General features: G+C 42.8%; 2 protein-coding genes across 5 annotated transcripts in view; both read left to right on the plus strand.

The window, feature by feature from the left end:
* Positions 1–5,622: 5,622 nt before the first annotated feature.
* Positions 5,623–87,912, plus strand: TTLL1 (TTL family tubulin polyglutamylase complex subunit L1). Of its 3 annotated transcripts, none has more exons than XM_073621961.1 (10): positions 5,623–5,766; positions 6,434–6,550; positions 19,717–19,925; positions 30,728–30,908; positions 38,167–38,301; positions 41,876–41,984; positions 49,801–49,944; positions 77,048–77,134; positions 80,221–80,384; positions 86,031–87,911. In XM_073621961.1, exons 2-10 carry the CDS (start codon positions 6,438–6,440, stop codon positions 86,158–86,160), a joined length of 1,272 nt encoding a protein of 423 aa, XP_073478062.1. In that variant the 5' UTR covers positions 5,623–5,766; positions 6,434–6,437; the 3' UTR covers positions 86,161–87,911. The 3 variants fall into 3 exon arrangements, with proteins under 3 accessions (XP_073478062.1, XP_073478060.1, XP_073478061.1); XM_073621959.1 differs by lacking the exon at positions 5,623–5,766 and adding an exon at positions 5,787–5,871 and having other exon boundaries at positions 86,031–87,912; XM_073621960.1 differs by lacking the exon at positions 5,623–5,766 and adding an exon at positions 5,879–5,999 and having other exon boundaries at positions 86,031–87,912.
* Positions 87,913–118,273: 30,361 nt separating this feature from the next.
* The window catches only part of PACSIN2 (protein kinase C and casein kinase substrate in neurons 2), a 211,761-nt gene continuing 185,855 nt past the window's right edge, over positions 118,274–144,179 (plus strand). For both annotated transcript variants that reach the window (XM_073621962.1, XM_073621964.1), the window contains exon 1: positions 118,274–118,425. The gene's annotated coding sequence lies outside the window, so the exon portion shown is untranslated. The remainder of the gene's footprint in view (positions 118,426–144,179) is intronic.

Here is a 144,179-nt window from a genome sequence, read left to right on the forward strand (position 1 = left end):
ATGAAGTTCAATAGCCAGTGCGGTTCTTCTGCTTGATTCCGAGCAAGCGTGGAGTTTTGTGCGTCAGAATTGTGTACACACAGTCGGAAATTTCTACAACAAATGTTCTATAGAGCATACACACGGTCGGACTTTCTGACAACAAGCTCACATCCAACATTTGTTGTCGGAAAATCCTATCGTGTGTACGGCCCATAGGAGTATGAGTATGGAGTACTGGCCATTGGTTTTAGCAGTTCTCTCCTAGGGACTACATCCCCCATAGTTCCAGGTGACTTCCAGCAGTTTCCTCTCCCAGCCGATCACAGTGTTGTCTCCTGTCCTGGGTGGTGGGCAGGCTCAACTTCTGCAGTTCTATCAAAGTGTCCTATCGCCTCTCTATCCTCCTCTCCCAACATGGCCGCTCCTTTTCTCACAGGCAGCCAGAGAGAGGAAGAGAAACTGTGTGGCTGACAGCAGCAGAAGGAGCTTTGCAGACCCACGGCTACAATTGGTACCCCTCTCAGGTTTACTGCTAACCCCGGTGGCTCCATTAGAGAGATATACCCTCACTTCCTGTCCGGCTGACAATGGTGTTACCAGACAGGAAGTGAGGTAAAATTTGCAAAAGGACAACAGACAGAAATAAAATTACATTTTATAAGTAAAGAAAGGGAAGTCTAAAACCTTAGTATGCTTTGTATTGCTATCTGTACATTTGTGCACAGTTTACAAGCTGATAAGAGATAATGGCTGTTTGTGATTTTTTTAGCTGATAAAATATTGTTTATATATACTGTATATGTAAGAATTTATTTCAACCACTTTAATGAAATGTTCCCTCTATAGCCATATTATGGGGTACTATTTTGTTCATTATTCATTTGTACATTTTTTTTGACAGGCCTTTACTGTTTCCCTACCTTAGTGATTTTTAATAAAAAATTGGTTGCAGTGCTGATTGAATGAAAATTGTCCAACGTTCCTGTTCAAGAGAAGCTGATCATTAGATCTACTTCTCTCTAGTTGGAACAGACTGGCCCGAAGTTTGATCTATGATCAGCTTTAGTCACTGTTTAATCCGTAGTTGCCATGGTGCTGTACATGTGATCAGTTATGATACCATTCATTTGATGGCTTGACAGTTTGATTCAGAGCACAAGCAACTGTGACAGTTATTATTTAAAGTGGAACTTCAGTCATTTTTTTCAACTTTCCATCTAATAAATCTTCTGCCCTTGTTGCTTTAATTTTGGAAAGTAAAACATTTTTTTTTTCTGCCAGTAAATACCTTATACAGCCCACTTCCTCTTTCTGGTCATTAGCCTAGGCTTATAACATCATGCACATCTCTCGGAAGTGAACAAGCAGCAGCTTCAGCTGCCCACAGTTAAAATGGATGCAGCCAGACTTAGTGGAGGGAGATTTCTGCAGCATATTTGGCAAGTACAGAATCACAGTATATATAAAATAATATGCAAAGTGGTTGGAGGGAAGCTTCAGAATGGCAATAATGTTTTTATTACAAATTATGTGAGCAGACTTCAGTTCCTCTTTAAGGCATGCCTTGAATGTGACTGTTTTGGGAAACATTTTAAAGTGGTAGTAAAGTCTGTATTTAACTGCTTGCCGCCTGCCGGCTGTCATAAGACGGCCAGGTGGCGCGGCTCTCGTTCTGGAAGGGCGTCATCACGAGTGCCTGCCGTGTTACTGGGCACCCGATGCGCGTGCCCAGCAGCCGCGATGTCTGCCGGGCACCCGCGATTACCCGGTAACACGGCAGGACCTCTCGATCACCCCCTAGTGTTAACCTCTTCCCTGCCAGTCACATTTATACAGTAATCAGTGCATTTTTATAGCGTGGATCGCTGTATAAATGTGAATGGTCCCAAAAATGTGTTGTTAAAAGTAGGGATGCACCGAAATTTCAGCGACCGAAAATGCCGAAAGAATTTTTGCCAATACTGGTGCCGAAAATGGGGTGGGGCTCCGCCCCCGCCCCTGGTGCCACCTATCAGGGGGGCTTCCTATATCGTTGAAAGGGGGGAGAGCCGCCGCCTGTTTGATTACAGCGCCAGGAACATCACAGCTTTCATTTCAATAGCTGTGTGTTCCCCGCTGCGCGCCGTCACATACAGCCCCTCCCCCTTGTCCGGGCACCTTGATAGACCGATCACCCGTCCAATCTTGGGACGGGTGATCTATCTATCAAAGTTCCCCGGACAAGGGGGAGTGGCTGTATGTGACGGCGCGCAGCAGGGAACACACAGCTATTGAAATGAAAGCTGTGATGTTCCCGTCGCTGTAATCAAACAGGTGACGGCTCTCCTCTCCCTTCACTGGCTGCACTACTGGGGACACTGGCTGCACTACTGGGGACAATGGCTACACTACTGGGGACAATGGCTACACTACTGGGGACAATGGCTACACTACTGGCTACACTACTGGGGACACTGGCTACGCTGCAATGGGGACACTGGCTACGCTGCTGTCAGACTTCCACGTACCTGACCGATGAGCCCGATATAGCAGGGGAAGGCCTCCCTTACGTATCTGGTTCCTGGCCCCTGGTAGTATGGACAGGAGGCACGGGAGCACAGAGTGGTATGAGGGCCTGGCGGGTCAGCAGCAGAAGGATCCCGATGAAGGTGGCTTGGAGATCACCAGACAGCTGAAGCACAAGCAGCAGGTGCAGAGCAGGAGCGGAGTAGGCAGGTCGGGTCACAGGCAGGGTCAGCAACAGGCGGGCAGCGTGGTACAGAGGAGCAGGCAGGTTCGTAGTCAAGACAGGCCGGGGTCAGATGCAGGCAGAAAACAAAGGATAATCCAAAAGGCAAGCCGGGTAATCAGGAGATCAGACGTTCAGACAATTAAGCAGGTGCAGGGATACAGGGAGCTGCAGATCGGACAGCACCAGGCCAAATGTGCTGACAGCCTAAATAGGCAGATTGGCACCCGCAACGGCGAGCACGGGCGCACGCGCGCGCGCCAGCACACACCAGCACAGCGTCTGCTCTGGGAACCTCTCTGGCAGCTGCACTGGGGACACTGGCTACGCTGCACTGGGGACACTGGCTGCATTACTGGGGACACTGGCTACGCTGCAATGGGGACACTGGCTGCCCTACTGGGGACACTGGCTGCCCTACTGGGGACACTGGCGAGGCTGCATTGATCTCTTGTATCATTTCCCCAGTCTCTGACCATCTCCTGTACCATGTCCCCAGTCTCTGACCATCTCCTGTACCATGTCCGCAGTCTCTGACCATCTCCTGTACCATGTCCCCAGTCTCTGACCATCTCCTGTACCATGTCCCCAGTCTCTGACCATCTCCTGTATCATGTCCCCAGTCTCTGACCATCTCCTGTACCATGTCCCCAGTCTTTGACCATCTCCTGTACCATGTCCATAGTCTCTGACCATCTCCTGTACCATGTCCTCAGTCTCTGACCATCTCCTGTACCATGTCCTCAGTCTCTGACCATCTCCTGTACCATGTCCTCAGTCTCTGACCATCTCCTGTACCATGTCCTCAGTCTCTGACCATCTCCTGTACCATGTCCTCAGTCTTTGACCATCTCCTGTACCATGTGCTCAGTCTCTGACCATCTCCTGTACCATGTGCTCAGTCTCTGACCATCTCCTGTACCATGTGCTCAGTCTCTGACCATCTCTTGTACCATGTCCGCAGTCTCTGACCATCTCCTGTACCATATCTGCAGTCTCTGACCATCTCCTGTACCATGTCTGCAGTCTCTGACCATCTTCTGTACCATGTCCTCAGTCTCTGACCATCTCCTAGGGTATGTCTGCAGTCTCTGACCATCTCCTGTACCATGTCTGCAGTCTCTGACCATCTCCTGTACCATGTCCTCAGTCTCTGACCATCTCCTGTATAAAAATATTTTTAAAAACAGTCAATCTTTTCGGTATCGGTTTCAGTTTTCGGGATCAAGGAAGATTTATTTTCGGTATCGGTTTCGGCACCAAAAAACCCATTCGGTGCATCCCTAGTCAAAAGTGTCTGATATGTCACAATATCGCAGTCACGATAAAAATCGCAGATCGCACGCCATTACTAGTAAAAAATAAATAAATAAATATTAAAAATGCTATAAATCTATCCCCTATTTTGTAGACACTATAACTTTTGCGCAAACCAATCATTATACGCTTATTGCGATTTTTTTTTTTTTTTTTACCAGAAATATGTAGAAGAATACATATTGGCCTAAACTGAGGAAAAAATTTATTTAAAAAAAAAAAAATTGGATATTTATTATAGCAAAAAGTAAAAATTATTGTGTTTTTTTTTCAAACTTGTCACTCTATTTTTGTTTATAGTGCAAAAAATAAAAACAGCAGAGGTGATCAAATACCACTAAAAGAAAGCTCTATTTGTGGGGAAAAAATAATAAAAATTTAATTTGGGTACAGTGTTGCTTGACTGCGTAATTGTCATTCAAAGTGTGACAGCGATGAAAGCTGAAAAATGGCTTGGGCAGGAAGGAGGTGAAAGTGCCCTGTATTGAGATGGTTAAACTTGTACCTACAGGTAAGCTTACAATCAAGGTGCATGTTTCGGAGATATTCACATTGGCAATAGTCACTGACATCACCAACATACGCGCAGTAGCTTTCTGCATTCAGAGCATACAGTATGCAGTGCAATGCAAAGCGCTCTGCTGCGGTTCCCACACACACGCGAGTGATGTCATCGCGGCCCCAGCCATTCAAACATTCAGAGCCCACGAACCTGGAAAGAAGACCGGGTGAACATAGAAGCTCCAGAGCCCCCCATAATACTGTAGTGAATCAACTTATGAAAAAGCACTGCAGCCAAGAAAAATATATATATAAGTGTGACATAATGGGGTTGATTTACTAAAACTGGAGAGTGCAAAATCCGGCGCAGTTGTGCATCTAACTTCAGCTTTGTAAAAAAAATAAAAATAAATGCACATCTTTTTGCAGGTAAAAAAACTGTGCATTTTTAATTTAATTTTTTTCATGAGCCTGTAAATTGAACCAGCGATCAGCAGATTGTGAGTGCAATTGCAGACATTCTGTGTAAGCTGTCTGCTCGTACCTCATAGGGGCAGGCAGTTACGCACTGGTAGGAAGACACAGTAAACTACCTAGAGCGCTCATTGAGAACAAGCCGACAGCTGCAAAAGGCTGTTCGTACTTGTAGTTTTTACACTCACAGAAGTCTGTGAATAAATGTCACTGACAGGTGGGCGGAGCCCTGCACAGCCAGATTTTTTTAAAATTGTGACAGTGAGCAAGGGGAGACGAACCCCGCTCGCTGTCACAAAGGAGGACTGGGGGACTGGGGGGGGGGGTGCTACAGTAACATGTTACCTCCTAAATATGAGTGTAACATAGCACAAAAGGTGAACTTATCATTTCAGCTTTGAAAAAAAAAAAAAAAAATGGAAGCTGATTGGTTTCTATGCACATCTGCACCAGATTTTGCATGCTCCGGTTTTAGTAAATGCCCCCCAGTTTGTCAGAAATGTTTGTTTATCTCTGAAATTCTAAAGTTGTGTTTGACCCACATCAGGTCACTACAGAAGAAAAACAAAAGAGCTCCTGAGATGAGTGAATCGCTCAGCACTGTCAGCAGCAGTGATGTGTGAAGTGGTGACAGGTCCTCTTCTTGCATCCAGCCCTCCACACAGGAGCACGTGGTTCTCAGCGTCCCCGGTCACCATGGAGACCACCCGGATGTAATGAGTGAGCTGTCCATGGCAGGGAGGGTACCCAGAGCTGTCTGCAGGGTGAGTGTGTGATGAGATGTGTGGGGGAGGACAAGTCGGGGTTTGCTCTGAAAGGGGAAAGGATGGCTGGCAGCACAGACTGGGACATCTAACAGGCTTTGCATTGTGCTACCAATATTAATTCTCTGGGCTGCAGGATGGCTGGGAGTCTTAAATCTCTGCACTGCAGATTGGTTACATGGAGGTGGACTGTGGATCGGGAGAACCTGCAGATGGGGCAATAAGCTGTATATGTAAATCTGCAGATGGGGCAATAAGCTGTATATGTAAATCTGCAGATGGGGCAATAAGCTGTATATGTAAATCTGCAGATGGGGCAATAAGCTGCATATCTATATCTGCAGATGGGGCAATAAGCTGTATATCCATATCTGCAGATGGAGAAATTATATATATTATATGGGATACAGGCTGGTTATAGGATGTATATGGATTAAAATGTATAGGCTGTATATGGATTATAGTTTATATGCCTGTATATAGGATCTATGCTATAGAGATAAAGATATTCGTCTATGCCTTGAGCTTTATAATGGGCAGATAAGCAGCTCCTCCTGCTGGCCACTAAGCTGCATTACACTGACGTCAAATGCAGAACACCCAATCTATTGTCCCTGATCTGTGTATCCTCAGTGATCTGATCTCTGTTTTCCTTTTTCTCATTCAGGGCCATGTCTGGGAAAATGAAGTGGGTGACGGACATCGAGAAGTCAGTTTTAATTAATAATTTTGAGAAGAGAGGATGGGTCCAGGTGTCGGAGAGTGAAGACTGGAATTTCTACTGGTGAGGGTTTAAATAAGGAAGAATTCCTGCCTGCTAAATGTTTAGATTTAGGGCCCTTTCACACTGATACTTTTTTCCTTGCAAGAAAAACATTTCCCTTGAAACCACTGTGTTACAGGCACGGTGCGTTTTGACAGGTCCTGCATGCTGCATCTTTGGTGCGGTTTGGTAAACCACACCAAAAACGCAGCTTCTCATTTAAATGAATGGAAATCACAGCAAAATTATAAAAATACACCGCAATTTTGCGTTTTTGGTGCGTTTAAGTCACATGTTCATTTTTCACAGGTGCAGGCAACCCAAAAACGCACCAGAAACGGACAGCAAAGGCATCTGAAACACCGCTAAAATTGCAGTAAAAACGCATATGCATTTTTGCAGCGATTTTGCTACAGAGCAGTGTGAAACTACCTTAGTGGACCCAGTAAAAGACTGGAGTAGATCTAAACCCAAGTACCAACATCTCACATAATTTTTAATATATTCTTGCATATTCACAAGTCATTTCCAATCTATTTAAATTTGCAACTTTTATGAAAATAATCGCTGAAGATCTTTGCTTGGGCACTATGTGTTATAGGGTAACAGCTTCTTGTCCCTGTCTCCACATTGCTCTCATGTGTTACCCACATCCAATTAAAATGTATACAGTGAGGGCCTATTCACACTCGTTTGATAATATGCAGCAAATAATGAAAGCAAATGTATGTCAGGTAGAAATCCCATTCTTTTATATGGGGCTGGTTCACATCTTTACAATTCAGTTTAGAGTGGAAGACAAAGGGAGGCTCTACTGGCCCATTCAAACCTACACATGGGCTCTACCATACATGCTGCATGTGCAAGGAACAGGGTACTACCAGCTTGAAAGTCTGTTGGTGAACAGCATTATGCTGGATTATCAGAAACCAGTAAATGCAATCGCAGTGCTGTGGGCAGTACCGTATGTATATGTAAAGGATGACTTTGGCTGCTGCTATGTAAATGCACTATATATCATACTATTAGTTACTATTACTACTAATTAAATATGCACAGAGACATTTAAGAACAGTATAGAGCAGGGATCTCAAACTGGTGGCCCTCCAGCTGTTGCAAAACTACAAGTCCCATGGGGAATTGCAAGGCTGACAGTTACAAGCATGACTCCCACAGGCAGAGGCATGATGGGACTTGTAGTGTCACAACAGCTGCAGGGCTGCCAGTTTGAAACCCCTGGTATAGAGTCTATTTGGTATGGTAAAACAATTGTGTCTGTGCAGTCAGGGTTTTAAACTATGCCATACCTGTAAAATAAGTCTCTACATACTCGCCTTTCTTGCCACACTCCTTGCTGAGAAATCTTCCTCTGAAGCCCACACTGAAACCAACAATTCCAGGAGTGTCAATCTCCTAGTTCAGCCCGAAGATTGCACTGGTTCCTCCCACTGACTTTAATCCTTTTATAGGATACAGCAGTGATGTGAAGGTCAAGGAGGATGCAATGAGAGAGGTGGGGCACCCAGGAGATTGGCTCTCCCAAAAATGTTGGTTCTAGTGTAGATCAGTGGTTCTCAACCTCAGTCCTCACGTACCCCCAACAGGCCATGTTTTGGGAATTTCTCTTAGACCCCTTTCACCCTGAGGCAGTTTTCAGGCCTTTTAGCGCTAGAAATAGCCTCTGAAAAGCACCTGAAAACTGCCTCCCATTCATTTGCATGACTGCTTTCACACTTGGGCGGTGCGCTTGCATGACAGCATCTTTGGGGCGGGTTTGGAGCGCTGTAAGAAGCGCTCCAAAAATGCCCCTGCCCATTGAAATGAATGGGAAGCGCTTCCGAAGTGCCTTAAAAGCGCTAAAAAGGCTCCGCAAAATGGCAGATTATGGCTTTTGGGAGGGGCTGGCAGGGAGCTGTACATGGTTTCCTGAAAACATAACATCACCTTGCCTCAGTACTCCTCCCAAGAGCCCTCAGCACTGCTGCAAATAGTGGTCTGACTCTTATGCCGCGTACACCTGACTGGACTTTCCGGCAGGAAAGGTCAGACGGAACGAATCCGTGGGACATTCCGATCGTGTGTGGGCTTCATCGGACCTTTTCTGTTGAAAAATCTGACGGACCTAGAAATAGAACACGTTTCAAATCTTTCCGACGGACTCGATTCCTATCGGAAAAAAACGTTTGTCTGTATGCTAGTCCGACGGAACGAAAAACTACGCAAGAGCAGCTATTGGCTACTGGCTATTGAAGCTCCTTTTCTAGTCCAGTCGTACGTCATCACTTTCGAAACGATTGGACTTTGGTGGGATCGTGTGTAGGCAAGTCCGTTTCGTCGGAACTCCATCGGAACTTCGTCAAAGTCCTTCAGAGTTCAGTCCGACGAGAAGTCCGCTCGTGTGTACGAGGCATCAGGATTACTTATGCAAATATCAAAATATCTTGATGCGTGGATGTCAGTCTGGAGAAATGGGCATTCTGGGCAGACTGTATTTTCATGCAGACCGTCCTAGGTAATGCCAACATGTGATGCTGGGCCTCCATGATTGAAAGAACTTAAATCCAATGAATGAAAGAAAAGGGCAAGGAACAGTCAGGCTGGGGAGGAAACAGGAAGATGATGCTGGATGTCCTCCAGCCAGAAAATGGGCGGGCTCTGTGTAACTTGCTGCAGCTTCTAATGCACATTGTGAGACGCTCTCAGTGTGCAGTAAGAAATTTCAGTACAGGAGAGGAGCAATACAATGTACAATTGTGCAAGACTGAAGGGAAGGCTGAAGTTAGGTTTTAACCACTTGCCGACGGCCGCACGCCGATGTATATCCCTACTTTGGGACGTCTATCGTTGTTATGGCAGCAGCTAGCTGCCATAACCCCGGTATCCCCGTGTTCGGCCGGCTACAAGATAAAAGTGGTCTCTGCGGCGGATTCGCCGTGAGATCACTTTTATCGGTGGCGGGAGAGGGGCCCCCCTCCCGCCGCGATCCGTTGCCCTCTGCTGCTTACCGGAGGCGCCGGAAGTGGCGGAGGCGATCGCGTCTGTCCCCTGGGTTGATATGGGGACCAGTGAGGGGAAGATGGCCCCCACCCATCTCCATGACACTGCAGGGCGGAAGCGACGTCAAAACGTCACTTCCACCCATAGCTCTTAAAGGGCCAATTTATTTATTTATTTATTTTTTAAATGACAGTTTTTTTTTTTCTTTTTTTTTTATTGCATTTTAGTGTAAATATGAGATCTGAGATCTTTTTGACCCCAGATCTTATATTTAAGAGGTCCTGTCATGCTTTTTTTTTCTATTACAAGGGATGTTTACATTCCTTGTAATAGGAATAAAAGTGACACTTTTTTTTTTTTTTTAAACAGTGTAAAAATAAAAAAGTAAAAGGTAAAATAAATAAGAAAAAAAAAAAATTTTAACCGCGGCCCGTCCTGCCGAGCTCCCGTGCAGAAGCGAACGCATACGTGAGTAGTGCCCACATATGAAAACAGTGTTCAAACCACACATGTGAGATATCGCTGTGATCGGTAGAGCGAGAGCAATAATTCTAGCCCTAGACCTCCTCTGTAACTCAAAACATGCAACCTGTAGAATTTTTTTAAACGTCGCCTATGGAGATTTGTAAGGGTAAAAGTTTGTCGCCATTTCACGAGCGGGCGCAATTTTGAAGCGTGACATGTTGGGTATCGATTTACTCGGTGTAACATTATCTTTAAAAAGATCTTTGTCTTAAAAAATCTTTAAAAATTGGGCTAACTTTACTGTTGTCTTATTTTTTTAATAAAAAAAAGTAGAATTTTTTTTTTAAAAAAGTGTGCTTGTAAGACCGCTGCGCAAATACGGTGTGACAGAAAGTATTGCAACGACCGCCATTTTATTCTCTAGAATGTTAGAACAAAAATGTATAATGTTTGGGGGTTCTAAGTAATTTTCTAGCAAAAAAAACCTGTTTTTAACATGTAAACACCACATCTAAAAAAAGAGGCTCGGTCTTAAAGTGGTTAATGGAGTGAATCTGTTTTGGCCTAAAGGTGGCAACATTGCTGAATGCAGGATTTTGTTACTCTTCAAATTGACTTCTATATACTTGGAAAGAAACTGTAGGCATCCCTCACTGTGTCTCCAGATGAAAAATGGCTTATCTCAGTACTCAAAGAGTTACATAAAAAAAAAATTAATAAACATAAATTTGATTAGTACAAATTTATTTAAAAAACAAGTATCTCCGGTGCCCTCTGCTGCTTACCGGAGCCAATTTTTAACTCCAACTGTACCCCTAGTGGTGGTACAGGATACCATCAACCCTATAAAGTGCAAAAAACCTAATGTGCAGCAGTGCAATCTTCATTGAAACAATTCATAACTCATACATGTGACCACAGTAGAAAAAATAAATAAAAAACGAAACATTTCCAATATTCATGAATCGTACATGTGACCACCCTGGAAAAGAGGGGGGGGGGTTTATATGCTGAACCCCTAATTATATGATAGATCTTCACCAACAAGCCAGCATAAATATTAGTGACTTATTCGCAAGACCCATACATACACCTTAAACCAAATAAAATTAATTAATAATATAACCAGTGATCATAGTCCTAGGTGTGCTAGATCATTGATTTTCCCTTATATCACATGAACTTCCAGGTGCACCTTTACTCAAATTAGTGCAAGTAAAGGTTGTAAACCAGTAAAGTGTCAGGATCCTCCGCGCCACCTGGAGGCAATCTGACAGCGCGCTTAGAGGCAACTGGAGCATATCTTCCACCTTTACTCTGCAGTCCATGTCGAGACACCCTCATAACCAGAGGTGATCTACTACCTCGACTCAACTGGAGCCATTGAGAACATACCTTAAATACAACACGGTGAGCGGAGACCAATTTGGATACCTCAGATGATCGCGGTGGAGAGGAGTTTGTGGCCGTGATACCCTATGCTGTTTGCCCCTTTTGGGGTTGCGGGATTCGGTGAGTGGGGACCCGTGAGGGGGAGCACAATAAGTCACCAATATCATCTGAGAGCAACCCAGTCACAGTTTCTTTGGAAATAATTTTGAACATTGGATTTGAAGACTTTGATTACTATATGGACTATAATTACTTACTATTTATTATTAATTGCTTTGCACACACTTGCACTAATTTGAGATAGGGCTCTTTCACACGGGGCGGATCAGTGATGATCCGCCCCGTGAACACCCGCTGGCTCAGCGGGGATCGCTCCGCCGATCCCCGCTGAGCAGAAAGATGACAGGTCTGTCTCTGCACGCTGTGCAGCTACGGACCTGTCAGAGCGCCGCTCTCCCCTATGGGGGATCGGATGATGACGGACCGTAGTGTCCGTCGTCACCCGATCCGATCCGAAAACGGATGGAAAAAGTAGGTTTTTCCTCCGTTACACTTTTCGGATCGGAGCGGCGTCGGATGTCAGCGGACATGTCACCGCTGACATCCGACGCTCCATAGGGATACATGTATGTCCGTTTTTCATCCGAAAATGGAAGGATGAAAAACGGACATACGGATCCCCCGTGTGAAAGAGCCCTAAAGGTGCACCTGGAAGTTCATGTGATATAAGGGAAAATCAATGATCTAGCACACCTAGGACTATGATCACTGGTTATATTATTAATTCATTTTATTTGGTTTAAGGTGTATGTATGGGTCTTGCGAATAACTCACTAATATTTATGCTGGCTTGTTGGTGAAGATCTATTATATAATTAGGGGTTCAGCATATAACCCCCCCCCCCCCTCTTTTCCAGGGTGGTCACATGTATGATTCATGAATATTGGAAATGTTTAGTTTTTTATTTATTTTTTCTACTGTGGTCACATGTATGAGTTATGAATTGTTTCAATGAAGATTACACTGCTGCACATTAGGTTTTTTGCACTTTATAGGGTTGATGGTATCCTGTACCACCACTAGGGGTACAGTTGGAGTTAAAAATTGGTTCTAGTCACAAGGAACTATACAATAAAATCCCCCCCTACTACTCTACTACCCAATTATCCTAAAGGGAGCGCCATTCCCCATTATACAATTTAAACACTTTGCGGAGTCTCCTTAGGGGGGCTGCATACCTTATATTCTGTCCTAAGCGCAGCGGTTTCATATACACTTAATGCTTACCGGAGCCGTTGGCAGCGGCAGAGGCGATCGGATTTTATCCCTTGCTGGGTATGGTGACAAGTGAGGGTAAGATGGCCCCCACCCATCTCCATAACATTGCAGGGCGGAAGCAACGTCAAAACGTCACAACCGCCCGTAGCTCTTAAAGGGCCTTTTTTTTTTTTAATTGCATCTTATGCCGCGTACACACGAGCGGACTTTACGCAGACTTTGCCCAGCGGACTTTGACGGACTTTACGACGGACTTTCCGAATGATCAGACTTTCCTACACACGATCAACCAAAGTCCAACGAATTTGTACGTGATGACGTACGACCAGACTAAAAGAAGAAAGTTCATAGCCAGTAGCCAATAGTTGCCCTAGTGTGGGTTTTTGTCCGTCGGACCAGCATACAGATGAGCGAACTTTTCGACTGGACTCGAGTGCGTCGGATAGATTTGAAACATGTTTCAAATCTAAGTCCGACAAACTTTTGAGAAAACAAAGTCCGCTGGAGCCCACACACGATCGAATTGTCCGACGAAATCCGGTACGCCGGACCAAGTATGCCGTAAAGTCCGATCGTGTGTACACGGCATCAGTGTAAATATGAGATCTGAGGTCTTTTTGACCCCAGATCTCATATTTAGGAGGTCCCGTCATGCTTTTTTTCTATTACAAGGGATGTTTACATTCTTTGTAATAGGAATAAAAGTGACACTTTTTTTTTTTATTAAAGAACAGTGTAAAAAAATAAAAGGTAAAATAAATAAGAAAAAGAAGTTCCCGTCGACCTCGCGTGAAGAAGCGAACGCATACAGTAGTAGCGCCCGCATATGAAAACTGTGTTCAAACCATATCGCCGCGATCAGTAGAGCGAGAGCAATAATAGCCATAGGCCTCCTCTGTAACTCAAAACATGCAACCTGTAGAATTTTTCAAACGTCGCCTATGGAGATTTTTTAAGGGTAAAAGTTTGTCACCATTGCACGAGTGGGCGCAATTTTGAAGCGTGACATGTTGGGTATCAATTTACTCGGTGTAACATTATCTTTCACAATATAAACAAAAATTGGGCTAACTTTAACGTTGTCTTATTTTTTTAATTCAAAAAATTGTATTTTTTTCCCAAAAAAAAGTGCGCTTGTAAGACCGCTGCGCAAATACGGTATGACAGAAAGTATTGCAACGACCGCCATTTTATTCTCTAGGGTGTTGGAAAACAAAATGTATAATGTTTGGGGGTTCTAAGCAATTTTCTAGCAAAAAAACCTGTTTTTAACCACTTCAGCCCCGGAAGAATTTACCCCCTTCCTGACCAGAGCACTTTTTGCGATTCGGCATTGCGTCGCTTTAACTGACAATTGCGCGGTCGTGTGACGTGGCTCCCAAACAAAATTGGCGTCCTTTTTTTCCCACAAATAGAGCTTTCTTTTGGTGGTATTTGATCACCCGTGACAGAAAGTATTGCAACGACCGCATTATTTTTTACTTTTTGCTATAATAAATATCCCCCAAAAATATATAAAAAAACAATTTTTTCCCTCAGTTTAGGCTGATACGTATTCTTCTACATATTTTTGGTAAAAAAAATCGCAATAAGCGATTATTGATCAGTTTGCGCAAAAGTTATAGCGTTTACAAAATAGGGGAAAGTTTTATGGCATTTTTATCAATATATTTTTTATTTTTTAAATGGCGGCGATCAGCGATTTTTATTGTGACTGCGACATTATGGCGGACACATCTGACATTTTTGACACATTTTTGGGACCATTGTCATTTATACAGCAATCAGTGCTATACAAATGCACTGATTCCTGTGTAAATGACACTGGCAGTGTAGGGGTTAAGTGTGTTCTAGGGGCGTGTTTCTAACTGTAGGGGGGATGGGCTGTGTGTGACACGTCACTGATCTCTGCTCCCGATCACAGGGAGCAGAGATCAGTGACACTGTCACTAGGCAGAACGGGGAGATGCTTGTTTACATCAGCATCTCCCCATTCTTTCTCCCCGTGAGGCGATTGCAGGTATCCCTGCGGTGATCAAGTCCACGGGACCCGCGACCTGACTCACGGAGCTGGCCCCCTTTTAAAGGGGAACGTACAGGTACGTGATTCTGCCTGTACGTGCCCTTCTGCCGCAGTATATCTGTGTGAGGCGGTCGGCAAGCGGTTAACTTGTAAACAACAAATCTCAAAAAGAAGCTCAGTCCTTAACCACTTCAATACCGGGCACTTATACACCTTCCTGCCCAGACTAATTTTAAGCATTCAGCGCTGTCGCAGTTTGAATGACAATTGCGCGGTCATCCATCACTGTACCCAAACTAAATTTTTATCATTTTGTTCCCACAAATAGAGATTTCTTTTGGTGGTATTTGATCACCTCTGCGATTTTTATTTTATTGTTAAACAAATAAAAAAAGACCGAAAATTTTGAAAAAAATAAAAGTTTTGCTTTTGTTTCTGTTAAAAAATTTTGTAAAGAAGTAAGTTTTCTCTTTCATTGATGGGCACTGATAAGGCGGCACTGACAAGCACTGATAAGGTGGCACCAATGAGCGGGCACTGATGATGGGCACTGATGGGTGGCACTGATATGCAGCACTGATGGGCATTGATAGGCGGCACTGATGGGCACTCATGGGTGGCACTGGTGGGCACTGAAAGGCTGCAAAGATGGGTTCTTATGGGTGGCACTGATGGGCACTGATAGGCGGCACTGGGCATGGATACGTGGCACTGATGGGCACTGATAGGGGGCACTGATAGGCATCCCTGGTGGCACTGGCAGGCATTGTGAGTGGGCACTGATTGGCTGCTGCCTGGGCATTGATTGGCAGCTGCCTGGGCACAGATTAGTATTTCCCTGGGGGTCTAGGGGGCATACCTGGTGGTCCAGTGTGGATGGCCATCCTGGTGGTCCTGGGCGGCTTCCCTGATGGTCCTGGGTGGGATCCGAGGGGGGCTGTGCTGATAAACAATCAGCACAGACCCCCCTTCCTGTCAGCAGAGCAGCCGACCGGCTCTCCTCTACTCACGTCTGTCAGACGCGAGTGAGGAAAAGCCGATTACGGCTCTTCCTATTTACATCGTGATCAGCCGTGATTGGACATGGCTGATCACGTGGTAAAGAGTCTCCGTCAGAGACTCTTTACCTAGATCCGTGTTGCGGGGTGTAAGACTGACACCCCGCAACAACGATTGCCGCGATGCGTGCCCCCAGGGGCGCGCAGCGGCTCAATATCCTGTGGACCTCATATGACGCCCAGTCAGGATATTGAGACCACTTTGCCGCCGTCATTCTGCTATATGGCGGACGGCAAGTGGTTAAGTGCTTAATACATAATTTGTAATAAAAACATCTTTGCCATTCTGAAGCTTCCCTCCAACTGTACTTGCCAAATATACTGCAGAAATCTCCCTCCACTGAGTCTGGCTGCAACCATTTTAACTGTGGGCAGCTGAAGCTGCTGCCTGTTCACTTCTTGTGGTCTACAGACACACAGAGGCACACCTCCAGCTCTGCAGCCCTCATTGGCCCTCTTATAACTCATCCCCCTTCCCTTCCTGTCAAAAACTCTCACAAGAGTGAGAGAGAGAGCTGTGCATGATGTCATAAGCCTAGGTTTTTAACCAGACAAGAAACTGGAAGTAGGTTGTAGAAGGGATTTACTGGCAGAAAAAAAAATGTTTTACTATCTAAAGTTAAAACAAAAAGGGCAGAAGATGGAAAGTTGAAAAAATGACTGAAGCCTCTTTAAGGGCTCTGTGCAGGGAAGATCAGCATCTAAACCCAGAGAAGCTGGGGGCTGATACAGGGGCAGATCCAGAGTCTGGTCTTGGGAGGGGCACTGCCAGAAAATTAGGTGTTGCTTACAGAACTGTATTTAATGCATCATACAGTCCTAACCTTGTTTAAAACAGTGACACTGTTTTAAAGTGTTACATGCATCCCATTTATTTCTACTGAGACACACAGCCGCTGTATCCCAATATGACATGCTGGTGCGGGTCCCTGAACGCACCCTGGATGCATTCTGGGACATATTGGGATATAGCGGCTGTGTGTCTCAGTAGAAATAAATGGGATGTCAGCTTTGGGATGCCAGTAAAAGACAGCCCTGCATGTTAGACGCTTGTCTGCAGCACACCCTGTGTGAAAGAAGCCTAAAGATGAATTTTTCTGTCATTCTATATCATCATTATTATCATGATAATCACACAATACATGTGCTGTGGCATCTGTACTGTGTGATTATCATAATGATGATTGGTAATTGTAATATGACATCCCCCCCCGGATCTGCCTATGGGCTGATAGACTGGAGGTAATATAAGGCATTACATTTAAAGTCAACGTTTACCAATATTGTGCACCCTATTTAAAATGATTATACCCATGCAAAAGGTCTCAGCCTTTAGTACTACTTTAATATAGAAGATTTATTGTATATCCCCCCCTCCATCCCTCATATAACTTCATGTCTGACTCCCAGTTAAAAGACCCATATATCCTACTTCTGGGTAAATGTATTATAATATTTATGATATAAGTTATGTGTATATAATATTATATACTTTCATTGTTTCACAGTATAAATGAATCCCTTATAGTAGTGATTATCTGCTGTTTTTGTACAATAAAGGCCTACATTTTTTTTTTTAAACCTAATGACAGGTGATAAAAAAAAAATCATGCTGCTGCTACTAAATGCCTTATGCTGGCCATACACATATCAATTTTTGGACGAGAATATTAGTACAAAAATTCTTTTTGCATTTGATTAATGGACAAACGTTCTAAATTGCACTTGCTTTTAAAATTGCAATTTTAATATGAATGTCATTTATGAACGAAAATTCAGTTTTCTGCTTCTTCAAATTATCCAGTCGCTGTGCTTGAAAAAAAATGTCGATTTGACCCCACTAACAATTAGAAAAGCAAACCAAGCTTCTTCAATAAAAATTTTCAATGGAAAAATTTGTTTGTGTATGGCCACCATAAGTGACAACAGGCGCAGGTAGCTTATATCAAGCTACCTGCCTATGACAAGGAATCTGTCATGCATAATTTTATGTTACAATCCTGTCTGAAAATCTGCAAAAGAGCATTTTAGGTCTTTTTACATTTTTTTTTTTCTTTAAATAAAAAAATTGATCTCTGAGTCTGATGATATGTACCAGATTGAACTTCTAATAGTGTGCGTGTTTGTGTGTGTGTGTATGTGTGTGTGTGTGTGTGTGTGTGTGTGTGTGTATATATATATATATATATATATATATATATATATATATATATATATATATATATATATATATATATATATATATATATATATATATATATATATATATATATTTCTTCTGTTATTCTCAAAATGGATTGCATATTCTGTTCCCTAACCCTATAGCTGGTTATTCATATTTACCACTGCATATAGACAGTCAATAATAAATTGTCCTTTTTTTTTAAATTTTTTACAACATAACTAAATGTATACACCACGCTTTTTATAGGTTTTTATATGATTAATTGAACAATGGGCCAACTAATCAATTTATGAAAATGTTCGTTAGTTGCAGCCCTAAATACAGCAAATAGTATTACATGGGGTGGACTTATTGACTTCAATATACAGTATCTCACAAAAGTGGGTACACCCCTCACATATTTGTAAATACTTTATTATATCTTTTCATGTGACAACACTGAAGAAATGACACTTTGCTACAATGTAAAGTAGTGAGTGTACAGCTTGTATAACAGTGTAAATTTGCTGTCCCCTCATAAATAACTCTAAGTGAAAATGTCCAAAGAAGATTGCCAAGAACCTGAAACTGAGCTGCAGCATGGTGGCCAAGACCATACAGCGGTTTAACAGGACAGGTTCCACTCAGAACAGGCCTCACCATGGTCGACCAAAGAAGTTGAGTGCACGTGCTCAGTGTCCTATCCTGAGGTTGTCTTTGGGAATAGATGTATGAGTGCTGCCAGCATTCCTGCAGAGGTTGAAGGGGTAGGGGGTCAGCCTGTCAGTGCTCAGACCGTAAGCCGCGCACTGCATCAAATTGGTCTGCATGGCTGTCATCCCAAAAGGAAGACTCTTCTAAAGATGGTGCGCAAGAAAGCCCACAAACAGTTTGCTGAAGAAAAGCGGAATAAAGACATGAATTACTGGAATCATGTCCTGATGGCGGCAACCAGATGAGGAGTACAACAGCATGGTGGTGGGAGTGTCACGGTCTGGGGCTGCATGAGTGCTGCGGCACTGAGGAGCTACAGTTCATTGAGGGAACCATGAATGTGATTGCCAACATGTAGCAGAGCATGATCCCCTCCCTTTGGAGACTGGGCTGCAGGGCAGTATTCCAACATAACGACCCCAAACACACCTCCAAGAAGACCACTGCCTTGCTAAAGATGTTGAGGGTAAAGGCGATGGACTGGGCAAGCATGTCTTCAGAACTAAACCCTATTGAGCATCTGTGGGGCATCCTCAAACGGAAGGTGGAGAAGTGCAAGGTCTCTAGCATCCACCAGCTCCATGATGTCGTCATGGAGGAGTGGAAGAGCACTCCAGTGGCTCTGGTGAACTCCATGTCCAAGAGGGTTAAGGCAGTACTGGAAAATGATGGTGGCCACACAAAATATTGACACTTTTGGGACAATTTGGACATTTTCACTTAGGAGTGTACTCACTTTTGTTGCCAGCAGTTTAGACATTAATGGCTGTGTTGAGTTATTTTGAGGGGACAGAAAATGTACACTGTTCTACAAGCTGTACACTCACTACATTGTAGCAGTGTCATTTCTTCAGTGTTGTCACATGAAAAGGTATAAAAAAAATTTACAAAAATGTCAGGGGTGTACCCACTTTTGTGAGATATTGTACGTTTGGACTCCTTGGATCAGACTGTACACGGATGTGGAGGTAACATAAAGCAAAGGATCCCAGCACGGCAGGATCATAGAACTAACCATCAAGCCACTATAATATATAGTTGTAGGTTTGGTAAAATTAGTAGGCAACCTTCTTACTTTCCTGATTCCTGTTTCAGGATGAGCGTTCAGACCATCAGAAACTGTTTCAGTGTGGAGACTGGGTTCAGACTGTCCGATGACCAAATTGTCAATCACTTCCCCAACCACTATGAGCTGACTAGGAAGGATTTAATGGTGAAAAACATTAAACGTTATAGGAAAGAAATGGAGAAAGAAGGAAGCCCACTGGCAGAGAAGGATGAAAATGGCAAATATCTGTACTTGGGTAAGTGATTATATAGCTGAACTACAGCTAAATACAGTTGAAGTACATAAAGGTGAAGTGTATTACTGTTACAAAGTGTTGCTAGCCAAGGCACCATTTCCAGATTGCACAGCCAGACTGGTGAACTCAGTTTTTTCCCATTGCATTTAAAGTAGAATTCCAGGCTACTGCTAACTATGCTTAAACCTGCTCCCACCCCCTTCTAAACCCTTTTTTAACTACCTGTAAAAGGAAAATGCTTATACGTATCTATTTTGAGGGCGTTCCGGTCCGGTTACGTGATCTCCCCAGTGGCAGCTTCAGGGGAGAGGAAAGTTTGCCAACGACGGGTGCAATGCCTGTTTAGCGAGATCATCTATAGACTTTCTATGGGGCATCCACTGTTGGCACTTCCTTCTCTCCCCTGAAGCTGCTATTGGGGGCTAATCACATGACCGGCCCAAAGCGCTCTGAGAAAAAGAGAAGTATAAGGCTCTTCCTTTCACATGGTAGCTGGAATTCCATATAGCTTGTTCACAGACCTGGCCTTAGCCTACTGATTGAATGATAAAAAAACACTGTCAAGAGTTAGTTGCTATGCTTTCTCCTCCTGTCTAAATCCTCCCAGTGCTAAACTGATAGTCTGGCTTGCCCACAGTATTGCCCCCTCACCTAGTCTGGGCCCTGCTATGCACATTATGACGAACGCGGGTGTCAGATCCCTGCCCCCCTCGCTAACTCGGCATGAAGGACTGGCCAACCTCACACCACGCTGTCACTTACATAACAATGCCATTCTCAGCTGCACCCAGCACAAAGATTTTCCAGCTTGTGGAACCACAATCTATGTGCCAGCAGCCTGAGAACGATTGTCACTTAGCTAATTACGCAATTAACCCTCTAACTGCCACCACCCCCGTTTAGACCGAGCCCGGGGAGACTCATGATTTTAGCAATACCAATTATAATTTTAGAATAAGCGTCTGCAACACACACTGCCACCACAGACAGGTCTGCTCAGAGGCCTTACTCTACAACAGTAGCGCTCTTTAAGAGGCAGTTCATTTATAGCTTGCATTAAGAGCTTTAGAGACAAGGTTAACACTTTTCAACATAAGGGTTTATTATGAAAAGGTCAAAGTTGGTGCAAATAAAACATTTACAGAAAAAAGATGTTTCAAAGAGATAACGACAATATACAGCCCCTAAGAAATAAGGTAGAATCGGGGAAGAAGAATACTTGCAATTAATGTCCAAGGGTTGATCAGAGTTCGATTGATGAGCTGGGTAATCTGTTTTCAAACTTGACAGATGTTCCTGCTAGGATGGTAAAAGGAGAACTGACCATTGTCTTGGCATCTCCTCTTTTCTGTCAGATCAAAGGGGTGTTGACAGCGACCAGTGACCAATTGTCTGGTCATCTTGTTTAGGGGTTGGTTGCTGGGAGGTGTCTACACTCATGACCATGTCCCAGGTACACTTTGTGATACATATTCATATCTCTGCATCTCTACTGTTTACAGACTGCAAATATCCATATTATTGTTCAGTGTGAGATTTCCTTTAAAACAGATATAAACATGCCATGTCTCCAATGTCTAGTTTACCTTGGAGGAATAAGGGGGTACCAGTGGCTTCCCATATGACCTGACATAAGAGTGTCTGGACTTGAAATGTTACAAATTATCTGAGGAAACTTAATATGTCCATATTATGGCTGTGCTATTACTACTTTGGAAGTTTTGAAACATGCTGAAATTTCATACTTATTCTACTGTTTAGGCTTTATGTGCACTAAAGTATTTACGACCGACCAGTATCTGCTGGTTCTCTGAATTGAGAGGGTGGACAGCCCACATTGGTTGTTTTTGCAGACCTAGCCTGGTTCTGCTTTCTTTGTTGAGATAACAGCTCCTTTGAAGTATAACACTATGAATTCCTGAACACCAAGGAGGAGGGAGGGAGTTCAGATTTTTACTGTAATGTTAAACTGTTAGCCAAGCTGTCATGGCTGTCCTAAGGTTCTCAAACATGGCCACCAGCTACAGCTAGTCGTGTGTCCAGTACGTGATATTGTTACACACATCATTACAGAAAGCTCATAATAACCCAGATTCCAGTTAGTATGCATTAGCATTATTTAAAATCAATCTAAAGAAAAGAACAAAATATGTCATACGTTGCAGCTTACCAGTCATTTGATGTGGTGCCTGCATTGGTTTCCATTTACAGGCTTTTTTTTCACCTGCTGATCCTGCTAGCAACACATTTCCTGTCCTAAAGTGTGACAAGATTATTTACTGCACTGTATCTGTGCTGGAGCAGCATTGTCAACCTAGGCTGCACTTCTGCTTTTGGCTACAAAAACCTCCCCTGCTCCTCATTCTCGTCACATAGGGATTAGGTTTCTGAAGTATGTTGTATGATAGTTGGGAAAGCTGATTTCCTATAGGATCAATGGATATTTATCAGTGCTTGAGGAAAATGTACTTGCCTGGGGAAAGAAAACAAATGCAGCCACTGCATCAGTTTACCTGTCATGGTGATGCACAGTAATGCAGAGGGTTTGGTGGCTCTTGGTTATGGTAAAGGGTGTAGAGATTATGTACATTGTAACTTGGCCAAGAGGGTACAGTCCAGACAGATTAATCCACTACACATAAAGATATGCCTCATGTCTGTTATTCAGAGCAGTGCTTAGCAGACTGCAGCTTCTGTGGCCCAGGAGTAGCAGACAGACATAACAGACTACCATGACTTAGAGAGGTAAGAAGAAGCAGTGTCCAAGGAAGTAGATGTGAGTGGTAAATGGTCCAGTTTGTTGGCTAAGCTTAAGAATGACCAGGCTAGCTATTCCTTTACTCTTTCTGGAGAATGTTCAGTTACATTGACCAGAAGAGATAACAAAATGGGTCTGATTAAACTGAAACTGAACGCTTGTTAGGAGATGTGGAATTGTTGTGTTTTTTCTCCTGAGGGAAGCTTGGAGGAAATAAACATTCTGAACTTGACTTTCCAACTTGATCGGATGCTACTTTTCCGAGTAGATTGTAATCACTAGTAGGGGAGAACTTGAGGAGGTGGTCTTTGTATTTTTACTAACAAAAGTTGCTGCACACACAGTTTTGTGGCTGGCAGTCACTGTAGAATATCTAACAGTAAAATGCTAGCCACGTGAGTTTACAGTAGTGTTCATTATTGCCGTCTATTTTCCCCCGAGTGCTAAGGCAAATGATGCACCAAAGGAACTTCATGATAACCTCGCTCATTTCAAAAAAGGCACCCAGAGGCTCTATATATGATTGCTGTGCTGCAGTTTTAATCATGTCAACTTGACAGACTTTCTACCAAAGTTTAATTAGCATGTCACTATTGTCACCTGAGGAGCGATCACGCTTTATTGAGTATATACAAATAGACAGGGGGCATATAGAGCTATCCATTGTCCCTGTCTTATTTTTTTTCTGACCACATTTTCCTCATGTTGGTTCATGCCTACCGCCCCTTCCTAAAAGTTAGTACACCAACTACTTACTTAAAATATTGTGGTGTGGCCCAGTGATGCTGCTGCAATGCTATAGGACTATTTTGAACATACTAATTGTCACATCTTTAAAGAAGCAGCAAGGTGTGCACCTGGAGGAATATGCATAATCTGTAATGGGCTTATTAGCAAGTGTGCTAATGATGTTACTACAACTAGATCATTTGCTGTCTACCTGAACTAGGAACCCTGGCTGAATGCAGAAGACCGCTATCTGCTGAAAGCTCATGATTCCACGTTCAGGTCTGGAAATACATTTGAACTCAGAGCAGCAAGTTCACTTTTCCACCAATGTCCACTAAGCATGTGCAGGGACATTGACAGTATCACAGATTACATCAACAGTGATACAGAATGTCCAAGAGATCCTTCTCTTCCTCTGAGCACTTTTTATGCTTGTTTTGAGTATTAGAACACTTGAACACTGGAGGTCTGGTGCAAAGTTAATCTCTCTGGTGACCTAAAGAAGACAAAGGTGATTAATGAGGGCTTTAGGAAGACCAGCACCATTCCCTCTCCCCTCTACCATGTAGGGTGAGGCTGTTGAAATAGTCTCTTGTTTTAAATATTTATGAGTGCACACAGGGCTTTTTTTCTCAAACAATAGGTGCTGGAATTCAGCCACAACCCCCCCCCCCCCCCCCCAAAAAAAAACCCATGGGGGTTACACACAGTGCAGAGCTGTCACTTGTAAACACAGAAACCAGACTTCTATGTTTACAAGTGATTGTGGTGAGCAGAAACCAAAGGGTCTGAGCCAGAGGTGGTGGAACTGAGTTCCAAGTTCCCCCTGAAAAAAAGCCTTGAGTGCACATATCTGACTACCTCATGTAGAGCACCAATAAAGCCAACAGCTTTACTTTTTAAAGAAGTGTGCTGGCCTTGATTGGCCTTGATACTTTAGTCCTCCTTTCATTTTATAGGTGTGTGGTGGAGAACATTTTTACTTCTTGCATTTGCTGTGGATAAACAGGCACTGCAGTGGGAGGTAAAGACTGTCCAGAGGATTATTGGCAGCAGTATTAACAATAGCAGGTATAGGAAGATGGCCTCAACATCATGAGGGACTCTTCCCATCCAGCTTTATGGACTATTTGTCCCCTTCTCGTCAGGTCATAGGTTACGTAGAATTAGTGCTAGAACCACCAGGCTAAGGGACATTGCTCTGATTCCTGAAATATTGTTGCTAATATTAATATTACTACTTTTGGCCATTGCTGGGAATTGAGATTGATAATGCAGTACTTTATGTTTGATAATATAGGAATATAATTGTGTATCCTGCTGGTTTTTATGTGTAGTGTCAGGGAAACTGTAAGCTGCTCCCTATAAGCAAATAATTTCTTTGCTCTTAAAAGCACAAATACAGCTCTCTCCTATAACGCCGGGAAAGAGCGCTTGTATGTCTCCAAGTAAAACAGACAGACGCTGGTATCACGTTGAGCTCAGCAGAATCCTGCCATTGAATGCTTTACTCCTTTTATACTGTCAAAATGAATGAACAAAGGAAGGTGGTGGCTTCAGAATCAGCCAATCGGACACTTATATTCTTTACTTAGAAGTTTAGATGCGGTCGCCATGGAGTGGCCAGTCCCTTGGTGGGGCATAAACAAACATCCTTAAAATAGCAAACAGATCTGCCGTGTCCACGGGAAGGTTTCCGTAGCCAATGGTCTTCCACCAACGTCTGTATGTGCGAATACCCTCACATAAGCGTATTACAGCAAAACTGACACTGGGTGACATCTGACATCATACATTAATAAAAATTTCCAGAACAGCAGTTTTTGCTCATATGTAACAAATGGGTGTTTTTAATATTATTATTTATCTTCACACTTTATTCATACTTATGTTTGCATACTTATTTTTCTGTTTTTCTTGATTTTTTTTTATTATTGTTCACTGAGACCCGAGTACCTCATTTCATTCCCTTCATTTATAACATATTTTTGGAATGATAATAACATATCCTTGTCCTTATCTAAGGACTGGTAAGCTGTGATATATTCCATTTTTGTATTTGGTTCTATTATCCTTTTAAAGGGGATGTAAAGTCAGAAGGTTTTTTTTATCTTAATGCATTCTAAAACCTTCTGTGTGTAGCAGCCCCCCCCCCCCCCTCGGCCCCCCTAATACTTACCAGAGCCCCATCTCTGTCCAGTGATGTCCACGAGTGTCATTGCCAGGCTGAGACTCTCCCTCCTGATTTAGCTGAAACACAGCAGCGGCGCTATTGGCTCCCTCTGCTGTCAATCAAAATCGGCTAGCAAATCAAGAGAGAGAGGGGGCCGGGCCAACGGCTCCATGTCTGAACGGACACAGGGAACTCGGCTCGGGTGCCCCCATAGCAAGCTGCTTACTGTGGGGGCCAGGGCCGTCTTTAATATTGATTGGACCCTAGGCAAAAATTTTCTTGGGGCCCCCCATGCAGTTTTGCTCTCCACCTGCTCTGAGACATAAAATAAATAGCAGTTTGATCTGATTCAGTAAACTGATTTTGAGTCTGACAGTGATTGTGATTGGTTGCCAGAGGTTACAGTGCATCATTACTGCTCACTGACTGGTTGCTAGAGGTTACAGCACACATTTCGGCTCACCGATTAGTTGCTAGAGGTTACAGCACATGATTTCTGCTTGTTGATTGGTTGCTAGAGACTGCTCACCTGTGCACCCCAAACTGTAATTCCTTCTCTGCCTTCCTATGCACACCACACACTACCCTCCCCCAACTAATTTTCTTACCTTTGCAGAACAGGCTGATGGTAGGCTTAATGACCACAGTTGTAGGCAGGACTTTCAAGCATGCACCTTTATCTGCCCAGTGGGTAGAGACTAAAACCTCAAGGGACAAGGGAATTTAAACTGGGAAAGTTGGCAAGTATGACACAGCTGCTTTGGGCCCCACAACAATGACAGGGCCCAGGGCAGCTGCCCCTTTTGCCCTGCCTTAAAGACGGCCCTGGTGGGGGCACTAAACGGGAGGGAGGGGCCAGCAGCACAGAAGAGGGACCCAAGAAGAGAAGGATCCAGGCTGCTCTGTGCAAATCCACTACAACAGAGCAGGTAAGTAGAACATGTTTAAATATTTTATTTTCTATAAAAATAACAAAGTGCTACCAAACCCAGGACCCTGCATTCTCACTGTATCTGGTCTCCCACAGTACACAGAAAAGGAAAATGCAATTATTTTAGTAAGTATAAACTGCTAAATACCTTTTCATATCAGCTGTATATAGCAGTCTTGTGACTTCTATCAGTGTCTAGTTAAAGCATGTAGGAAGAGTTTTCCTTCTACTCTGACTGTCCTATAAATCTGCATGACTCCTGACCCTTTGTCCGGACAGTGCTGATTGGCTCTGTGCTGATCACATGCACCCTCCCAAGAAAAGGAAATAAAAACTCTCTAGCAATACAAACCAAACTGAGCATGTCAGCCGCAGCCACCTTTCATCTATTTTCGGTCAGGAGATGCACAACTGAACAATGTTTTACCAGGCACTAGGTCATTATTGCCTAGTTTGTAAGTGCAAATTTTTATCTTTCAATAAAAACACTGGAATATACAGAGAGCACTATATATCTTTTATTTATTCCGACATGGTATGGTGCAATGATCCCATATTGAGCTGGAGAATTCAGCTGGCTGTTTGGAGCGGAACAAGCTGAGCAACATAGGATCTCCATAGAGGCATTTGGCATTTATCACACCCAGTTAACATTAACTCCTGTAATGAAGCCATTCAGTGCTTCACCACAACACGGTGTTCCACCACCTGGTAAAATGCATGCTCACCTTGCTACTGGACTCATATATTATACAGGTCAAAAACGCATGTATGGGGGTATCCTCAGCAATATTCCATATCCCAGGGAGTGATCCTCCATGCATATCCACCTCAGTAATTACAGGATCCTTACAAGGGGCATCTCCATACAGCTCACTAGAAGAGAGGGAACATTCGCCAATAGTGTCATACATTTAAAAAGATAAGCATAGACCAGTACAGCTTCCAGTAAACTACTTAAATTTATTGTATGTCACACAAGCATAAAGATGCCTACATGCGTTTTAAATCTGCAGCTTTCATTTAATAGAATATTTATTGATCCTTCCATGAAGTGTCTTGTCCAGGAAATTCCTGTAATAAGCTAACAAGTTGTGCTCCTGTGTTATCACCCTATCATGTGTCTCTGTGATAGGCTACAAGTGGACATACCAAAACAAAGAGCACAGACATTGCCCACTGTTGTAACTCTCAGGAAGATGGTTCAGAGCAATGATGTACAACCGACACTGGAGTGAGTGGAGTGATGCAAAAATAAAGGACATAAGCAGAAAGACAAATACAATATTTTAATGAAGAAAAAACAAAACATGGCAGTTATTTTCTTTTACGGATATTTTATTTTTATATATTGTGGAAGCAAAATATAAGTTCAAAAGGATACCCTAAATAAATGATCCATGAATATATAGAAGATAGTACTACTTTACATTAGGGAATATGTGAAACATGAAGATAGGGTGATTTTAAGAATTAATAAAGAGGTATATAACTTTATTGGAAAGAGGTTGTGATCAAATAATTCGAGGTGATGGTAAATATAAGGAAAAGTCATAGAAAAAAATAATATGGGGAGAGTGAAGGACTGAGGTAATAGGGGAAAGCAGAAAACTGGAGGGATAAGTATCTTCATGCCACTGCTTCATTCAATCATCAGGGTGATGAAAGGCAGCTCCAACCCTCAAACCCGTGTCTGATGCCGCGTACACACGATCGGACTTTCTGGCATACTTGGTCCGGCACACTTTCCGACGGACTTTGTCCGCCAGGTGCGCCGGACTTTAAAACGGACGGACTTGCCCACACACGACCAGACTTTCCGGCGGGCTAAGTCCGCCCGTCTTTCCGACGGACTTTCGCCGGAGTTACGGCGGACTTTCAGAATGAACAGACTTGCCCACACATGGACAAGTCCGTTCATTTTGAACGTGACTCAGGTGCGACGGGACTAGAAAAGGAAGTCAATCTTGCCGCTTTTATCGGCGAGATTGACACCTTGCGAGCCCCGTCGTGGGTGATACCAGGCCCTTAGGTCTAGTATGGATTATAAAGGGAAGCCCCTACGCCGAAAAAACGGCGTGGGGTCCCCCCTAAAATCCATACCAGACCCCGATCCGAGCACGCAGCCCGGGTGGACTTTTTCCCAAAAGCCCGCCGGACCTAGATTTGAAACATGTTTTAAATCTTTTCGTCGGACTCAGTTTCTGGTGGAAAGTCCGCTCGTCTGTGTGCTGGTCCGACGGAAAGCCCACTCGTCTGTATGCTGGTCCAACGGACCAGATACGACGCAAGGGCAGGGTATTGCATTTCGCGCTCGCTGCAATAGGAAAAACACATTTTCCTATTGCGGCGAGCGTGGGGCATACCAGGCCCTTAGGTCTGGTGTGAATTATAAAGGGAAACCCCTACGCCGAAAAAACTGCGTGGGGTCCCCACTAAAATCCATACCAGACACCGATCCGAGCACGCAGCCCGGCCGGTCAGGAAAGGGGGTGGGGACGAGCGAGCGCCCCCCCCCTGAACAGTACCAGGCCGCATGCCCTCAACATGGGGGGTGGGTGCTTTGGGGGAGGGGGCGCCCTGCGGGGCCCCCCCACCCCAAAGCACCTTGTCCCCATGTTGATGAGGACAAGGGCCTCTTCTGACAACCCTGGCCGTTGGATGTCGGGGTCTGCGGGCGGGGGGCTTATCGGAATCCAGGAGCCCCCTATAATAAGAGGGCCCCCAGATCCCGGCCCCCCACCCTATGTGAATGAGTATGGGGTACATGGTACCCCTACCCATTCACCTAGGGAAAAAGTGTCAATAATAAAACACACTACACAGGTTTTTAAAATAATTTATGAAACAGCTCCTGGGGGGGTCTTCCTCCGGCTTCGGGGGTCTTCTTCCGGCTTCGGGGGTCCCTCCGGTTCCTCTTCTCCCGGCGTCCGGTTGGTTCTTCTCCGCTCTCTCCGGCCTCTTCTCCCGGGGAAGAGGCCCTTGTCCTCATCAACATGGGGACAAGGTGCTTTGGGGTGGGGGGGCCCCGCAGGGTGCCCCCTCCCCCAAAGCACCCACCCCCCATGTTGAGGGCATGCGGCCTGGTACGGATCAGGGGGGGCGCTCGCTCGTCCCCACCCCCTTTCCTGACCGGCCGGGCTGTGTGCTCGGATCGGGGTCTGGTATGGATTTTAGGGGGGACCCCACGGATTTTTTTCCTCTATTTCCTACTCATTTGTATTTGCTCATCGCGATTAGACGATTATTTTCTAAACAACACCTGTAATCATCTCCCCTTGTAACGATTCTGAATCCCCTAACGCCCAGATTTTTTGTTCCAGAAATACTTGACATAGGTCTGGCCTCCCACTTATTTCTATGATGTTGCTTGGACTTTATTGTTTTTGTATATGGTACAATGTTGGACTCCCCCCTGTTCTATACAGTGTTTTGCCTTCCCTGATATAGCCATTCCCACTACTTTCCCCGTACTTTACTTTTTACCCCTTTTCTTTTGTACTGAAAAATGTATAAATACAGAAAAAAAAGGAAATATGATATTATTCTGCAAATGCTTATTGTATTGTATTCTCCATTTTTTCTTGTTTAATATTTTTTTTTGAGTTTTAAAGAACAATACAATAAACAGTGGAATACATGAAATCCAAAACTCAAGTTTTCATTTGTATAATCATATTGCCATAAAGAAGACACTCAAGAATGCATAATACATTGAAGTGCTCTACAATAGCAGTGAAGTCCCAGGAAGAGAAGTGGAAGGATGGCGATACAAGTATCATTGGGCTCTGGAGATTTCGCTTATGCCGCGTGAAACAGGAAAACATCTTGAAGTGGAGAGAGAGAGGCAGAAAAGAGAGAAGGGAAATAAGGTGAAGTGGAAGCAGTTAGGTAGGAGAGAGGGGAGCACACCATGGGTAATGCTCTTAGGCCTGGAAGCACTGAGGTCATTATCATTAAAGGTCCAACAATCTGTGGTCAAAGTTGAGCGGTAGATAAACCAAAGTTCACAAATATGTTGGAATTTGGACATATTGCCATGAAGCCTAGCATTCTCCATTTTTTTCTCCCCATAACAAGCCCCAGTGACCCTTGCAGCAAGTAAAATGCGTATACATTTGTTTAAAATGATAAAGCCAGCACATTCTCATCTGCACAGTAGTCAGCTGAACAAGACATACATTCATAATACCAGTTTGCATCTCTTACAGACTTTGTGCCCGTCACCTTCATGCTCCCGGCAGATTACAACCTGTTTGTGGAAGAATTCCGGAAAAACCCTTCCAGCACCTGGATCATGAAACCTTGTGGGAAAGCTCAAGGGAAGGGAATATTCCTTATCAACAAACTCTCCCAGATTAAAAAATGGTCCAGAGACAGCAAGACCTCCTCGTGAGTAACCCGCATCATTCCAGCTGCATGATTTTTTATCTCAGTTTTTATATGTAAACTGTGACCTTAAAGTAAAACTAAACTCATTGATCTAACCGTTCCCTAAAATTGTTACATTCAAGGCATACCGTGAAGGATAACTGTCACAGTTGCTTATGCTCTCAATCGAACTGTCAAGGCATCAAATGGCTGATGTCATAACTGATCACATGTGCACCATCCATCACAACTGCAGATCAAACAGACTAAGATGGCAGCTTCCTTGGATGTAAAGGATAGGAGGGTTTAGTTTATTTGTAACAAAATCCCATTGCAGCAGTACAGAAATAACAACCCTTTCTGTGTGAGCACACAAATTTTGGGATCTACGTGGCTCTAACATACAGCTTGTCTGTTGGGCTCACTTTCCTACCCTGCACATCACTGCAGGCAGCTCCAGAGCCATAATTCTATATTACCACCTCCTAGAAACACCTGACTAATGAAGCTCTTGTCTACTCAATCTGCCACGTGTGTCAATGTGATTATTTTGCTTTAAGTAAAAGCAATGCCTAAAATTCACTATTGTAGACGGTATGCTTTTTGCTTTAAATGTTAATGTTTTTAAATGTTTATATTCTTTAGCGTACATCACGGGACACAGAGCAGCCATAATTTCTAGGTGAATGGACAATGGCACACCAAAAAGACAGGACGTCCTCCCCTATATAACCCCTCCTACACAGGAAGTACCTCCATTTTTTCGTCAGTGTCTGTAAGGTGGAAATGGTCACTGATATGATACATGTTCTCTTGGAGCATACTTGGAGGTCTGGACGGTTCTATTTAGAATCATGGACTTCATTTGGATCCATTCGAAAAAGCTGTCAGCCAAAATGGATGGTACCCAAGCCTCGTTGGAAGGAGAGAAGATTCCTCGAGGTTTGCCTGTAATGTGGCCTTACGGCGCTGGGCCCTGTGTAATGGAACCCTGTGCAGTGTTTGTTCTGACCAAGGTGCTTTCCTGCAGGTTGCTATACAGGTCCAAGGGAGTGGACCACACATTAAGGGGGACCCAGTCCCTGAAGGTCTTTTATGACAAAGCGTACTCCTGTTATGTTCAGAGTCCTGCAGCAGGAATGGTAAGTCTACATTTGTTTGCAGTTTCTCTTTAAAAAATACAAATAAAAAAAATCTGACTCGTGTTCTCTCAGTGACTCCTAGGGGCAGTGTGCTGTTTAAAACATGCTCTGTGTAGGTGTATGGGCTGACGTTTCTCCTCCAGCCACTAGAGGACGCAGGGGCCTATTTCTATATAGGCAGGAAGTGGAGTGGCGGCCATGTTTGCCATATGCTTGGCAGATTCAGCTGGGCCTCTTGAGACACAACAGCAGCCCATGGATACTGGTGAAGTGTGAGTATTTGCTATGGGAGAACTGTGTGGCCAGACAAGTCATGATTATATGCTGCATACTTACTGCTTAATCCGGGCGGCCTGTACAACTAAGTCGATACACCCCTGTATGGGTAGCAGGTTAAAGTGTTATGTCTCCAGCATAATGTGCATTTGGCACAAAACTAGTATGGGGCCAGATGCAATTGAACAGGTGCATACTTGCAAACTGGTCTAAAAGCTTATGTTTGTTAAGTTTATGCTTGCCAGAAGCTTATGCTTGCTGAACGCTCATGCTTACGGAACGCTCATGCTTGCTGAAAGCTCATGCTTGTTAATAGTTTGTGAAAAGCTTATGTTTGCGAAAAGCTTATGTTGCTAAAAGCTTGTCGCATAGACTCATGCCTGCGTAAGACACATGATACATGTTGCATAGGCTCATGTCTGCGTAGGCACATGACACATGTCGCATAGATTCGTGTCTGTGTAAGGCATATGACACGTTGCATAGACTCGTGTTTGCGTAATGTGCATAGACACATTTTGCATATATATACATGGACACATGATGCATAGACACATGATTGCACATAAACGCATGTTTTGCAGAAACGCTTGCTTACTAGCATAAACACCTTTGCATGAACACATGTGTGCATAAATGCATATTCTATAAATGCATGTATAAACGTGCTTATTTACATTAAACTGTATAGATATGGTTTTTTTGCATTTGACTGCATACGTAAATGCATTAACAACAAGATTACTTATATACTTACATGTTTGTATACCTAGGTACCTAAAAAACGGCATATCTGGGTACCTGCATACCTACGGTTTTGTATAGCAGTAGTCCAACATTGTCTAGGCCTGCATCCTTGTGGAACTACATATTCGTTTTTATCTAATGTAGTCACTTTATTATGTACCTCTTAGACTAGCTAAATAACTCCAGAAGGGAGAGGCGGCTGGGGGAGGCAGGTACACCACCCTCAGGTCCAGTGATCTGGCGGTGTTCACGTCTCCTGTTGGACCAATGGCATTAGGGTTATCTGAGCCACTGTGGCGCCTAATCTCGGATCAAGCCTGGTTAGTACTTTGATGGTTAGTACAAGGCTGTAAGTTTTTTTTCCCTCCTAAGTGAAAAAGGTATCTGAGGCTGCGGTGTTTTGAGAGTATCTCAGACCATAGGTTTTTAGGGCAGTCTCTGAGGTGGTTTGCTCCTTTTTTAGCCAGCAGAAACTTGGTAGGTTAAGTGCACCTCTTGGGGCTGTCGGGGTCTTCCACAGAGCCGTCAGTCTTTTACCTTGCATTGGCTCTTGGAGCAGAAGTTATGGGCTCATTATTGTGAGACAATTAAATGGTAGCGGTTCCAAAACCAAATGGGGACATGAGGTCTATCTTAAGATCTCAAGCCGCTGAGCATCCTTCTGTTTCAGATAGGCTAGGTCTGTTCAGTGATGACCTCTCTGCAAGAGGTAGATTTCGGGGGCCATAATCATCAGTAAACGCACACGTGTTCATGTGGCGATTTGTTTCCAGGCTCATCAAAGATTTCTGTAATTGCAGTGGAAAGTCGTTTTTTTTGTGACTCATCTTCCTTTTAGGTTGGCCACAGCTCTGGAGGGTTCACAAAGCTTCTAGCCCCAGTTCTGGGCTTGCTGAAGACACCTCAATACTCATTACCTTAATAATCTTTGCTCAGGAAGCTGTCGATTCCAGGGGTTCCTTCGATATATTTCTGCAGGAGGAAGCTGTATTTAGGTCGAAGCATGTTCCCTATATACAGTTCTACTCCAGGTCTTGGTAGAGGATCATTCTCTCTGTCTGAAACTTGAAGATCCAGGCATTGGATTGCCAGAGGGCTCTGTTCCCGGGTTGTTGCAGAGCAAAAATTGGCCAGTATGGCTTGCTCTGGATTATAGAACAAACCAGTTGTAGGTTCAATCCGGAAATGCCTCTGCAGGCATATATATCAACCTCCAGGGCGACGCCAAAGGTCATGCGACTCAGGGAGGTGAACCACATTCTGTCTGGGACAGTACAAGTGCATACAATACATATTCCAGGTATAGAATAGTGGCAGGGGGAACTCTGCAAGTGAATCTACCAGATTCCACGTTCTACAAGTTGGGACAGGTGTGTCCTGGACAAGAGTCCCACTGGCAATAGGGGGGTAGATGCACTGGTAACACCTTAGAGACCAGTTCTCCCTTATTTGACGCTTTTCCTCTGTTTCGACTTCTGCCACATCTTTTGCAAAGAATGCGGGAGGTGGTAACACTGATATTAGTGTTGGCCGAATTAGCCCAGGAGGGCTTGGTACACTGACATGGCAAGTCTTTCGGGGGTTGCTCCTTGGACACTCCCAGTCCAGAGGGACCTAATGGTCTTGAGTCCTGCATCTTAGTACTGTTGAGCCCCTGGAAGCCAGTTTCGGGGAACTTCAATTGCAGGACTTGGACATATTTTTTTGCCTGGGGGTGAAGCCAGGAAGTGGCACCTGCAGAAATATGTGAGTTGGGAGATTTTCTTTTTTCTTTCTCCAATCGGTAGGGGAAAGATTGGCCTTAAGTACCGTTAAGGGCCAGAGTTTGTGCCTATCCATTTTTTTTATACAGAGGCCATTGTTTCTCACTCCTTGATTCTTACTTCATACAGTGTGTAACTTGGACAGTCCCACCTGTCAGGCCACTCTTGTGTCCCTGGGACTTGAATTTTATCTGGACTGTCCTTGCAGAGGTCGCTTTTTGAACCATTTGGGAGATTCTGTTAGTCCTTTTATCTCGGAAGGTGACTTCTTTGGTTGCTATCACTTCACTAAGCGGAGTGTCATAGTCGGCGGCTCTTTTTCATGCAAGGAGCCGTTCTTGGTCTCGCATCATAAGGTGATGTTGCGTCCTTATCGATTTTTATTGCCTAAAGAGGTTTCTAGTTTTCACTTGAATGGGGACAGTGTCTTGCCTTTTATTTTTCTCCTAATCCACTAATTGGCAGGGGAGAGCGCTACATACTTTAGAGGTAGTTCAGGTGCTCAGGATCTACTTGAGTTGTCGGCACAGGTCATGAATCCTGGTTTATGCTGCCAGAAGAGCCCAGGAAGGGCAGGTGGCATCCTGGTCGAATATTTAGTAGTGGTTCTGAAAGTTTATCATTGATGCCTATGGTTTAAAGGGCAGTTTTTCTGGGGAGAGATTCTCTACCAGGTGTGTGGGAGTATCTTGGGCCATCCGTCATCAGGTGTAAGTGGCCCAGGTGTGCAAGACCACTATTTGGTCTTTGGTTTATACATCTACAGGATTTTTACCACATGGTTGTAAAAAACGTGGAGGATACTGCCTTTGGCCTCAGCATATTACAAATAGCAGGGTAGGTCCTTCTCTGGTCGCAGTATCTGTGATGGTGTCTCCCTCCCCTCAGAAGCATTGCTTTGTGACGTCCCAGTTAGTTATTATGGCTGCTCTGTGTCCCGTGATGTACGATAAAGAATTTTTTTCCTACAATTTACCTGTAAAATCCTTTTTCTTGGAGTACATCACGGGACACAGAGGTCCCTCCCCCTCTTGTCTGGGAAGTTTATTGCTTGCTACATAACTGAGGTACTTTCTGTGTAGGAGGGTTTATATAGGGGAGGACTTCCTGTCTTTCTGGTGTGCCAGTGTCCATTCACCTATAGGTGGCGTATAACCCATTTATTATGGCTGCACTGTGTCCCATGATGTACTCCAAGAAAAGGATTTTACAGGTAAGTTGTAGGAAAAATCCTATTTTTAGGTTTACAGACCACTAGACAACAGAAATGATTTTGTGTTTATTGAACTATCGTGCATCCCCGGACTCCTCTACAGATTGCTTGCTACATTTAGCCCCAAAACATCAGAGGTGGCCAGAAGAGGAAAACAAAATAAAGAAAGAGTTGTCACAGTTTGTAAATGGCTAAATTTATTGCTGCCCCCTATACCCGTTTTGTCCACAAGTGTCCACTCCTGCAGTCTTCACAAGACTCTTTGGTATTCAACACTTCTGGGAGTGTCAAATGCCTTGCTGCAAGCCAAGCAATGTGGTTTCATCCCCTGACCTCTGTCACTGCTGACCTCCGTAATGATGTGATGGTGTGGGAGGATGGAGCCACGGCGTGTGGCAGGGACAGGGGCATCCAAACCTCTCAGAAGTGTCAAATGCTCATGAGTCTTGTGAAGGCTGCAACACTAGAACCGAGCACATCAATTATAGAACTTGGAAGACCGCACACCAGAAATATAAGATCCAAAAAAGTATTGCAAAATACAAGACATGTCCAAACAAACAAACAAAACGCAGGATATAGAGCAAGTTTTGACGCGTTTCAGGCCAAATCATAACATTATCATTATGGTGTGAAACGTATCAACATTTGCTCTCTATCCTGTGTTTTGTTTGTTTGGACATGTTTTGTATTTTGCAATATATTTTTGGATCTTATATTTCTGGTGTGCAGTCATCCAAGTTCTACATTTGATGTCTTCGTGGTACGAGCCGGAGCAGCACCTGATTCCTTGGAGCTGAATGTGTTGTGGGAGCACCACCTGGAGCGGTGCATAATGTTTGGACCAGAATGGAGGGTGGTTAGGAGACACTGGAGAGGTGAGGTGTTCTATTGTAGCAACACGTAATCTTTCATTTTTTATTTTTTTTATTTTAATTTTTTTTGCAAACCTGATAGGAATACTACTTGCCGACCGCCCCACCTACATATACTGCGGGCTGTGGCTCCTGTGCGCAGAATCGCATACCTGTACGCGATTCTGCTTTTCCGGGTCTGGGGCGCGCACACTCATCGACCCGCGACCTGTTTCCACTGTGATTGGACCCTTGGTTCCCCAGGAAAATCCTACCTGCTGAGCTATTTTTTTCTGACAGCGAAGAGACTTCCCGCCATCAGAATACACCGATCAGTGCTGCTGTCTATAGCCTGTGCAGATAGAGCAGGAAAGATCCGACAGGGCAGTTGTATAGAAGGCGATTGGTAGATCGACTTCTGTACAACTACTGTGCCCATACATGGATCAAAATTTGTCCTGTCCCTACTGAACCAGCCACATTTGATCCATGTATGGCTGGCTTTAGCTTAAAGCTTGGCGTTCGACTGTAAAACTCTTCAATGATTATAGCTGTACCCTGTATACCCTAATGTTTATTTTGATCACCTTTTGCTCTGATGCATTTCTAAAGCTTTTACATGTCAGTCTGATTGTTATCAGTCCTGTGCATAATAACCATAAAACAGTAAAAGTAGTTTTGCACAAATATGTTTTTTTAAGTTGAACTCCAGGCAGACTGCTAAATATATACCGGTAAATTATTTATCTGAAAAAAATATAGATTATACATTAATCAGAGTTGTTTTGCCTGCCACAGGAATTGTAATTGTGTCCATCCAGTCCTGAGATTTACACAGCTCTGCCCCATAGCACAGGAGAGGGGGACCTAATCTTTCCCTTCTGCAGTTTAGTCACACTTACAGGTCTTGTCCCTCGACAGATTGTGATTGGACAGTGAATAGAAAGGCAGCAGACCGATAAGCTCATCTCTCAGTCGCTCTGCTATCTCCTCCTATTAGCTTGTTCCTTGCACTTTAGCACAACTGAATGGCTCCTTACGCTGCTTCTCCATCTTCCAGTCTGAGTTCTGCTGTACAAGGGATTGCAAGAGGCTAATACCAACTCAAATTCAGGCACTCACACTGCTTGTATTAAAAAAATAAGGGCTGTGTAAATTAAAAAATGTAAATTGATTTATGACTTTTATACTGTATTTGCCCTGAGTTTAGCTTTCATGAATAAGTGTTGTTTTTTTGGTGATCATTTAGATACAAATAGTGCTAAATTTCTGAATGTTATTTAGGTTTGTGTCACAGTCTTCCAAAGAAGCCTATGTTATCTCTTTGTATATCGACAATCCTTTGCTGATCGGAGGGAAAAAATTTGACCTGCGCCTCTATGTCCTTGTCACCACCTATCGACCTCTCAAGTGTTATATGTAAGATGTTTTTATATGATTTTACTATTAAAGTGGGGATTTTGTCATCCTGACGGATTTTGACATTGAAAGATGAATGTAAAATGTTTCATTTATTCTATCATTATCACACTCCAACAGGTGATCTGATGACACCTCTTCACATCACCCCCTACTGTAGTGTCCTTCACCCCCCCCCCCCCCCACATATACATACATACATACATACACACGCACACACACATATATACACACATACATACACACGCACACGCACATACATACACACACATATACACATACACACATATACACACACATATACACACATACACACACACACATACACACACACACATATACACACACATATACACATATACACATACACACACACACATACACACACACACACACACATATACACACACATATACACATACACACACACACACACATACACATATACACACACACACATATACACACACATATATACACACACACACACACACACACAGCTCTGTGATAAGGAGATCGCATAGTGCTGGATGGAAGGCGGAACCTGGAGCATCCGGAATTAACTTTTCATAATAACAAGCTGGTGATTGGTTGCTAGGACTAGCAACCAATCACTGAGGCAGCTCCCACCCACGCCCTCCATTCAGCACTATGCTCAGTGAACGTGAGAATGGCAGAGGCTGGGGGGAGGCAGAGCCGTGTTCACGATCTACCTGTGTGCTCACCGCAATCAAATGGTAGATTGAAATCCATGGCTTGCCAACAACCGCTTTAATGTATTTCGATGCCTTTTATGTCTAGTACTGAACCCACATATAGTGATTTTTTTTTTTTTTTTTACCATGTGAAATGATAAACATTTATCTATATGTTGCATTCTTAACCCTGATGAAGACTTATGAGCTCCCAAAATGCCAGTACTACAGTGATGACTGTTTGGATTCACCAGCCCATAGAGAGCTGTTCTTACTGCAATCCTGATGATCATTTTTAGAATTCAAATTCAGCGCTCCACCAACACTTCAACCATTCTTAAGCTGGTCATACACTGATTAATATATGGCTGGTTTAGCATGGGCCAGCTGAATTTCAATCAGTGTGTGGCTGTCCCCACTCAACAGAAGTTGATCATTTGGCTGAACAAAAAAACAAAAAGGAAAGGCCAGTATTAGGCCTTGCTCAAAATACTGACGCTGAACAACTGCCTTAATGTGCATTGTTCGTCCCATTTGACGCATGTTTAACACGACATGCTCCCCAAACACCCTATGGGAGTTTGACGCGCATTAGGGCTGGGTTCACACTAGTATGACAAACACTCCAACATTGGGAGCACATGTCGCATGACGTGTATAAATCAATGGTTCCTTATGAGAGCCGTCTTAACTGGTCCGATTTTGAAAAAGGTACCTGCACTACTTTGGTCTGACTTTGATCCTGCTTTAGCCCATTGAATATCATTAAAGTTGGATCAAAGTCGGATCATCGTCTTAACTGATACGACTTTGGCATGCAACTTGTGCTCTGATGATCTTAAAGGGAAACCCCACGCCAAAATTAAAAAAAAAAAAAAACGGCATAGCGTTCCCCCTCCAAGACCATACCAGGCCCTTTTGGTCTGGTATGAATTTTAAGGGGAACCCCCATGCCAAAAAAAATGGGGTGGGGTCCCCCCAAAATCCATACCAGACCCTTATCCAAGCATGCAGCTCGGCAGCTCAGGAAAAGGGATGGGGACTAGCGAACGCTCTTCTCCCCTCGCTGATGACTTCCTCCGGTTCGGTTCTTCTCCCCCTGCTGATGACTTCCTTCGGTTCAGTTCTTCTCCCCTCGCTGATGACTTCCTCCGATTCGGTTCTTCTCCCCCCCGCTGATGACTTCCTCCGATTCGGTTCTTCTCCCCCCCGCTGATGACTTCCTTCAGTTCGGTTCTTCTCCCCCCCGCTGATGACTTCCTTCGGTTCGGTTCTTCTCCCCTCGCTGAGGTCTTCCTCCGCTGACGGTTCTTCTCTTTTCGCTGTTTCCTCCCTCTGCTGGTTGTCCTCTTTCCGCTGTCTTCTCCCTCTGTTCTTCCTCCAATCTTCTCCCGACGCTCTCTCCCGCTTTAATGCTAGGTCCGCCGTGTGCCATTACTTATATAGCCATGGGCCCCCTTGTGACGTCACCACCCCATCATGACACAGGCAGTGATGTCACAAGGGGCAGGGCCTCCAGGTGACGTCACCAGATGGCCACGCCCCATGGCTATATACATAATGGTACACGGCGGACCTAGCATTACAGCGGGAACGAGCGTCGGGAGAAGATCGGAGGAATAATGGAGGGAGAAGACAGCGGAGAGAGGAGAACTGGCAGAGGGAGAAGACAGCGGAGAGAGGAGAACTGGCAGCGCAAGAAGACATCAGTGGAGGGAGAAGAACCGAACCGGAGGAAGTCATCAGCAGAGGGAGAAGAACCAAACCGGAGGAAGTCCTCAGCGGAGGGAGAAGAACCAGAGGATAAAGACATCACCGGAGGGAGAAGAACTAGGAAGGAGAAGAGACGCCAGAGCTGCTTTAATAAATTACATTGTCAAAACCCTGTGTACTATTTATTTTTGACACTTATTTTTAGGTAAATGGGTATGGGTACAATGTACCCAATACTCATTCACATAGGGTGAGGGGGCCGGGATCTGGGGGGCCCTGTTGTTAAAGGGGGCTTCCAGATTCCGATAATCCCCCCTACAACCACAGCCCAGTGTTGTCAGGAAGAGATGGGAACAAGTTGCTATGGGGGGGGGGGGTGCAGGGCGCTCGCTCGTCCCCACCCCCTTTCCTGACCTGCCACGCTGTGTGCTCAGATAAGGGTCTGGTATGGATCTTGGGGGAGACCCCATGCCGTTTTTGTTTTTTTGTTTTTTTATTTATTTTGGGGTGGAGTTTCCCCTCAAGATTCATACCAGACACAAAGGCACTGGTATTGTCGGGATCAAAGTCGGATCCCATTCATTGAAGCCGGATGGAAGTCGGACTTCAAGTGGCAGGGCAAAGTCGGATCCACAGTTGTACGACTGTCGTGTCGTACAAATGTGAACCCAGCCTAAAAGGTGCGTTTAAAATGCACCCTAGATGCCTATTTTTTTGGGCTGTTGTGAACAAGGCCTAGTGCGCTGCAAACGTGTGATGACATGTTTATGGTGTGTTACTATAGACTTGTTAAGATGCTTCAATTCCTTACAAACTTCACATGAATCATAATTTTTGAAGTGCAGCAATGCGACACAATGCAAATGCTTCCTATTTTGAAAATGTGAACAGCGCTGTGTGCTGTTCATATTCTCAATTGCAGACTGCTTTACTAGGAGTTTAAGGAGCGTTAAAAACATGTTTTAAACTCTTACTTTTAATGTCAGTGTTAACAGGGTCTCAGAGCTGTTCTGTCCTGTATTTTTCACCTTTTCATCATCATGTGCTTTAGTGATGAACGCCTTTTCAGTTACAAAGATATGAAAAATGCTGTCATCATGCAGAATATTACAGACACTGTTTTTTTTTTTTTAAATCTGTAGCAACAATATTGTGTTTCTTTGTAGGTACAAGCTGGGATTTTGTCGGTTCTGTACTGTAAAATATACCCCAAGCACTAGTGAGCTGGATAATATGTTTGTACATCTAACAAATGTCGCTATTCAGAAACATGGGGTAAGGAATTTTTTATTTATTTTATCCTAGTGGCCCGCTGTTCACTGGCCCGCTGTTCACTGGCCCGCTGTTCACTGGCCCACTGTTGTTCAGTGACCCGCTGTTTTTCAATGTCTTGCTGTTCAATGTCTTGCTGTTCAATGGCTCGCTGTTTAATGGTCCGTTGTTCAGTGGCTCGCTGTTCAGTGGCTCGCTGTTCAATGGCCTCGCTGTTCAATGGCTCCCTGTTCAATGGCTCCCTGTTCAATGGCTTGCTGTTCAATGGCTCGCCATTCAATGGCTTGCTGTTCAATGTCCCCCTGTTAAATTGTTCGTTGTTCAATGGCCGGCTGTTCAATGGCCGGCTGTTCAATGGCCGGCTGTTCAATGGCCCGCTCTTCAATGGCCCGCTCTTCAATGGCTCGCTGTTCAATGGCTCGCTGTTCAATGGCTCGCTCTTCAATGGCTCGCTCTTCAATGTCCCCCTGTTAAATTGTTCGTTGTTCAATGGCCCCCTGTTCAATGGCCCACTCTTCAATGGCCTGCTGTTCAATAGCTTGCTGTTCCATGACTTGCTGTTCCATGACTTGCTGTTCCATGACTCGCTGTTCCATGACTCGCTGTTCAATGGCCCTCTGTTCAATGGCCCTCTGTTCAATGGCCCTCTGTTCAATGGCCCTCTGTTCAATGGCGGAGTTTTTTCGTAGCCCAACTTCAGCCAGAACTTTTTTTGTAAGTTGTTTTGGATAGGCTGGAGAATAGTTAGAACCTTGGGTTTTTATTTCTTTTTACCTGGAACATTCCTCCTCACTTCCAAGCTAGTGGACAGAAAATGAAGCAAAATCTCCCCCAGTAGGAACAGAAACAAAACACTTTTTTAGTAGGACATGGAAGGGTTGGAGCCTTCAAAATGTTGTATTGCTTTCTGTGATTTCCTGTACCACTGGCACTAATTCCCTTAAAGCTGAATTCTGCGCACAAAAACATTAATTTAAATATTTTTCATGGGCTACAAAGGATATAATTCCACATTATGCGCATCACATGCCTTTGGAGACCCACATATTATTATATTGTAAATGCCTAGTGACATCACCACTGTGCTGTACATAGCCTGTGCAGAGAGCAGAGCTGTGGGAGGAAGCCAACAGGCCACACCCATTACAGGCTGCCTGCAGAAAACTACAGGAGGGGTGGAGATAAGACCAGTCACCTGCACAAGAAGAGAGAACAGCAGTAACCAGTCTTTATTACAGGAACCTCCTGCACAGGGGTTAAAGTTTCATACTGCATTACTGGACAGATCTGGAAGAAATACAAAAAGTACACCAAGATTCAAGTAATAGTACACGCTTCTTGTACTTCAATAATATTTGCTTATCCCCGCAGTTGAGCTTTAATTTTTTATGCTAATGTCACAGAGCAAAAAAGCAAGGGGAGATTCTCCAAATAGTCACAGACAGCAAAAAAAATCTAATTGAAGTGTCAATGCATTTTTCTATCCAAACCAGCAAAAAAAAAAAAATGTTTGTCTAAAGTTGAACTTTAAAGTAAAGTAGATGTAAACCCTAACAGAATGGCATTTAGTTTACCTATTAATAAGTATCTATTTTTTTCATCTTTTGTGTCTTGGTGCTGATGATCTCTTGCAGCCTCTTTGCTGTCACTTCCTATCTACATACACTCTAGTGATGACTGCATGGCATTTCTCAGGGCAGGTTTCCTGATGGTGGCAAGCACTTGTGGCCTCCACTTGTTTCCGTTTACACCTGGCTACCTCCCAGGTCCAGTCTCTTCTAACAAAAAAAAGCGGAAGGGGATCCATTCCCCTCCCTCTGGCCAGATCAGAGGACAGTCAGGTGTAAACGGACAGCCAGTCCATTTACATCCAGCTGCCCATAGAGCAGAGTGGGCTGTGTCTGCTCTGCATAAGTGGAGCGGGCACCAACCTGTCATCTACCGTGTTTCCCCGAAAGTAAGACATCCTTCGAAAATAAGGCCTACTTCCAGTTTTGCCTCTCGTTGTAATATAAGGCATCCCCTGATAATAGGGCATCCCCCGATAATAAGGCATCCACCGATAATAAGACATGATAATAAGGCATCCCCCGAACATAAGGCATCCACACGATAATAAGGCGTCTGACTCTGGACCGTAGCGGCAGGCGCCGCCGCGCAGCTCACTGATTGGCCGCAGCTGTTCAGGCAGTGCGAGGTCTCTTTAAATCAGTGAGCTGCAGCGGGCTCTCTGGATGACGAGTGACGTCCCTGATGTTGCGCAGGGGAACGTCACCCGTCAGAGAGCCCGCGCCACCGCTGCCAGACACAGGAGTCGGGCACATTGTGTGGAATCTCGCCGCCACAGGGGTGACTGAGGTGAGGGGGGGATGTCTGGTGAAGGTGGGAGGGGGAGAGACTAAACTGTCCACTGGCACAGGGGTGGGGGGAGGGGGACTTAAAATGACTAAAAATGACACATGGTGGATTTGGGGGGGGGGGGGGGGATCAAATCGGCAAAGGAGGATCAGAAGGGGGGGAATCAAAATGGCACAGGAGTACTAAAATGGTAATCCCCCCCCCTCTGATCCTCCTGTGCCATTTTTATTGATTCCCCCCTCTGATCCCCCCTGTGTCATTTTAAGTGATCCCCCCATTTCAATCCCCCCCTCTGATCCAGTGTGTCACTTTAGGGGGTGACTGCTTTTCTGCTAAAGGGTCTAAAGTACAAGAAATACTGGTAAACAGTGCTGGTATTCTTCTTCATTGAAAAATAAGACATCCCCTGAAAATAAGACCTAGCGCATCTTTGGGAGCAAATAATAATATAAGACACTGTCTTATTTTTGGGGAAACAGGGTAGCTATTCCACTTAGCTTTGCTCAGCAGGAGATCAGTAGACATATCCTGCAGAGCAAAACCAGATCTGGCCCATGTGAAAGGGGTCTATATCAGACCTACACAGTACTTGCAACGTGAGGTCTTTTCTTTGTCAGTGCAGCACATATTTGTTATTATTTTAAATATAATGTTTGTAGATTACTCACTAGTGGGGACAAACAGTCACTCAACCTTCTTTCTTGACAGCTGTTGGGATGTCAGCCGCACAGGGAGAGAATTGTTTTCAGTGAATTCAATGGCTCGTAAGCTTTTTTTAGTAGCAGAAAAGTACAAACATTGTGTAGCCCTACAAACAGAAAGCAGAGGCTAAAATTTAAAGTGGTATTAAACTCTGATTTTTTTTTTTTCTAAACAGGCCCCAAGTGGTTGGTGCCATAATGTGCGAAAATGCACTGCATAATAGGAGGTAATGACAGACTTAACTGTAAAACGAAGCTCTACAACTCTGAGCTGTCACCGCTTTCAGTACTCCCTATCTTCGCCTGGTCTTTCTTCTTGGTTCATGCTCTCCAGCTGCTTGAATGGCCAGGGCATGATGATGCCACTCTGGCACATGCACATGGGAGTCACCATCATGGCAAGGCACTCTTTGCAATCATGGTGAATACATAACAAAATGCGTGGTTTTAGTACCCTAGACATAAACAATCATTTAACACTTGCCGCCTCACTGCAAAGGGAGGAATTTTGTTTTCCCTGGAGGTAGGATTTAAGGAAATCACAGTTGGTGGCAGAATGAAATGGAAAGGTGATATTCAACACCATTTTATTACACAATGGCTTGTGTATCATTTAAAGTGTTTGCAACCCCAAAATAATTAAATGAATCCTGTTCCCTTAAAGCATGTATAACAGCACAGTGCTTGTGCTGTGTAATTTGGCCCCTTGTGTAACCTAAAAAATCTGGCTGATCCTGCCTAATTCTGCCCCCCCCCCATAAACCGACCGCGGTTTATCGTGGCTGCTGAGCCCGGAAACTGTGGTCAGTTTATGTGCCTCCGTCAGCCACAGCTCTCCTCTCCACTGTCCTCTCTCCCCCCTCCCCTCCCTGCCTGTCAGCTAGTCTGTGCCACTCTGCTCCCCACCACTTCTTTTCCTTGTGCTATAATATCTGTATCATAAACATCCCATCCCCTCTGTTAGCTAACATTATGTGTCCTAGTGTCTGTGCTGGAAAAAAAATATGCAGATTTACACCTTATATCAGAGCATCTCCCGTCGCTCACGTGACTGCTCGGCTCTCTCCTGCTCTCCTCCCCGCTGACGTCATTGGAAGTTCTCGGCCCGGGGAGAGGAAAGAGCCGAGCAGTCATGTAAGCGCCAGGAGACACTCTGATATAAGGTATAAATCGGCCCCTTACCACGTGATCAGCTGTCAGCCAATGACAGCTGATCATGTGACATAAACAGAGCCGTAATCGGCTATTTTTTTCTCCTCACACTGGTAGCGTGAGGAGGAAAAAAAAAGATGATCACCGGCGGCTGTGGGAGGGACATCAGTTCCGATCGTGGAGAGCCTCTGCAGAGGCTTCTGTGCCCACCAGCGCCACCTATCAGTGCCCACAGTGTCACCCATCAGTGCCCACAGTGCCACCAATCAGTGCCTCATCACCAGTACTGCCCATCAATACCACCTACCAGTGCCCATCAGTGCCACCTATCAGTGCGCATCAGTGCCGTCTTATCTGTGCCTATCAGTGCAGCCCATCAGTGCCGCCTCATCAGCGAATATCAGTGAAGGAGAAAAATTACCCGTTTGCAAAATTTTATAACAAACTATGGAACATGTTTTTTTTTTTTTCAAAAATTTTTGTCTTTTTTTGTTTGTTTAGCAAAAAATAAAAACCCAAGTGGTGATTAAATACCACCAAAAGAAAGCTCCATTTGTGTGAAAAAAATGATTCAAAATGTAGGACTTTAGAGCGGACTTTATAGGTACCAGAAAAGGAATACAAAATATTATTAGAAAAGTAATACATTTATTTAACATGAATATAAAAAAGACAATATTACATTAAAAACAAATGATATTTGGCTCTCAATACGAGAAGCCGCACATAAGTTTGTATGTATAGTCCTTATTATTGCTTGGACAAGGCTGGTTGACGTTTCACTTTCGCTTCCTCAGGACCTAGTTGCCTGACAACAAGCAGAGGGATTTTGTGTAAGAAAGGGGAAATAGTCATATTTCATATATAGACAATGGATGCATACACATCATCTCAGGGGTGACGTTTCCGCATTGCAGAAATACAGACATGGTGCAAGAGATAACCAGTCACATAGAACAGTAATTCTCGTACGCGTGGCCTGCCCCAAGCCGTCCCAGGATGGCTGAATTATACCGGAAGTTATGCAAGTATCCGGGTAATAAGTAAAGGATCTATATCATATAAAGAAAAAGTGCTGTCAGTAAACAGCAAACTAAAATAGTATGTTCAACAGGCAAGACCATATTAGTTTCAACATATACTCACTTAGCTATGGGTGCGCTACAATTGTCACGCTAGAGCCTAGCAGGTGTGCATCTAGAGATCAATAGTACTCAAGATAGCATAGCAGTTACTTTAGAAAAAAAGAATAGTCATCAAATGTGACCAGTCATTAATAGAGGCATATTTTATTAAAGTTACTGATATATTAATTATTTTTTTCCATCTATGGTAGCTATCGGTGTGTTATCTGTTGTATGTTTTTTTTTCTGTAGATTTTTACTTATTGTGTCCCCTGGAGACATCTCCCCTAGATATGTGGTGATTACAGGTCGACCGATATGGGTTTTCCTCTGGCCGATGCCGATATTTAGAAATCGTGGTGGCCGATGGCCGATATATGATGCCGATTTTTTGGGGCCGATATGTTAGGCCGATTTTTTTTTTTCCTTTTTTTTTTTCCCTTCATCTCATAAAATCTATCAGTTAGACCCCTTTCACAATGGGGCATTTTTCAGGCACTTTTGGGCTAAAAATAGCGCCTTTAAAGTTCCTGCAAAACGGCTCCCCTGCAGTCTCAGTGTGAAAGCCCGAGTGCTTTCACACAGGCGATGCACTGGCAGGATGTTAAAAAAAAGTCCTGCAAGCAGCATCTTTGGAGGGGTGTATACCACTGCTCCACCATTCCTGCCCATTGAAATGAATGCGCACTGCTGCCGAAGCGCCTGCAAAGCGCTTCGCGGGCGCATTTAACCCCTTTCTCGGCCGCTAGCTGGGTTATAAGCGCCCGGCTAGCAGCCGAATAGCGCCGCTAAAATGACGGTAAAGCGCCGCTAAAACTAGCAGTGTTTTACCGTCAACTCATGCCCGCTCCAGTGTGAAAGCAGCCTTAAGTAATAAGTGATACAGAAAATTTTTTACATTTATTAAACAAAACAAACCTCCAATCAGTTCACTTGTATGTATAATTTAGATTTAAAAAAAAAACTATATCTTAAATATTAAATACACAAAAACATCTAATCAAAACTTTTGGATGAAAAAAAATGGGCTAACTTTACTGCTTAGTTTTTTTTTTTAATTCAGTAGTGTACTTTTTAAAAAAAAAATTGCATTTGAAAGGCCGCTGCGCAAATACCGTGTGACATAAAATATTGCAACAACTGCTATTTTATTTTCTAGAGTCTCTGCTAAAAAAAATATATATATATATATATATATATATATAATGTTTGGGGGTTCTAAGTGATTTTCTAGCAGAAAATACAAGATTTTTACTTGTAAGCAACAAGTGTCAGAAAAGATTTAGTCTTTAAATGGTTAAACTGAGAAATCCTACAAAAGGAGTTCAGTTCACTGATAAGTAGAAACATTGTATCTCTTTAGCTTCTTTTTTCAGACTTGGCAGGAGTCACTCCACAGAAGACTTCAGGCAACTTGCATTGACTTCTATTACAGAAGTCATTTGCAAGTTGCGTTGAAATTATAATCAGCCTTTTTTATCAGCACAATCTGCCGATGCCGATTAATTAAAAAACGCCAAATATCGGCCGATATATTGGTCGACCTCTAGTGGTGATATTCTCTTACCCCTTAGAGGTAATAATTTTTACTATTATCTGATGGTGGGATATATTATCTCTATTAATGACTGGTCACATTTGATGTGAGTGGTTATCTCTTGCACCATGTCCATATTTCTGCAATGCGGAAACGTCACCCCTGAGATGATGTGTATGCATCCATTGTCTATATATGAAATATGACTATTTCCCCTTTTTTACACAAAATCCCTCTGCTTGTTGTCAGGCAACTAGGTCCTGAGGAAGCGAAAGTGAAAACGTCGACCAGCCTTGTCCAAGCAATAATAGGGACTATACATACAAACTTGTGTACGGCTTCTCGTATTGAGAGCCAAACATCATTTGTTTTTAATGTAATATTGTCTTTTTTATATTAATGTTAAATAAAATAATTACCTTTCTAATAATATTTTGTATTTCTTTTCTGGTATCTATAAAGTCCGCTCTAAAGTCCTAAATTTTCAATTCTAGTTATATATGGATGTGGTACCCCTTTGCCCCCCCCCCCCCACTTTTTCCTATGTGAAAAAAAATGATAAAAATGTAATTTGAGTACAGTGTAGCATGACCGCGCAATTGTCATTCAAAGTGTGAGAGCGCTGAAAGCTAAAAATTGGTCTGGGCAGGAGGGGTGTTTAAGTGCCCAGTAAGCAAGTGGTTAAATACGTGATATAAATTTTATTAACAACATTGAAAATGTATTTTTACAAAATTGCAAGGAAGAATAAAAGCAGAATATATCTAGGATATAAGCTGGAATAATACAATGTTGTACAAAATGAGGGAAATACAGGAAGCTGTAACATCTTCTGTAGATGTGACGTCCAACTAGCAGGTAGAATTGATTGTTAAATCAAACTCCAGTACATTACAGCCAAGCCTGAGGCATCTTGCTGGGTTATAACATGTTGGTGTCTTCTCTAGGATGACTACAATCACATCCACGGCGGGAAATGGACGGTCAATAATTTGCGTCTGTACCTGGAGAGCACGAGAGGACGAGAAGTCACTGATAAACTCTTTGATGAGATTCACTGGATTATTGTGCAGTCCCTAAAGGCAGTGGCGGTAAGTATCTTCTTTAATGTTCTGTGTGTGTGACGCTTCAGGAGGCAGACTATAAAGAGAGCACTGTGCCAGCCCAGCAGACTCCGCATTTCTTTTTGCCAGACCCTATTGTTGTTATTAAACAGGAAAATTTAATTGGTTGCTCAAGAAAAGAAATTGTTCCCAATGAACGTTGATCAAACTTTTGTTTGCTGTAACCTCACCTTTATTCAGACTTTAGCTGAAAACTTAAATTAACATTTGTAGAAAAATGATGAAGCAAAACACTTAACGGAAATTACACTTTTACAATTGGACTCATTAATCATGACCTTGCACGAAATAAAATGACATTCTGACTGTAAAATTTACCTTGTCAACTCTGCTTTGGAAAGATTTGTAAAAATGCTGTGGTTTTATCTAGACATTCAGGGACAAATGTAAACTGATAAGGCAGCTCTAATCAGTTGTTGCTTTGCTGGTCATGTAATTTGGAATGTCCAGCATTCTCCCTCTTTTTTGCAAGCCTGATTGAAGGAGCTAAGCCTGAATCTGGGGCATGACTATAGCTATAGCAGAGCATGCAACTGCTAGGGGACCGATAGCACAGGGGGGCTCTGCAATGTCTGGCAGCTGCTCTGAAGGCCATTAATATGTTTTATCACTAGAAGAATTACCTTTTGAGATGGAGACAAGAGAAGCAAGGAGCTGGTAATAGTATGGTTATGGAACCCTATTATACACAGTCACTGGCCCTGTGAGCATCAATAAACGAACCCCTTCCATGCAGTATGTAGGTATAGAGAACAGATCAAATTTATTTTAATTTTTTTTCTGGGCCCGCAGTTAACACCTTAGGGTACAAAAACAGTACATGTAAAACGCACACAAAGTACTCTAGGGTGTGTCTTTTGGTCCCTCCCTGTAGAGAAGGACCCCTCCTCCTTGGCCCCCCCCCCCATGGTTTAAGACTCCTATCAGGGGCAAAACATACTCAGGTCCACTTAGTTCAAAAGCCCGGCAGACCCAGCTCCTCATATTAAGCCGAAGACAACCCACAAGTCCTAGCTGGTGGGCTCCCCCAAAGATCCCTCAAGGCAGGGGAGGAAGGAACCTGATGACTATACGTCCTACCCCTACACTTCAGGGCAGGCCTGAACACCCACACCCTACCATCTGTGGGCAGTGAATTAAAAAATAAAATAACTGCACAGTGGTTAGGCCTTGCCGCCTGGTAACAAAAGTTGCCCTAGCCTTGGCTTAAAGGTCGAGCCCACGGGGTTATGTGTAGAAAAAAATTAAGAGGTGCTGTGGCCAAGTGCTTTTTCTCACAGTAGGGTCCCAAACGCATTGTCATACTAAGAGCACCCCTGGGCACCACAGAATCTCTGCCTCTCCGACCCCAGGAAGACAAGGCAGTACTGCTTTAATTGGGAGGTACTGGGACCCTCGAAACACTCCACATCAGGGAAATACTTCCGACCCCAATTTGGTGCATGCTTAATTCAGTTTCTTTCCCATGGAAAAGATCCCTCAAGGCCCCCGTCATAACAGCATTACCAGCAGGGATACTATACAGCCAGCCAGCATCACAGTGGAGCATCCCTACTGGACACTGATGGGAACAAATAGTACGCTTGATCTGAGCCAAAAGGCAGAGAAGTGATAAAGAATGGATCTAAACCCTAACTAAATGAAAAGTAGTTTGCTAAAACACTGGATATCATAAACCATTACCATATTTTCATGCATTGCATTTCAGTTATTTCAATCCTATAGACTTAGCATCACATATGGTCATTATCTATAACAGTCTGTTTGCAAATGCAGTCTAGCTAGGAATGCCCACTCCTCCAGACACCCACTTATCAAGGCATTCTGATATTTCTTGAAAGGGGTACGAAGGCAGGGTTCTGTGATGCTCTGACATACTGGGTCTAAAATAAAGCATGTAATGAAAACATAAAGGTTCTACTAAAAAAATTAACATGATGATCAGGTAATGCAAAATATAAGCAGATTAAAATCAACTTCACTTTTTAAAAATGTTTAAATTACATTGTCTTGGTAAATCTTGTTTAGGGAACTGGCTTTAAATAGAGTATAATTTACAGATCCTTTTAAAAAATATGTTTAGTAGAATAATTAAATTATAGACATGTGGAATAATGATCTGTGGTGTGTTACAAAGGATATAGCAGTACAGCTATAGCTGCTATAGAGCCTTATTTTATAATTGTGTGTATATATTATATATATATATATATATATATATATATATATATATATACACACACACACACTATCTCATAAAAGTAAGTACACACCTCACAATTTTGTAAATATTTTATTATATCTTTTTTCATTTAATGACACTTTGCTACAATGTAAAGCAGTGAGTGAACAGCTTGTATAACAGTGTAAATTTGCTGTCCCCTGAAAATAACTCAACACACAGCCATTAATGTGTAAACCGCTGGCAACAAAAGTATGTACACCCCTAAGTGAAAATGTCCAAATTGGGTCCAAAGTGTCAATATTTTGTGTGGCCACCATTATTTTCCAGCACTGCCTTAACCCTCTTGGGCATGGAGTTCACCAGAGCTTCACAGGTTGCCACTGGAGTCCTCTTCCACGACAACATCACAGAGCTGGTGGATGTTAGAGACCTTGTGCTCCTGCACCTTCTGTCTGAGGATGCCCCACAGATGCTCAGTAGGGTTTAGGTCTGGAGACATGCTTGGCCAGTCCATCACCTTTACCCTCAGCTTCTTTAGTGAGGCAATGGTCGTCTTGGAGGTGTGTTTGGGGTCGTTATCGTGTTGGAATACTGCCCTGCGGCCCAGTCTCCGAAGGGAGGGGATCATGCTCTGCTTCAGTATATCACAGTACATGTTGGCATTCATGGTTCCCTCAATGAACTGTAGCTCCCCAGTGCCGGCAGCACTCATGCAGCCCCAGACCATGACACTCCCACCACCATGCTTGACTGTAGGCAAGACACACTTGTCTTTTTACTCCTCACCTGGTTGCCACCACACACGCTTAACACCATCTGAACCAAATAAGTTTATCTTGGTCTCATCAGACTGCAGGACATGGTTCCAGTAATCCATCTCCTTAGTCTGCTTGTCTTCAGTAAACTGTTTGCGGGCTTTTTTGCACATTATCTTTAGAAGAGGCTTCCATCTGGGACGACAGCCATGCAGAACAATTGGATGCACTGTGCGGCGTATGGTCTGAGCACTGACAGGCTGACCCCCCACCCCTTTAACCTCTGCAGCAATGCTGGCAGCACTCATACGTCTATTTCCCAAAGACAACCTCTGGATATGACACTGCGCACGTGCACTCAACTTCTTTGGTCGATCATGGCGAGGCCTGTACTGAGTGGAAGCTGTCCTGTTAAACAGCTGTATGGTCTTGGCCACCGTGCTTCAGCTCAGTTTCAGGGTCTTGGCAATATTCTTATAGCCTAGGCCATCTTTATGTAGAGCAACAATTCTTTTTTTCAGATCCTCAGGGAGTTCTTTGCCATGAGGTGCCATGTTGAGCTTCCAGTGACCAGTATGAGAGAGTGAGAGTGATAACACCAAATTTAACACACCTTCTCCCCATTCACACCTGAGACCTTGTAACACTGAGTCACATGACACCAGGGAGGGAAAATGGCTAATTGGGCCCAATTTGGACATTTTCACTTAGGGGTGTACTCACTTTTGTTGCCAGCGGTTTAGATATTAATGGCTGTATTTTGAGTTATTTTGAGGAGAGAGCAAATCAGAAAATTTACACTGTTATACAAGCTGTACACTCACTTCATTACATTGTAGCAAAGTGTCATTTCTTCAGAATTGTCACATGAAAAGAGGTTGTATAGCAGCTTTGGCTGTGTATATTCAGTTTATCAGGGATGAAGATTACCAAGGTAAAATTTAGATTGTTGGGGGATGCCAACACTGCACTTTTTATTGTTTTGGATATAGTGGGGAAAGGTTAGACCCTCTGTACATTTTTCATTGCAGTCTGTGTCCCTGTTGAGGAGATTCACCCTGTCTATTTGTACCGGTGACTGTTCTCATCTAGAAAAAAAAAAGTGAGGGGGGTCAAATGCAGAGTTCCTCTTAAAAACCCATGTTATTGCCTGTCTTGAAGACACACATTAAAGTGAGAGAAAATATCTCCAAAGTTAGATTAATCCCTTCCTAGCTGTTGCCAGAGCCAGTGTCCACACTTAAAGATTTCACCTTTATTTCTGTTGTGGAGAGAAGTCATGATTTTGGATTATCACTTGCATTCAGTCTCGGTGATACCAGGACAAATAGGGAGTGTGAAGCTCCCTTCATGCACGCAGACATTAATAAAACCTGACAGGGGTTCTAGTGACCCTATTAAAAAAATGTTTAGATACACTTTAATGCTTATTTTGACAGCTTTTTCTTTCTTTAAAAAATGCCTTCTGTTATTGTTACTAAGCCAGCAGTTTCTGGGAAGTAGAAGCCTCTTATTTGTTGCTATTGGATGGAATGAGTGATATTTAGTGTCATTGGATTTGACAAGGTTTTATTGTGACTGCCAGCAGATGGCGGCACTGGGACGGCGTTATCCCTGCAGGGAGTCTGGCACGGATGTAGAATGTGAAGACCGCTTACTAGCACAGACAATTATGCGGCTGATGGTACACAGAATGTAGAGAGTAATTACAAGCTACTATGCGGGCTGCACTACCCACAATTTTCTGCGGTTATCTGTAACCTAAGTACATGTGTTTTCTGACAGCGGAGCCGTTAAACTACAGGGCATGAAATCAATTTAATTTCTGGACTGTAATCCATGAAAAAATAGGTAATATTATTTGAAATTTGACTTCTATTTCAGAGGCTTTAAATTCTGAAGGATCATGCCTGACCACTGAGGTTGGGTCATAACATAATATGTTCTGGGAAATGGGGCTGAAAAAGCTATAATATATTTCCGTTGGTGCTGATATAGTGCTATTAGTATGAAGCTTTTATGTAAGTCATATAGGGCGTGTATACACCAGGCCAGTTCACATCACCACATTGCAGTGACGTGCTCTGAAAACGTACAGCATGCAGTAGTTCTTTTAGCATAGCGCAGTGCGACACAATTTACCACCATTTTCATTCAATTTTGTTTAATAATAAAAAAAGAAACGCTACAATGTGCCGGGATCAGAGCATTGGCACCACTGTCTTCCTACTGCACACCAGTAGTTACACACTTGCCAAGCCGCTGATGTAAATGGGCCCTTAAATGTACTTGTGGCATCTTCAAAACCCAACTGGGCCCTGGTTCACATTGATGCGATTTGGCATGCGATCTGACATGTCAAATGGCATGCCAAATTGGCAGCAATGGCAGCGTCCGAATTGGTGCGGCGCCACATTTGCGGCGCTGCACCGATTCCCAAAAATAGTTTCTGTACTACTTTTGGCTCTTTTGGGGGGTGAGATTTCCATTGACATCTGTGCAGAAACCCGCACAGATGTCTGAAATAGGCCCCGAAGTCGGGACTGACATGCGGGAATGAATTTGTGCGAGTTCAGCTGTGAGCCTAAACTCAATCTTAAAAAAACAAATTGGTGCAGCTGGTTTCAAAATAATTAAAGTGGATCTGGTTGCAGTGCTGTACTTTCTACCCCCTGTGGACTCACCATTCTTCTATCCTTTGGTGCTCCTTGGTGGAATGATGCCCTGCACCACCCAACCCACTTCCTATAAGTTCAGGTTATCATAGACATGTATTAAAGTTTATTTCCACCTTTTCAGCCAAATTGGGATAACACCAACTTCATATTTGTTACATCTTCCCATTCACATAGCATAACTATTTAAAAATTGCTGCTTGCTTACTTTTTTACTTGCTCTATTCCTAAAGCGAAACTGAAGCTTCCCTCTAACCACTTTGCATATTATTTTATATATACTGTGGATTCTGTACTTGCCAAATATGCTGCAGAAATCTCCCTCCACTGAGTCTGGCTGCAACCATTTTAACTGTGGGCAGCTGAAGCTGCAGCCTGTTCACTTCTTGGATTTACACAGAGGTACACTTGCAGCTTTGCAGCTCTCTTTGGATCTAGAGTGCTCATCCTTGGAGACAGCTCCACCCGTCAGACAGGAGTTCTGGCCTAGAAGTCAGGAGGGAGCCAGTAGAGCATGAAGCTGCAAGCACAGAGGTGCTGAACGTCAGGTCTGGGGAAGACAGACCAAGGCCTAAGGTGTAAGGCCTGAGTAGGAGTGCTGCATTTTAGCCAGGAAGGCTGAAGTTTTTCTGTTATACAATGATGATGGAACCCCCTGCAAAGGAAAGACTTTTTGTGAAGTTTGTTTCGTTTAAATAAAATTGGGCTGCCACGCCCTTAAAAAATACAGTTTGGACTGACCGGTTTTCCAGAAAACGCATACACCACTTGAGCATAATCACCCCGGTTTATAAAACATATATATACATTCACCGTGTGTGTAGATATACAGTATCTCACAAAAGTGAGTACACCCCTAACATTTTTGTAAATATGTTATTATATCTTTTCATGTGACAACACTGAAGAAATTACACTTTACTACAATGTAAAGTAGTGAATGTACAGCTTTTATAACAGTGTTAGTCCCCTCAGCACACAGCCATTAATGTCTAAACCGCTGGCAACAAAAGTGAGTACACCCCTAAGTGAAAATGTACAAATTGGGCCCAATTAGCCATTTTCCCTCCTTGGTGTCATGTGACTCGTTAGTGTTACAAGGTCTCAGGTGTGAATGGGGAGCAGGTGTGTTAAATTTGGTGTTTCGCTCTCACTCTCTCATACTGGTCACTGGAAGTTCAAGGTGGCACCTCATGACAAAGAACTCTCTGAGGATCTGAAAAAAAAATTGTTGCTCTACCTAAAGATGGCCTAGGCTATAAGAAGATTGTCAAAACCCTGAAACTGAGCTGCAGCACGGTGGCTAAGACCATATAGCGACAGGACCATATAGCAACAGGACAAGTTCCACTCAGAACAGTCTTCGCCATAGTCGACCAAAGAAGTTGATTGCGCGTGCTCAGCGTCATATCCAGAGGTTGTCTTTGGGAAATAGAAGTATGAATGCTGCGAGCATTGCTGCAGAGGTTGAAGGAGTGGGGGGGGGGGTCAGCCTGTCAGTGCTCAGACCATACACCGCACACTGCATCAAATTAGTATGCATGGCTGTCATCCCAGAAGAAAGCCTCTTCTAAAGATGATGCACAAGAAAGCCCCCAAAGTGCTGCCGGCACTGGGGAGCTACAGTTCATTGAGGGAACCATGAATGCCAACATGTACTGTGACATACTAAAGCAGAGCATGATCCCCTCACTTAGGAGACTGCGCCACAGGGCAGTATTCCAACATGATAATGACCCCAAATACACCTCCTATACGACCACTGCCTTGCTAAAAAAGCTGAGGGTAAAGGTGATGGACTGGCCAAGCATGTCTCCAGACCTAAACCCTATTGAGCATCTGTGGAACATCCTCAAAGGGAAGGTGGAGGATCGCAAGGTCTCTAATATCCACCAGCCTCGTGATGTTGTCATGGAGGAGTGGAAGAGGACTCCAGTGGCAACCTGTGAAGCTCTGGTGAACTCCATGTCCAAGAGGGTTAAGGCAGTGCTGGAAAATAATGGTGGCCACACAAAATATTGACACTTTGGGCCCAATTTGGACATTTTCACTTAGGGGTGTACTCACTTTTTTTGCCAGCGGTTTAGACATTAATGGCTGTGTGTTGAGTTATTTTGAGGGAACAGCAAATTTACACTGTTATACAAGCTGTACGCTCACTACTATACATTGTAGCAAAGTGTCATTTGTTCAGTGTTGGATAAAGATATAATAAAATAATTACAAAAATGTGAGGGGTGTACTCACTTTTGTGAGATGCTGTATTTTGTTTAAAATCTGGTGGGTTGCCAGCTTTATTTAGAAGATGTATGCAAAGTCATGAAAACAAACAAAAAAACTGCAAAGTAAATCCTTGCCGTCCGGCGCTAAAGGAAACAGTAGACTCCTCTCTATACGGTGTGGGGCTGCTCCCCATCACCCACAAAACATGTGGTGAAGCAAACCTTTTTTTTAAATACAAACAGAGCTCCTCTCTCCGATTCCCTTCTGAGTCTCAGGCCAGAGCTCTGCTGTGCTCTCTTCCTGCTCATTTAAAGTCCATCTGAGCGTGGACTCTAGTGGACCACAACAGTCAGACCGGAACCAAGCCTGCCACAGAGGCTGGAAAAACTCACGCTGGAATACCTTCACAATAAATATATATATATATACAGTGTGTGTGTATATATGTATGTATGTATATGTGTGTGTATGTATATATACACACAGAGTGCAGGCAGTGAATTGAAGTGGTTAAGGGGAACCCTATGACAGAATTAAGAAAAAAAAACTGTATGGGTTCCCCCCTCCAGTCCATACCAGACCCTTTGGGTCTGGTATGGATTTTAAGGGCAACTCCACGTCAAAAAAAAAAAAACTGTGTGGGCTCCCCCCTAAAATCCATACCAGGCCCTTATCCGAGCAAGCAGCCTGGCAGGCCAGGAAGGGGGGGGTGGGACGAGCGAGCACCTCACCCGATGACGTAAGCAAGTGACCCCGCCCCTTCTGACGTCATGTGCCATCAGAGGGGGATGGGTTCATCCGGTTACGTCACCGGGTGGCCCCATCCTTGCCTATATAAAAGACTCCGAAAAGACAGAAGTCGGCGGGACGCCCCCCATCGAGGGCGGAGCTTTTTTTTTTTTTTTTTTTTAATATCTTTCGGGTCCATCCGGCGGCATGACTGAAGATAGATGGACATCGCAGGACACTTTTTTTTTTTTTAATAAAGGAATTGCCAAACTGTCTTTTGTAGTTTATACATTTTCACACTTTTTTTGGTGAATGGGTAGAGGTACAATGTACCCCATACCCATTCACATAGGGGGGGCTGGGATCTGGGGGACCCCTTGTTAAAGGGAGCTTCCAGATTCTGATAAGCCCCCCGCTGACAGACCCCCACAACTACCGGGCAAGGGTTGTGGGGATGAGGCCCTTGTCCTTATCAACATGGGGACAAGGTGCTTTAGGGGGGACCCCAAAGCACCCTCCCCATATTGAGGGCAAGCGGCCTGGTATGGTTCAGAAGGGGGGCGGTCGTTCGTCTCCCCCCCCCCCTTCCTGGCCTGCCAGGCTACTTGCTCGGATAAGGGTCTGCTATGGATTGGGGGGGGCCCCCCACACCGATTTTTTTTTTTTAATTTAAATTTTGGCAAAATTTCCCTTAATATCCATACCAGACTCAGACTCAAAGGGCCTGGTATGGACTGGGGGGGGGGGGGGGCATTCTTAAAACCACTGCTCTTGAAAAAACAGGCCATTTTAAAAACTTTTTTTTTTTTGCATTGATACATGTCCCCAAACACTTTTTAAGGCAATAACTTGTATATAAGCCTTTAAAATGAATACTTTTTTTACTATTATTATAACACTTTTGATTTTTCATGTTCGTGTCCCATAGACTTTAATAGGGTTCGCGTGTTTGCACAGATTTTTTTCTTGTTCGCATGTTCTGGTTCGAACCCAACCGGGGGGTGTTCGACCCATCCCTACCGTCTACCATAGGGCCCCATCCACACCTGAGCGATTTTCTGCTTGTAGCTCTAAAACGCTGAACAAGCCAAATCCCATTGATTTCAATAACCGCTGTTCACATATTCCCCCCCCCCCCCCTTTTTTTCCTTTTCCCTTCCTTACCCCTTTCTTCCTTTCTTTTCTTTCCCCTTCTCCCCCCCTCTCCCCTCCCCTTCCCTTTCCTTCCCCTTTTACCTCCTTTTCCCCCCTCTTCCCCCCCTTCTATTGTCCTTCTCCCCCCTCCCCCCCTTTCCGTCCTTTCTTTCCCTTTTCTCTTCCCCTTTCCCTCCCCCCCTTTTCACCTCCCTTGCTCTCACATATCCCTTCACTCCTAGAATGTCCTCGACTTCCGTGCCTACCCTGGGTATCGCCACCTCCCAGATCCGCTGGGCTTCCCACCTCAGCTTCCGATATGGAGTTACTTTCCGGACTGCCTGCAGGGCCTTGCCATTTGCGCCATCAGCCTGCCCAACCTTAGTAAGTAAGCCTTGGTTATGGAGGTTTTACACCCTACCCCTACCCTTGTCTTTGTATTTATAATTTTTATTGCTTTTTTACTCTCTCAATAACTTTATAGAAATTACACGTGCTTGCTCCTGACGAGTGGCAGTTAAGCCACTAAACGAGCAGAGCTACTGGTTGCCGTGTCTCCACTCATCTTACCAAGAATCTCAAGCCATTATGTATTTTGTACCCCCACAGGTTTTGTGAGGCCATAGGTCTTGCAGTCCATATCCTTTTGAACCATTGTTATATATCAATGTTTTGAGGTGAACCTGGGAATTTTATATACCTATACCATGAGAGATTACTATTTTATTACCATTTTATTGTCATTACTTTGCCTGTTGCATACTATTGTTATCATCATGACATGTACCATGAACTGTGCTAAATGGTCTAAGCACTTTATATATGTTATTTATCAATGCTACCTGGAATATGTATGTTTAATACAGTGTTCAATAAAATTCCTTTATGTTCACCCATTATATCCTCTTGCTGCCATGTGCTTCACACAAAGTCCCACCCTTTCTATATATGTACATATACTTTTTTCTTCAAATGCTAATGGGATGGATATTCATGACCTTACCAGGCCATGGTATCACCTTAAGTCCCTAGGGATGGAAACACATGATCTTACCAGACCATGGCTTCCTGAAAGTCCCTAACAATTTTTCCTCAAACCCTTTCCAATTTATTGTTCACATATGAGGATTCTGTTGCCTGAAGCAAAACACCTGTTACCGTATTTTTCGGACTATAAGGCGCACTTAAAAGCCCTAAATTTTCTCACAAATCGACCGTGCGCCTTATAATGCGGTGCGCCTTATATATGACCTGTTGACATCGCTGGAGTTCTTTGGTTAGTGCACCCGGAATGATGGCAAGCACCGTATTAGTTTTTTTCACTTGGGTTTTGACAGTATCTGTCAGATGGGCGCGCATGGAGTCACAGATCAATAAGGATGGAGATTTGTGGAAAAAGCCACCGGTCTCTTACCGTAAACCGACGTACCGTAAACCTCTCCCAGGTTGTTCTACTGCGTGACTGATAGCGATGAGTTTGAAATCCGTATCATAAGCATGTCTCTTAACAGGAGCCATTTTTGGGGCAGCTAGTACAGTATAGAAAATGAACGAATATATGTGCACGCCTCCTGACTACGATGGCCGTAATGCCCAATCCAAGCAGTGCAGCTTCCTAGCTTTGGTAATCCTACGAAGCTGCACTTCTTGGATTGGGCATTACAGCCATCGTAGTCATGAGGTGTGCACATATATTCGTTCATTTTCTATACTGTACTAGCTGCCCCAAAAATGGCTCCTGTTAAGAGACATGCTTATGATGCGGATTTCAAACTGAAGGCTATCAGTCATGCAGTAGAGCATGGAAATAGAGTAGCTGCGAGAGAATTCAACATTAATGAATCAATGGTACGGAAGTGGAGGAAGCAAGAAGATGCCCTGCGCCAGGTAAAGAAGACCAAACTGAGTTTCCGAGGAAACAAAGCAAGATGGCCACAGTTGGAGGACAAAATTGAACAGTGGGTTATTGAACAGAGAACCGCAGGTAGAAGTGTCTCTACTGTCTCTATTCGACTCAAAGCAACAGCGATCGCACGCGACATGGAGATCAACGGCTTTCGAGGAGATCCCTCTTGGTGCTTCCGTTTCATGAAAAGGCGGAATCTCTCTATCCGCACAAGAACCACTATGTCACAGCAACTGCCAAAGGATTACGAAGAAAAGCTGGCCATTTTTCGTACCTACTGCAAGAACAAGATCAATGAACAGAAGATCCGGCCAGAGCACATCACCAACATGGACGAGGTCCCCCTTACCTTTGATATCCCTGTAAACCGTACTGTCGAGAGAACAGGGACCAGTACGGTATCTATACGCACTACAGGAAACGAGAAGTCATCCTTCACTGTAGTTCTCGGTTGCCAGGCTAATGGCCAGAAACTACCACCCATGATCATTTTCAAGAGGAAGACTCTGCCAAAAGAAAGGTTCCCGGTTGGCATCATCATCAAGGCTAACCCGAAGGGCTGGATGGACGAGGAGAAGATGAGTGAGTGGCTGAGAGAGGTTTACGTCAAGAGACCGGGTGGCTTTTTCCACAAATCTCCATCCCTATTGGTCTGTGACTCCATGCGCGCCCATCTGACAGATACTGTCAAAGCCCAAGTGAAGAAAACTAATTCGGTGCTTGCCATCATTCCGGGTGGATTAACCAAAGAACTGCAGCCACTAGATATAGGTGTCAACAGGTCATTTAAAGTTAAATTGCGAGCTGCGTGGGAGCATTGGATGACAGAAGGCGAACACACATTCACCAACACAGGGAGGCAACGCCGGGCGAGTTACGCCACTATCTGCCAGTGGATCATGGATGCCTGGACGAAGGTATCAGTCACCAGTGTAATCCGAGCTTTCAAGAAGTCCGGAATTATCACTGAACAGCTAAGTACCGGTACCGATGACAGCAACGAGCCTGACTCGGATACTGATGAGAATGATGAGAGGGATACGGGCGTGCTTGATGCCGAAATCGCCCAATTGTTAAACTCAGACACTGAAGATGAAGAATTTGATGGATTTGCGGGAGAAGAATAAAGTGAAAAAGTGAGTGTCTGGTTTTGTACGGTATTCACCGGTAACTGAACAGTGTTAAGAGTTATTGAAGAATAAAGTGAAAAAGTTAGTGTCTGGTTTTGTATTTAACTGAACAGTGTTAAGAGTTATTGTTATAGACCATTTTATGGTTATTGCTAAAGAGTTGAATAAAATTTGACTTACGGTACCGCATCAGAGTTTTGTTTCATTAAATGCGTCTTATAGTCCGGTGCGCCTTATATATGGAAATATCCCCATTAACAGCCGATCATTGCTAGTGTGCCTTATAATCCGGTGCGCCTTATAGTCCGGAAAATACGGTACTCAAAAAAGTACATACGCTTCTTTTTGGCAGATAACAGGCGTTTTTGGCCCCATAGATTTCAATGGAAATGCCTGACTTGAGCATTTTATGAAGAGTTTTGTCACTCGTTTTCTGCTCAAACGGCAGCTCTCCCTAATCTCCTCTCTCTCTCCTCCCCCTGGTGCTTTCTATTGGATAAACGAAAATGCCTGAAGCTTCAAAACACTTGTAGAAATTAAGCTGGATGGGCGCACTCTGATGCCATCACCTTTTATTATTTGTAATAAAAGCAATAAATCATACTGCAAGCGGTGGTGAAACAACAGAACGCGGCTAATGCATTTCACACCTAGAACCAGTGCTTAACCGCATGCCGACTGCTACACAATGATGTACATCAGCAGAATTGCACGGCTGCACAAATGGAGTACCTGTACGTCCCTCCGGCATCGCAGACTCGATGTCCACCAGTAGCCTGCGATCATGACACGGAGAGGCAGAAAGGGAGATGTAAACAAGGCATTTCCCTGTTCTGTCTAGTGATATGACAGAGATCTACTGCTCCCTGTCATTGGGAGCAGTGATCTCTGGCATGTTCTAGTGAGCCCATCCCCCCTACAGTTAGAACACAGTGAGAGAACACATTTAACCCCTTGATCGCCCCCTAGTGTTAACCCCTTCTCTGCCAGTGACATTTATACAGTAATCAGTGGCTCTTTTTAGCTCTGATCGCTGTATAAATGTCAATGGTCCCAAAATAGTGTCAAGTGTACGATCTCTCCGCCGCAATGTCGCCGCCATTACCAATAAAAAAAAATTAATAATACAAATGTCATAAATCTATCCCCTATTTTGTAGACTCTATAACTTTTGCGTAAACCAATCAATATACGCTTATTACGTTTTTTTTTTGTTTTTTTTTTTTTTACCAAACTTATGTAGAATATCGGCCTTAATTGAGGAAGAAATTCTTCGTTATTTTGGGAATATTTATTATAGCAAAAAGTAAAAAATATTGTTGTTTTTTTTTTTTTTTTTTTCAAAATTGTCACACTTTTTTGTTTATAGTGCAAAAAATTAAAACCACAGAGGTGATCAAATACCACCAAAAGAAAGCTCTATTTGTGGGAAAAAAAGGATGTAAATTTCTGTTTGGGTGCAATGTCGCATGACCGCACAGTTATCCGTTAAAGTGACACAGTGCCGTATCGCAAAAAATGCTCTGGTCATTAAGGGAGTAAATTCTTCCGGGGCTGGTGGTTAATCATAGCTGGAGTATTAGACTACACGTGTGTGTATATGTGTGTGTGTGTATGTATGTATATATATATATGTATATATATATATATATATTGTATGTACATATATATATATATATATATATATATATATATATATATATACATATACACACATATACATATACACATACACACGTGTAGTCTAGTGTAGCCCAGACCCCATCCCATTGGCTGGTGTTTGATAGCTGCTGGGTCGCGCCCATCTCCGACATCAATGCTCAATTTTGCCCACTGGGTCCCATTGTAGGGCCGGCCCTGGGTGTACTCACTTTTGTTGCCAGCGGTTTAGACATTAATGGATGTGTGTTGAGTTATTTTGAGGGGACAGCAAATTTACACTGTTATACAAGCTGTACACTCACTACTTTACATTGTAGCAAAGTGTCATTTCTTTAGTTTTTAGTAAATCAACCCCATTGTGTGTCAAACCTACACACACACACACGCGCACGCGGTCAACCAACATGGGAGAAACAGTTTATATTATCATAGACCATAACATGATGCATTTACATTAACCAACATTATTGCTATCGCTCCACAGTTTCCCCAAGTTCAAAACCTGTGTGTGTGTGTGTGTGTGTGTGTGCACTAGACCAGAAAACCAAATCCGCATAACTTATGAGCATAATCTGACAAAAAAAACACAAAGAATGTGTTAAAGGTACAACTAATAAAGATAATACATTGAAAAGTGTAAATATATGAAACAGAAACAAATACACAAAAACTAAAAGTGTGCACATAAATGGACTGAGCTTACTACACAAAATGTCATTGAAAGAACATAAAGGAACTCATCCTCTGAAAGAAGACCTAAAAGGGTTCAAGTAAAACCACTGCAACTATATATATATATATATATATATATATTATATAGAGAGAGAGAGAGAGAGAGAGAAAAGTTACAAAACTGAAAAGAGGATATATTACTTATACACCATATATCTTATATCAAACATGGGCACGTCACTCATAGAAATGGATGACATCCCATTAAAAATTGAGGTCCAAAGGCTTTCTAGTGTTAGATTAAAAATCCAAAAGACCTTTTTTTTTTTCTTTTTTTTTTTTTCTTTTTTCTATAAAGCATCCTAAAACTATCCCCACCTCTTTTAGGGAGTCCCACCTTTTCGACCCCTTGTATACATAAACTTGTAACATCCTTATTATGGCATTCATTCCAGTGTTTTGCAACATCAGTGAAATGGTTCTTATGTATATTATAGAGGTGATTATTGAGACGTATTACAGTTAATAAACTACAAGATCTTATATTCTTCATTAGTGGTGGTGGAGTGAATCACCCCTCCTCTCCTAATATGTGGGCAGCATGGACACCCACCCGCACATGAGTGACATGTGCCCATGTTTAATATATGATATATGCTGTATAAGTAATATATCCTCTTTTCAGTTTTGTACCTTTTCTATATGTAGTTGCAGTGGTTTACTTGACCGCTTTTAGGTCTCCTTTCAGAGGATGAGCTTGTTTATGTTCTTTCAATGACATTTTGTGTAGTAAGCTCAGTCCGTTTATGTGCACACTTTTAGTTCTCCAATTTCAGTGTATTCGTTTCTGTACCTTTGTAGTCCAGTCCATATGTTCTAGCGTTCTAAGTCAGTCTAAAGTCGGATCATAATCTTAACTGATTTGACTTTGGCATGCGACTTGTGCTTTGAGGATTTTGAAGGGGAACCCCACACCAAAATAAAAATGTGTGGGGACCCCCCCCTAAGACCATACCGATTTTAAGAGGAACCCTCACACCAAAAAAATCAAAAAACGGCATGCTGTCACCCCCCCCCCCCCAAATCCAAACCAAACCCTTACTAGAGCACGCAGCCCAGCAGGTCAGGAAAGGGGGTGGGGTGGAAGGAGCGAGCGCCCCCCACCTCTCTTGGACCATACCAGGCAGTGGCAGCTGGTGCTCAAAATTTTTGGGGGGCGCAAACAAACTGAAAAATACTGAAACCCCCCCCCATCAATTGCAGCCTCAGTGTGCCCATCAATTGCAGCCACTGTGCCCATCAATTGCAGCCACTGTGCCCATCAAATGCAGCCACTTGTGCCCATCATATGCAGCCACTTGTGCCCATCAAACACAGCCACTGTGCCCCTCAAATGCAGCCACTTGTGCCCATCATATGCAGGCACTTTGCCCATCATATGCAGCCACTTTTGCCCAGTATATGCAGCCACTTGTGCCCATCATATGCAGCCACTTGTGCCCACCGACCCCCCTACCCACTCGCGGGGCTCGCAGTGCTTGCAGCACCCCCAACCCCCCGCGTGGCTCTGGCAGCACCCCCAAACCCCCCCGCTGACAGACCCCCCTGACACTTACCACAAGGCAGCAGCTCCTCTCCATGCACCAGAGCTGTGGCGACCTCCGCTCCAGCGCGGGTCTCCTCCGCTCCTCTTCCTAAGCACCAGGCATCCAATAGGGTGGCCTGGCGCTTTGGCCAATCAGGAAACAAGCCTGATGCCCTGCCTCCTGATTGGCGGGGAAGAAGGTTAGAGTGAAAATAGCGAAAATTAATTAGCTATCGTCACACAATTGGGTGGTATCAGGGCGCACTTTCTGCGCCCCAAGCCCACCCTATTTTGAAGCCTATTAGAGCCTCTGGCTTTAATCAGGTGCGTCAAAAAGTACCACCCCCTCCCGCTCTTGCCATAGGAATCCATGCGTCCGGCATCCTGAAAGGCGTCGGGCACATGAAAGGAGGGGCGGCGCCCGTGCACCCACAGTGCACGGGCCGCCACTGATACCAGGCCACATGCCCTCAACTTGGGGGGAGTGGGGTGCTCCGCACCCCCCACCCCAAAGAACCTTGTCTCCATGCTGATGGGACAAGGGCCTCTTCCCGACAACCCCTGGACAGCGGTTGTTAGGTCTTTGCGGCTTATAGAAATCTGGAACCCTATGTGAATGAGTAAGGGGTATATTGTACCCCTACTTATTCACCCAAAAAGGTGTCAGAAATAAATAAAAACAGTGCACAGGTTTTTGTCCTTTTATTAAAGCAGCTCCAATGTATCTTCTTCCTCCGTTCTTCTCCACTCTCCAGTTCTTCTCCCCTCTTCGGTTCTTCACCCTCCGCTGTCTTCTTCAGCTGGTTACTCTGCTGCCTCTGGTTCTTCTTCCTCTGATGTCTTCTGACGCTAGCTCTCGCAGTTATACGAGCTCCGCTTTCTTATGGTTCTTTTATAGACGCAGGGAGTATCCATCCGGTGATATGATCCAGAGACCCACCCCCCTTGTGGCGTAACCGCCCCATTATGTCCTGGGCAGTGATATCACAAGGGATGGTGTCTCCGGGTGACATCACCGGATGGCCACGCCCTTTGTCTATAAAAGAACCTGCAGAGAGCGGCGCTCGCATAACTGCGAGAGCTAGCATCTGAAAAAGAACCAGGGGCAGCAGAAGAACCAGAGGAAGAAGACAGTGGAAGAATAGAGCAGAGGGAGAAGAACTGGAGTGGGGAGAAGACCCCATTGGAGGAGAGAGAAGACCAGAGGGAGAAGACACTTTGGAGCTGCTTTAATAAAGGACTATGTCAAAAACCTGTACACTGTTTCTATTTATTTTTGACACCCTTTTGGGTGAATCAGTAGGGTTATACTGTACTCCTTACTCATTCACATAGGGTGGGGGGGCCTAGAGCTGTGGGCCCCTTGTTAAAGGGGGCTTCCAGATTTCGATAAGCCCCCCTGCCCGCAGACCCCCGACAACCACCGCCCAGGGTTGTTGAGAAGAGGCCCTTGTCCCCATCAGCATGGGGACAAGGTGCGAAGAGCCCCCCCACCCTAAAGCACACCCCCCATGTTGAGGGCATGTGGCCTGGTATGGTCCAGGAGGGAGGGGGGCACTCGCTTGTTCCCAGTCCCCCCCCCCTTCCTGACCTGCCAGGCTGCATGATCAGATAAGGGTCTGGTATGCATCTTGGGGGGACCCCACGCCGTTTTTTTTATTTTGCCATGGGGGTTCCCCTTGAATCCATACCAGACTCAAAGAACCTGGCATTGTCAGGATCAAAGTTGGATCCTGTTCATTGAAGTCAGACCTGAAGTCGCAGGGCAAAGTCGAATCCATAGTCGTACGACTGTTGTATCATACCAGTGTGAACCCGGCCTAAATGGGCGATTGACTTTCAGTGTTGATTACCTGATCAGTCAATGATGCCTGAGTCTGATGTACACAGGTGTGCCCAATTTTAATTTGATTGATTGTCATCAAATGTTTTACATTTGTCTGTGGGTATATATATATATATATATATATATAAAACCAGCCGCCACTGGGAGTCATGCATAATTTTCTTTGGTAGATAAACTGCTATATGCGTAACATGATAGTGCGCTTGGGCCTAAGAATTTCATCCTAGGAGGTGGTTACATAATCCATACCACGAGGGGCTGAGTATTTAACAAGGGCTCAGATGGCAAGTGTGGCAAAGGGTAAGTACAACAGGGGAGGGGGTCCTACCTACCAATCTGTCACTTTACCTTTTACCATCCTTCCTATAGTGATAAATAAAGTATGCAAGAGATATCCCTGTGGCTACACGTCTTAAAAAACTGCAATGAGACCTTGCTGGCTTTCTTCAATTTGGTCAAGAAGATTAAAAAAAAAAAACAACTGAGTGTTTACTTTCATTCTGCTGCCTTTGATCAGAGCCCACAGGGTTAATTATCCTTTCTCAAGTTGTGGATGGAAAATTAAACTTTCCCTAAGTCCCAGGGAGCCAGCGCTGGCTAGAAAGGCTAGCCCCTGTCTGGTGTGTTAACCACAATCCCTTGTCTGCCGGAGCTCTGCCAGAAACCAGAGGAGAGGCAACTAGAACAACCTCTCATCTAATGACTGCGATGTATAACCTGCTGAGGAACTACAAGTGCTAACTAATGCAGCAAAGTCATGGAAGGGCTTGTAGTTCTTGAGCAGCAAGGAGAAAGACCCAGGGCTTTTACAGTAAGACTTTCTCATTAAATGAAGGATGTAAACCCAATCACTAATGTGTTATATAAGCTTTGGTATGTTAAAATGCATGTCAGTGAAAAATAAAGTAACATACGTAGTACATCTCTACAGAAGCTTTTAATTTCTTATGATGGGCTGACAACGCACACCATTTTTGTGGTATCAGCTCTGCCCAGTTGTCTTTTGCTAAACTACTGGATCCCTCACACTATCCTCATCTCCAACGCATAGGTTCTTTATAATTGACCTGTAGTCTTAGATAAGAACTGGGAGAGCTAAAAAAAACATTCTGAGACCACATGGTTTTCTGAACAATTAACAGATTTTCTTTGCACCTATCAAGCTCATTGTTAGGCTGTAGATACCCTGCAATTCAATTTCAAAAGCCTTCTTTGGTATTTCTTAATCAGCTATCAACCAGGCACTTCCTGACAAAACAGTCAGTGGTTCCCTCTTCCACCCCCCACCCCCCCCCCAGCTTAATACTTGGCAGCAGAAATGAAAACACAAACAATGTTATCGTCTGCCTGTAAACTACTCCTCTCCCCATTCCCCATGTAATAAAGAGAAAAAAAGCTGACATGTTTTAAGTCTAGCCTGGGTGGCAATCATGGCTCCCTCTATAGATACAGTGGAGGAATGAATGTAGACCCCCCAAAGACAGGATGCATGTTCACAGGATCAGCAGGTAATAAAAAAGGGGAAATGTCTGCAAAAAGAAAACTACTGCAGCCACCATGCCTAAGGACTGTTAGGCTGCAATGTATTACATTTCTGATTTGTAGTTTAGATACACTAAAAGTAAAGCTTTGTCAATAGCCTGCCCCCGCCCTACCCAACCAACGTGCTATTTGGAAATAAAGAACAAGGTCATCACTTTACTCAATCTTCTCTTCTCCTGCCAGCAAACCGATGGGTTGACAGCACTATTTATTGCAGGCGAGTCTGATTGGCTCAGTACTGGCTCTCCCTTATGTGGCCTGTTCTGCAGGGGATTACAGGAAGCTAATATAAAGCCAGATACTCATACTAGCAGTATATAACAATAAATGTAAGCATTAATATCTACATAGATGGATTCAATGATAATCTTTTACTATCTACCTGAAGTTCTGCTCTCCATAAGCACAGTTTTATCTCACAGTGATGTCTGGGCGGTGAGAAGTTAATGAATGGCCACTGATGTTATGCCTCAACATGTGAGACCAACGTTGCTTATCGTTCTGATGTTCAGGCTGAGTCACAGCTCCATGTGATGTGGTTTATAGTCTCTGCGGAATAATACCGGGGATCACATTGCACTCAACACATGGAAACTGCTCTGCAGGACACAGATTTGACTTTAGAAGTTCTCTACAGAGTGGACAAGGTTATAAAACTCTCAGAAGGGCTTTAGATGGAATGTTCTATTCTAGATCTTGTTTAATTATCTAAGGCTCGGTTCACACCTAATGCCGGAGCGGCTCCCAGCAGGGGTCCAGTGCGTCCCCGTTCACTGTTTCCGTTCCGATTTCAGTCCGAATTTTGGGCTGAATTCGGACCTGAAATGGACCAAAAGACACACAGGGCTCATGTGCAAACTCGCACTGGAGCCGCATCGGAGATATGTGAACCGGCTCCATAGAGAGCCGGTCACAATCTCCTGTTGTTGCGAATTAGATGCGGAGATTTCGCATCCAATTGACAATAGTGTGAACCCGGCCTCAAAATTACTGCTGTTCTTCCACAGGGATGTAGAGAAGTGGCCCTCCTGAAAGGTGCGAAATCTAAAATTTGACAGCTTTCACTGAAACAGGAGGTGGCAGAAATCTTTCACTGGGGACACCTATTCTGGCAACTTCCTATTACATCTGCATGGCAGGAAGTGAAAAGGGAATCTGCCTAATGACACATATCCAAAATAAAAAAAAAAACCTGACAGGGGATTTTATCCATTCTGTATACTCTATGCAGTTCAGGCACGGTCCTCAGTGTTAGCAGGATCAACCCCAATCACTGCTAACACTTGCGACATGTAGCAGAATACATTTTGGCCTAAATTTTTTAGGATATTTGATTTTATTGGATATGTTTCACAACAGAATGTACAAAATATTGTTTATTTTTTTTTTTTTTTTTCCGTTTAATATAATTAAAATTTAAAATCCAGTGGTGATCAAACACCACCAAAAGAAAGCTCTGTGTGTGAAAAAATTATAAAAATTTAATTTGGGCATAGTGTTGCATGACCGTGCACTCAATAGTTAAAGTAAAGCAGCACTGCATAGCAAAAAATGGCCTGGTCATGAATGGGGTAAAACCTTCTGGAGGTCAAGAGGTTGATTTGATACATATTCCCCTTCCTAAATGCTGCACAATAGAGTGAAAAGGATCTCTGGGTGTAAAATAGTTAGATAATATACTCACCTTTCCCTGACTTTCATAGTGTAGGGAGTGACAACAACCTGTTTCTGACCAGATCTCGAAGAATGTTGATTAGCCTAAATCTCAGTACTGTGCGCTGTCATTTTCATGTGAGATCATAGGATGAATATACACATAATGCGGTGACCAGCATTTTTTTTTTCAAACAATAAGTATTTATTGAGCATAGTAAGAAATTGTACATAAATGGTCCAGAGCAAAGCAAGTACACTAGATCTGTAGATTTCAACATGTATAAATTCAGTACAGTATACAAAACATTCTGCAGATTGACAACTCGCCCACCCATGCAATCAAATAAAACCTTATCCATCAACATGAAGTACAACTGTACAATCAATCGTCCAGGTATTCAGAGAGGCAGGGTAAAAGTGTTAACAAACGCTAGAACAGGTCATACACCAGATCTACTGGGGCTAGACCAGGGATATCTAACCATGGGGCCCACAATTTATCAAATTTACTGCTTTTGCCCCTATTTTGACAAATTAGCTTCTGTAATCGAATAGTGACCTGCATTTGGGTAATCTATTCCTGCAGCGTGGGGTGCTCCATGGATTTCCAGTGTCTCAGTATCATTTTTCGGGCCTGGAAGAGAGCTATAGCTATAGCCTGTTTAGGGATATCCTCTTTCGGGAGTATTTCTAGAATACCCATCAGGCAGTGCTAATGCTGGCCATACACTATACAGAAAATCGGCCGAACCCATTTTCGAAAAACGAACGTTCGACCGTGACCGCAAACGATCGTGCCATCATATAATGTCCAATAATCTGTTCAGTGGACATGAATAAATAATTTTGTGTTCGTTTTTTTACATATACCTAGTGCAGGCAGTTCGGACGGGAAACACATTAACCTTGCAATTTATCGTACGTTCGGCAGAAATTTTCCAAACATGCCATTCGTTTTTTTTCCACAAAAACGTCACAAACGATTATCGATTTGTACCCACTAACTTGCCGAAAAACGAACGAAGTGTACATACGAACGATTTTTCGGCCGATTTTTCGTATAGTGTATGGCCAGCATTAGGGTCAGCAGGGATCATAATTTGGAAAACCCTATTAAGAGTGTCTAAGACCTGTTTCCAATACAAATGGAGCTTTGGGCTTCTCCATAAGAGAAAAAGGAAAAATATCCATGCAAAGGACTAGGTACTGGATAAAGAGTTGGAGTGGGTTAATAGAACTGCTGCCTCTACCAATTACTACCACTAAGTGGAGCAATGTCACATAATAAAAAAACAAAGTAGATATGGCGCTGTTCTACTGCTGGCAAATGTGTATCAATGTGTAATACCCAATAAAACTAAACCAAAAGTACTTATACAGTGTGGTCTTACATTAAACTAAATTCAACCAAAGTATTTAATCCTTGGTGTAAAAAATCAATATATATAATACCCGTTAAAAATAAAACCCTAAATAAAATCGTTGTGCATACTGAGACAATCTAAGGTGCAATTACAATTAATATGCATGCTGAACCATTCTGAAGTGCTATTATTATTACAAACAACAAATGGATCTCTTATGTTCTGCTATCATCACGGGTGTTCCTTCTCTATTCACTTTTAACAACATTTGGATGATATACTACACTAGGAGTTTTCTTTTCAATTTATGACCAGGTGAGAAATGCCAAATTGTTTCCATTTTGTGCCGTAGTGCAGTTTCTCTATTTCCAGAAAGTAGTTGTTATCCCAGATGGGGCTGTATATAGTAAATCCCTGTACACTCTGCATCATCCTAACCTTATTCCAAACCTTTTGCATAAGAACATAGGTAGGGAAAAGTTTATTAGATTCGTTAAAGTGCAGGGCTTCCAGACCATTCGCCACACCTGACCCCGTTGTAGAACTAAGTAGTTTAGCAGAAGAGTCTAATGAGTTCAATTGCAGCTCTTGCAGGGGGTGCACTACCCTCGCTATGTGCTGTAACTTTGAGGCTAAGTAATAAAGCCAGGGATTGGGCAATGCCAGTCCACCAGCTTCTTTTGGGCGTTGTAGCTGTTCTAATTTTATTCTAGCTGGTTTAGATTACCAGAGTGACTGGCATTTTACTGCACCATTAAACAACGCTAGCTACTTCAGGGACACAAAAAATAATTGCTTTCTGTGTGTCCCATTCACAATGCAACGCAGCCCGGAGCTGTGCTGCAGTAAAATGCAGACATGCTGCATTTTATCACAGTGTGCTGTATAGTGACATGAATGAAGTGTACTTTTGTGCACTTCAAATAAAGTTCCGTTTAAAAAAAAAAAAAAGGAGCTGTGTGATGCGCTGAATCTCACACCACACTGCCCCCTACCGCAGTTGGAAAGGACGGCTGTTTTGTGTGCATACAGCCTTAGTTTGTTTTCTTTAGAAAACAGCCACAGCCTGAGTAGAAAAATCTGTCCCCTGTCAGCATCCTTACTTTTTTTATAAAAGCAGTGGTCTCTCTGCATAGGTCCAACACCCCACCTACTGAATCAGACCCATAGCTATGCAATCAGCTTATTTTTCCTGCTGACTGGAGAGTTCTAGCTGTTGTTTAGCAGGGATGTGTCAGATCTCTGTAGATAGACCACTGCTTCCACATAGAAAGCAAAGGTCCTTCAATGCAGCATGCTGGCAAGAATCAGCTTTTCTACTATGGCTGTAGCTTCTTTCTACAGTAAACAATCTTTGCACAACTTTCATTTTACAGTGGATTTAAACCCGATTCACGAAATTTGACCTAGGCACATACAGTGGGGACGGAAAGTATCCAGACCTCCTTAAATTTTTCACTCTTTGTTATATTGCAGCCATTTGCTAAAATCATTTAAGTTCATTTTTTTTCCTCATTAATGTACACACAGCACCCCATATTGACAGAAAAACACAGAATTGTTGACATTTTTGCAGATTTATTGAAAAAGAAAAACTGAAATATCACATGGTCCTAAGTATTCAGACCCTTTGCTGTGACACTCATATATTTCACTCAGGTGCTGTCCATTTCTTCTGATCCTTGAGATGGTTCTACACCTTCATTTGAGTCCAGCTGTGTTTGATTATACTGATTGGATTTGATTAGGAAAGCCACACACCTGTCTATATAAGACCTTACAGCTCACAGTGCATGTCAGAGCAAATGAGAATCATGAGGTCAAAGGAACAGCCTGAAAAGCTCAGAGACAGAATTGTGGCAAGGCATAGATCTGGCCAAGGTTACAAAAAAATTTCTGCTGCACTTAAGGTTCCTAAGAGCACAGTGGCCTCCATAATCCATAAATGGAAGACGTTTGGGACGAACAGAACCCTTCCTAGAGCTGGCCGTCCGGCCAAACTGAGCTATCGGGGGAGAAGAGCCTTGGTGAGAGAGGTAAAGAAGAACCCAAAGATCACTGTGGCTGAGCTCCAGAGATGCAGTCGGGAGATGGGAGAAAGTTGTAGAAAGTCAACCATCACTGCAGCCCTCCACCAGTCGGGGCTTTGTGGCAGAGTGGCCCGATGGAAGCCTCTCCTTAGTGCAAGACACATGAAAGCCCGCATGGAGTTTGCTAAAAAACACCTAGACTCCAAGATGGTGAGAAGTAAGATTCTTTGGTCTGATGAGACCAAGATAGAACTTTTTGGCCTTAATTCTAAGCGGTATGTGTGGAGAAAACCAGGCACTGCTCATCACCTGTCCAATACAGTCCCAACAGTGAAGCATGGTGGTGGCAGCATCATGCTGTGGGGGTGTTTTTCAGCTGCAGGGACAGGACGATTGCAATCGAGGAAAAGATGAATGCGGCCAAGTACAGGGATATCCTGGACGAAAACCTTCTCCAGAGTGCTCAGGACCTCAGACTGGGCCGAAGGTTTACCTTCCAACAAGACAATGACCCTAAGCACAAAGCTAAAACAACAAAGGAGTGGCTTCACAACAACTCCGTGACTGTTCTTGAATGGGCCAGCCAGAGCCCTGACTTAAACCCAATTGAGCATCTCTGGAAAGACCTAAAAATGGCTGTCCACCAACGTTTACCATCCAACCTGACAGAACTGGAGAGGATCTGCAAGGAGGAATGGCAGAGGATCCCCAAATCCAGGTGTGAAAAACTTGTTGCATCTTTCCCAATAAGACTCAAGTCTGTATTAGATCAAAAGGGTGCTTCTAATAAATACTGAGCAAAGGGTCTGAATACTTAGGACCATGTGAAATTTCAGTTTTTCTTTTTTAAAAATCTGCAAAAATGTCAACAATTCTGTGTTTTTCTGTCAATATGGGGTGCTGTGTGTACATTAATGAGGAAAAAAATGAACTGAAATGATTTTAGCAAATGGCTGCAATATAACAAAAGAGTGAAAAATTTAAGGGGGTCTAAATACTTTCCCTCCCCACTGTATATCTGTAATGTTTGTTTATCTCTCTCCAAAGCCCTAAGCCCTATGTCTTTCTGCTGCTCTGTTCCTCTGTTATCAGCATGATAACTTCTGGCAAGTTCTCCGACACAGGAGATAAAAGCAGTTGGAAATTTGTGTCGGGGTGGATGCTATAAATAGATTAGCAGAGAGCTGGTCTATTCACAGCGCAGCTCTGCAAGTTTCTTCATTCCTCTGCCTATGTGGAGGGGGGGTGCCTTTCCTCCAATCAGCTGTCACACAGTGTATGCCTAGACTCCACTCCCACTGCTGGAACAGGAAGAAGAAATTCTAACAGGATGAGGACTTTCTAAAGAATATATAAAGCTGAAGACAGCAGATATATATATGTAAAACTTATGTAGGGAGATTTGTTTCATCTCTGTGTATCATCTGAGGCTGTTCAATTCACTGGGTATATGTGAGGGTTTACATCCACTTTAATGTACTCGGAATGTATTTAGCTGATTTTGCCCACGTTCATATTGGGCTGATTTTGCATGCGATTTGACATGTCAAATCGCATGCCAAATCGGCAGCTATTGCCGTCAATGGCACTGTTTGAATCGGTGCGACGCCACACCGATTCCCAAAAGTAGTTCCTGTACTACTTTTGAAGACTTAGGGGGCGATTTGAGTAGACATCTGTGCATGAACCCGCTCAGATGTCTGTCAAATCGCCCCCGAAGTCGGACTGCATTGTCGATTTCAAATTGTGCAAGTTCAGCTGAACTTGCACGATTTCTAACCCGCATCAGCGTGAACGAGGGCTTTAACTGACAGTTGATTTGGGCTTTAAATATGGTTCATTATTTTGCCTTCATTAAATAAAACTCTTATTAGATTTCACAAAAGTATTTGTTCGCTTTGGTATATATTTTTTATCATTTGCTTTGCTGTTTTTCCTGTTCTGCATCCATTAAAGTTGTCATTTATTTTCTCCAGCCGGTGATGAATAATGACAAGCATTGCTTTGAGTGTTATGGATATGACATCATAATAGATGACAGATTAAAGCCGTGGTTAATCGAGGTGAGTGAGTTTTATATTTTGTGTGTTTGAGACCTTTGCAGGTCATTAAATGGGAGTTAGCATAGCCCTATCATTAATATTGGCACAGACCAATAAAAAATCACATAAGGCTTAATTCACAAAGATTTAGAGTTTTTATTTTAGACACGTGACTGTAATTTTCAAATCTCTGTGGATTCCATGTCTCCGAATCCACAGTTTCTGCTTTGTAAACTGAACCTTTAATAAAAAAAAAATTTTGGCCTTGAATAAAACAATTGCTACCACCAAGCTCTTTTATGTGACTTAAAAGAGAAGTATGTTTTTATTTATTTATTTTTTGCTTTTTTTAAAATCATACTTGCTTAGGTGGATGCAGTATCGGTCCGATGCTGCATCTGTCCCCCCCGCCGGCTCTAAGACTGAGTACCGAGTGATCTAAGCTGATCGCCAGAGGTTCTAATAGGCTTCAAAAAAGGGTGGGCTCGGGGCGGTGATGTCTTGTTTGCCGCCCCCCCAATATATGCAACAAGGAATAAAGTACATTTAAGGGCTTCTGTATAATGCCCCGTACACACGGTCGGACTTTGTTCGGACATTCCGACAACAAAATCCTAGGATTTTTTCCGACGGATGTTGGCTCAAACTTGTCTTGCATACACACGGTCACACAAAGTTGTCGGAAAATCCGATCGTTCTAAACGCGGTGACGTAAAACACGTACGTCGGGACTATAAACGGGGCAGTGGCCAATAGCTTTCATCTCTTTATTTATTCTGAGCATGCGTGGCACTTTGTCCGTCGGATTTGTGTACACACGATCGGAATTTCCGACAACGGATTTTGTTGTCGGAAAATTTTATCTCCTGATCTCCAACTTTGTGTGTCGGAAAATCCGATGGAAAATGTCCGATGGAGCCCACACACCATTCCATTGGAAAATCCGACCATGTGTACGGGGCATAACAGTCTAAACAAGTCCCAAATCCAATTACTATAGGGTCTGTGTATAAAAACGTTGCTGTGCAAATGCACAAGAAAAGGTCACTATCTGGTTTGTAATATAATTATCTCCTATGACCGTCAGCTCCATCTTGTTGCCATAATGTGGTATTTTTCTGAAATAACTCAATCAAAAAAACAAAAAAAAAGCCTAAAAAATGCTTAAAGTAGAACTATAGGCAACACTTTTTTTTTTTCATTTTTGAATAGAGTAAGGAAGGGTTATATCTCCTGTAAGGTTTATTTTTGCCATCTTTTTTTATATTTGACCAATTGGGGAGATTTCCCTTCACTTCCTGCCCCATAGCCAAACAGGAAGTGAGAGGAAATCCCTGCAAATTAAGGGAATTTTTAAGGGAGGTCACCAGAACTAGTGTCCCCATTGGAATATTTCCCCTCTATTACTTTTCTGAGGACAACTCAAAATTTGGGTTTTTCTTTTACTTTCACTTCCAATGAAATTGTAAACAGGACAAATAGGATGACTCTTCCTAATGGGGACACAGAGAGTAATAAAAGCTGACATGTTCTAATCCATCTCCCCTCTTTCCAAAAAAAAAAACAAAAAACTTTTTACCTTTTTTAGTTATACTTGAAGACATCCACAAGGCAAATTTTTAATACATGAACCCCTAAGGCTCGGTTCACACTGGGGTGACTTGTCAAGTGACTTAGTCGCCTGACAAGTCGCGCTCCATTCAGTGCAAAGGAACCGTTCTAATCAGAGTGACTCACAAAAAGGTTCCTGCTCTACTAGGGGGTGACTTCAGAGCGGCTTGCATTGACTTTTATTAAAGAAGTCGTTTGCAAGCTGCGCTAAAGTTGTGCTGTGCGGGGCGGCTGCAAAGTCGGGCAACTTTTGAAGCCGTCTCAGTGTGAACCAAGCCTTAGTGATGCACAAACCTCATAAAGTAAACAAAAAACTTCCTTCACCTTCCCTGACTGAGCCAAATCGTCCTTCATTTGTGTCTCACATGCTCCCCCTCCCAGACACTGCAGCTCACAGTTGGAGGATTTAGGCAACAGAGGCAGTTCTGGGAATTCAAAAAGCAGTAGGTGGGACTAGGTGTAGCCAGCTGCTGACTGACAAGCTACATGATTGTGAATCCAGAGTCACAGTGCTGATAGTCACGCCCCCTGTTATATATTCCCTTCCCACTGTAATGTAAGCAGGCACCTCCTACATGAGAGTGACAACTCTACTCTAAATTCAGGGTCAGGGCAGCATCATTGTCACCCCATCACAAGAAGTGGCATTAGGTGGACTTTACTGGCAGGATTAACAAGTATCTGTGGGACATTGCAGGAGGCCTAAGTGTAGATGTATTGACAGCTATGTGCTGCAGAATATTTTTTTAATGGAAGGCATCAGTTCTATTTTAAAACCCCTGTCAGTTTATTTTTGGCTGCTGCTGTTTTGTTGGCAAGAATCCCCTTCCTTTTCCTGTTCGAAAGATGTAGAAGGTAAGCGGAAACCTCTGCAAAGTGGCTAGTGTCCCCACACAGGTTTACCCCACACCTGGCAGGTTTACCCCACACCCACACCTCTTGCTCTGGTGACAACTCTTTTTACAAAATTGTTTTTTTATTTGTTTTGATAGAAAGTAGTTTACAGGTTCAGATAGTACAAATGCATCCATAAACAAATCTCTTTTACAAAATATAAAAAAAAAGTGCAATAGCCCAACGGGGGCCAACTGTTATAGTTATACATCATATTTACCAAATTCCTCAACGGAGGATTGAAGTATACCACTGGTCACATGGTGTCAACTCTAAAATGTTAGCTTTCCCATCACTTTATGTTTAGGTGACAGTTGTCATTAGAATAAGTAGAGGGTTCAATCTACCTAACGGGCACACAGACAGCAATAAAAACTTGGCAGAGTTTCTAACCCATCCCTACTCCATCTAAAACCCAAAAATAGTTTTGGCTTTACATAGCCAGTTAAATGCCTTTCTTTTATTATTGCATGCTGTGTGTCACTTTCCTTTCCTTTTAATTATACACACAAAGTTAATATGTAGAAATTTCTTTACCTAAAAACCCACAAAGCTGTTGAGAGTTTTTGGTGAGCTTTTTGTGTTCTTTCTGCATTAAACAGGTCAACGCCTCTCCATCTCTCACGTCCAGTACAGCCAATGACCGCATTTTGAAGTACAATCTCATCAACGACACTCTTAATATAGTTGTTCCGAACGGGGAGATCCCAGAATTCAAGTGGAATAAAGTGCCCCCCAAAGAGGCTCTTGGAAGCTATGAAGTTTTGTAAGTTGTTATAGTCATACTGTGGGGGAATTACTGCCCCTGAATGGGCAAATGCAATGTTGCCCCATACACATAATGCCCTTAACCCTTTCATAGGGTTCACCACTGTTCTGTTCAATTCTATATGCACAAGTTCTCAAAGCTTCAGTGCATACCCACACTTGTTATGGATCTGTCCTAAGCAGGAGCACCTGTGGAAGTAGCATTGCAAAGAAAGAAGGTGGCAGGGTCCATGCCATCAGATGTTGTAGCCTGCATTCAGTTTAGAGTGGTTCAGAGTTAAAGTGGTTGTAAACCCCATTCCTGAAATTTGAGCTAAGCACATATATCTGTAGTGTTTACTTGTCTCTCGCCAAAGCTCTAAGTGTCACTTCTCTCTGGTGCTTCATTCCTCTGTTATCAGCATGAGTCACTTCTGACAAGTTCTCCAACACATGAGATAACATGAGCTCAAAATTTGTGTCAGGGAGGGTGCTTAGAGGGAGATAAGCAGGGAGCTTGTCTGTTCAGAATACAGCTCTACATGTTCCTTCATTACTCTGCCAATGTATAGGGGGGTGTGCCCCTATCCTCCAATCTGCTCTCACACAGTGTAAGTCCAGTCTCCCCAGCCACACCTATGTATTTCTGAAAGAGAAAGAAATATTTTTAACACAATCTGCACTTTTCAAAGGGTGTAGAAAGGGGAAGACAGCAGATATACAAGTAAAACTTATGTAGGAGGATTTGTTTCATCTCTGTGTATCATCTGAGGCTGTTCACTTCACTGGGTACATATGAATGTTTACAACCACTTTAAAGCATTTGTTACCCCAAAACTTCATAATCCTGATCTGTGTCTGCTGTACCATGTACATGTATGAGAAAGTATCTTGTTCTCTTTGTATTGCTTCCTTTATGTGAAATTCTTGGTGTTTCTGGTAGTCCCCTTGCTTTGCTATCCATCTCTTCATTGTTTTTTTTAACTGACCACACTAAGTAGGAGAGAACACCATGGTCAGTTCTCTAGCTATGCTTAGAACTCTGCATACTCTCCTCCAATGATCAGACTTGTCCTGACACCCCCCCCCCCCCACTGCACAGCCATTCACTGTGAAGCTCACTGTGCTGCTGCTTCACACCCCCCCCCCCCCCCCCCCCAGCTCTTATGCAGCTGAGAACAGAGGGAATTTGATCACTGATTGAAAAAAGGGATTTATAATTTTTTAAAAAATATATATACAAAAATGTTTTGCATTTCTTTTCTATTTTAAATTGAATGGGTTGTTTTACAAGATGATAGTTTACAATCACTTTATGTGAAAACTCTGCTAGGAGGTGCTTGTCTGTGTTCAGCTTTATTCATGGGGGGTCAGGAAGCCTCATGACACTCAAAAGTTTGAGAATTTAAGGTATCTGATAAGAGACAAACATTTTCTTTTTCTGTAAACAACAAAGAAGACCCAAAATGTAACCTCAGCTGGAGAAGAGGATCACAGCTCTGACCCTCACTTTCAGGCCCCCTAGGCAGCTGGTCACATGACTGGTTGGATCGAGTGAGCTGCAGTTTTTCCAGGTTCAATTATTTCAGGGGTTCTGTAACTGTAATTAAAGTCAGTAGGGCAAGCGTGCAGGGCTGTTATTTTACTTTGGGTAAATTCTGTTTATGTTGAGTATTAAAAAGCCATTCTTTATGTTCTTTTTAATCAGGTAAATAATAAATGCTGAATATGACTATTTTACAACTGTCACTTTCAGCCAGCTGCTGCTACACTGCATAGAAGTTCTGCTTTACAGCTGTTGTGCTAAAAATAGACCTATATGACTCAGAGGGGGGACACCCCCATCCCTCCTTAATTCGCAGATGTAGGAACTAGGCTTTAATTTATAAATGTGCAATGCAGTAGACCTAACTGTGGCTAAACCACTACTTAGACATCTCTGAAACATTATAAAGCAGAACATTTTGTTCTGCTTGCTTTGGGACTCTGAAGCAAGCAGAACACCATTTATTCCATATTTTATTTTATGAACAGAGTGAAAAAAAGCTGGGAAGATTAGAGCTCTGATGGGTCATGTCACCAACCTCCCCTCCAATCACAAAGTTCATTCTGTAGCAATATGCAGAAAATGATGTGGAACACCATGGGTTACAATCTATGGCCTGTATTTTATGAATGACATGTAGAATGTAGGCATGGTGTGGCATAAACACTGCGGTGTACAGCGGATAGCGGGATCTGATCTCTGCTCTAAATATGCCCCTTATTTGATGCTGCATTAAATGTTATCTGGTAAAACTAACATAAACCCCAAACCACAACATATAATATATTGCAGCTTACAAGTCCTTAGATATGTTGGCTGCATTCGTTTTCATTTTCAGGCCTTTATTCTTGATCCTGGGAGTAGCACATTGCTGTCCCTTCATATCTACACTCCTTTTCTCCACTGTATTACGGGAAGTCATGGTTGTCACCCAGGCTGGGCATCAAACTTGTCTGCCTTTGTTCATCTCCATTACATAGGGGATGGGTAGATAAGAATATTTGTGTTCTCTGTTCAGTTCACAGGAAGTAACAAGGACACTGCCTCCCTACCAAGATCAACAGATATTTTCTGTACTTGCTGAAAGTGTTCTTAACCTAAAAAGAAAAAAAAAAGAAAATGAATGCAACCACCACATCTAAGGACTAGCAAAATACTACATTTTTATTTTTGGTTTAGCTATTGTTTAAAGATTTATTTTATGAATTAATGAAAAGTGATATCAGTTTATACACTTAAAAATATACTACAGCTGGCAGAGGCAGCATTAAACCTAGAGGCCAGACATTAAAGTGGAATCCCTTTCTAACCATAATGCCCTGTACACACGGTCGGACATTGATCGGACATTCCAACAACAAAATCCATGGATTTTTTCCGACGGATGTTGGCTCAAACTTGTCTTGCATACACACGGTCACACAAAGTTGTCGGAAAATCCGGTTGTTCTGAACGCGGTGACGTAAAACACGTACGTCGGGACTATAAACGGGGCAGTAGCCAATAGCTTTCGTCTCTTAATTTATTCTGAGCATGCGTGGCACTTTGTGCGTCGGATTTGTGTACACACGATCGGAATTTCCGACAACGGATTTTGTTGTCGGAAAATTTTATAGCAAGCTCTCAAACTTTGTGTGTTGGAAATTCCTATGGAAAATGTGTGATGGAGTCTACACACGGTTGGAATTTCCGACAACAAGGTCCTATCACACATTTTCCATCGGAAAATCCTATCAAGTGTACAGGGCATAACTGTTCCTAAAAACGAACCCCTTACCCCTCCTACTGTTCTGTCCTACCCTATGTAAAAAAAAGAAGAAAGCTTTTTCAGCCTGCCGCAGTCCGGTCACATGATCTGATCCCTTATGTCAGGGAACAGCTGGCTGTGGAGGAGAGGATGGAGCAATCAAGAACAGCTGAGAATTTTGGGAGAGGTGACATCACTCATAGGCTCTGATAGCCCAGCTGTTGTCAGAGCTCCCTCCTCTCCCCTGCAGCCGGCCACTCACTGACACAGGGAAGACAGAGCTGTGGGATGAAAAATGGTAAGTGTACAGATCTTTTTTACACAGGTTAGACCAGTGTTTCTCAACTCCAGTCCTCAAGGCGCCCCAACAGTTCACTTTTTCAGGCTTTCCATTATTTTGCACAGGTGATTTGATCAGTTTCACTGCCCTAGTAATTGCCACAGCCGTTTCATCTGAGGGAAATCCTGAAAACATGACCTGTTGGAGCGCTTTGAGGACTGGAGTTGAGAAACACTGGGTTAGACAACACAGGTATGCAATTATTACATAATAATAGTTATGTTATGTTAGGCAAGAATTCCACTTTAATCTCTGAGTATGGATGTTCTCATACTACTGCATTGTTTCTTTCTGTGTCACAGATCTCAGCTTCGTTAGCGATTATTTGAGAAATGTAATGATTCAGAGATGAGAAGTGTTGAGTGCTCGTGAAAAGCCCATGGCACCTGTGACAGATAATTTTCTAGTGTACTTAAAAAATCTTTGTATGAGAGCACTTGGGAGGAAATTCATTCGGGAGTAGTACTTGGCAATGAGATCAGACCATTCTAGAATCTTTTATAACAACCATGGAAATTGAAATATTTGTAATGCAGCTGATTGTCACTGTGGGTGTTAATTTGACAGAATAGAGATGCCTCCAAGAGCATTCACGTGTACATGCAAAGACTGGTAGTATTTAACCACTTGAATATCAATCTGTAATACCCCTTCATTTGCCAAGCTATTTTTCAGTGATGTGATGTTTCACTGACAATTACTGTCTTTTGATGTTGTTTATTATTACACACACATCTTTGGGGGAGTGGGGATCCACAATTGGTGGTCTATAGCACTTTAAAACAACCCCCCCCCATGACAAAAAAAGAAAATTCCCACAGTCATTGGTGGTCAGTTGCAGCTTAACTCCACATAAATACCATAAAAACAAATCCCATTATTTTTGATCAATGACACTTTAAGGTCCTAAAATGCCCATGACCACCAATGGTGGGATTTTGATGTGCTAATCCTCCATCCTGCTGTATTAACCCCTTCAAACTGCCTACTTTAAGTGGGCTTTAATGCCCAGGGCTGGCATAGCTTCTCTATCATATGACAGCTATGATTGGCTCTCACAGTGGGCGCATGATCAGGAGCGTGTCCCGCCGGCTTCCGATCAGAAACCAAGACTGAAAGCTGTTGCTGGGAGTGCACAAGGGGTACACTCTCGGCACACAACCTCAGGTTGCCATGGGCGCATATTTATGTGCAGCTGGGCGTTAAAGCTCACCCTCTTTGCTGCTGTATAAATGCGTTACATGGTCGGCAAGTGGTTAACAACAGACAAAGATTAGCTTCTTTCATTGTGAGTAGGCTGAATGTTTGTAAACAATATAAGTAATGGCTATGATTGGTTCACAGCGATCACAAGGTTCAGAGCCACTCTGGCTCTGTATGTTGTGACTGTCTGTCCAATGACAGTTGTGACCATCCAATGGCAGCTAAAATCACAGCCATTCATGGGTGCACTGGCTACCTAAGTGTGTTTATTATTGGCACTCTAGAAATACAAATCCATCTCTTCGTTTTTTTTTTTTTAAATACAGTGTTATAGAGATGGTTACGGTGGATCTGTAAGTACACATTAACATGTATTGTGTTTGCATATATAAAAAAATAGTAACAAAAGGGCAGAAATACCTACTGTACCTTTCCTAGAGAAAATGCTGCATCAAGCTCTCTGGCACTGGTCACATAGCCAAAAGACTAGGTCACTGGCTTGTGTTTTTATCTTGGATGGAGGAGCAGAGTTCACATAGGCTGATCTCACCTTCAGAAAAAGTCATGTGACCAACACGAAGGGCACATGAGAAGATTTGAAGGCAAGGATTTGGTGGAAGTTCAGGAGAGAGTCGTTTGGGGGGACGTTTTTGATGTTTTTGGAGAATTACCTGGTAGTCAGTGCTATAAAGACATTTTATACAAAATAAATTTCTTTAGCGTGACAATTATTATCATTTGCTCAAACTGCTTGAGTCAGCTAAAGGCTCTTTATATTGTGTGTGTGCTGTATTACACAATATCATTATAATCTCTGTTTAAATGCTAGGTACGATGAAGAAGCAGCGCAAGCTGATGGGCTAGATCGAGACATGAGGAATCGACCTGGACAGGGTTTTGGCATTAAAGGAAGTCGGGCAAGGGACTCTGGAAGATCTGCTCCTACAACATGGAAGTAGTTTAGCCCTGAAGAATGTGCTGATCATGATGCGTACAATACTCAATTTAAGAAATCAGAAATAGGATCTCCTCATGTAGTCATAGTGGCCCATGTATACCTGTAAATTACTCTTTTTTTCTTTTTTTTTTTCCATTAGTGCAATGAAAGCTTGGACCCGTAAGAGCATTCTGTGCTCTGACAAGTTGGCTGTTAAGTCTGAACAGTCTTGACCATGTTCCGCCTTCTAAGAAATGCTTCAACTCTACCAGAACTCTGTTGTCCCTGTATACTTTCCTCATACCCCGCCATTGCCCACGTTATCAGACTTATAAAAAATTCCAGCTGGTATGTAGGGGGGTAATATGAATTTAACCAGAAGGTCTTTCAAACTATTTCAGATAAGGCTTTATAGATAGCAATTTACGTAGTAATCTTTTTATGTCCTAGGTTTTAATTAAAAAAAAAAAAAAAATAAGAAAACATTTGGGAAAAATACAAGTTCCTGCAATTTTGTTATAGGGCAACATTTACATACACTATATGCCCAAAAGTTTTTGGTCATCTATCACAACTGCTTGAGCTTGTTGGACATCCCATTCCAAAATCATGGACATTGATATGGTGTTGGCCCCCTTTGCAGCTATAACAACCTCTATTCCCCTGGAAAGAATTTCCACAAGATTTTGGGGTGTGTCTGTTCTGTGGGAATTGTGCCCATTTGTGAGGTCAGGTACTGATGTTGGATGAGAAGACCTGGCTCAAAATTGGTCTCCCCAAAGGTATTCAGTAGGGTTGATTTCAGGGCTCTGTGCAGGCCACTCGAGTTCCTCCACACCAAACCCATCAATTCATGTCTTTATAGAGCTGGCTTTGTACACAGGGGCAGTCATGCTGGAACCCAAAAGGGCCTTCCCTAAACTGTTACCACAAGGTTAAAAGTGCACAATTGACCAATATACCTTTGTATGGTATAATATTAACTCTACCCTGCACCGGAAACATTCTAATTTTAATATAGGATTGAGATGGGTGTCCACATACTTTGGGCTTATAGTGTTTTAATTGCAGACCCAGATATTTATCCCAAAAAGTGATAATTTTTGAGTAGCAGGGCTCAGAGTTTATCTTGCAAGGATTTTCCTTTACGTTATAACATTGTGATGCTCTAAGGGAAAAAAGAATATGTTTATGTCATTAGTGTAGGATATAATGAAGTTGGGTTTGAGAAGATTGGACAGCTCCATTTTGGAGGATCTGTGATTTTGAAGATTCTGAATGACATGGCACATGCTTATATTAGCTTTTGATGCTTACATCATAAGTGCGAATGGCATTCAACATGTTTGTTGGGTCCTAGGGGTTAATGAGAGAGGTGTAATTTTTATATGCTTTTTTATATTTATTTGACTTATTTATTATTTTGTACTTCTTTTTAATCTAAATTTCAACAGATCACTTACAGTAGTAATATATTGCTCCCTGTTATCGGCAAGCAATAGACTGTTGCAGTCTGCAAGCGTAGGGAATCCAGAGCTGGATCAGCTGCACACTTCTCCAATATGGCCACCAGAATTCAAACCAAACCTGTTGTTGGCAGAGATGATGCTCTGCATTTCCCATGTAACCATGATCACAATATTATGTGAATATAGACATATTCTCAAGTTCAGGGCTGACAGTGCATAATGTTATTCCTGTGGTTTTAAGATACTGTATATCACACACACGTAAAAAATAAATAAAATATCGGTTCCTACCTGGCAAAGGGATGTTTGTTGCAAAGTACTTGAAAATGTTAATTTCTGACTTAAAATTACAGACATATGTAAAATTTAAAGTGATTGTAAAGGCAGCCCCCCAAATACTTACCTGAGCCCCATCTCCATCCAGCAATGTCCACATGCCTTGGCCGTCCGGGGGTCTCCCTCCTGATTGGCCGAGACACAGCAGCGGCACTATTGTCTCCCGCTGCTGTCATTGAAACTCAGCCAATCAGGAGAGAGAGGGGCGGGGCCGAACCGTCTGAATGCAGCTCGGCTCGGGTGCCCCAATAGGAAGCTGCTTGCTTTGGGGGCACTCAACAGGAGGGAGGGGCCAGGAGCTCCAGCCAGGGACCCGAGAAGAGTAGGATCTGGGCTGATCTGTGCAAAACCACTGGACAGAGCAGGTAAGTATAACATGTTTATTATTTTAATAAAAAAAAAAAAAACAATTCTTTGCCCTGGAGGGATTTTGTTGTCAAGCCCTCCATTGCGGAGGGGGGGGGGTGTAAAGTAAGTATTTAACATTTTTCCTTACAGGTACTTATTTGTCCTATAATACATGCCAATTTTTACCTTGCTCATGGCCAGAGGTCACTGAAGCCTAGATGCCCAGACCAAGCAGTGTCAGTAAGTGTTGGTAAACTTGTTAATAGCTCTTACCTACATAATAATTTTTTTTTTTTAGGATATATAACTCAGTTTACTATTTACCCTGCTTATGTTTTTTGTAGAGAAAATAGTTTTTTTTTAATTAATGTTTTGTTGTTTTACACCTAAAATTTTGCTGGCCTGTGCTGTCACTGTGCCTCTCTGCTGGAGCTGGCAGGTTTATTTGCAAACAAAGCCTTGTGTTTACCACGATTTGTTATCATATTGAGCACATGATCAGGAATCAGGCTGATTGGTTTCTGATTGTTAGTGCAGACCAACTGTCAGTGACGGCACATTTATAAAATTTGAAATGAGACAGAACCTAGAATAATGTTTTCTGTTGCCACGAACTGCCTGAGAGTGTTAATTTACAGACTTTTCAGTCTGCATACTTGTCCCAGGTCAGTGTCAGAAGAAATTGAAACTGGAGACAGCCAGGTACCTAGCATTTTCATTAGGAAGTCAACATTGGCAGGCTCTATATTTCTCACAGTAGAGGTTTCCTTATAAGGCAGTGGTTCTCAACTCCAGTCCTCAGGACCCACCAACAGGCCAGGTTTGCAAGATAGCTGAAATACATCACACGTGATATCACTTGCTGCTCAGTGATTGCAGTATTCTAGTCTGCAACTCCCCAAGGTAATACATAAAATCTGGCCTGTTGGTGGGTCCCGAGGACTGGAGTTGAGAACCACTGTTATAAGGGGACCTGTCAGTTTGGATGTATGTTTTGAAATTGTATAACACGTGCTATTTGCCAAACGTGGGTAATCTAAAAACTACTTCTTTCTTGATTCACAGTCTACCCTTCTACTTAAGGGTGCAGGTTTTGGGGCTGTCATTCTCCTCCTGAATTTACTACCTGATAAAGCATTGGATAGGAACAAGCATGCAGCCAGTGAAATCTGAAATGCCTGAACAGCTAGCTTGCATGGTTGTTTGAGGCCAGTGGCACACTAGGAGTCAAAGGCAGTTTTAGGATGATGGCCCTGAAGTTTGCTCTAAAATAAGCTGCTCTCATTTTTCTCTTCAGACAGGTTCTCTTTAGCTGGTTCCCGACCATGTCATGCAGATATACTGTGGCTCTCCTGGGCGAAATCCCATATGAGTATGTCCTACACTTTTTTTTGCCACTAGAGGGCGCGCACGCCTTCTGCATGGCGGGGGACTGCGTGCACGAGCACCAGCACGGGGATTTGTGTGTGTAAATCCCTGTGCTGCCAGAGGAGAGGAGCCATATCGTTTGTTCCTACTAAGTAGGAAAAACTATGTCTCCTCTCCTTGTCAATCCTATCCCCACACAGTTAGAACACAGTGAGGGAACACACAATTAACCCCTTGATCGCCCCCTAGTGTTAACTCCTTCCATGCCAGTGACATTTACACAGTAATCAGTGCATTTTTATAGCACTGATCACTGTATAAATGCCAGTGGTCCCAAAAAAGTGTCAAAAGTCTCTGACCTGTCCGCCGCAGTACCGCTAAAAACCGCAGATCATAAAAATGCCATAAATCTTTCCCATAGTTTGCAGACACTATAACTTATGCGCAAACCAATCAATAGACGCTTATTGCAATTTTTTTTTGTTTTTTTTTTACCAAAAATATGTAGAGAAATATATATTGGCCTAAACTGATGAAGAAATGTGTTTTGTAAAAAATACTTTGGGGATATTTATTATAGCAAAAAGTAAAAAATATTGTTTTTTTTTTTTTTTTCAAAATTGTCGCTCTTTTTAGCGCAAAAAATAAAAACCACAGAGGTGATCAAATACCACCAAAAGAAAGCTCTATTCTTGGGAAATAAAGGACGCAGATTTTATTTGGGTACAGCGACCATGCAATTGTCAGTTAAAGCGACGCAGTGCCAAATTGTAAAAAGTGCTTTGGTCAGGAAGGGGGTAGAATCTTCTGGGGCTAAAGGGGTTAAGTTACTGCCCAGCATCTTCACCCCTCTCTTGCTTAATAACTCTTTTTATTTTCCCCAAATATTTTTTAATCAGAGTTTTACAGGTTTACAAAAAGAATAGAAAAAAAAATGAAACGATTACAATAAATCAGCAGTGGTCATATTGTCCCACAATACAGGTATCAAGAGTAGCATCCACAACACAATCAAATCTACTTGTGAAAATAACAGAACGGACATATAAATCAGTAGGTTAGTCTCAATCATCACAGAAGATACTCATTGCTACCCAGATCTGATATCTCTTAAAGCTCCCCTCTACAGAGATCAGACTGCGGCAGGGTAGCCTACAGACATGGGACAGTTCAATGGATGATCTCGTATGTATGTAAAGCCCTTCCTGGTATCCCTGACTGAGCCTGCTCTGGGGAGGAATTGATCGATTTCCAGACGAGCAATATTGTTTTCTGTCTCAAATATAAAAAAAAAAAAAAAGTTCAAAATAAAACAAGTCAGAAGTATTATAGTTTCCCTTTAAATGCTAGCTAGCAGGTTAATGAGACTAAAGAGATTTTCCTTCCAGTTGGAATACAATTTCTATATGTCCCAAGGACTTGTCCATGTCTGCTTACATAACAGATGATCCCACCCGTACATACATCACCTCTCCAGCTGCTGCTGTATTTTCTACATCAGTGATTTCAGCTTTTAGATTTTTTGACGTTTATTTTCAGATATAATCTGACATTTTTGTAATATGTATTCATTTGTGTAGCTCTGACATTATCTGCAGCATTTTTACAGAGAACAGTAAACCAGAACATCTGTCTGTACCCTGAAGGAGTTAAAGTATATCTAAGCGCATAATTCCAGGTACGGTTTGTATTGTCCTGTCCAGCTTGGCTAAATGTAAGTATGCATACTCCATACCTGTGGGACCGCTGTTTTGCCGGGACTTTACCGCGTTTGCATTTACCGCATTTTTAAAGGACATGTGACACCAGAAACGCATTGCGGGTGGGTTCCTACCGCTTTTTTGCCAAGTTTTCCATTGCTTTCATTGTGAAGTTGTGTTTTTGGTACAGTTTTTTTAGCTCCCCAAACATGCTCCAAAGATGCTGCAGGCAGGATTTTTTCACCGCAATGAAAGCGCACTGCCCCAGTGTGGACACATTCATTGATTTAAAAGTGAAGCATTTTTCTTGAGCTTTTCAGGTGCTTTTTTTTTTTAACACAAAAGCCTTGAAAAAGTCCTCAGAGCGAAAAGGCCCTTACTCTAGAACTAGTTACAACTGCAGTGATTCTCTGCTTCCACAGTGGTCCCACGGGTACAAAATATGCATATTTACATTAGTCCAAGCTGGACCGATGTACAGTGCCTTGAAAAAGTATTAATACACCTTGAAATTTTCCACATTTTGTCATGTTACAACCAAAAACGTAAATCTATTTTATTGGGATTTTATGGTATAGACCAACACAAAGTGTCACATAATTGTGAAGTGGAAGGAAAATGATTAAATGGTTTTCCAAATTTTTTTACAAATAAATATGTGAAAAGTGTGGCGTGCATTTAACCAATTGCCTTCAGAAGTCACCTAATTAGTAAATAGAGTCCACCTTTGTGTAATTAAATCTCAGTATAAATACAGCTGTTCTGTAAAGCCCTCAGAGATTTGTTAGAGAACTTTAGTGAACAAACAGCATCATGAAGGCCAAGGAACACACCAGGCAGGTCATGAATACAGTTGTAGAGAAATTTAAAGCAGAGATAGGTTTTAAAAAAAATATGCCAAGCTTTGAACATCTCTCGGAGCACTGTTCAATCCATCATTCCAAAATGGAAAGAGTATAGCACAACTGCAAACCTACCAAGACATGATCGTCTACCTAAACCGACAGGCCGGGCAAGGAGAGCATCCAAGAGGCCCATGGTAACTCTGGAGGAGCTGCAGAAATCCACAGCTCAGGCAGGAGAATCTGTCTACAGGACAACTATTAGTCGTGCACTCCACAAATCTGGCCTTTATGGAATAGTGGCAGGAAGAAAGCCATTGTTGAAAGAAAGCCATTTGCAGTTTACAAGAAGCCATGTGGGGGACACAGCAAACATGTGGAAGAAGGTGCTCTGGTCAGATGATACCTAAATTTAACTTTTTGGCCTAAAAGCAAAATGCTATGTGTGGTGGAAAACTAACACTGCACATCACCCTGAACACACCATCCCCACCGTGAAACATGGTGGTGGCAGCATCATGTTGTGGGGATGCTTTTCTTCAGCAGGGACAGAGAAGTTGGTCAGAGTTGATGGGAAGATGGATTGAACCAAATACAGGACAATCTTAGAAGAAAACCTGTTGGAGTCTGCAAAAGACTTGAGACTGGGGCGGAGGTTCACCTTCCAGCAGGACAACGACCCTAAACATACAGCCAGAGCTACAATGGAATGGTTTGAATCAAAGCATATTCATGTGTTAGAATGGCACAGTCAAAGTCCAGACCTAAATCCAATTGAGAATCTGTGGCAAGACTTGAAAATTGCTCGAAAAGTAACAATATGGGTAGGTGACGATAACTAAAAAAGAAAAAGGGGCACCGACATCCCTGTAAATATATGTACAGAGGAGAATTTTTAGCAGGACTTTTTAGGTGCCAGAAATAGGAATTACTTAAATGATTTCAATCCATAATAAATATAGAAAAATAAATTACACAATTTTTATTAATACATACAATACATAAAAAGATTAGATATAGATTATATACATATGTGCACAGATATATTAAAAATTCAAAATAAGATACAGAATATATAGTCACTCGAAGAGTCGCATTGGAGCGATTATCCTGACATGACATGTTTCACCACCTGGGGCTCATCAGGGGATACTTTAAGAACAATTAATGTGACACTGCATATAACAGAAACAAAATTAAAATTAAAACTATTACAATAGCTAGAAATCCAATAAAAAATGAAAAGGGAAAGAAAAAGAAAAAAAGAAGTAGAAGGAAATGATGGCAGGCTGCCAACTGTCATGCCAGTCAACAATCGCTCACCCAATATGAAAATCTTATTTCTGCGACTCGAGGTCAAGTCACATCAGGCCGTCAATGGGTGGTGCACATGAAAAAAATGTGTGACATTCGTGACTTAGGAAGAGACTCTTGGGTCGAATCTAGCCAAGAGAATAGTGTGCAAATTAGTGAGATAATAAAAAGAAGTAAGGGGAAATAAATCCACTAAATAGGTAAATGGGGGAAGGGGAGTGAGGGAGGGGAGGGAAAAGTGGCTGGATTGGAGAGGGGGAAAGGGGGAAAGGGAAGGGGGAAAGGGGGGGGGGGAGGGGGATGGAGGGGAATGAGCAGGACAGAAGAAATGGGAAAAGGGAGGGGAGACAAGTGGAGAAGAATCAATGGGGATAGCTGGGATATGGAGAAAGGGAGAAGGAAAAGGGGGGGGGGGGGTGGATGGAGATAAAAAATGATGGTTATCATTGAAGAACCATGTAAAAAATGTGTAATAAATAAAGGTGAGATAATGTGAGGTGGTTTGTGGGAAGGGAGTGCTTACTTACATGAAGGAACAATGGTTAAAGGAATATCCGAAAACGCTAAAAAGGCCAGAACTACAACCAGAGGTCTGTAGGGAGTGTTTTGGTCTGCGGAGAGTAAAGTACATAGATTCTCAGTTCAGTGTATGCTATATGAGTCAAATTTGGAGAGCAAATATATAAATAGTTCATATTGGTAATTAATAAAAAAATAGGTCATCTTATATATAGAGGTGACCATATGCCTGCTGCAGATCACCTGCCCCCCTCAATTATAGGGGGGTAAACTTATAGACACAGGCGGCAACAAGTGATAAGTTTAAAGAATTGAACTAAAATTTACAACATAATATGAAAACAATAATGTTCTACCATAATGACCTAGGAAAAACAAAGGAGATTTTACCTTTTAGTAATGTCATAGCATGCCTAGCCTTGAGATATCAGATGGTGTAATATAGGTAGGGGAGGATTATAAATAGGCGTGCAGATGCTAAACAATTAGTGTCTGACATCTTATATGGGCCGCCGGTGTGTAGACAGCACGGCACATGCGCAAAACAAAGTATAGATGACAGAAAGCTAGAGTGCTGAGATACTACGTTTCCCATACCACATATCGGCCCGTGGGCGGGGGAGAAAGGACGCGAGGAGCTGACATGCTCCAATCAAAATTGCTGTTCAGATGCTCTCCATCCAATCTGACAGAGCTTGAGCTATTTTGCAAAGAAGAATGGGCAAAAATGTCACTCTCTAAATGTGCAAAACTGGTAGATACATCCCCAAAAAGACTTGTAGCTGTAATTGCAGCGAAAGGTGGTCCTACAAAGTATTGACTCAGGGGGACTGAATACAAATGCATGCCACACTTTTCACATATTTATTTGTAAAAAGTTTGGAAGACCATTTATCATTTTCCTTCCACTTCACAATTATGTGCCACTTTGTGTTGGTCTATCACATAAAGTCCTAATAAAATAAGTTTACGTTTTTGTTTGTAACATGACAAAATGTGGAAAATTTCAAGGGTATGAATACTTTTTCAAGGCACTGTATCTATGCAACACAAACCATAACTGGAATTCAGCTTTAAAGCTGAACTCCAGGCAGTTAACAAAATGCTTTCAGTTGTATATTTGACAGACTGAGCAGAAGGAAAAAAATTTTTATTGTTAGACTTTACATAGATTTTAACTTTTGTAGTGGCCTGTTAATTGGCTAACAGGCCTTGTGGGTCTGCCAGGATCAGAAGCCTACTTGTTATCTATCACTATCCCAACACAACTACGGTCTATGCCTATCTATACATAATCCTTTTCTTGGGCATCAAATGTGCTACGGTCCACTAATCCATATTCACCTGGAACAAGGCCAATGAAACAAAACAAAGATTCCTATAGGTTTTGTGTTCCGACTACATTAGCAAGTAGGATAATTGCAATTAGGTTAATTGGGAAATTCATGAGAGTCATCTGCTAGCAAAGAGTTTGATTACAGAGCAGCTGCAAGACGCTAACAGAATCTGAACATGCTATACTCAAGTGTCTGTCACCTACACACCGAGCATGAGAAAAAATAACAGGGTAAAAAACTGATTATCTGGCAATCTTCCGAATATTTCAAGAGCTCTTTCCCACTATATCGCTGCTAATGATAGCTAGGATCAAGAATGTTTTTCCTTTAAGGTATTTCAAGAGAAGAAACAGTCACAGAGAGAACTTTCAGTATCACTAGGTCCCATCACGTGGGCATTTTCTGAGCTTGCAGTTTTTAGGTAGAGAACATTGCCTTGCTTGTGTAAAGATCATTTGAGAAAAAGTTTGGGCTCTGGTGCCATTAATTTTGGGTGTAGAAGTTTAATCCTGCTCCTGATTCTGCATCCTCTTGTCAGTTATTCATGGGAAAAAAATCTTATTCCATTGTCTGTCACTGCAGTAACTTCACCCCCAGTGCCCAACTGGTACATACCTTTACTGCTGCTGCCACCCAATGTCCCTGTAAAGCATGCCACAAAATAAAGCCCCATTTCTTCACTCCTACTAATGAACCTTGCACCCCTAAAAGACAAATACTGCACCCTGTTACAAATCCCTACCTTACATAGAAACCATGACCAATGCTATTTAAAGAAGACAACTTTCAAGCATTCCATGAAATTTTCACCACATGTCAGTAACAATCCATGCGATCCATACATACAAAGGAACCAAAACAAATAAGTTCAGAAATGAAGTTATGTGTAATAAAATGGAATGACACAGGGAAAAGTATTGAACACGCTAACTGAAATGTATTTAATACTTCGTACAAAATCCTTTGTTGGTAATGACCGCTTCATAATGCCCCCTGTATGGAGAAACTAGTCGCATACATTGCTTTGGTGTGATTATGACCCATTCTTCCACACAGTCTTCAAATCTTGAAGGTTCTGTGGGCGTCTTATATAAACTCTGATCTTTTTTTTTTTTAAAAGAAAAGATAAACTCTGATCTTTTTTTTTTTAAAAAGAAAAGATAAACTCTGATCTTTAGTTCTTTCCTTAGATTTGCTATTGGATTCAAGTCAGGTGATTGGCTGGGCCATTCTAGCATCTTCATTTTCTTTCTTTGAATCCAATTGAGAGTTTCTCTGGCTTTGTGTTTGGGATCATTGTCTTGCTGAAATGTCCACGCTTGTTTTATCATCATCATCCTGATAGATGTCAGCAGGTTTTTATCAAGAATGTCTGGTACATTTTCCATTCATCCTTCCTTTAATGACATGAAGTTTGCCAGTACCGTATGCTGAGAAACAGCCCCACACCATGATGTTCTCACCTCCAAACTTCACTGTTGGTATGGGGGTGTTTTTGGGGTGATGTGCAGTGCCATTTGACCTCCAAACATGATGTGTATCATGGCATCTAAAGAGTTCAGTTTTGGTCTCATCTGACCAGACTATATTCTTCCAGTATTTCACAGGCTTGTCTAAATGTTGTGCCGCAAACTTTAAATGAGCTTCAACATGATTTTTCTTTATCAATGGAGTCTTGCGTGGTGAACCCGCATACAGGCCATGGCGGTTGAGTGCATTATTTATAGTTTTCTTTGAAAAAATTGTACCTGCTAATTCCAGGTCTTTCTGAAGCTCTCCACGAGTGGTCCTTGGCTCTTTGACAACTCTTCGGATAATTCTTTTCACTCCTCTGTCAGAGAAATCTTGCGGGGAGCACCAGGCTGTTTATGGTGAAATGATGTTCTTTCCACTTCCAAGATTATGGCCCCAACAGTGCTCACTGGAATAGTCAGAAGTTTAGCAATCCTTCTGTAACCAATGCCATCAGTATGTTTTGCAACAAAAGGTTGCAAAGGTCTTGAGAGGGCTCTTTGCTTTTACCCATCATGAGATGTTTCTTGTGTGACATGTTGGTAATGAGACACCTTTTTATAGGCCATCATTTTAGACTTCACCAGCTGATAATAATTTGCACCGACAAGGGGCAGGCTTTCTAATTACTGATTTCAGTGGGTGTCTTGGCTTTCCATGCCTTTTGCACCTCCCTTTCTTCATGTGTTCAATACTTTTTACCTGTGTCATTCCATTTTATTAGACATAACTTAATTTCTGAACTTATTTGTTTTGGTTTCTTTGTATGTATGGATTGCATAGGTTATAGGGGTGCTGAAATTAATCGTTGCATCGATGCATCACGATTCGGGTGTCCCCGATGCGGCATCGATGCATAAGGACCGGAAAATCGATTGCGGGTGACGTCAAGACCACTAGCCCCGCCCCTCCCGGGAAAGCACTCAGAGCATATTTTTAAAATTACTTTATTTTAATAAATGCCGTGTTACAATGAATTTAGTGCACCGCTGTATGTGCTTTTTAAAAAAATATGTCACTTCATACCGAATTTCACAGTAGTACGATACATCCTGCTCATGTGACTCCCACCCCCCCACCGCTCTCCGCTCTCCTCCCACGTCTCCTGAGTCCTGATGTCAACGGAGAATTCTCAGCCCCGCCCGCTGACTATAGTTATCATATCAGAAGAGAGGCGGGTGGAACTGAGAATTCCCCGCTGACGTCAGGACTCAGGAGACGTGAGAGGAGAGCGGAGAGAGGCGGGGGCGGGGCCGGAAGTCACATGAGTGGGATGTATCGTACTACTGTGAAATTCGGTATGAAGTGACATATTTTTTCAAAAAGCACATACAGTACAGATGTGCACTTCATTCATTGTAACACGGCATTTATTAAAAGAAAGTAATTTTAAAAACAGTAAATAGAGTACAAATGTGTACTCTACTTACACCTCTTGCTCCGTGCTGACAGGTCCCTGGTTATCCTGTGCACATTCCACTGTTAACTCCTAGTGTGCTGGAAGGTGCAAACAGGAATGCCAAGGAACTGTCAGCACCAGTGGTGGCCCGTGCATTGTGGGGGGGTTAGTGAAGTGATGGCTGCGTTTGATGGGCACAAGTGGCTGCATTTGACTGGCATAAGTGGCTGTGTTTGACAGTTAGTTGGGCACAAGTGGCTGCGTTTGACGGGCAGTTGGGCGCAAGTGGCTGCGTTTGACGGGCACAAGTGGCTGCATTTGACAGGCACAAGTGGCTGCGTTTGACTGGCACAAGTGGCTGCGTTTGACAGACAGTTGGGCACAAGTGGCTGCGTTTGACGGGCTCAAGTGGGTGCGTTTGACGGGCAGTTGGGCACAAATGGCTGCGTTTGATGGGCACAGGTGGCTGCGTTTGACGGGCACAAGTGGCTGCGTTTGATGGGCACAGTGTTTGCTTTTGACGGGCACAGTGGCTGCGTTTGACGGGCACAGGTGGCTACGTTTGATGGGCACAGTGACTGCATTTGGGCACAAGTGGCTGCATTTGACGGGCACAAGTGGCTGCGTTTGATGGGCAGTTGGGCACAAGTGGCTGCGTTTGATGGGCACAGATGGCTGCGTTTGACAGGCAGGTGGCTGCGTTTGACGGGCACAAGTGGCTGCGTTTGATGGGCACAGTGGCTGCGTTTGACGGGCACAAGTGGCTGCATTTGACGAGCACAGTGGCTGTTCACGGCACTGGCAATACTACTGTGGGCATCCAGCTGTGACAGCTTGCAGCTTCACAGCCGGGTGCGCATGTCTCACTGCGCTTTCCTGCATAGCCGGGCATAGCCAGGCAATCTTTTGGGAACTGTGATGTGTCCCGGAAGATTGCAGGGTGGAAGGGCCGCCTAGGCGGTCCAAGCGGAAGTGGGAGCTCGTTGGTAATCGTGATGCATCGCGGAATCTAATCTAATCGAATCGTTGATCAGATAATCGTAATCGAATTGAATCGTGAGACCAGTGAAGATGCGCACCCCTAATGGGTTGTTACCAACATGTGGTGAAAATGTAATATCAAAAGCACCTTTAGAAATATATTTACCTAGAAAAATGGTGGCGTGTTCAATACTTATTTTATCCTCTGTATCTTAGGTCTGGTCACAAAATAGGCTATTCAGAGTATAGTAGTAAGCCAAGCAGGTGAATAGCTGGGCATTTTGCCTCGCTTTTGCCACCTGCTGGTTGTGAACAGTAAATATAAAGCAAAACCCCCATAAACAAAATTCATAATTTCATGATTAAAACAAAAAAAAAGTTTAAAAAAAAATTATAATTTTTAGTCCTGTCAAGAAATCAATATAGAAAATATAATGAAAAAAAACACATTCCGTGTCATTATAGAAAGTAAGCTATAGAATGTATTTTCAATATACTTTGCCCAGTTTTAAAAAACACTATATAACGTTTGTGCTAACTTTCCCTTTTTTTCCTGTTCTGTTTTGATGAGTATAGATAGAATAGCTTCACCCTGAGCACTGAAGGCATGTGAGGAATGTTGCTGAGCAATGATCTTACCTTGAACCTTATTTGTACACAGCCAGGCCTAACGTCAGCCTATAGAAATCAACTTACATTTAAACATTTTTCTGCCTCAGCAGACCAATTGATGTGTACAATCCTTCATACAAAGATAAAAGAATTAACTAAATGTATTTGTAGCGAGGCTGAGTGACTGGTATGCTAAACTATTTTGAAATTAAAGGTTTATGGCAACGCAAAGGTTAAAATAAAAAATAAAAACATATACAGTACACGCACACTCCCTATTCTGTATACCTATATAGATCCTATAAGTACAGAAAGTTCTAGAAACTGACAACACACAACATATTTGAGGACTGAATGGTGTCAGCCCTGCCCAGTGTCTTTTACTAAACTCAGGGCGCTGTTGGGGTTAAGTGTGTCCTAGGGAGTGGTTCTAACTGTGGGGGGGATGAGCTACGCTGAACACGACACCGATCACCACTCCCGATTACAGGGAGCTGTGATCAGCGTCCTGTCACTAGGAAGAATGGGGAAATGCTTGTTTACATCAGCATTTCCCCGTTCTTCCTCTCTGTGAGACGATCGCGGGTATCCCCGCGAACATCGAGTCCGCGGGACCCGCGATCACACTCATGAAACTCACGGCGGCGCGTGTGCGCCCACAATGCCGCATCTTAAAGGGCAACGTACAGGTATGTTATTATGCCTGTACGTGCCCTTCTGCCGACGTATATCGGCGTGAGCTGGTCAGCAAGGGGTTAAAGACATTACGGAGATTAACCCTCTATTACTTTTCTGAGGACAACCCAAAATTTGGGGTTTTATTTTACTTTCACTAGCAGTGAGAATGGTAAACAAAACAAATAGAGAGTATGAATCTGCTTAATGGGGGCACAGACAGTAATGAACATTGACAGGTGTTCAAATCCCTCTCCACTCTATCCACAACCAAAAAAGTTTTGCCATGAATTATACTTCAAATAACTGCCATCATCATTCAGTCAGCTTTTCCTAAGCCCAGACTGTCATGGACCTACCCCCCGGGAAATCATCATCAAGCTGCCTGGGCTAGGAGTATTAGGGCAGGCTATACTTATACTTTAATATTATTCAATTTTTGTTTTTATTCAACTTCCAGAATCATATATCTTCATCTGCACTATAAACCACAGACAGAAAATTCTCCAGCTGCAGGTATTGTATTCTGACATCTGCACCAGCGACTGTCAGAATTGGAAAACAGCAGCTTCATCTGATTGGATGCAACCGCTCTTTGGTGGACAATTTTCTGTCTGGCTACTTACACCGCGTACACACGACCGGACTCCGACGGTCTTTCCAACGGAGTTCTGTTGAAACGGACTTGCCTACACACGATCACACCGAAGTCCGATCGTTTAGAACACGATGACATACGACGGGACTAGAAAAAGGAAGTTCAATAGCATGTAGCCAATAGCTGCCCTTGCGTTGTTTTTGGTCCGTCGGACTAGCATACAGACGAGCGGTTTTCCCGATAGGTACTGAGTCCGTCGGAAAGATTTGAAACATGTTCTATTTCTAGGTTCATCAGAATTTTAGAAAGAAAAAGTCCGATGAAGCCCACACACGATCAGAATGTCCGACGGAATGATTCAGTCGGACCTTTTCTGCCGGAAAGTCCGGTCATGTGTACACGGCATTAGATTTTTCAATCAAGGACAATTAAAAATTTTGGCCAGTTCATCAGGAACCTGGCAGAATTCAAACAGTGTATGGCCAACTGTTCTGCACTTCGGCAGGCCAACAGTAAGGACCACTTACTGCCACCACTGTAGGATAAGAGGAGGAACCGTAACACCATCAGCTGTGTGTATACATAGATCAACTTTTTACTTCCTGAATCTTTGTATCTGTTGATTATTTTGACATGCGGTTTTCACTAAAAGTACAGTGCCTTGAAAAAGTATTCATACCCCTTGAAATCTTCCACATTTTGTCAAGTTACAACCAAAAACGTAAATGTATTTTATTGGGATTTTATGTGATAGACCAACACAAAGTGACACATAATTGTGATGTGGAAGGAAAATGATAAATGGTTTTCAACATTTTTTTACAAATAAATATGTGAAAAGCGTGGCGTGCATTTGTATTCAGCCCCCTTTACTCTGATACCCCCAACTAAAATCTAGTGGAACCAATTGCCCTTAGAAGTCACCTAATTAGTAAATATAGTCCACCTGTGTGTAATTTAATCTCAGTAAAAATACTGTGAAGCCCTCAGAGGTTTGTCAGAGAACCTTATTGAACAAACAGCATCATGAAGGCCAAGGAACACACCAGACAGGTCAGGGATAAAGTTGTAGAGAAGTTTAAAGCAGGGTTAGGTTATAAAAACATACCCCAAGCTTTGGACATCTCACGGAGGACTGTTCAATCCATCATCTGAAAATGGAAAGAGTATGGCACAACCGCAAACCTACTAAGACATGGCCGTCCACCTAAACTGACAGGCCGGACAAGGAGAGCGTTAAACAGATGAGCAGCCAAGAGGTCCATGGTAACACTGGAGGAGCTGCAGAGATCCACAGTTCAGGTGGGAGAATCTGTCCACAGGACAACTATTAGTCGTGCACTCCACAAATCTGGCCTTTATGGAAGAGTGGCAAGAAGAAAGCCATTGTTTAACCACTTCAGCCCCGGACCATTTGGCTGGCAAAAGACCAGAGTACTTTTTGCGATTCGGCACTGCGTCGCTTTAACTGACAATTGCGCAGCCGTGCGACGTGGCTCCCAAACAAAATTGATTTCCTTTTTTCCCACAAATAGAGCTTTCTTTTGGTGGTATTTGATCACCTCTGCGGTTTTTATTTTTTGCGCTATAAACAAAAAAAAGCGACAATTTTGAAAAAAAACACATTATTTTTTACTATAATAAATATCCCCAAAAATATATAAAAAAACATTTTTTTCCTCACTTGTAGGCCGATACGTATTCTTCTACATATTTTTGGTAAAAAAAAACGCAATAAGCATTTATTGATTGGTTTGTGCAAAAGTTATAGCGTCTACAAAATAGGGGATAGTTTTATGGCATTTTAATTAATTAATTATGGTGGACAGATCGGACACTTGTGCCGCTATTTTGGGACCATTCACATTTATAAAGCGATCAGTGCAATTAAAAATGCATTGAATAAATGTGGCTGAAAGTGAAGGGGTTGACCACTAAGGGGCGCTGTAGGGGTTAAGTGTGTCCTAGGGAGTGATTCTAACTGTGGGGGGCTAAGTGTGACACGACACTGATCACCGCTCCCGATTACAGGGAGCTGTGATCAGTGTCAGTGTCACTAGGCAGAACGGAAAAATGCTTGTTTACATCAGCATTTCCCCTTTCTTCCTCTCCATGAGACGATCGCGGGTATCCCCATGGACATCGAGTCCGCGGGACCCGCGATCACACTCACGGAGCTCTTGGCGCCCGCAAGCCGCTTCTTAGACGCTTCCAAGACGTGATTAACCTTGTCTCCGGGATCCCGCAATGTTCTCCCGCTGTGTTCGGCGGCCGGATCTTCCGCCCGATGCACTGTGTGCCCTGGCTTCCGTTCCCTGCGAGCATAGCGACGCAGGGGGGTGGAACCAGCTGCAAATTCAAATAGTATAAAACACAAACACAATGATACATTGTAATCCTATTGGATTACATTACTAAATAAAATAAAATTGACCTTAGTTTGCCCCCCAGTGCTTTGTCCAGTGCCCTTGCCTGCAGTTTTACTGTACTTTCTGTCTGGAAACTGCACCATCATGTCGGAGTACAAATGTTCTCTTATAATGAAATATCTGCATTTTCAAAATAATGAAGAATTTGATGAGACTTCTCATCCAGCTTCAAAACTGAAAAAAATTTGGGATCTATATCAAATTATTCTGAAAAATTTCCAGCAGACCTATGTACCAGACAGAGACGTCAGTATCGACGAAAGTCTAATGGCCTACAAAGAAAGACTTAGCTGGATACAGTACATCGCATCTAAGAGGGCACGATTTGGCATAAAATCATTCATGCTCTGTGAAGCCAGCACTGGTTACATATGGAATTCGGTCTTTACACCGTGAAAGGGACCAAATTCAATGAAAGATTCAGTAATTATGGAATGGCAACTGCTTCTGTTCTTACTTTGATTGAGCAATTGCTGAATCAGGGATACTGTGTAACCACAGATAATTTTTACACTTCTCCAGAACTCTATGAGTTCCTTCTACAACACAAGACGGATGCATACGGGACTGTTAGAGCTAACCGGCGTGACATGCCGCCAACCTTTGGCAATAAAAAGCTCAAGGCAGGAGAAATAGTTGCCTGGCAGAAAGGCAAAATGATGGCACTGAGATGGCGCGACAAAAAAGATGTGTGCCTAATGAGTACCATTCACAACACCTCTACTGTCATGGTATATACAAAAGGTGGAAAAGACGTAATGAAACCTCAAGTCGTAATGGACTACAACAACACCATGGGAGGTGTTGACAGAGCTGACCAGGCCATGACTTTTTATCCTGCTATGAGAAAGCAACAAAAAAAATATTACAACAAAATCTTCCGGCATCTTCTTGAACAGTGCCTGTGGAATGCTTTCATTCTTCTACAAAAAAAAGAGTGACAGGCCTATGGTTCATACGGACTTTGTTTGGAAAGTTGCCAAACCTATATTTCTCAAGTACCAAACACCAACCACTGTAAATAGATCTGGACTTCGTGCTGCTGGCGTTGTGAACTTGGAACGCCTGACAGGTCGACACTTTAAGGACCACATTCCACCAACGGAAAAGAAGGCAGCACCCACAAGGATGTGTGTGGTTTGTTGCTCTAAACGTGACGACACAGGAAGAAAAATCAGAAAAGAAACCTGGTTCTACTGTCCTGACTGTGACGTCGGACTTTGTGCTGTACCCTGTTTTAAAATTTTCCATACCCGAGACGTTTACTGAAGCAATATGACTACTAATATTGCACTCTTGTTTGGCCAAAAAAATGTCAGTGTTTTTGATTATATTATTTACTAAAATGTATTGAATAAAAAGTATTATTACTATTATATTATTATTATTGTTATTTAATATATTATAATTTATGATTTTGTGTTTCAAACTTTATCATACCCAGGATGTCTACTAGACTCTTGTTTGGACAGATTTCAGTTATTCCTAAGAATTACAGGCCTACAATATAAAACGCCAAATGCAAAATAATTGTACCGCTTTCAGCACCTAAAATCTGAAATAATCATACCGCCAGGGAGGTTAAAGGGCAACGTACAGGTACATTAATATGCCTGTACGTGCCCTTCTGTCGACGTATATCGGCGTGAGCCGGTCGGCAAGCGGTTAAAGAAAGCCATAAGAAGTCCTGTTTGCAGTGTGCAAAAAGCCATGTGGGGGACACAGAAAACATGTAGAAGAAGGTGCTCTAGTCAGATGAGACCAAAATTTAACTTTTTACATCACCGCGTTCTTGACGTTCAGAATTTCCGACAGTGTGACTGTGTGTATGCAAGACAAGTTTGAGCCAACATCAGTCGGAAAAAATCCATGGATTTTGTTGTCGGAATATCCGATCAATGTCCGATCGTATGTACAGGGCATTAGAGTCTGCAAAATACTTGAGACTGGTTTGGAGGTTCATACTCCAGCAGGACAACAACCCTAAACATACAGCCAGAGCTACAATGGAATGGTTTCGATCAAAGCATATTCATGTGTTAGAATGGCCCAGTCAAAGTCCAGACCTAAATCCAATTGAGAATCTGTGGCAAGACTTGAAAATTGCTGTTCACAGACGCTCTCCATTCAATCAAAGAAGAATGGGCAAAAATGTCACTCCTTAGATATGCAAAGCTGGTAGAGACATTCCCAAAAACACTTGCAGCTGTAATTGCAGTGAAAAGGTGGTTCTACAAAGTATTGACTCAGGGGGGCTGAATACAAATGCACGCCACACTTTTCACATATTTATTTGTAAAAAAGTTTGAAAACCATTTATCATTTTCCTTCCACTTCACAATTATGTGCCACTTTGTGTTGGTCTATCACAGTGATGGCGAACCTTAGCACCCCAGATGTTTTGGAACTACATTTCCCATCATGCTCATGCACTCTGCAGTGTAGTTGAGCATCATGTGAAATGTAGTTCCAAAACATCTGGGGTGCCAAGGTTCGCCATCACTGGTCTATTAAATAAAATCCCAATAAAATCCATTTTTGTTTTTGGTTGTAACATGACAAAATGTGGAAAATTTCAGGTGGTATGAATACTTTTTCAAGGCACTGTAACCTCTGCCCATTTGTTAAAAAAAAAAAAAAAAAAAAGTAACCTCTGCCTATGTATGTTTTTCATCAGTTCCCTTAATAAATCTCCATTTTTTTTTTTTTTTGTATTGGAGTGCACCTTTAGGTTTTACAGCGTTGTCTAGCTTGAAGCTGTGACGTATTAATCACTCTGCTATTTTTACACCACTTAGTGACAGATCAGACTTAATGTGCATCCTGACATCGTACAGCTGATGCAGTTTATCAAGATTTCAGCCCAATCTCTGATGTGATCACGAGACATTTTGTTCTGGAGCTGCCAGTGATGGGTGATGGGGAGAAGTTCACGTTCTCCAGGAAGATGGAACAAATGAAATGAGCAGCTGAAAGGCACAGATGGCTAAAGAGGCAGGACATTTACCACTAGCTGGTAAAACAGATAACAGAAGGCCTGGAAAAAGAAGGAGAATATCCGTCCAAATGCAACTCTGGGATATTAGAAATAAGGGGGGCCTTGAAACAGCAAAGAATTGTTGCTTTAGTATCTCTCCAGAACAAACACTTACGAAGGGCACCATAGCAACCGATTAATATTTTACTTTTTTCTCCAAGCAGATCTTTTTAAGACCGCTTAAATTTTTTTTTTTTTTTTTTTTACAAGCACTTCCAAAATAACAAAAAGCTGCATCTTCAAAGACAACCACTTTATCTCTGATACTTTGTTTTAATCTATATCAGATAAATTAATGAGAAACTGCAACTGTTATTCAATTTAATTGTTTTCATTAGGAATCCACTGTTCAAGGCCTCTTCACACTTATGTGTCTTGGCAATGAGTAATAAAATATATGTTAACACGCGTTGCCACAATCATAGGTATGCACAGCCTATTGCATTAGAGTGTTCACCTCAAAGTTCAAACACGTGTATGTGTGCATGTGCATATATACTGACAGTGTTAGTACAGCAGTGGACAGTGTCAGTAGGGCAGTGGATGGTGTGAGTAGTTTTTATTCGTATTACTTTTTATAATTTTTAGTTTTTTATAATTTTTTTTTTTTTTAATTATTTTTATAAAATTCTTTTAGGAGCCCCGTTAGGGGGCCTTGGTGAAATATCAGTGGTTTAAACAGGTAGAATCTGGGCCACACAAGGTGATTAGGGTGTGCCCAGGCACCCCTGGCATACCCTGTGCGCACGCCTATGGCCACAATGCATGGAAAAAAATGCCTACTCTATGGGGGTTATTTACGAAAGGCAAATCCACTTTGCACTACAAGTGCAGTCGCTGTAGATCTGAGGGGGACATCTAAGGAAAATAAAAAACAGCATTTTTGCTTGCACATGATTGGATGATAAAATCAGCAGAGCTTCCCCTCAGATCTACAGCGACTGCACTTACAAGTGCACTTGTTGTGCAGAATGGATTTCCCTTTAGTAAATCAACCCCTATGTGTGGTTCATTGTGAATGGCACCCCAACACAGTAGAGAGCAACGCATATCACCCCACCACAACACCTATACCAAGCACTGTGGTGCACTTTGTTTTGACGGAAGGGTCAGGCATGTGGTTTTTTTTTTTTTTGCTTTTTTTTTTTTTGCATTCGCAGCCTATTTATAATAAACCTTGGTCTGTACTAATGGTTGGGAACCGACGGGAGCAGCTCCCAATCCTGTGACCACTGTTACAGCCGATCACAGTGGTAACATTATTAGGCAGACCTTCCTGACCCCGGGTTTATTAGCCCAGTTAAAGGAACAAAAAAGGGGTCTAGAAAAATGACTTTGCCCTCTTTAAACCCTTCCCCCACTCCACAGCAAGAACCTCCCCTTTTTTAAATTGTACTTTTTTTTGTTTGCACATCGTGGCTTGCAACCCCATACTTGCGAGAATGACATGCTGTGCTCCTGTTCCCTTATTGGTGTGCATGTCACATATCCCAGGAGGCCTTCAATTCATGGAAAAAGGAGGAGGGCTGGCAGTGCATTATCAGGGGTGGTGGCCTGGACTTCGAAGAGACAACTGCCTCCCGATTGGCATCAAAAAGAAAATGGTGGTGCAGGGCCCAGGTGGCTGGAGTGGAGAAGCGAATTGCAGCAGAACAAAGCTGGATCTGCTGGACAAGTGAGTATGTGATTTGAAGACAGCACAGCATTAGGCGAGAAGGAATACAAAAAAAAATGGAGGGTGAGGGGGAAATTCCTCTTTAACGTATGAGCATTAACGCACCACACGGGAATGCTTTGGTGTGAATAGGCTATCATTTTGTAATGCTATTCACTGTAATCATGCTAGCCAGAAACTGACACAATAGTTCTGATATGTTAACCTCCCTGGCGGTTTTCCCGAGTGTGGCTCGGGGTTAAATTCCAGTACCATTAGCGGTAACCCCGAGCCACACTCGGGATTACATTTCAGGATCCTGGTGCAGTATACCTACCTTGTCCCCAGGATCCTGCGATGTCCCCCGCTGTGTCTGCGGGCTCTGTTCTCCACCCCGATGTCTTGTGTGCCGGGCTCCGTTCCCTGCGAGCATAGCGACGCACAGGTGTGGAGCCCAGCAGCAAATTCAAAAAATTACTGTATGAAATCATTTCACATCCCTTTTGTCCCTAGTGCTTTGTCCAATGCCCTGCATGCAGTTTTATATTATATATACTGTTCTTTCTGCCTGGAAACTTGAGATTTTCCATAGCAAATAAAAAGTGTCCCTTTACATCAAAAGTGGTTTTAGATCAGCTAGAAAACAGCGATAGTAAATTAGAACACTTGCAGAACTGAGTGATAGTGAATCGTGGGGAAATTAATTTTATTATTATTATTATTTTTTATTATTATTTATACTTATTTATTATATTATAATTTATGATTTTGTGTTTCAAACTTTATCATACCCGGGATATCTACTAGACTCTTGTTTGGACAGGTTTAAGTGTGTTATTGCTAAGAATTACAGGCCTACAATATAAAACGCCAAATTTCTATGTAAAACAATTGTACCACTTTGAGACGCAAAAATCTGACATAATCATACCGCCAGGGAGGCTACAGTAGAATTTCCTAACACCTATGCTGACTAACCTGTGTAAAAAAGATACTTAACTATTTTAAGCTCGCTCTGGTCTAGTCACATGATCCCCTCCCCTGTGTCAACCAGCAGTGGTTACAGGGGAGAGGAGGGAGTGCCAACAACTGATGGGCCATAGTACACCAGGACAGGGGGGGGATCAGAAGGGGCATGTGCCCTGGGCACAATGTGCTAGCATGCAGGGGGAGGGCCCCAGTGGGCTGCTATAGTGCACTTGCTCACATCTCCTGTGGGGTGCCCCTGGATCCCCAGCACAGCTATCACCAGCACTGTGAAAGCTGGCATCTGTCCCTGCTTCCTGCATGTTGTTGCGACATGTAATGTCAGCGCCGAGGGAAAATTGCCCTAGGCTTCTCTTCAGCTCTGATGTGTCTTATGACAGAACACAAGGAGGAGCCTGGGAGGTAGGAAGATTTGTACTGGGAGAGGGAATGGGGGGAAATAAGAGGATTTGTGTTGGGGTGATATTTGGAGGAAGAGCAAGGGGGGGGGATTTGTGCTTGGGGAAGGATTGAATAAAGGGATTTGTGCTAGAAGGAGGGGCTTGGGGGAGAAGGAACTATGCTGGGAGGGGGGATTTGGGAAAGGATGTAAGAGGATGTATGCTAGAAATAGGGTTTTGGAGGAGGGGGATTTGTGCTGGGAGGGGGGATGGGGCAGGTAAGAGGATTTGTGCTAAAAGAAGGGGTTGGGGAGGAGGATTTATGCTGGGAGGGTAGGAGGATTTTTACTGGGAGGGGGCATTTAGGTGGGGGAATTTGAGGATTTGTGCTAGAAGGAGGGATTGGATGGGAGTATATGTGCTATGGGGATGATTTGGGGGATAAAAGGATTTGTACCATAAGTGGGTTATACTAAGGGGGGGGGGGGGTTGGGGATGGAAAAGAGTCCATGCTTAGAAGGCAAGAAAGGATTTGTGCTTGGAGGGGGGATTGCAGAAAGAGAATTTGTGCTGGGAGGGCTGCGTGTGCAGATTAGTGCTGGATTGTTTTAGATGAAAAGGAGTGCTTATTTTTGTTGAAAGGGTAAAATGGGGGAGAGCATCACTTGTGGGGGGAAATTTTTTCCTCTACAGACCCTTACACTGTACACACCCCAGACTCCTGCACTCTTTTTATTTTGTACTCCTGACACAGTTTGCCATCTCCGCCCTGGGCATTGGATGACACTGAGTCATAGCAACCCTAATCATTTATTATTTATATAAAGTGTATTATTTACTGTCTGTGTCACTTTGGGGGGAGTTACCTTAACTTTCTTTCCCAGACACAACAGGAAGTGAAAGAAAATCTCTGCAAAGCAAGGGGAAATCCCCTCTTAGACAGTTGTCACTGAAACAAGTATTCCCGCTGGAAGAATTACCCACACCTTTTGTTCTGGGGACAACTCTAATGCCCCGTACACACGGTCGGATTTTCCGATGGAAAATATGTGATAGGACCTTGCTGTCGGAAATTCCGACCGTGTGTGGGCTCCATCACACATTTTCCATCGGATTTTCCGACACACAAAGTTTGAGAGCAGGATATAAAATTTTCCGACAACAAAATCCGTTGTCGGAAATTCCGATCGTGTGTACACAAATCCGACGGACAAAGTGCCACGCATGCTCAGAATAAATTAAGAGATGAAAGCTATTGGCTACTGCCCCGTTTATAGTCCCGACGTACGTGTTTTACGTCACCGCGTTTAGAACGATCGGATTTTCCGACAACTTTGTGTGACCGTGTGTATGCAAGACAAGTTTGAGCCAACATTCGTCGGAAAAAATCCTAGGATTTTGTTGTCGGAATGTCCGAACAAAGTCCGACCGTGTGTACAGGGCATAAGGCTCCATTCACACCCAGGATATTTAAATTGTGGGCGTAATCGCTACAATTCTGCCTGCGATTCCAGAATTGTGGCAAAATGGGACACGTTTGCGATTTCATTACTTGTTAATGGCACCCCAATCACAGATGCGATTTTGCCACGGTCGACGCATGATAAATCGCGCTGCAATTGTGGAAAAATCGCAACGTGCAACACTGTCGCCCAAATGAAGCTCCAGCTTCTTTTTGAGCGACAAGCTTCCACCCGTGATTCAAATCGCCTAGGTGTGAATGGAGCCTGAAATTCTAAGATTCCCTTCACTTTCTGTTTCAGTGACAATGGTCATTATGACAAAGACAGAGGGTGAATCTACCTGACTGGAACACAGACACCAATAAAAAGCTGACATAGAGGACACAGGCTGCTGGGTTTTGATCTGATTAGAGACCTGGCAGGGTCTTTTTTTTTGGCATGCTTTATAGTGATAAAACCTTTTTCATAAAAAAATCTGATTGTACTTACCATTTTTCCTGCAGTCTTCAGGGTGTTCCAGTGACGTCATAGGTCCTTTCACTTCTCCTCTGTCTAGCCTAGGAGTACTATAAGCCCAGTTTAATGTGATGACATCCCCTAGGGGGTGTGCCTGACACAGCTTGGGCTCCCTGAAGTGGGTTGGATAATGCGGAGTGTCATTCACACAAGAAGAGGGCACCTGATCGAAGAGCAGTGAGTGTGTAAGGGACAACGCTGAAGAGGAGGTGTTTATTGAAGCAAGTACTGTTTTTATAGCTGCTGGGTAAGTGATTTTTAAAAAATGTTTTTTAACCACTTGGCTACAGGGCACTTTTACCCTCTTCCTGCCCAGGCCAATTTTCAGCTTTCAGCGCTGTCACACTTTGAATGACAATTGCGCAGTCATGAAACCATCTGCCTTTACAACTCCTTTAAATGATATTGCAGCTTGCTGAATTAAGGTCAGCAAGGGGAATTTACTAAGGCTGGAGCAGATAGAATCTGGAACAGCTGTGTTTGCAACCAATTACTGTCTAGCTTTTTATTTTAAAAGCTTATCTGGACAAACTGAAGTTTGGCTTACTGTTTTACTCTACACAGCTTATTAATATATACAGTACTTATTGGTTTACTATACAAAGCTGCTCCAGATTCTTTCTGCTCCTTTTTTTAGTAAATTCCCCCCAATTTATTTTTAGTATGCAGTATAGTGGCCTATAGAAATAAGCGGACATTTTTCTCCTCCTCAAGATAAGTGTCATTGGCATCCTCTGCCAGCACATCTCCTCTCTTCTTCTCACCCCCTCCGTATTGGCATAACCACGTAAGGTTGGCAGAGCTGCCCTAGCAGGGTTTATAACACACTCAGCAACAAACGGGAGATTTGCTGCCCTGGGGGCGGTTGGATGATTGCAAATTTGATCATCCTCTAAAGTCTATGGGTAGCCTTGCTATTATATATAGTTACATAGTAGGTGAGGTTGAAAAAAGACACAAGTCCATCAAGTCCAACCTATGTGTGATTATGTGTCAGTATTACATTGTATATCCCTGTATGCTGCGGTCATTCAGGTGCTTATCTAATAGTTTCTTGAAGCTATCAATGCTCCCCGCTGAGACCACCGCCTGTGGAAGGGAATTCCACATCCTTGACGCTCTTACAGTAAAGAACCCTCTACGTAGTTTAAGATTAAACCTCTTTTCTTCTAATTTTAATGAGTGGCCACGAGTCTTGTTAAACTCTCTTCTCCAAAAAAGTTTTATTTCTATTGTGGGGTCACCAGTACGGTATTTGTATATTGAAATTATATCCCCTCTCAAGCGTCTCTCTCCAGAGAGAATAAGTTCAGTGCTCGCAACCTTTCCTCATAACTAAGATCCTCCAGACCCTTTATTAGCTTTGTTGCCCTTCTTTGTACTCGCTCCATTTCCAGTACATCCTTCCTGAGGACTGGTGCCCAGAACTGGACAGCATACTCTAGGTGGGGCCGGACCAGAGTCTTGTAGAGTGGGAGAATTATCGTTTTATCTCTGGAGTTGATCCCCTTTTTAATGCATGCCAATATTCTGTTTGCTTTGTTAGCAGCAGCTTGGCATTGCATGCCATTGCTGAGCCTATTATCTACTAGGACCCTCAGGTCCTTTTCCATCCAAGATTCCCCCAGAGGTTCTCCCCCCAGTGTATAGATTGCATTCATATTTTTGCCACCCAAATGCATTATTTTACATTTTTCTACATTGAACCTCATTTGCCATGTAGTTGCCCACCCCATTAATTTGTTCAGATCTTTTTGCAAGGTTTCCACATCCTGCGGAGAAGTTATTGCCCTGCTTAAATTAGTATCGTCTGCAAATACAGAGATTGAACTGTTTATCCCATCCTCCAGGTCGTTTATGAACAAATTAAATAGGATTGGTCCCAGCACAGAACCCTGGGGAACCCCACTACCCACTCCTGACCATTCCGAGTACTCACCATTTATCACCACCTGCTGAACTCGCCCTTGTAGCCAGTTTTCAATCCATGTACTCACCCTATGGTCCATGCCAACGGACCTTATTTTGTACAGTAAACGTTTATGGGGAACTGTGTCAAATGCTTTTGCAAAATCCAGATACACCACGTCTACGGGCCTTCCTTTATCTAGATGGCAACTCACCTCCTCATAGAAGGTTAGTAGATTGGTTTGGCAGGAACGATTCTTCATGAATCCATGCTGATTACTGCTAATGATGCCGTTCTCATTACTATCTTGTATTTAGTCCCTTATCATCCCCTCCAAGAGTTTACATACTATTGATGTTAGGCTAACTGGTCTGTAATTCCCAGGGATGTGTTTTGGGCCCTTTTTAAATATTGGTGCTACATTGGCTTTTCTCCAATCAGCTGGTACCATTCCAGTCAGTAGACTGTAAAATTTAGGAACAATGGTCTGGCAATCACTTTACTGAGTTCCCTAAGTACCCTCGGATGTAAGCCATCTGGTCCCGGTGATTTATTTATTTTTTTTAAATTTATTTCAGGTACTTATATAGCGCCGTCAATTTACGCAGCGCTTTACATATACATTGTACATTCACATCAGTCCCTACCCTCAAGGAGCTTACAATCTAAGGTCCCTAACACACATTCATACATACTAGGGACAATTTAGACAGGATCCAATTAACCTACCAGCATGTCTTTGGAGTGTGGGAGGAAACCGGAGTACCCGGAGGAAACCCACGCAGGCACAGGGAGAACATGCAAACTCCAGGCAGGTAGTGTCGTGGTTGGGATTCGAACCAGCGACCCTTCTTACTGCTAGGCATTAATGTTAAGTTTCTCAAGTCTAATTTTAATTCTGTCCTCTGTTAACCATGGAGGTGCTTCCTGTGTTGTGTCATGAGGATAAACACTGCAGTTTTGGTTACTGAAGCCCCCGATTCACTCGTGAAGACTGAGGAGAAGAATAAATTCAATAACTTTGCCAACTCCCCATCCTTTGTAACCAGATGTCCTTCCTCATTCTTTATGGGGCCAATATGGTCTGTCCTCCCTTTTTTTACTGTTTACATACTTGACCAGAGGAGGGCAGCACAGTGGCTAAGTGGTTTGCACTTCTGTCTAGCAGCACTGGGGTCATCGGTTTGAATCCCAACCACAGCATTATCTGCTTGGAGTTTGCATGTTCTCCTCTGTGCCTGGTTCCTCCCATAAATTGGCCCTACTATGTGTAAGTATGAATGTGAGTTAGGGACCTTAGATTGTAAGCTCCTTGAGGACATGGACTGATGTGAATGTACAATATATGTGCAAAGGGCTGTGTAAATTGACGGTGCTATATAAGTTCCTGTAATAATGGTAAGTATAAGGGGAGTGGGATGCACAACAGGGCAGTGTATACAGCAGGTTTCCAAAATCATTCTCAGAAGCTTCAAAGCCCCCCCTCAGTCCAATCCGAGGATGTTAAATTTAAATCAGAATAGAAGTGCTCACTGCTACTTTCTACTAACTTCTAGCAAACTTTAGTGGGCTTTCAGTAAGACTTCAGCAGCTTGATTTTAAAGGAAGAAATGTATTAGTTTTGTGGTTTAATAACAATAATACACAAACTGCATCTTTGTCCATGAACCATCCAAGATATAAGTGAGTGATAGTCATCCATTTATACCATAATATAACCAGACCATAGTTTCCCAGGGAAGCCAACAGGAATATGAAAGAGCTGTAGGTGTCTGGCTCAAGCTACCCCGAGTTAAGCTCTAATAGATATTAAAGCGGACCCTCAGTCATTTTTTTCAACTTTCCATCTATTAAATCTTCTGCCCCTGTTGTTTTAACTTTGGCTAGTAAAACATTTTTTATCTGCCAGTAAATAACTTATGCAGCCCACTTCCTGTTTCTTGTCTGGTCATTAGCCTAGGCTTATGACATCATGCACAGCTCTCTCTCTAACTCTGGTGAGAGTTTGCCAGGAAGGGAGGGGGGATAAGTCATAAGAGGGCCAATGAAAGCTGCAGAGCTGGAGGTTTGCCTCTGTGTAAATCCAGAAAGTGAACAGGCAGCAGCCCACAGTTAAAATGGCTGCAGCCAGACTCAGTGGAGGAAGATTTCTGCAGCATATTTGTCAAGTACAGAATCGCAGTATAATAAAAAAATATGTAAAGTGGTTGGGGGGAAGGTACAAAGATGTTTTTATTACAAATTATATGAGCAGACTGCATTTCCTATTTAAAAAACAGGCCAAATAGAAGGGGGTCAGCTCAGACGCCGAACTGACCTCTGCAGATGGAAAAGGGGATGTGCATCACAGATCCTGTTTCAGACATATGGATGATAAGTGTAAAACCACTGGGGGGGGGGGGGGGGTACTTTTATAGGAGGAACAGGGAAAGAGGAGAGAGGGAAGAGGAGCGAATGGCAGGGAAATGTGATGAAAAGAGGAGAAGGTGTCCTACAGGGAAGTTGGCCAGACTGGTCAAGAAGCTGAATAAAACGTGTAGAGATTTTGATGAGTCAGAGAAGTCAATCCAGGTATACCACAAATCCCAGAACTTTGTGAAATTTTTATGAACACTGGCTATTAGCTCTTCTATCCTCATAATGCTGTCCAATTCAGCTAACCATTCCCTAATTGTAGGGACAGTGGTAGTCTTCCAATGTCTAGGGATCAAGGCACGACCCACTAGAATTAGAAAGAAAAACAAATCCTTCTTTATTTTCTTAATGGTCCCGGGCATTATTATTATTATTTTTTTGGCAAATTACTTTTGAGTTTTGACAATAAAGTTATACACAATAGTGTAAAAAAAAAGCGGTAGCGGAAGCAAAAGAGAAGAATACAAAATTCAACACAATAAAAGTCGGAAACAAAAGAAATAAAAAATCCAAGACATTTGCCCTATCAAACATGCACAATTAGAAACCTCCAACAGGAGGAAAGCAAATGTCAAAACTAGTGAGGTGTCGTCCCCCGCACATCATAATTAGCAAGTCATAGAAAAATTTCCCAAGTTTCCCCATCCTCCCTCACCAGGAAACCACAATCCAAAAGAAAAAAAAAACATATTTAATTGGAAACAACATTAGGAATTAAATACATTGTCAATTACCCCATAAGAAGTGTATTTCATACCATCATTGGACAGTGACAGAGAATGAACAATAAGAGCACAGGAACTCAATCTGATACCACCCCATACCTTCTCAAATTTGATAAAGGCCCCCCTACTCAGATAGGTGGCCTTATAGAAGGGGACTGCTTTATTCACCAAAGATTTCCATGCCGCCAATGATGGCGCAGAGGACTTTTTCCAGAACAAAAATGATCAACTTGCTAACATAAAATAATAACAGGAGAGTGCATATAGCTTTTGTGGTGGCCAGTGGCTCAATAAACAAACTTTCATCGAGAGGGGGACAGAAATAGAAGTGATTGATGTGATACATGCTGTGACATCCTGCCAAAAGGCTTTAATAGGACACTCCCAAAAAGTTTGCAAAAATTTTGCGGCTGGCATAGAGCATCTCCAACACACAGAGGATTAGCCCCTATATATCTTACCCGGTCCCTGGTATTATTGACAGGAGAGCTACTTCTGGGGTTTCTGCCCAGGTTCTACCCATACTTAGGTGATATAACCAGAATACAGATCTCCAAAAGGGTCTGATCCTGCAGCAGGACCATAAGTGGATATTTGTACCGCTTGGCTCCACAATCTCCAGCATCGGTCAGGAATCAATGGAATAATCTTATGTAAGGTAGCTGGGTTCCTGTACCTCCTGCTCTAGACATGTGAAAGAAAAAATTTGTTTAGTTTCGATTCATTATTTAAATGATTTAATTTAAAGTAATGATCTGCCCGCGATTTGACAGCGCTGAGGTGTGATTGACACAATGCTGAATCACATTTGAGATGCCATTAATTTGAATGACGCTTCAAATCGTGGTGCGGGTCTGCCGTGATTGCTGCGAGATAAAACATGCTGCTACTCACATTGCGGGATGCGTGTTGCCCAAAAATAGTTCAGATTGCAGCGCGGTTTATCGCACGACAATCACGGCAGACCCGCACCGCGATTTGAGGTGTCATTCAAATGAATGGCATCTCAAATGCGAGCTCCGCGTTTTGTTATTCACACATCAGCGCTGCCGCGGACCTGCCCGCAATTCAAAACGCTGTAGTGTAAATGCAGCCTTAGGCCCCGTTCACATCTTTACGTTCTGAATGGTGGGCGGAATTGCCGTGATTCAAAATTGCGCTGAGCGTTCCTTGTCACTTTCATTAGCACCTCTAACATGGCTCAATGTTGCCGTGATTCGTCAGGGTGACAACCGCGGTAAAATCACGCAAACAGTATCGCCAAACGCCTGTCGCCCACAAGAAGTGCAAAAGCTTCTTTTGGGCAAGATGTGAAGGAAGGCTAAGGCTGCATTCACACCTGAGCGTATTGTTTCCAGGCGTTTTTCCAAAGTTTTGTTGCGTTTTTGTACAGGCATTTTCAAGGTTAAAAGGTCACCAATGTAAAAGCAGTAAAACGCCTGTAATCTGCCAAAAAAGCAAAACTTTCCCCGCATAATTTCCAAATGTCATTTCACACACAGAGCGCCCCTTGTAGCTCTGAGCGTGGCTGTCGGCAGGTCATGTGCCTGCGTTCCACGCCTCACCCTTTCCAGTCACATGACCGCTGAAAAGCGAGGCTTGGTTTCGTTTACCCGGCCTTCGAGTGACGGCTTGGGCGGGCTGTCGCGTCAGCCAATGGGAGAGCCGCAGTCGTGGTATCTGGGTGTGGCCGGGTCGGGCAGTAGAAGCTCCCGCCTGACAGGGAAGAAGAGGGGAGCGGCGGAGCCGGGGAGTGCACGAGGTAATATGACTGCGGGGTCACCTGGGGGTGGGGGGCGAGGTGACCGGACACTGACTTCCGGCCGGGACTCCTCAGGAGTGGTGGGTGATGACCTACCTACTGTGTGTGTGAGAGAGAGAGAGACTGGCATCATCCCTCCTGTCATATTCACTCAGGTGTGTGTGTCCTCCATACACCCAGATGTGTGAGGGCAACCTGTGTGTGTGTTCTACATTCACCGCACACGCTACATCCTCCCTATACTATATACATACATCACCCTGTATATACTCTCCATATATATACATCACCCCATATATACACCTTGTATATCATCACCCCATCATATACAATATAGAACGTATTTGTGACCCTCTTTTTTTCACCTTATCCAATACTATATATATATATATATATATATATATATATATATTCTATCTCTGTCTCTCTCGTACACTCTGTATAAGTGTATATCATCTCCTATACATCCTGTGTGTCAGATTCTCTCCCCCCCCATCTAATACAATGTATACATCATATAGATCCTGGACATCCTCATCCTATACAGTGTAAACATAATATATAATATATCCATCCTGTGTGCCACATTCCTCATATACATACAATGCATATTTGTATAACAATGACATCTATAACACATCTCATATTTATACTCCGCTTCCCACTCATACATTCTGTACACTGTGTGCCCCTCTATTTATTATATACTATGTAGATGGAATGTATTTTAATTCAGTATACAGTGTTCGTTCAGTATGTACATTACATACAACAACAGTCCAGGATATACAATGTCTAGTCTTTCCATTAAACTGTGTAATCTGTATATCTATCCGAACTGCTGTTCTGGTCTCCTCTGTATACACTGTTTCATTTCATCAGCAGTATATATGTTATTCTACATATTGTATACCCCATCTATAACATGTACAATCTACTCCATCTATACATTATACTGTATGTGTACAGTCTACCTCATCTGTACAGTATATGTTTTACCTCTTCTATTTACACTGTACATCATTTCTTTAGTACATACTGCATCCATCTCTTCTGTCTGCAGTTTATCTAATCCATCCCTCACACTGTATACCCCGTATGTTCAGCATCCGTGTCCCATCCTTTCTGTATATCTTCCTCAGTGTTTACTGTATGTATATGTGTGTGTGTGTGTGTGTGTGTGTGTGTGTATATATATATATATATATATATATATATATATATATATATATATATATTTTGTATTTCTTTTTCCTCTACCTATGGTGTTTATTTGTTATTCCATCCATTCTGTGTACACAATGATTTACCATCTCTTTATTTCACATATTCGTTATGCCAGCTATTTCTTAATTGCTTTATATCCCATCTATTCAATGTATAAATCATATTTTGCTCTCATCAGTGTACTTTTATGTAGCTATGTTATCTTTTCTTTAAGTGCTTTTTGCCATGTTGTTCAAATTATACGATGTATGCTTTCAGTTTTGCTTCCTGCTTATTCATTTTATATTGCTTACATCTATTTCTGCCTTCTATGGTTTATTTGCTATAGATTTACTCATATACAAGCAGCGTAATGGTCCTTATGTAAAATTATTAATATTATAATTATAATATGCTTTATTTAGCTCCTAGTGAATGTATGGGAATGAGAAAGCAAACATGTTGTACATTGTTGGCTGGAATGAGCAGGATTGATAAATTGGAGGGGGGAGGTGCATGCCATGCAATGTTATTGACTGAAAGCTGTATATAATGCTATTGCTGAATCGATCAGTATGCAGTACACAGGAGTGCTGTTAGTCTTGGTGGGTGTGTATATATATATATATATATATATATATATATATATATATATATATATATATATATATATATATATAGCTGCACAATTAATCATTAAAAAAATCACGTTCCCGATTCACCCCCCCTCATGATCTTAATCCAGCATTTTCACAATTCATGTTACAAGCACAAAGCCAGTTCCCTACTCACAGCTGTAAAAAAAAAAAAAAAAAAAAAAAAAAAAAAAAAAAAAAAAAAAAAAAAATAGCCGCTGTTCTATCCAGATGCCTCCCGTTCAAAAATTGCCTCCGATGGGTCTGCTCATGCTCAATACCAAATGTCACTCCAGCTGATATGTCAACACAGCGCATGTGCAGATTATCTGATGCTATGCAAACAGCGGAGGGATTTATATTTATTTATTATAAATTTTTTTTTTTTTTTTTTTTTCGGAGACCCTAGAGAATAAAGTGGCTGTCTTTGCAATATTTTATGGGGGAAAAATGCACTTCAATGAATTTAAAAAAATAAAATAAAACTAAACAGTAAAGTTAACCTTTTAATTTTTCTTTGTATAATGTGAAAAATGATGTTCCATTGAGAATCATGGTCTTTATTCTAAGCAAAAAAATAGTGATTTTCATTTTATCCAGAATCGTGCAGCTCTAATATAAATGTGTATATGTCGTTTTTTTTGTAGGTAGGTATGTTTAATGACTGTGGAGCCAAGAATGTTTGCTTTCCTCTGTGTAGGAGATCGTGATGTCCTTGTTTTGAGTATTATGGCTGGCAAACAGTATTGGCACAGAATGGTGTGATTGTTACCTCCAGGCAGATAATAAAAGGAAAAAAAAGACTATGGGACAGTCTCTATAGCAGAGCACAGAGAGGGGGAGGGAGAATGGACACAAGGAGCCAGTAAAGCAGGGTGTCAAACTGGGGGCCCTCCAGCTGTTGTGGAACTACAAGCCCCATTATGTCTCTGCCTTTGGGAGTCATGCTTGTAACTGTCAGCCTTGCAGTTCCTCATGGCACTTGTAGTTTCGCAACAACTGGAGGGCTGCCAGTTTGACACCTGTGTGCTGCGGGCATGCTATTTGGAGGAGAGAGCGGAGTGACAGTGAGTTGAGCTCATCAATGTGCTGCTTCCACCTGTAAGTAAAAGTGAATCTTCAGCTTAGAAAAATCAGGTTCCCTCCTGTGTTAGACAGGTCTGTGTTGTAGAACAGAAATCCTTTGGTAGGTAGAACAGCTCCTGAGTACATATGTTAGCTGTTTGCCTGGAGTTTAGCTTTAATGCTGATAACACGTGTGCGGTATCTTACAGTATCTTACAGGGCTTACGCTGCACACACAATATCTGTACTAAGCTGACCCTTGTAGAAGATGTGAACAGAAAAAGTATAAAATATTGGGATCAGACATGCTTGTCACATGATCCCAGATTCTCAGAAGTACCCAGTGTTTTCTCTCTAGTGATGAAGGAACAGAAGAGAGAAATACGGAACTTCTCTTGATGTCGTTTGGGTTTTTATTTTTTTATAATACTAGTTGTGTGACTATTTCTGGCTTTATTGCTCTCTGACATAAAATACGTATGCAGTCAGCAAAGTCAGGACTCCTGATCTTCTTGCTTGTTCTGGGTCAGTAAGTTTGGGGAAAAAAACGTAGAATCCTTTGGCTGAGCCTGACAGCTAGTAGTTGGAGAGATCAACAATGGCAGCAATCTGATTTCTTTTATCACATGATTTCATTTAAAGCTCCACTCATCTAACAGACATAATCTATGAGTTGACTCGTCTGCAGTATATTTGTAACTAACTGTTCATCCAGTCTTCACAACCTCCAATCCTGACAGAACTTGGAGTCAGGTTAATGGCTTTGCTTTCCCCACTGGGACAAAAGTTGTGCTGTCTTTCTGTCAGGAGGAATAGAGACTGTCACATGTGTGTAAAGCCTGGCTGGGAGATGGTTTTAAGGGGCTCTGCAGCATCCAGTGAAGAGCAATACTGGCTGCACCAAAAAGGACTGGACATGGGTTGTTTTTTTTTAATTTGTATTTTTTTTTATTTTTTAGTAGTTTGTATTATTACAGCAGACTTCAAATATACCCAAATGTTACCACAAAGTTTTGACTTGTTTGGATGAGAGGAACACAACTCTTACCTAATGCAGGCAAAATGGCAGCTTTAGTCCTCACATGGGCGCTCCATCAGTCAGTATTTGGCCTTTTTATTAGGCGGATCCAGAACAGACTGCAATGTATCCCTATGGGGGTGGCTGGATGTACAGTAGGTGGATGTGTGTCCGTTTACACCTGGAGCCAGTGGATTAAATGATATGTCTGGGATTCTAAACGATGTGGCCAGGTATAGGCGGATGCACACATATTTACGTGCCCAGCATATGGCTATTACATTTCTATCACAGGATGGGGGGGATAGACATGGATGTCACATATGTGATGTACGCTATATTGTCACGCACATCAACTTTAGTGGCATCCCAGTCTTAGTCCGTAGGGTTTAATATTGAGTTGGCCCATCCTTTGCATCTATAACAGCTTCATCTCTTCTGGTAAGGATGTCCACAAGGTTTATGAGAGTGTCTGTCTGTGGGAATGTTTGTCTATTCTTCTAGAAGCACATTTGTGAGGTCAGGGACTGATGTTGGACTAGAAGGCCTGGCTTGCAGTCTCTGCTCTAATTCATCCCAAAGGTGTTCTATTGGGTTGAGGTCAGGACTCTGTGCAGGCCAGTCAAGTTCCTCCACCCCAAACTTGTTCATCCATGTCTTTATGGACATTGCATTGTGCACTAATCCAAATCATTTGGTGAAGAGGGGATTATGGTGTGGGGTTGTCTTTTCAGGAGTTGGGCTTGGCCTCTTAGTTCCAGTGAAAGGAGCTCTTAAGGCGTCAGCCTACCAAGATATTTTTGGACAATTTCATGCTCCCAACATTTTGTAGGAACAGATTGGGGATGGCCTCTTCCTGTTCCAACATGTCGGCACACCAGTGCACAAAGCAAGGTCCATAAAGACATGGATGAGTGAGTTTGGGGTGGAGGAACTTGACTGGCCTGCACAGAGTCCTGACCTCAACCCAATAGAACACCTTTGGGATGAATTAGAGCAGAGATTGAGCCAGGCCTTCTCGTCCAACATCAGTGCCTGACCTCACATATGTTCTTCTGGAAGAATGGTCAAACATTCCCATAGACACACTCCTAAACCTTGTGGACAGCCTTCCCAGAAGAGTTGAAGCTGTTAGAGCTGCAAAGGGGTGTGGGCCAACTCAATATTGAACCTATGGCCTAAGAATGGGATGTCATTAAATTTCATATGTGTGTAAAGGCAGGCGTCCCAATATTTTTGACAAGAGTGTTTCTTTCCATATATTTCTTATTCGAGGATCAGTGTATGGATGCCCTCCTGAGAAGGATCAGAGGGGCACATGTGAAAAGGAGCCTTAGGCCCCTATCAGTTCATATCTTAATGTATAGGCTTGGTTCTGAATGCTAGATCTCCACCTTCAGCAGATTCCTGGCATCAGATATATGGCTGTCACTAGAGGGAATCCAGAGCAGCACTTTCCCCAGGTGCGTTAAGTGTATTCAGCCTTTCTGGCATTCTTTTCTGTCCCAGAAAGGCTCCTAACCTAGCATTAGGTTAATATTTCAACATATCCACATTGTCAATATTCTATACAGGGCTATGGGGGCTCCCTGTGTGGCAGTGCTTATTGGCACTGTGCTGTCATTTGCTCCTCCATGCCCATAATTTCTCTTCTGGTGCTGAATGGAATGATGGAGAGTTAAGTGTATGTACGGTATTTGCTGGGGTTGTTTTGTCCTTGGGATGTTTCAAGCTAAAGGTTTTTTTATTAAACCATTGATTCTCAGCCAGGGTTCTCTGGAATCCCAGGGTTTCTTCAGAGGTTGCTGTGTTTTGACCTGCATGGTGGTTGCATAGTTCTGGGGTTAACACCACTTGGCAGACTTGTGCCTTGTTTCCACTGAGCGGGTCGGTACAGTTTGGAAGGCCTAGAATGGTCCGGCCTATTCTGGTGAGTGTTTCCACTGCAAGTCAGACCAACAGGGGCCATACGTGGGTTTAGAAAAAATGCCTAGCATGGTGTCACACGTCCACCAATCAGTGGAATGTATCGTAGCTCCACCCTAACTGAACCATACCATTTTCTATGGCTCCACATCTGAAGCAGGACCCTGAATGGTACGGTTCGGTTGTATGGGCCGCTTTCATAATGGAAACACTCAAAATGGCAAACCGAACCGGTCCGATCAGTGGAAACGAGGCATTAGTAGCATGACACCAATGATCTTTTTATCTGTGACATACTGACCGCCAATGTAAGGGGCTTTTTCCCCATTGACCGATTAATTGGTTTTAGCAGGGGTCCCCTGAGACCTAAAACTATTTTAAAGAGTTCCTGCATAGTGAAAAGTTTGAGAGAAGCTGTATTAGGGCCCTTTCACACGCTGACAGGCAGACCTGATAGGACCCTCCAGTCTTCCTTTATGGAGCGGCGGATGTCAGCGGACACTGACACCTGCCGCCATCCAATCCGATCCTGTCTGCAAAAAACAGACAGATGGTGGTTCTATTCATCCATCCATCCATCCATCCATCCATCCATTGTTCCGGCAGATTGGATGGAAATGGACAAGCGGTCCATTCCCATCCTATTTCCCCATAGAGGGGAGCGGGGCTGTGTCTACTCCACACAGCGGAGTGAACACAGACCTGTCATTCGCCTGCTCAGTGGGCATAAGCAGTGACATCCCCCGCTGAGCAAGTGGAACCTTCCACACGGAAGTGCCCATGTGAAACGGGCCAAAACCATCTGATGCCTTCAGTGTGTGCGTTCTATGTAGGATAAAGGGCACAGTCCATGATCTTCTTACCCAGCACCACCCTGGCCAGGGCAGAACACTTCCCCGGTTCATTCAGCCATATGGTGATCAGTAAGGCAGCATTCACACATGTGCGTTTCCTAAATGCTCAACAAAAAACACAAATGTTTTGCCGTGCATTTCAGAAACCTTGCACTTGCCTTACACCCCAAACACGGTTAGCAGATGTGTTTTGCTGCATGTTTGTCAAGCTCTGTATAAGCGAGCCAAAACACGCACTGAAAAAATCTGAGATGCTCCACAACCGAGAAGAATCTAGAGCTACTCTAAAGCGCTTGCTGCGCATAGGACATCGCATTCAAGTGAATGGGCTGTCCTATACATCATGTGCATTATTGCACTAAAAACGCAAGCGTAAACTCATGTTCCAGCTATGCTCAGATGTGAATGGGGCCTAGTTGTGAGATTCACGTTCAGCGGTCTCTGCACTTGCCATCCTTGACATAGAAATCAGTGACCATACTGACAACATCATGGGGAGGTTGGATTCTGTAGAAGTGATCTAGCGGCTGTGTCACTGCTTTACTAAATTCAATGCTACACAGACAGTCCGCAGCTTTTGTTGAAATCAAGTTCACAACTATTAATTGTGTTTGTTAAACCCTTGTTTGCTTTAACATCTTTAATACTACGCCGACCACCTGTAAAGAGTATCCATCTTATAAGTAAGGCCTCATGTACACGGGACGCTGATAAACGCGCGTTTAGAGGCAGTTGGACACTTTTTTTCAACTGCCCCTGAACCCATTCAATGTTATCCTATGTGTCCATGTACACAGTCTCGTTTTTTGGCGTTTTTAGGCAGTTGTGTTTTAACCTCATTTTTCCAGAAGCAAAAAAATGGGTTCAGATGCAAAAGTTTTCCACGTTTCAGACGCCAAACGCCGGTACCGCGTTTAGCCGCGTTTGCGTTTTATAAGTGTTTATAAAGGAACTCTATTTTTTGGACCAGAAAACACAGAAATATGATGGTAAACTGCAGCAGAGAATGACATTTTGCGACCCGACTTTGGGGCCCCATATCTCAGAGCCATTTGTTGCTAGGAACCCCAAATTTGGTGTGTAAACACAGTGGAACTAGCACTACAATATATCCAAAGTTGGGGTTCCTAGCACCAAGTGGCCCCGAGATATAGGGCCCCAAAATCAGGTCACAAGATGTCATTCTCTGCTGCAGAAAAGTGCTTGGGGAGGGTCTTTGTTATCTTAACTAAACACTTCTAGACGCAGACGTGGTAAAACGCGGCATGCAAACGTGGCAAAACGGGTGTTTGTAAACGCCGGTTTCAGCTTTTAAAAACATCTGTTCAGCAGAGTTTACACCGGCGTCTTGTGTGCATGAAGCCTCCTGCATCCTTGGCAGTCAACCATTTAAAGGACTCGTGCCAATGGAAGGAAATGTGATCCCCAGGTATAGAATGTATCTTTGCAGACCAGCATATTTGTTGGAATTGCAGAATTTTGCACTTTTGTATTGTTTCAAAACAATGAGGTACAAGCTAGGATTCCTTCAACTTAAGCAAGCCATATATCATACAATTGTATTACCTTTCACCAGGAATCACACAGTCAGTGTAGATGTGGAATCCCTCCCACTGCGCTATTGTTTTCTGCCACCGGGGGGGGGGGGGGGTGCTTCCTTGTCGGCACAACACAATGAACACTGCCGGCTGCTAGAGCCACCTGCAGTGATCTCATGAAAAAATCCGACAGGCTGGTTGTAGTGAAGTCTATCAATGGATTGGCTTCATTATAGGCAGTCTGCCCATAGATGGATCGAATCTTACACAATCTATGCTGAACCAGCCGAGCTTCAATCCATCTTTGGCTGGCTTTAGGGATATGGGCATTCATTTTAAGTGTCCCTGTCCAGTAAAAAAAAAAAAAAAAAATTATATATAAAATCTCTATCAAGTTTTTACTAAAGAAGAGCCTTTATAATCGCCTTCTTCAGCACTGATTGCTCAACAAAACTCAATTGCATTCGATGCCTGTGCACCCAGCAGAATGCTGTTCTATCATCCTCCTCCTCCTTTTGTATCTATGGAGTCCTGTAGTGATCTAGGTGTGTGAAGATGGCATCACAGGCAGGGCACAATTGGTAAGCGGGCATCCAACATGTCTGAAGGTGTCAAATACCAGAGTCTTATGAAGGCTGCCACAGTGGAATAGAGGGAAGGTCCGTGTTATGGGCCTCTGGAGAGTATAAAAAGCTCTTCTATTGCAGGGACCTTTTTGTTTGGATTGTTCTTTAACCTAACTAGGTTTTAGGTATAAGCAGTTATTTTTGAAAAATCAAATGCTTGGCCTGCATCCTCTTTGCAGCTTCTTCTCACCTTTGTGCGCTCCAGAGATGGATGGGTGGCATTTCTCAGGCTGGGTTTCCCAATGGTGAATAGAATGGACTTTGTTGTACTGTAATGTGTTTTTGAAATGGCCACTTGCGGTCTGTGTGAGGATACCATTGCAGGAGGACAATTGGGAGACAGTCCGTGTTATCACCCTATAACGGGAAATGCCTGAACAAGATCCTCATGGCAGGACTATCTGTGTCTATAGCCACCTATCAATTCTTACTGCATATAACTGTTTTTATGTGTTTGCAGCATCTGTCAGCTCTTCATTGATTTGTACCGGCTGCGGCTGATCATACTTGTGCATACCTGCTACAGAGAAATTTTATTCTTGGTGGCTCGTGGCCCAAATTGGCCATGTGTCCTTAGAATTATCATCCACCAAACGCATACATTGGAAGTTTGAACGTGAATGGCTATGTACCAAATCATAGGGAGGCACAGCCCAGCCTTCAGGAAGGACTCTCTCTCTGTAGACCAGGTGAGGTGCTCTTTGGATTGTGGCTGCAGAGAGTAAAACTGAGACTAAGGTAAATGTGATCACCTTTCTAGCTCTAGCACAGTGTTTAGTGTTTTTTTGCTGGAGGTTTTAAGATTTTAAGTCCCTGGACTGATTGTCGTCTTGTCTGAAATGACTCTTTAATGAGAACATTGCTTTAAGATGCCCCATAAATGCCACCAAGCAGAAGAAGGAAGACTGATTTCTATAAATAAGAACTGTTTTGTCTCGGCTGGGATTGATAGGAAATGGAGATAGACGTGAAGAAATCTGCCTGTCTCAGTGTTCAGGATGTTATGGAATTGTTCCAGGACTGACCAAGTGCTACCTAAGCATTGTGGAAGGTGTAACCCAGGATCTTCTGGTGAGTGGGACTGAGGGAACCAAGAGCCCTACACTGCACAAAATGGGGGGAATTAAAGCAGATCTTCAGTCAATACATTCATATATTCACTCCTATAAGGCCTCGTTCACATGGGCACTGAGCCTGTATACCATTGAGGTTGTGTTTTTTTGTTTTTTTTTTTGCGCTCTTTAACTTCCAGCCGCTGCATGTAGAGAGCCCATTGAAGTCTATAAGAACACAGTGGTTGTTCATCCTAATGTGACAGGCATGTGGGTGCAGGTGAGTGGCCCAAATACACACTGTCACAAACTACTTTAAAAAGGTCACCAACTTAAATTGTAGGTAACAATTATTTTGAATGCGTACTTGCAGCATTTTTTTTTCTTTTCCACAAATTCTTTTTTTATATACTTGCAATGTGCCTTTGAACTTGCTAGAAAATTGAACTACTCCAGATGAGTCCATTCCCTAGCAGAGCCCCCTGCCTCCTTGCACCACATAGCGCACTCATCTTTTGGGAGTATCTAACTACTGTCTGTGCTGGCCCAGCTCCTCTGCCCCAAAGTTGTCATGGGAGATGTGGATGCATAGACACTGACTGACTGTAAAGCAGATCACTAATATAACAAAAACTTTTCCAGGTAAATGTCATTTCAAAGGGATTCTGAATCCTTTTTAGATCTGCAACTTACAGCACTCTGTCCCTTTCTTCCAACTGCTCTTGTTTGTCCCACCAGCTTTGATGGAGACTTTAAATGTATATTTCAACATTCATTACACAGACATAGTCCACTTTTGTTAACATCCAGAAACCTGCCCTGAGAAATGCAATGTAGCCATTGCTGGAGTGCATGTAGATAGGAAGTGGCTGCAAAGAGGCCACAGAAGATCAGCAGCACTGAGAAGCGAAAACTGTTTTGCTCAACAAATAAATGCATGGTGATTTAGCAAACTAAATGTAATCTACTTTAAAGCTGGACATGGATGGCTTCACTTTTGACCAATTATGCAGCTCAGGAAAGTCTATGTAAGAATTGACTAAGGGCCAGTTCACACCACATGCAGTCCAGTGCTTTTTTTTTTTTTTTTTCCTGTATCAAAAATGCATGGAAAGTAGGATATATGTTCTTTAATGGCATAGTTCACACCAGTGCTTGCAGGTACAGAAAAAAAAGTAGAACTTGCTGCATTTTTCCTGGACTGGACTCTACTGGAACGCTGTAAAAAGCATCAAAAAAGCACCAAAAATGCACTGGAACAAATATGTCCTTAGGGCCAGTTCACACCACAAAAACGCACTCCAGATCTGGATGCATTTCTACATGCGCGTTATTGATGTGTTTCTGAATGCATTAAATGTGCTTTATTTTTTTTATACTAGGGTCCAGTACATTTTTAAAGCGTTCCAGTGCGTTTTTGATGCATTTTACTGCATTTTTCCTGCACTGGAACGCAATATGTGCTGCTTTTTTTTTTTTTTTTTTTTTTTTTTTTTTACCCTGGAACTGACTGCACTGGTGTGAACTATGCCATTGGAAACCATAAAGCCTACTTTGCATATGTTTTTGATGGAGGGAAAGAAAACGCATTAGACAGCATGTGGTGTGAACTGGCCCTTAAGGTTAAGAAAAAAGACGGGGGCGGGGGACACACTGGACTGCAACAAAAAACGCATCAAAAAAAGGCACATGCAGAAAAGCATCTGGAATGCGTTTCGATGGTGTGAACTGGCCCTAAGGGCCAGTTCACACCACAAAAACGCACTCCAGATCCATTCTGGATGCGTTTCTGCATGTGTGTTTTTTGATGCGTTTCCGGATGCATTCCAGGTGTGTGGGTTTTTTTTTTTTTTTTTTTTTTTTTTTTTCCTGGAACTGACTGCAGTGGTGTGAACTACGCAATTTGAAACCATAAAACCTAATTTCTATGCATTTTTGATGCAGAACAAAAATCGCATGTGTTGTGAACTGGCCCTTAGTCAGGTAGGAGAGTATTGGCCTTTTAGATGCAGACGCTGTTTGTCAGTTCAGTTGTGTTTAGACAGTCTGAACATAAGACATTCCTCCATCCATACTGGTAGTGTGGATGGGAGAATCAAGTGATTTTCTGTCTTGTTTCCTGAGTGGCTGGAATTCCAGCTGTCTGTCCTCATCCTAACCTTGGGTATGTCTTTGGGCTGTGTGAGGAAAGCGGAACACTCAGACAATACACACAATGGTATCCCTTATAAAACTGACTCCAGGTTTCAGCGCTGTAAGGCAAGTTTTATTGAGCTATAGAACCTGTGTTGTTACATTTTGTGTGTGTGTGTGTGTGTGTGTGTGTGTGTGTGTGTGTGTGTGTGTAGTACTGCTCAGAGATTGGGAAGTATTTTCTGCTGGTTACATAAGAGGCAGCAGAGATTCCAGCGGTGGAGCCATTGCAGTGAGACTTGGCTGTGCTTGCAGTGACGAAGCACTACCGAGCCTCCCCCTCCCAGTAACAGTGTAAATTGTGATTCGTGTTGATTAGCAACTGGTTGTAGGAAGGAGCTGGAGATTGCAGGCTTCCTCGGCTCAGTGATTTCATATTCTTGGTATGAGCAGGGAAATCTTTCAGCACCCTTGAGTCGGGAACATATGGAGGTTGAGTTGCAAGATTATTTTTTTTTTTTTTAAGGGGATTCCTCACAAGTTCCCCCATAACATACTCTCTTCATAAACCCCACTCCGCTTTTTTTTTTTTTTTTTTTTTTTTTTTTTTTTTTTTTACCCCCTCCTCAAAAGCATTTTCAGAATACACTACTGGTGTCGCTGAGGTACCATTCACTGTATGTGTACAAGAGGACATGTTGGCACCCACATGACACATGCTGCCTAGGAGCAGTGGAAGGTTAATGTAGATCTGTTTTGTAAGATTACAGATCATCTTCTCCGTGTTTAGGGAGTCCTCAGTCCTAGAAACATGTATGCTATGGAGACTTGCTTATAGATGTCAGGAAAGAATATACAAGCAAATGGTTCAAATAGATATACACTCAATCCCTAAAGTCTCATAGAAAGTGTAATGCCAGAAGTTGTTTGTGGTTTTTTTGTTAGGCTTTGTTACTTTCTGTCAGGGTGGATTTGCTTTAAATCACTAGTAAAAAGGCTTGATTTAAATCGACTTGATTTTAAATAATAATTTTTAAAGATCAACTGTTCTCTCCTCCTCTGACCCGCTGTTGACTCACCGACAGTCCCATTCACTTTAATGGGATGGCTGGTGATGCGGCAGTTACACAACAAGGTGAGGGACATGGCAGCAGATGAGTGTATGCCCGCTAACAGGCGCTGCCATGATGGGTCTGAAATGACAGGTGCTCTTTAAATGTAAGGACTTATTCTTGCTGGTAGTTAGAATCTTTAATATTTGCAAACAAAATGAAGGTTTCCTATTTAGAATAATAAACTGGCAGGTTAGTAAAATGGCAATATCAGAACCGATTCAATCATACAGTTTGTAGTGTACATAGATTTGCAAAACAATGGGATAAAGGAATATTCCTGAACTTTGTTTTATCTCATGGTTACTGTGAAAATGTGTGAATGCATAAATGCAGTGCATGTTATCTCAGCTTGCAGAAATTGGATTCATTGAATGAGTATACCGAAAATGTAAATATTGCAGAATATACAGCTTTATGCTACATATGCTCGATTTCATGCTAAATAAACTAAATTATTAATGTATTTTAAATAGAAAACTATCTTTTTACTCCAAAAGCATTATATTAAAATTTTAATAAATCAGATTTTAATTCTTTTTATTTTTTAATATCATTGATTTTTATCCACCCTTTTCTCGGTGTCCTTTCTAGGAATTTACCCTTCTGTCTGTGCTGACCATTGTTATTAAGACAAAGTGATTGGAAATCCAAATTTATGCCCCGTTCCCATCTGGCATTTTTTGATCTTGGGCAGAATCGCTGCGATTCTGCCCGCGATCCCAAATCGTACTGCAATAATGACAAAACGCACCATGCGTGTTTGGTTGCAGTTCGTTTTCAATGATGCTTAAAAGCGGTGTGGTGTTGCCATGATTGTTGTAGCAAACCGCACCAAACAAAGCTTGTAGCCCAAAAGAAGCTCCTGCTTTTCGCTACAAGCTTTGGGTGTTGCAGTTTGTCACACGATTTTATCATGTGGCAAAACCACATCGTATTTCGCTGCCTTTGACAATGACCAGTTGGAAAGTTACAGATTTAAAGTTTTATGTATATGCAAAAAATTTTTTATAGGAAAAATATGGCTCTTGTTTTTGAATGGTTTGCTGAATAGAAGGCATTCTGTGAGTGTGAAAGGGGAGAGGAGGGGCAATGAAATGAGTAAGGCTTGTGAATCATAGCACCAGTATACGAGTGTAGTGCTGGCTGTACTTTGCAGCATGAATGAAACCAGGAATTCTACAGTAGGATGCAAGTTTTAGGATAAGCATTAGTTGGAGGTAACGTCTTTGTACACCACAATAAATAAAATGCACACATACCTTAGTTCCAACAGTTGTATGCCTGCAAGGTCGCTTGCCAGCACTGACATTGTCCCAGGTTCTTCCGGGTTCCAGTCTTCGGCCATTTTGTTTGGCCAGTGCGGGATGACGTCACTCCCACGCATGCTCGCATTGGCGTGTTTGCCTGAGAGTAAACTGAACAGCTCATTGCACATTTCAGAGGATTGTGAATAAGCAGGTAAGTGTACTTTTATTGCAGAGGAGACATTGCATGCATGTTTCTTCTGTAATAAACATCCTGCCTGTTTGCAATATTCTAGCTTTTAAAGTGGTTGTAAAAGTAACATGTTTTTTACCTTAATGCTTTCTCTGCATTAAGGTGTAAAAAAAAAAAAAAAAAAAAAAAAAAATGTCCGCTCCCCCCACAAATATTTACTTGAGCCTGATCTCAATGCAGCACTTGGCATGTCTGCAGCAGCGCTGCTCTCCTCTCCCCTCTCACAGGAGGCTTGGCAGCAATGGGAGCCTTGGGATCCTGTGTTGTCAATCAAAACATGTGAGCAGAGCGGGGAGCGAGGCTGAACCGCACTGTTTGTATCAATAGATGCACAGTGCGGCTCGAGATCTAGCACCCATAGCAAGTGGCTTCCTATGGGGGCACTCAGAAAGGCAAGAAGGAGCCAGGAGCACCAGCGGGGGACCCTAGAAAAGGAGGTTCAGGGCTGCTCTGTTCTACAGAGCAAGCAAGTATGGCATGTTTGTTGTGTTTTTTTTTTTTGGGGAGGGGGGGATGAAACCTTTTAGAACCATTTTATCTGCTTTAAATGTTGCCCAGTTAGAGTTTAAATCTACTTTTATGTGCATAATTCGTGAAAAAGTCTACTCGGTTTGTACAAATTTTGGGAAAAATCCTATTTCTAAATGTAAATAAAAACTTTTGGAAAAAACAAAAATGTAAAATGAAATGAATGGAAGTCTTACCACTACATCTACTGTAAGTATGGGGAAAAAAGTATCCCTTGACAATTCTAGTAAATACATAAAGGTAGAGAACTCCTCAGACGTGTTTCACCCTTTTCAGGGCTTAATCCTAGAGACCATCTTTTACACATCTTATTCACAGGGAGTCGGTGGCTGTATGCGTATGGCCACCATTTTGTTGAAGTCTATTGGAGCCTGAGAGCCTCGGTGGTAAAGCAGCGCTTTTCGGCTAGTGGGGCGCTTTTAAACCCCCCCCGCTAGTCCCCGAAGAAGAGGTTAATACCGCGCGTGTAGCGGAGCTGCCGAAGCGCTTTGCAGGCGCTTTGGCAGCGCTGCTCATATATTTCAATGGGCAGGGGTGGTTTAGGATTGGTGTATACGCCGCTTCTCCACCGCTCCAAAGATGCTGCTTGCAGGACTTTTTCTAGCGTCATGCAAGCGCACCGCTCCAGTGTGAAAGCACTCAGGCTTTCACACTGGAGTGACGGGTGCTTTACAGGCCTAAGTACAGTGTGAGTTTTGAAAAGGTTCAGGTGCTTCTTTTGGTGTATTTTTGGCCCTATAAATTTCAATGGGAATTCATGAACAGCACATGAAAAGTATATATACTGTACATGTGTTTTTGACAGCGTTTTGTGTCGGGATCCCACGGATGCCTGACCAGAAGCTGGCTAAGCCTCGTATCGTGCTACTGAGAGTCTGGGCCAGCCACTCCGCCCCCTCCTCAGCCCGGAGCTCCAGTGAGCGCTGGAGGGGCAGAGTAGAGAGCCTGAGACTGACAGCCATCGCTCTGTGCTCAGGGAACAAAGTTTATTGGCTATCATTGATCGTTCAGCTCTTGGTGCATTTTACATACAGCTCAATGTGCAAGAGAAATTATGGTACAGGAGTGTAGCCTGTACAACTCTGCAAGACTGAAGGGATGGCTGGAGGTCAGCTTTAGGAGGATAACGTCTCTAAAGATGAATTTGTCCTTTAAGTAAACCTGCAGTGGTGAAATACACCGTAAGCCTAATATCGTATCTACACTGTATAACAAGCTGACTTTACTGCGCCCCCAAAGCTCTGTACAAATAGAGATTTTCTGAAAGTTGCCAGTTTGTATAGACATTATGGCATCAGCTCTGATCTGCATCTGGTAGATCAATGGGCATCCTAAATTGATCAGAAATCTTTCTTTCCTCTTTGTTGTTTGGAAAATCAATCTTTGAGGGCCTGTCGCTTTTACTGCCTTTGCTGGTTGTAATTGTGCGTATCGATGACAGTCATCTAAGTCAAAGCTGTGCCACGGCTCAGGCATTTGTAATTGAACAGAAAATTGCAATATAGATAAGATTTTCTGTTTCAGTTTATTCATGACAGGCTCCGTTTTTCCCTGCTAACATTATAAAACAGCAGGCTATCAAGATTGCTCTATTTTAAGAGATTGTTTTGTCAAGGAGCGGATATTGAGTTGTTGAAAATCTTTCAAATGTCAGCCAGTTTGTCGGGGCTGCAAGATTCCACGCTTCTGGATTTTGGTAGTGGGATTGGGCAGATCTGGTCCACTGTTGTATGATCTGTCAGTGAGCAAGTCCAGTGTCCATTCGATAACCGGTCAGATATTAAATGTCTGCTCCACATTGAATAGTATGTAGTTGATCTAAAAGTTTGGATCAGAAATTGACAAAACTTCTTCTTGCTTGAATGTTCAATAATCAATATAGCGCAGCCCAACCTCAAAATAATTAATCAGTGAATTTATTAAAATCTATTAATGTCCCAAAATCACCACCGTGATCATTATAATGTCAAATATTTTTATTCTTTTGCTTCAAAATAAAACATGCTCTTCGTGTCTCCACCACCAGTGAAACAATGGCTGCTCACCTCAGAGATATGACTCCTGCAATAACAGTTAGGTCATAAAAGTGCTTGGCCTCTTCAAGGGTTACATTTCCTGGCGTTCACACCTTGTCCTTTCCCTCATTGTCAGCACATATAGGAAAATCCCTTCATCAGAGCAAAGATGCAGATAAAACCTAATGTTCTTCGTTTTTAAAATACTATAACCCAGTGCAGGGGTTTAAATCTGAATATCGGCTCAGCAAAAATTAAATCCTTTTGGCAGGTATGACAGATTACATGTGTATTAGCTTTTTGCCTAGATTCAAGCTTTAATGTGTTTTAATTCCTAGGCGACTGTGTCTTGGGGTGCTCTTATGTGCAAATCTCAAATGTCTCCAAAGACCTGCCTTCTCCAGCCCCTGAGCTTTCTTTTCCTTTGGTTCCCACAGCTGCCCACATAGGTGTGAACCTATCCACATACAAAGCCATTCACAACTCTGTCCCGAGCTACATCACCAATCTTGTCTCCAAATATCACCCAAATCGTCCTCTCCGCTCTTCTCAAGACCTCCTACTCTCAAGCTCTCTCATCTCCTCCTCCCATGCTCATCTCCAGGATTTCTCCAAAGCCTCTCCCATCCTCTGGAAACTCTCTACCTCCATCTATCCAGCTATCCTCTACTCTTGCTACCTTCAGGCGATCTCTGAAAACTCACCTCTTCGGGAAAGCCTTTCACGTCTCCAACTAATCTTTTACCACTTCCATCAGCTCATTCCCCACAGTTACAACCTTTTGTACCACCTGTCCCACCCTATTAGATTGTAAGCTCTTCTGAGCAGGGCCCTCTTAATCCTCTTGTATTTGTTTTGTATTATAACTGTAGTGTCTCCTTTGTATATTTTAAAGCGATGTGTAAACTGTTGGAGCTATATAAATCCTGTATAATAATAACCAAGCCTTAGAAATGAAGTTCTGCTTAAAGTTCTTCATTGCTAGTCAAGGTTTCTCACCAATGACTTTGTAAGGCACTGAATTGAAAATGATGTGTTCATATCTGGTTCCACTTTACTTTTTCTTAGGTAAAGTTGCAGGCGTAGCACTGAGGGGCACCCTTCAGAAATCGCCTTTAATGCTGATGCATTCAGGTGTACGATACTCTGCGTTCAGATCCATGCAGACTGTAAGAGATTGCTACTTTTTTGTCACTTTCTGTATTTCGCAAGATGTGCTGGGAACAAAACCCACCTGTGTTGAACTTTACTGCAAGGAGTGCAGTGTGATACCATAGGCCTGATTTATTATTAATTTATATTTGGTATTAAGCCTGCAAACTATTCTCCATAGATAACACTTTTTTTTTTTTCTTTTCCCCTGCTTAATATTCAGCTGTGTTTTGGGTGTGTCAATCTCTGTAGAAGAATGAGGTTCACTTCTGATAAAAAGTTGTTCTCCATAGTGACCAAATTATTTTAGATTAAGCCCTGGTTTGCACTGACTGCGGGAATGAAATGGTGCAAGTTCAGCTGAGCTTGCACAATTTCATTCCCGCATGTCTGTCCCCACTTTTCCGTGGCAATTCCACAGACATCTGTGCGGGTTTCTACACAGATGTCAATGAAAATCGCATCCCGAAATTGCCAAAAGTAGTACAGAAACTACTTTGGGGAATCGGTTTGCAGCGTCGCTCAGATTGCATCAATGTGAACCAGGGCTAACTCACCTCTTGCTATAGCCAACTTCTGACATTTTTAAGGCTTCATTTGTATGCTCAGTGTGTGTGTGTCTTAAATGTTTCACTCTTTGTTATATTCCAGCCATTTGCTAAAATCATTTAAGTTCGTTTTTTTTCCTCATTAATGTACACACAGCACCCCATAGTGACAGAAAAACACAGACTTTTTGACATTTTTGCAGATTTATTAAAAAAGGAAAACTTAAATATCACATGGTCCTAAGTATTCAGACCCTTTGCCATGACACTCATATATTTAACTCAGGTGCTGTCCATTTCTTCTGATCATCCTTGAGATGGTTCTACACCTTCAATTGAGTCCAGCTGTGTTTGATTATACTGATTGGACTTGATTAGGAAAGCCACACACCTGTCTATATAAGACCTTACAGCTCACAGTGCATGTCAGAGCAAATGAGAATCATGAAGACAAAGGAACTGCCTGAAGAGCTCAGACAGAATTGTGGCAAGGCACAGATCTGGCCAAGGTTACGAAAAAAATTTCTGCTGCACTTAAGGTTCCTAAGAGCACAGTGGCCTCTATAATCCTTTATTCGAAGAAGTTTGGGACGACCGGAGCCCTTCCTAGAGCTGGCTGTCTGGCCAAACTGAACTGTCAGGGGGGGGAAAAGAGCCTTGGTGAGAGAGGTAAGGAAGAACCCAAAGATCACTGTGGCTGAGCTCCAGAGATGCAGTTGGGAGATGGGAGAAAGTTGTAGAAAGTCAACCATCACTGCAGCCCTCCACCAGTCGGGGCATTATGGCAGAGTGGCCCGACGGAAGCCTCTCCTCAGTGCAAGACAAATGAAAGCCCGCATGGAGTCTGCTAAAAAAACACCTGAAGGACTCCAAGATGGTTAGGAAAAAAATTCTTTGGTTTGATGAGACCAAGATAGAACTTTTTGGCCTTAATTCTAAGTGGTATGTGCGGAGAAAACCAGGCACTGCTCATCACCTGTCCAATACAGTCCCAACAGTGAAGCATGGTGGTGGCAGCATCATGCTGTGGGGGTGTTTTTCAGCTGCAGGGACAGGACGACTGGTTGCAATCGAGGGAAAGATGAATGCGGCCAAGTACAGGGATATCCTGGACGAAAAATTTCTCCAGAGTGCTCAGGACCTCAGATTGGGCCGAAGGTTTACCTTCCAACAAGACAATGACCCTAAGCACACAGCTAAAATAATGAAGAAGTGGCTTCACAACAACTCCATGACTGTTCTTGAATGGCCCAGCCAGAGCCCTGAACCCAATGGAGCATCTCTGGAGAGACCTAAAAATGGCTGTCCACCAATGTTTACCATCCAACCTGACAGAACTGGAGAGGATCTGCAAGGAGGAATGGCAGAGGATCCCCAAATCCAGGTGTGAAAAACTTGTTGCATCTTTCCCAAAAAGACTCATGGCTGTATTAGATCAAAAGGGTGCTTCTACTAAATACTGAGCAAAGGGTATAAATACTTAGGACCATGTGATATTTCAATTTTATTAAAAAAAAAAAAAAAAAAAATCTGCAAAAATGTCAACAATTCTGTGTCTTTCTGTTAATATGGGGTGCTATGTGTACATTAATGAGGAAAAAAATGAACTTAAATGATTTTAGCAAATGGCTGCAATATAAGAGTGAAAAATTTTTTAAGGAGGTCTGAATACTTTCCGTCCCCACTGTGTGTGTGTGTGTGTAATAAATATATATATCTATATATATATCTCACACATACACACTTGTCAGGGTGGAGGTAGGTATACTTAAAATGTGCACTTCCTCTGAACAATCTTGACCGAATAAACACACATACTTGCTTCCATGTACAGTGTTACTCATAAAAGCAGGAAGTCATTAGCCTTGTGAACTGGCCCATTTCTTTCTATTACACTTTTCTAATTAAACTGCTAATTAATGACAGTACAAGGTAAAATGTGCTGCCTTTGTGAATTAGATCTTAGTGGACTGAGTTGTGTCCAGCTACTAAAAGATGGGTAATTACCATTTGGGTGGAGAGGGGACTTCTCCTATGGGGTCACTTTGTTTGCCCGGTCAAGTAGTGCACCCATGAAATTGTAAGGCACTGAATTGAAATTGATTTAGTTTTTTTGCATCTCCTTGTATGACTGGTAAAGTAATTTCTTTGGGTTCATTCTCACGGGCATAGCTATCTCTATTTGTACTTGTTCTGGGCCTCCTCTAATGAAAGCAAGAAGGTCACCATGACAGCCAGGCAAGAGGCAACCTAGGGAGCCCAGAGTTGGGATTTGTGTGGATTGTGTACAGGAGGTATGCTCTGCATTGGTTTGTGAGAACATTTGCATGGTATTCTAGTACCTGCACTGCCAGAAACTGCTGCACTGCCAGATCCAGTATTTAAGCCACAGAAGGGAAAATATTCATTGCACTGGCTTCTGCCATAGAAATGGTTTGGTTTTTTTTGTTTTATTTTCTTACTCTTTTTGTGTTTGTCACTTGACATGTTCTTTGTTTTTACTTTTTCTCTCTGGTTCTTGATAATGGATCCTGCTGTCCTTGCCACGGTATTTGTTTATGGGGCTGGAGGTAGACCATTGATCCTTGAGCCTTGATCTGTAAAGGGAGTAATGGCTGTAATCTCAATCTACTGCAATATGTCTACTATCTCATTCTCTGACCACTACTTGTAGCATGTCTGCAGTCTGACTGTCTTCTGCTACATTGGGTATATACAGAATATTGTCAGCTGTCCTTTGGTGATGGCAGGACCACACCTTTAATGTAGTAAATTATTCAGGAGCCATACATCTAGTAAGTTGACACTCGCTAATATAGGAAACACTTGGACCCAGAAAATGTATTGCAGTGTTTGGGCCATATTCATAAACCCATAGCTGTGTGTATATTCATTCATTATTTATTTTGTTAGGCCATAGACTTTCTTTACATTGTACTGTGCATGATCCAGACATCTCCCAACAGTTTTGCCCTCTGGCATTTCACAGAGACGAGTTTTATAAGGATTTCTGTTGCAATTAACTCCCGAGCAAGTAACGCCTGAGCTGTAGTGTGCATATCACTGTAGCCTTCATGTTCGGAATCCCCTATGAGCGGCGCTGATCATAGCTTTCGCCCTTTACTCACCATGGAACTCAGATGTCGTCTGCTTTCATGTGTCTGCATTTTGCTCTTTGCCATCTTTTTTTTCCTCAGCATCAAACCACGGACAATCTTCTGAGTTGGAGGCTTGCATCCCTGAGCACTGAGGTTAAAAGGAATAGATTAACAAATCCCTGTGTGAATATTATTTTATTTTTTTATTTTTTTTTTTCAGGGTTTGTTGTTTTTCTCCTTCATAGATATTTTGTTAGCTTTAGATACACTTTAAATACATGAACATGCTAACACTGACTTAGTTTAATTTTCTTATTATTTTGGCTACGGTAGGGAAGGCCTTTGAACCCCTGTCAGGTTTTTATTACTGTCTTGTGATCCCTCAGGGAGGATTTGCCTTCTCTATTGAGTCTGTTGACTATTGTCACCAGAACAGGAAGTAAAGGGAAATCTAAAATTTGTTAGCCATCAGTGAAACAGGAGTTGCTATGCAGGGAAAAGAAACAGAGATTGTTCCCTCTGTATAGAGCCCTGAGTTAATATTGTGATCACAAGGCTCTAGGCTGTGATTGGACACAGCCGATCAGCAGGCCCCGGCCATGAATCATTGGCTGGGATCTGCTGACAGACTCCCACTGTGTACAATCGGAGAATCTGGGCGGGGCTTTGCCTGTGTGGGTAGCAAGTGGTTAAAGCAGAACTCTGGGATAAGCACATAGTGTTTACTACAGGAGCCATATGTTCTTCCTTGTATCTTGGTGTGCTTTGTGTATTGCTTCCAGATCTGTGAAGTAATCCAGTGTGAGACTTTGCCTCTGTGCAGGACCTTCCTGTAATACAAATCAGACACTGCTGCTCTCTTCTTGTGCTCAATGATTGGTTTTGTCTCCGACACCCTCCTCCTCGGCTCAGGCCACGTACAGCACAGGGATGATGTCAGTGCTACTCATTTAAGGAAATTAGCTTTGCAAAGGTATTTGGTGCACACAAATATTTTATTTACCAGTAAATGTACCATGTCACTATGTAAATATAAGAAACCCAAAGTAATATTTACATCAGGCTGATCTCTTACAGCCATTTAAAAAAATGAATCGTGATAGGTAGGTAGCCTTACTGACCTTCAGAGGTGTGCCAGAATATAGGTAATGGTTCTCCCCCATGTCTCAGGGCTCGCAGTGCTGTAGAAGACCACCATGCAGACACTTCTGGATTCCCACACTAATAATCTACTCCCAGTATACAGTGCAGATATATACTTTAAGGTGAAATATAGCGAGGAGTGAAGAGGATAACTACAGATGAGCAATGTCCATTTTTTGTTTTTTTTCTCATCTGCACAAGAACAGTACTTCTTGAGATCAATAGAACTGTTAGTGAACACCAATCTAACAATAGAGAACCGTGATTGCAGCTTGGTGTCCATTGTGTAGTTTGCTTCTGATACATAAACTGAATTTACTCGTGTGTTCGAATTACACAGTGCAGTTGTTGGAATTTCATTGTACGCGCAGGAGCACTAAAAGCGCAGTAAAATGTAATGCAGTATGAAAAGAGTTGTAAATACTAAACTCTTCAAGGAATAGTCCTGCAAGATCCCTATTTTGCTTGTTTGTGCACAGCATGGATGGGGGGGGGGGGGGTGTGATGAATTATATTGTATCTTTATTGAGCTGATCTCCCGCACGGTGAACAGTAAGTGGTCTGTCGGTGTCAGAGGTATCCAGACCTTTTTAACGTTGCATGCTAGTATTTGCCTGGATGCTGGCTAGTTTAATCACATGGGCTTTTAAAGTAAATGTATAGTGTTTTATTTATTTTTTTCTGTTCATTTTTTTTTTATGTTGTTGTGCTTGGCAACAAAAATAAACTCTATACTGGGTACATACTAAGCATTGCACATTAATGGTATAAATCCTTCTATCCACCTAACAGGTGATGCGTTAGGCCCTTTTTGCACATGTTTTATTGTAAAAGCTTGTTGTTTTTACAGTACTTAATAGCTCAAGCTTCTATCTACAACATACCTGTGTTACTGATGTAATGTGTAGTGCTGTGAAAACCCTTTGTATAAACATGTTTGTTTTTGACAATGCAATATATAATCTTGAAAAATCTTCTGTAAATGTTTGTTTTACTTTAATGAAGATTCTATATATGTAATGTACATCTACAACCGTTTTAAAAAAATAGAAAATAACTATAATTGCCCTAAAATCATTATAGTGTCCATTTATTTGTTGGATGCTCCGCTAATTGTATACCTGTCCCAGAATTGCCAGGTCTATGTAATTGCTGCAACCACTACCAAGCCAGATGTGATGGTGTCTCACTTCATTTTTGGGTTGTCCATATTCTGAAATAAACTGATAAGGCCTCATGCACACTATGCTCTTCTGAACACTTTTCTGATGACAGGAGAAATTTATTCTGGCCATTGAAATTCTTGAACGCTTAAGCTAGTGTTTTAGACACATTGGCCATTTTTACTGCTCAAAATCTCCTCTCCTGAATGGTGTGTTCAGATTTCTGTCCCCAAGCGCCCTGCCTCTAAATGGGGGATGTCCAACTGTATTTCATCACAGGCCGCACCACAATTATGGTTGCCTTTTTAAAGGGTTGGTTGCATCTGTAAGACTAGATGTCCAGAGCACACCACCAACCCACTGTGCTGGAATATAAGGAGTACCCAAGTTCCGCTTCTAAGCATTGATGTTAGAGAATTTGGTGAATGTCATTTTATTGTTCAAAGTGTTCAAAAATAAGGATATACCTTTTTATATTGGTGGACGGTTTGGTGAAATATAAAGCTATTCTCCATGGTTAATGGGTAGAGGCTTGTGGGTTCTTATGGAGAAAGTGGCTAATCCGGCGATATCTGTAAAATTCAGAATCCTCCAGTTTATATTCCAACTGTACTGCTCTAAATGTTTTCATTGCGGGTCCTATCATAAGGTTCTTGATGGTTGTGATTCCTTTTTCTATCTAGTGTGCTATGTGGAGGTCAGAGATGATCTCTGGGAGACTGGAGATAGGAAGAGGAAGTGCTATTGTGGTGGAATCTATATGCTGCATATCTACTAGTAGTTTCCAAACCTGAATTGAAGCTTTCATAAAGGGCAATAGAGTGGTGGTGTCTGTTGCAGTAGTATTTGACCTTTTTTATAAGCTGTGTTCACTGTTAAAAATTGTGAAATGCAGAACTCTGGTGGGTGTAACAAGATGTCTGCTTGCCCCCTTCTCGGTGTATCCTTACTGTGGAAGAGTGCGGGGTGTAGCAAGATGGCGGCGGTGGAACGTCACTTCCGTAACCAATTTTGACAGGTCGCCATATCTGACGGAACACAGGCATCCCCTGCAACAAAAATTTTAATCTATTTCTTTATCATAAATCACGGGACAAAGAGTTAGGCTAATATTCATTACCTACTGGGTTATACACCATCTCTAGGTGAATGGACACTGGTAGACAAAGTCTTGGGAAGTGAACCCCTATATAACCTCTCCCATACAGGAAGTACTTCAGGTTTTCTACCAGTGTCTGCAAGGTGGATGGGCACGTTTTGTTGAGCTCTCTGAGCTCCAGGTCTTTGGTCCCAAAAAAAGGGTTCTTAAATGAATCAAGGGATTGACCGATGGGATCCATTTGACACAGGCTTATATGCTTAGATAAATGGTTCCTGAACCTCGCAAAGAAAACACAAGGCTCCTGCAAGGTTTTGCCTGTAATGCCACCTCCAGGCGCTGG

Source organism: Aquarana catesbeiana, linkage group LG03, assembly GCF_042186555.1.
Source record: "Aquarana catesbeiana isolate 2022-GZ linkage group LG03, ASM4218655v1, whole genome shotgun sequence".
Taxonomy (NCBI): domain Eukaryota; kingdom Metazoa; phylum Chordata; class Amphibia; order Anura; family Ranidae; genus Aquarana; species Aquarana catesbeiana.

What these genes read in the sequence shown, in the direction of transcription:
- TTLL1 (XM_073621960.1), top strand. An exon ending in AGAGACAGCAAGACCTCCTC is followed by an intron (nt 30,909 to 38,166) that starts GTGAGTAACCCG and finishes AATGTTATTTAG; the next exon opens with GTTTGTGTCACAGTCTTCCA. An exon ending in TAAAGCCGTGGTTAATCGAG is followed by an intron (nt 77,135 to 80,220) that starts GTGAGTGAGTTT and finishes TGCATTAAACAG; the next exon opens with GTCAACGCCTCTCCATCTCT.